This window comes from Haliotis rubra, unplaced genomic scaffold, assembly GCF_003918875.1.
Source record: "Haliotis rubra isolate DU_JTF1 unplaced genomic scaffold, ASM391887v1 Scf2, whole genome shotgun sequence".
Lineage (NCBI taxonomy): Eukaryota > Metazoa > Mollusca > Gastropoda > Lepetellida > Haliotidae > Haliotis > Haliotis rubra.
This window is the reverse complement of record NW_025766002.1, coordinates 2624252-2768430: the sequence shown is the minus strand read 5'-3', so window position 1 is coordinate 2768430 and position 144179 is coordinate 2624252. Positions and strand designations below refer to the sequence as shown.

General features: G+C 41.0%; 2 protein-coding genes across 8 annotated transcripts in view; both read left to right on the top strand.

Annotated features, from left to right (window-relative positions):
- LOC124275352 (mediator of RNA polymerase II transcription subunit 23-like) overlaps window positions 1–2598 on the top strand; it is a 70418-nt gene extending 67820 nt beyond the window's left edge. For all 3 annotated transcript variants that reach the window (XM_046710859.1, XM_046710860.1, XM_046710858.1), the window contains exon 34: window positions 1–2598. This exon is cut by the window's left edge and continues 1114 nt beyond it. The gene's annotated coding sequence lies outside the window, so the exon portion shown is untranslated.
- Window positions 2599–38234: 35636 nt separating this feature from the next.
- LOC124275351 (high affinity cAMP-specific 3',5'-cyclic phosphodiesterase 7A-like) lies at window positions 38235–142139 on the top strand. Of its 5 annotated transcripts, none has more exons than XM_046710855.1 (15): window positions 38235–38849; window positions 83948–84008; window positions 103182–103274; window positions 105496–105638; window positions 122852–122915; window positions 126051–126146; window positions 128040–128140; window positions 130630–130761; window positions 131222–131313; window positions 132351–132432; window positions 132683–132748; window positions 133381–133477; window positions 134358–134438; window positions 134919–141493; window positions 141647–142139. In XM_046710855.1, the coding sequence occupies exons 1-14, from the start codon at window positions 38712–38714 to the stop codon at window positions 135956–135958; spliced, it is 2286 nt and encodes a 761-aa protein (XP_046566811.1). In that variant the 5' UTR covers window positions 38235–38711; the 3' UTR covers window positions 135959–141493; window positions 141647–142139. The 5 variants fall into 5 exon arrangements, with proteins under 5 accessions (XP_046566811.1, XP_046566808.1, XP_046566809.1 ...); XM_046710852.1 differs by having other exon boundaries at window positions 134919–141544; XM_046710853.1 differs by having other exon boundaries at window positions 134919–141544; window positions 141596–142139.
- The last annotated feature ends 2040 nt before the right edge of the window (window positions 142140–144179 follow it).

The window sequence follows — 144179 nt, the reverse complement described above, 5'->3', positions numbered from 1 at the left end:
TTCATTAAGCCATGTGAAGCCCATTTCTGGTGTCCCCCGCCGTGATGTTGCTGGAATATTGCTAAAAGCGGCGTAAAACCAATCTCAGTCAGTCATTCATTAAGCCATGTTTATTGTATCTGGTTCTGTTAAGGAGTTTATGTCATAGCCTGTACACTGCCATTGCTGACCAAACAGCTCGTCACTGTGAATGTAATGGATGCTTTCTGTGTGGTGTCAAGTGCTTGTCTGGGATCAGATAATTAGATCACTCTAAATAATTCTTGATACCTTAAAGCAGAGACTTACTGTTTTATGTGTGCATGTGTATAATTCTGACTATTTGTGTTGTCAAAATGTTTACTTCTGTCTCGGATGGTGATGATATTTAGCACCGTCCATTTGTTGAAAAGATCTGAGATCAGGTATGGAAGACCCAGGATGTATAAGGTTTGACTTTTATATAAACTTTTATAAACTTTTATATAAAAATCTGTAAACCAAGACAGGAAGGACAGAAAGGCCTCAGGTGGGTAGACGAAAGACAGTTGCTTCGTAGTAACGGGTAAGGAGGAAGAATAATAATCGTCACTTGATTTGGAGTCAGGTACGTGAAGAAACATTCACGCAAGCAACCTTTGTATAAAGTACTTGCTCTCAGCACTGCATGTTATTGTAGCCATGCCTTGCTTTCTGTCTCAGTCTCTATTGCTCATCTACATGTTGAAGTACACATCCTGATCAAACAGGCTATACTAAATGCAATATACACCTGTATGTCAGTGTCTCCAATTACAACAATCATTACTTTAATCAATATTCAAATTTGTTTTTCTCCAATGAATGTATTTCATATAACTGTGCATCCTGTACATGTCAATTTAATGTTCAGAAAACATGTCATTTAGGATGGAAAGTTCTGCTGCAGTATCACGTTCCTTGTCAACTAATCATTAAGTATTGACATTTTGACCAAGGTTAGTTTTCACAAGACTACAAAGTGTATGGATGCTGAGAGGCGTCTCACTTGACCAACCTGGAAGGACAGTGTGACAGAATTTGATTGGTTGGTCGTTCAGTGACATGGCTAGCTATTTTCAAACGTTCGTAGCTTATGATAACATGCTACCAGCTAGGGCCCTTATTCTCGAAACGTTCGTAGCCCTAAGAATTCTTAAATTGATTGTAGCCAATGTGGAAAAATGGGCTGAGAAGTTTGTAGAGCTACAAACGTTTCGAGAATAGCTAGCCAGACTCACTGCAGATAGGTGAACAATTGCTGATAGTCTGTTATTTCTGTATTTATTTACTGGTACCTCCATCTGTCATATGTTTATGGTGGTATGTTTCAGTGAACACAAGTCGATGAATGTTGTTACCAGTATGTTTTGATCCTCACACTTGTTGCTCTTCTCATGTAAACACTTGTAGCCCAGGTTCAAGGGGAACAGCTCACCCTATGTGAGAATGTAAATATTTATGTCAGTTTTTCACCAACAGTCTTACAATGCTTGAGTGATATTCAGTTGCTGAAGCTTTGGCTTAGGCCTCAATAAGTTAATGATTAGATTCTCTTCAAGCCTGCTGTTGTACCAAACACGCCATCAATGTTGCCAAGAACCAAGAGAAAGTCACTATGTTTACTTCCTGGTGCTCCTGAAATACCGGGGCGGTGGGGTAATCTAGTGGTTAAAGCGTTGGCTCGTCACGCCGAAGACCCGGGTTCGAATCCCTACATGAGTACAATAAGTGAAGCCTATTTCTGGTGTCCCCCGACGTGATATTGCTGGAATATTGCTAAAAGCGGCGTAAAACCAAACTCAGTCAGTCAGTCCTGAAATACAACCAATGCCCACTTGCACAGAGCTCTATGGCTATCTTAAGTCTATGTTCGAGTTTGTGAGTTAAGATCATCATAGGGCTAAGATCGCTTGGTGCAAGTAGGCCCAGATATTCTAATTCATAGTAAAAAATAACAATGGGTAATAATACTTATCTAACAAAAGGCATATGTACTGCTTCAACAATGGGTTTTCATTCTGCTCAAACAATGGGTATTTATTCTGCACCAGTTTCCAAAACACTGCTGCACTACACAATTTAGAAATATACATGTATTGAGAAGACTAGGTCAAGTATGACGGTACTTTGAGAAGAAAGGTTTATGAGAAGGCAGTTGTAGATAAATGTCTTTAGGCCGGATTCTGACTCACATGAATTTTTATGTTTATCTGTAAATCTAATTTTAATACTTAATGTATTGTGGCCTTAAAACTAATTAAAAATCATGGAAGTAGCCTGTTTGGATTTGTCTCAGTAACTTCACCAGGAATGATTTTGATTGCCACTGCAGCCATGAGGGTGGTATGTGTATAAATGGATGATGTTATATGAAGAGCAAGAGGAATGTCTGTTTTTGTGGATGATAGAGCTGGGATGATATGGTAACTGTTCTCAAAACAAGTGTTCATGAAGCAAATGTGTGACAGAAATGTTTTCATATGCCTGGTGCTTGCATAGTTGTCAGATAGGAAGGTGGTCTCAGTAGGTTGTGTCGTGATTGTTAAATGAAGGTAGGTGAACCTTTTGTACAGTAATGAAAATATAATGTCAACATATGCTTGTGGTTTGTTTTCTTTCATGACTGTTGGGTATATATGCTACAGACACCTCCATGATGTTTCCGGGTCTGCCATTGTGTAAGGTGTGTGTTTGCATGCACTCAAATTCAATACTGAACACTCTCCTGAACACAAAACGTCATCACTCATTCACTCCGACTCACAGGCTTATTCCCAGACAGCGGCGGTGGGATAGCCTAGTGGTTAAAGCGTTTGCTCGTCACGTCGAAGACCTGGGTTCGATTCCCAACATGGGTACTTGGGGTGAAGCCCATTTCTGGTGTTTCCTGCTGTGATACTCACTATTCCCAGACAAATTCAATCTTGGATTCATGCAGAACTCTCACATATATTTCATCACTGACTCGCGTATTCATGTCCACTCACTGACCCTAGACCATGTTCACTCTCTCACATACTTCTCACTCACTCACTCAGATGTGCACAGCTGATTGTTATTTCCGGCTCAAATACACACGGTAATCTTATTCTTAATTGATTTATAGAGCAAAAACTTTAATTAAAATTACACAGTGCTAGGATATGTCTTTGGGTTAAATAATAGTATTTTGTATTATATTTTACTGATGACTGCATCAGAATTCATCCCGTTATATTATTGTGCATGTTTGAACTTGATCGCCGGGAAACATGTGCACAGCTGATTGCTATTTCCGGCTCAGATACACACGGTAATCTTAATCCCTGCAAATAATACAATGCCCAGCAAAAACAACTTAGAACTGAAAAGGTAAATATTCTTGTCTAGTGATGTTTAATTGCAAATTTGACGTCTTTACTGACAAAGTTGTCTTCTGTTGTTTGTTCACACGAAGTGATATGATGTTGTTTTCTTACCCCTGGAAAAAGTTTGACAAAAGCGTAACCCATAGATAAGCTGACCCCCTTCTACAGACTGCTTTTTTGGTCCTCAGAATTCGGCTTATAGGCGGTAATAAACGGCTGACTCACTGAATACTCAAACCCCCCAGATACTATGTCGTATACTCACTGACACATTCACACTCACAAACTGGCTTTTTCTCACATACTGACTCCCAGATTACCTAACACACGCACACGATGTCAAGAAAAAAATTGCATCCTTGACAAATTTGTAAAGTACTTCAACCAGAACATCACAATATCCTTGATCAATTGGGATTGACAACAAGTAAACCATGTATTTTCTCTAACAGTAGCTCAAGTACCCGACGCATCTCCTATAGCTAGCTTGTGATTCAGGTGGGGAGTAGTGGCAGCACTTGGATGGAGTCGCAGGCCATCTCCTATAGCTAGCTTGTGATTCAGGTGGGGAGTAGTGGCAGCACTTGTATGGAGTCGGGGCCATCTCCTATAGCTAGCTTGTGATTCAGGTGGGGAGTAGTGGCAGCACTTGTATGGAGTCGTAGGCCATCTCCTATAGCTAGCTTGTGATTCAGGTGGGGAGTAGTGGCAGCACTTGTATGGAGTCGTAGGCCATCTCCTATAGCTAGCTTGTGATTCAGGTGGGGAGTAGTGGCAGCACTTGTATGGAGTCGTAGGCCATCTCCTATAGCTAGCTTGTGATTCAGGTGGGGAGTAGTGGCAGCACTTGTATGGAGTCGTAGGCCATCTCCTATAGCTAGCTTGTGATTCAGGTGGGGAGTAGTGGCAGCACTTGTATGGAGTCGTAGGCCATCTCCTATAGCTAGCTTGTGATTCAGGTGGGGAGTAGTGGCAGCACTTGGATGGAGTCGTAGGCCATCTCCTATAGCTAGCTTGTGATTCAGGTGGGGAGTAGTGGCAGCACTTGTATGGAGTCAGAGGCCATCTCCTATAGCTAGCTTGTGATTCAGGTGGGGAGTAGTGGCAGCACTTGTATGGAGTCGTAGGCCATCTCCTATAGCTAGCTTGTGATTCAGGTGGGGAGTAGTGGCAGCACTTGGATGGAGTCGTAGGCCATCTCCTATAGCTAGCTTGTGATTCAGGTGGGGAGTAGTGGCAGCACTTGGATGGAGTCGTAGGCCATCTCCTATAGCTAGCTTGTGATTCAGGTGGGGAGTAGTGGCAGCACTTGGATGGAGTCGTAGGCCATCTCCTATAGCTAGCTTGTGATTCAGGTGGGGAGTAGTGGCAGCACTTGGATGGAGTCGTAGGCCATCTCCTATAGCTAGCTTGTGATTCAGGTGGGGAGTAGTGGCAGCACTTGTATGGAGTCGTAGGCCATCTCCTATAGCTAGCTTGTGATTCAGGTGGGGAGTAGTGGCAGCACTTGGATGGAGTCATAGGCCATCTCCCTATAGCTAGCTTGTGATTCAGGTGGGGAGTAGTGGCAGCACTTGTATGGAGTCGTAGGCCATCTCCCTATAGCTAGCTTGTGATTCAGGTGGGGAGTAGTGGCAGCACTTGGATGGAGTCGTAGGCCATCTCCTATAGCTAGCTTGTGATTCAGGTGGGGAGTAGTGGCAGCACTTGTATGGAGTCGTAGAGGCCATCTCCTATAGCTAGCTTGTGATTCAGGTGGGGGGAGTAGTGGCAGCACTTGGATGGAGTCGTGGGCCATCTCCTATAGCTAGCTTGTGATTCAGGTGGGGAGTAGTGGCAGCACTTGTATGGAGTCGTAGGCCATCTCCTATAGCTAGCTTGTGATTCAGGTGGGGAGTAGTGGCAGCACTTGTATAGAGTCGTAGACCATCTCCTATAGCTAGCTTGTGATTCAGGTGGGGAGTAGTGGCAGCACTTGTATGGAGTCGTAGGCCATCTCCTATAGCTAGCTTGTGATTCAGGTGGGGAGTAGTGGCAGCACTTGGATGGAGTCGTAGACCATCTCCTATAGCTAGCTTGTGATTCAGGTGGGGAGTAGTGGCAGCACTTGGATGGAGTCGTAGACCATCTCCTATAGCTAGCTTGTGATTCAGGTGGGGAGTAGTGGCAGCACTTGTATGGAGTCGTGAGCCATCTCCTATAGCTAGCTTGTGATTCAGGTGGGGAGTAGTGGCAGCACTTGTATGGAGTCGTAGGCCATCTCCTATAGCTAGCTTGTGATTCAGGTGGGGAGTAGTGGCAGCACTTGGATGGAGTCGTAGGCCATCTCCTATAGCTAGCTTGTGATTCAGGTGGGGAGTAGTGGCAGCACTTGGATGGAGTCGTAGGCCATCTCCTATAGCTAGCTTGTGATTCAGGTGGGGAGTAGTGGCAGCACTTGTATGGAGTCGTAGGCCATCTCCTATAGCTAGCTTGTGATTCAGGTGGGGAGTAGTGGCAGCACTTGTATGGAGTCGTAGGCCATCTCCTATAGCTAGCTTGTGATTCAGGTGGGGAGTAGTGGCAGCACTTGGATGGAGTCGTAGGCCATCTCCTATAGCTAGCTTGTGATTCAGGTGGGGAGTAGTGGCAGCACTTGTATGGAGTCGTAGGCCATCTCCTATAGCTAGCTTGTGATTCAGGTGGGGAGTAGTGGCAGCACTTGTATGGAGTCGTAGGCCATCTCCTATAGCTAGCTTGTGATTCAGGTGGGGAGTAGTGGCAGCACTTGTATGGAGTCGTAGGCCATCTCCTATAGCTAGCTTGTGATTCAGGTGGGGAGTAGTGGCAGCACTTGTATGGAGTCGTAGGCCATCTTCTATAGCTAGCTTGTGATTCAGGTGGGAGTAGTGGCAGCACTTGTATGGAGTCGTAGGCCATCTCCTATAGCTAGCTTGTGATTCAGGTGGGGAGTAGTGGCAGCACTTGTATGGAGTCGTAGGCCATCTCCTATAGCTAGCTTGTGATTCAGGTGGGGAGTAGTGGCAGCACTTGGATGGAGTCGTAGGCCATCTCCTATAGCTAGCTTGTGATTCAGGTGGGAGAGTAGTGGCAGCACTTGTATGGAGTCGTAGGCCATCTCCTATAGCTAGCTTGTGATTCAGGTGGGAGAGTAGTGGCAGCACTTGGATGGAGTCGTAGGCCATCTCCTATAGCTAGCTTGTGATTCAGGTGGGGAGTAGTGGCAGCACTTGTATGGAGTCGTAGGCCATCTCCTATAGCTAGCTTGTGATTCAGGTGGGGAGTAGTGGCAGCACTTGGATGGAGTCGTAGGCCATCTCCTATAGCTAGCTTGTGATTCAGGTGGAGAGTAGTGGCAGCACTTGGATGGAGTCGTAGGCCATCTCCTATAGCTAGCTTGTGATTCAGGTGGGGAGTAGTGGCAGCACTTGGATGGAGTCGTAGGCCATCTCCTATAGCTAGCTTGTGATTCAGGTGGGGAGTAGTGGCAGCACTTGGATGGAGTCGTAGGCCATCTCCTATAGCTAGCTTGTGATTCAGGTGGAGAGTAGTGGCAGCACTTGTATGGAGTCGTAGGCCATCTCCTATAGCTAGCTTGTGATTCAGGTGGGGAGTAGTGGCAGCACTTGTATGGAGTCGTAGGCCATCTCCTATAGCTAGCTTGTGATTCAGGTGGGGAGTAGTGGCAGCACTTGGATGGAGTCGTAGGCCATCTCCTATAGCTAGCTTGTGATTCAGGTGGGGAGTAGTGGCAGCACTTGTATGGAGTCGTAGGCCATCTCCTATAGCTAGCTTGTGATTCAGGTGGGAGAGTAGTGGCAGCACTTGTATGGAGTCGTAGGCCATCTCCTATAGCTAGCTTGTGATTCAGGTGGGAGAGTAGTGGCAGCACTTGGATGGAGTCGTAGGCCATCTCCTATAGCTAGCTTGTGATTCAGGTGGGGAGTAGTGGCAGCACTTGTATGGAGTCGTAGGCCATCTCCTATAGCTAGCTTGTGATTCAGGTGGGAGTAGTGGCAGCACTTGTATGGAGTCGTAGGGCCATCTCCTATAGCTAGCTTGTGATTCAGGTGGGGAGTAGTGGCAGCACTTGGATGGAGTCGTAGGCCATCTCCTATAGCTAGCTTGTGATTCAGGTGGGGAGTAGTGGCAGCACTTGGATGGAGTCGTAGGCCATCTCCTATAGCTAGCTTGTGATTCAGGTGGGGAGTAGTGGCAGCACTTGTATGGAGTCGTAGGCCATCTCCTATAGCTAGCTTGTGATTCAGGTGGGAGAGTAGTGGCAGCACTTGGATGGAGTCGTAGGCCATCTCCTATAGCTAGCTTGTGATTCAGGTGGGGAGTAGTGGCAGCACTTGGATGGAGTCGTAGGCCATCTCCTATAGCTAGCTTGTGATTCAGGTGGGGAGTAGTGGCAGCACTTGTATGGAGTCGTAGGCCATCTCCTATAGCTAGCTTGTGATTCAGGTGGGGAGTAGTGGCAGCACTTGTATGGAGTCGTAGGCCATCTCCTATAGCTAGCTTGTGATTCAGGTGGGGAGTAGTGGCAGCACTTGTATGGAGTCGTAGGCCATCTCCTATAGCTAGCTTGTGATTCAGGTGGGGAGTAGTGGCAGCACTTGTATGGAGTCGTAGGCCATCTTCTATAGCTAGCTTGTGATTCAGGTGGGAGTAGTGGCAGCACTTGTATGGAGTCGTAGGCCATCTCCTATAGCTAGCTTGTGATTCAGGTGGGGAGTAGTGGCAGCACTTGTATAGAGTCGTAGGCCATCTCCTATAGCTAGCTTGTGATTCAGGTGGGGAGTAGTGGCAGCACTTGGATGGAGTCGTAGGCCATCTCCTATAGCTAGCTTGTGATTCAGGTGGGGAGTAGTGGCAGCACTTGTATGGAGTCGTAGGCCATCTCCTATAGCTAGCTTGTGATTCAGGTGGGGAGTAGTGGCAGCACTTGGATGGAGTCGTAGGCCATCTCCTATAGCTAGCTTGTGATTCAGGTGGGGAGTAGTGGCAGCACTTGTATGGAGTCGTAGGCCATCTCCTATAGCTAGCTTGTGATTCAGGTGGGGAGTAGTGGCAGCACTTGGATGGAGTCGTAGGCCATCTCCTATAGCTAGCTTGTGATTCAGGTGGGGAGTAGTGGCAGCACTTGGGTGGAGTCGTAGGCCATCTCCTATAGCTAGCTTGTGATTCAGGTGGAGAGTAGTGGCAGCACTTGTATGGAGTCGTAGGCCATCTCCTATAGCTAGCTTGTGATTCAGGTGGGGAGTAGTGGCAGCACTTGTATGGAGTCGTAGGCCATCTCCTATAGCTAGCTTGTGATTCAGGTGGGGAGTAGTGGCAGCACTTGGATGGAGTCGTAGGCCATCTCCTATAGCTAGCTTGTGATTCAGGTGGGGAGTAGTGGCAGCACTTGTATGGAGTCGTAGGCCATCTCCTATAGCTAGCTTGTGATTCAGGTGGGGAGTAGTGGCAGCACTTGTATGGAGTCGTAGGCCATCTCCTATAGCTAGCTTGTGATTCAGGTGGGGAGTAGTGGCAGCACTTGGATGGAGTCGTAGGCCATCTCCTATAGCTAGCTTGTGATTCAGGTGGGGAGTAGTGGCAGCACTTGTATGGAGTCGTAGGCCATCTCCTATAGCTAGCTTGTGATTCAGGTGGGGAGTAGTGGCAGCACTTGGATGGAGTCGTAGGCCATCTCCTATAGCTAGCTTGTGATTCAGGTGGGGAGTAGTGGCAGCACTTGGATGGAGTCGTAGGCCATCTCCTATAGCTAGCTTGTGATTCAGGTGGGGAGTAGTGGCAGCACTTGGATGGAGTCGTAGGCCATCTCCTATAGCTAGCTTGTGATTCAGGTGGGGAGTAGTGGCAGCACTTGTATAGAGTCGTAGACCATCTCCTATAGCTAGCTTGTGATTCAGGTGGGGAGTAGTGGCAGCACTTGGATGGAGTCGTAGACCATCTCCTATAGCTAGCTTGTGATTCAGGTGGGGAGTAGTGGCAGCACTTGGATGGAGTCGTAGGCCATCTCCTATAGCTAGCTTGTGATTCAGGTGGGGAGTAGTGGCAGCACTTGGATGGAGTCGTAGGCCATCTCCTATAGCTAGCTTGTGATTCAGGTGGGGAGTAGTGGCAGCACTTGGATGGAGTCGTAGGCCATCTCCTATAGCTAGCTTGTGATTCAGGTGGGGAGTAGTGGCAGCACTTGGGTGGAGTCGTAGGCCATCTCCTATAGCTAGCTTGTGATTCAGGTGGGGAGTAGTGGCAGCACTTGTATGGAGTCGTAGGCCATCTCCTATAGCTAGCTTGTGATTCAGGTGGGGAGTAGTGGCAGCACTTGTATGGGGTCGTAGGCCATCTCCTATAGCTAGCTTGTGATTCAGGTGGGGAGTAGTGGCAGCACTTGTATGGAGTCGTAGGCCATCTCCTATAGCTAGCTTGTGATTCAGGTGGGGAGTAGTGGCAGCACTTGTATGGAGTCGTAGGCCATCTCCTATAGCTAGCTTGTGATTCAGGTGGGGGAGTAGTGGCAGCACTTGTATGGAGTCGTAGGCCATCTCCTATAGCTAGCTTGTGATTCAGGTGGGGAGTAGTGGCAGCACTTGTATGGAGTCGTAGGCCATCTCCTATAGCTAGCTTGTGATTCAGGTGGGGAGTAGTGGCAGCACTTGGATGGAGTCGTAGGCCATCTCCTATAGCTAGCTTGTGATTCAGGTGGGGAGTAGTGGCAGCACTTGTATGGAGTCGTAGGCCATCTCCTATAGCTAGCTTGTGATTCAGGTGGGGAGTAGTGGCAGCACTTGGATGGAGTCGTAGACCATCTCCTATAGCTAGCTTGTGATTCAGGTGGGGAGTAGTGGCAGCACTTGTATAGAGTCGTAGACCATCTTCTATAGCTAGCTTGTGATTCTGGTGGGGAATAGTGGCAGCACTTGGATGGAGTCGTAGACCATCTCCTATAGCTAGCTTGTGATTCAGGTGGGGAGTAGTGGCAGCACTTGGGTGGAGTCGTAGACCATCTCCTATAGCTAGCTTGTGATTCAGGTGGGGAGTAGTGGCAGCACTTGTATAGAGTCGTAGACCATCTCCTATAGCTAGCTTGTGATTCAGGTGGGGAGTAGTGGCAGCACTTGGATGGAGTCGTAGACCATCTCCTATAGCTAGCTTGTGATTCAGGTGGGGAGTAGTGGCAGCACTTGGGTGGAGTCGTAGACCATCTCCTATAGCTAGCTTGTGATTCAGGTGGGGAGTAGTGGCAGCACTTGTATGGAGTCGTAGGCCATCTCCTATAGCTAGCTTGTGATTCAGGTGGGGAGTAGTGGCAGCACTTGTATGGAGTCGTAGGCCATCTCCTATAGCTAGCTTGTGATTCAGGTGGGGAGTAGTGGCAGCACTTGTATGGAGTCGCAGGCCATCTCCTATAGCTAGCTTGTGATTCAGGTGGGGAGTAGTGGCAGCACTTGTATGGAGTCGTAGGCCATCTCCTATAGCTAGCTTGTGATTCAGGTGGGGAGTAGTGGCAGCACTTGTATGGAGTCGTAGGCCATCTCCTATAGCTAGCTTGTGATTCAGGTGGGGAGTAGTGGCAGCACTTGTATGGAGTCGTAGGCCATCTCCTATAGCTAGCTTGTGATTCAGGTGGAGAATAGTGGCAGCACTTGTATGGGGTCGTAGGCCATCTTCTATAGCTAGCTTGTGATTCAGGTGGGGAATAGTGGCAGCACTTGGATGGAGTCGTAGGCCAACCCCTATAGCTAGCTTGTGATTCAGGTGGGGAATAATGGCAGCACTTGTATGGAGTCGTAGGCCATCTCCTATAGCTAGCTTGTGATTCAGGTGGAGAATAGTGGCAGCACTTGTATGGGGTCGTAGGCCATCTTCTATAGCTAGCTTGTGATTCAGGTGGGGAGTAGTGGCAGCACTTGTATGGAGTCGTGGGCCATCTCCTATAGCTAGCTTGTGATTCAGGTGGGGAGTAGTGGCAGCACTTGTATGGGGTCGTAGGCCATCTCCTATAGCTAGCTTGTGATTCTGGTGGGGAGTAGTGGCAGCACTTGTATGGAGTCGTAGGCCATCTCCTATAGCTAGCTTGTGATTCAGGTGGGGAGTAGTGGCAGCACTTGTATGGAGTCGTAGGCCATCTCCTATAGCTAGCTTGTGATTCAGGTGGGGAATAGTGGCAGCACCTGTATGGGGTCGTGGGCCATCTCCTATAGCTAGCTTGTGATTCAGGTGGGGAATAATGGCAGCACTTGTATGGGGTCGTAGGCCATCTCCTATAGCTAGCTTGTGATTCAGGTGGGGAATAGTAGTGGCAGCACCTTGTATGGGGTCGTAGGCCATCTCCTATAGCTAGCTTGTGATTCAGGTGGGGAGTAGTGGCAGCACTTGTATGGGGTCGTAGGCCATCTCCTATAGCTAGCTTGTGATTCAGGTGGGGAGTAGTGGCAGCACTTGTATGGGGTCGTAGGCCATCTCCTATAGCTAGCTTGTGATTCAGGTGGGGAGTAGTGGCAGCACTTGGATGGAGTCGTAGACCATCTCCTATAGCTAGCTTGTGATTCAGGTGGGGAGTAGTGGCAGCACTTGGATGGAGTCGTAGGCCATCTCCTATAGCTAGCTTGTGATTTTGGTGGGGAGTAGTGGCAGCACTTGGATGGAGTCGTAGGCCATCTCCTATAGCTAGCTTGTGATTCAGGTGGGGAGTAGTGGCAGCACTTGTATAGAGTCGTAGACCATCTCCTATAGCTAGCTTGTGATTCAGGTGGGGAATAGTGGCAGCACTTGGATGGAGTCGCAGGCCATCTCCTATAGCTAGCTTGTGATTCAGGTGGGGAGTAGTGGCAGCACTTGTATGGAGTCGTAGGCCATCTCCTATAGCTAGCTTGTGATTCAGGTGGGGAGTTGTGGCAGCACTTGGATGGAGTCGTAGGTCATCTCCTATAGCTAGCTACCATCGGGAATACCAACTCACCTTTGTAGGATCCCGAGGGACCCAGGTGTTTAAGGCCCTGTAATTCCCTATACAGAGCTGCATCTCTTGGGTATGACAGAAACCTGTCATCTTGGTTTCTGATCCCACTACACCCTGAATTATTTAAAATACTATTAGAACAACTAAGAACTTTTTAATGGGAATGTACAACACAAATACCCAAACGGAATTGTCACAGAAACGTGTAGACTGACTGACTGAGTTTAGTTTTACGCCGCTTTTAGCAATATTCCAGCAATATCACGGCGGGGGACACCAGAAATGGGCTTAACACATTGTGCGCATGTGGGGATTCGAACCCGGGCCTTCGGCGTGACGAGCCAACGCTTTAACCACTAGGCTACCCCACCGCCCCAGAAACGTGTAGACAAAATTTGAGATGTATGAATTTCCAATAATACAATAAACAACCATTCACCGTGGATTTAAAACGTGTTAAAAACATATTCTGTATTGGTATGCTTACACAATATCACGTGTTGATAATGGGCATCTTTGGGTATGACCGATCTGGAATGGCATCCACTTAGAAGCTATTTGATAGTCAATGAGAAAAGGGGAGAGAACTGGAGCTAAATGATTTGGCCTAAAGTTTTACATATACTACTTCACTTACGATATGGATAAACTTATCTTTCCACGATGCTAGATCTTTAACACATATCAAGTGTATATTCAAAGTGAATGACTATTTGATTATCCTTATCAAAAGTTGAGTAGTATATAAAAATCGTTCACTGTATTTTGGAATGGCTAAGGGACTCTATGTAGATAATCGCATGTCTTACAGTGCTGACTGAAACAATATTCGATCTGAAACAAAAATCCTTCACATGACACCACCGACCCCCCAAGTATCATTGACAAAAAAGCTGCATGCTAACCCTATCGAACATAATGATCAAGTATTTATGGAAATCTCCAGACGTATAACAAATGTCATGACGCTGCAAGTGCACTGCATCACGATAACTCCCCACTTGACCTATCACCAGTAATGATCCAAGCCAGGTAATTATGAGAGTCTGCAGAAACGTCTTCGACAGGCGTTACGTCATACAAAGCCGTCCCAAATGACCTGTAAGCCATCGTTCCACTTATGGAAGTCACTTCCTGACATGTACGCGTACGTAAGTGCGGCAATAAGTGTTGAGGTTGCGAATTACAGCCAAACACAGAACCCAGTGACCACTTGTAAACTGACCCGCGTTATAGCGTATTGTGGTGGGATTGTGCTTTCTGTCACTACAAGATGCTCTCTTGATTATACAAGGAAATAGACCAGGAGTCCTCGGTACTAAATCCTGACAGAGATGATAGTGTTTCACGTTCATGCTGGTCCCTTATAGATAGTGAGTGAGTGAGGTTAGTTTTACGCCGCACTCAGCAATATTCCAACTATATGGCGGCGGTCTGTAAATAATCGAGTCTTGACCAGACAATCCAGTCATAAACAGCATGAACATCGATCTATGCCAATTGGGCTACGATTACATGTGTCAACCAAGTCAACGAGCCTGATCACCCGATCCCGTTAGTCGCCTCTTACGACAAACATGGGTTACAAACACATGATATTTAACATAGTCGGGTTGTCATGTTCAGTATATTACTGAAAATGCATCTACTGCATGGCGAACCGTGTCCACAGGGCAACCCAACCACATGATCTCGTTATAAGGTCAAGGTCACTGAAAATGGTAAGAAAATTAGGTGATGCAAGGCCCCGTAGGGATAACAGGTTATAATTGATCCCAGTGCTTTTCTTCGGAAGAAAAAACGTCATCGTATCCCTACACTACTGGATGGATTGTTGCTTGTAATGTATTGGGCACTTCTGGAAGTAAATGGTTACTCTCAATGTTTCAGCATCATTACATTTCTCAATGCAGGGTTAGAATTGGTCTTCAGCAACCCATGCTTGTCGTGAGAGGCGACTAACGGGATCAGGTGGTCAGAGTCGCTGACTTGGTTGACACATGTCATCTCTTCCCAATTGCGTAGATAGATGCTCATGCTGTTAATCACTGGATTGTCTGGTCTAGACTCTATTATTTACAGACCGCCGCCATATAGCTGGAATTTTGCTGAGTGCGGCGTAAAAGAACCAAACAAACAATCATGAAGCCGTAAGTGTAAACATGACCAAGTGAACTCAAGTGAATTCACTTGTAAAATCTTACACAGACATAATGCCTGACATATCATCGTAGGTAATATTATACACTTCAAGGTCACAATGCAGAGCTCGTGTGAGATGCCTTTCATTCCAAAATGACATCACTGTATGCAGAGTGTTAATAACGTGTCACCCAGGGTTTACTGACATGTGTACCCCTGATATTTCCGGTAAGGTTTTGACATTTACAACATGACAGGCGCGTCACGAATCACACCTTCTGCGGTGTGAACATCTCCTGGTGTGAAACCGCTGTACCACTGACCCTGAAAGGCCACATGCTTGTTTTGTTTGTGAGGAACATGGCAGCAATATTGAAAACACAAAATGGTTTACAAAAGGTAATTAAATGTGTTACACGTGTAATTAAGAATTGAGTTCATAGTTTTGAGCAATATTTATGGAGGAAACAATTGATAACAATGCTTGCAACTATTTGTATCAAGTGCACTGTTGACATATCTAGGTATAGGTCGATGCTCATAATGATGATCACTGGATTGTCTGGCCCAAACTTGATTATTTACAGACCACCGCCATATATTGCTGAGTGCTACGTTAAACAAGAAACAAACATATCCAGGTAAGCTACAATGCTGTGAGATTCTTTATATTTAATGTCATAACCCCAAAGCCTAAGTTTACGGTAATGAACTTAGCCTGACCCCAGCTGTTTGAACTATTATTGGAGAATTCACAGGGTCGTATCGAACCCACTAATTACCTGGTCAAGCAATGGCTGGTGTGTGAACGTGGTGTTTGTCTCACACACTGAGAGGAATACCATTCTGGAATCAATACTGCCGCTGTTGGAGCTGTTGTAGAAGTTCTGTAGTGCCTTTTCTCCAAGTACTGTTAACATTACTAACAATGTACTGCTCTCAGATAGTGTACACATGTACCAGTACTTTACATTTATGTCTAAAACGTATTGGTATTCAAATGGTGTAGGGAAATATTAGTGACTCTTCGAAACATATTATACACTTGTAAATTACTACAGTAGCGCTTCTCAAATACCACACTGCCAAAGTATTCTTCTACAAATATTTACGCTACTACAACGTTGTTTATCAAATACAGTACAACCAGAAATTATTGAGAATTTAAAGATTGTATTTTTTTATATTTTGTTCACTCATTACTCACGTATTAAATGTGAATATTAGCAGAACATAACTCCAGATTCAAAGACAGGTGAACAGTTAGTATTTTGTCAAGTCACCATGGGCAGCAATGCAGGCTTCAATGCGGCGGGGCATACTACTGATCAAAGAAGTTCGAAAGTCGTGGTCCATGCTGTCCCAATATTGGACCACCTCTTCTTTCATTTCAGCAATATTTGTCAGATTTTTCTTATTGACTCTTTCCTTATAAGTCCCCAAACATTTTCTATTGGATTTAGGTCAGGGCTATAGCTTGGCCAATCTAATAATGTCATATTTTGGGTCCGAAACTAGGCCTGTGAATGCTTTGAACGATGTTTTGGGTCGTTGTCCTGCTGGAAAATCCAAAATTTCCATAGAACACGTGAGCAGATGGAAGTAAATGTCCTTCGAGAATATCTGTGTACCGCTCACTGTTCATATTCCCTTCAAATACACAGAGGGGCGTTGCCCCATACACAGATATGCCACCCCACACGTTAAATTTCGGACTGTACTTTGGGCGCTGATCCAAAGGTTTTTCAGTTTGTTTGGTCCAGAATTTCAGTGTATTAGGAAACAGCCACACAGAACTTTCATCTGAGAAAATCACATTGTCCCTGTTAAAATTTCTATGCTGTAAGCACCAACCAGTTCAACCTTCGCTCCTTTTGTTCAGGATTCATGATCGTTGATGGAATTCCTCGACTTTTCTGCCAACCCATTGCATGCAGCTCAGTTCTAATTGTCTCCTTACAGACAGCCACAGTTCCTCTATCAATCATATCCAGCCTTAAGTTTCTAAAGTCCTTCGTTTGTTTTAGAAATAAGAATACCAAGCCGCCTTCTGTCACCGACAGTCAATTTTCTGGGCCTACCCGCGCCTCCCTGGTGCTCAATGCCATATCCATTTGCAATATTTTTCAAAACACGATAAACAGTGGACAATGGGATGCCTGTTCTACTTGAAATCACTTTTGCTGATCTGATGTCCTTGTTATAAAACTCTAAAATCAACTTCCTCTTCTCTAAATCATCTATACTGAGGATCACTGAAAATGTCGTCTGCTAGCAAGTAAACAAAGGTGGATAACTCTTCACAAACTAATGAAAAAGGATTAACGGAGTTGTCTCCCTTGAATGAAACCAAGCACTTGATAGCTGGTCAAGGTTGTTTATACTAGAAATCCAATTAAACATATTCCTTAAATTCTCAATAATTTCTGGTCTTACTATACTTGTATGACATAACTACGATTTTTTCCATGTAGCATACACAGTTCTACGATACTGTTTCTCAAATACTTTATAAATATATTTTGTTTTTCAAATATTATACTTAATCAATTCAGAAACTTGACTCCGGTTGAATAGAATCCCCAAATACATGTGGAAGCAATCTGTGCTTTACGACAAAAAGGTGTGCATTCTGCTAGCAGCGGGGTGACAATACAAACGATGAAAGGTGGATTGGGCCATCATTATATATTAGTGCATGGAAAATGGTGCATAGCATTCCATGATCGATGATCGTGAACTTCCCACTGAAAAAACTGTAGGAACAGAAGTCATCAACAAGTGTGACCTTCTAGGGCGACCACTACGGAAGCACACCGTCTCCCAGGGACCAGAGCCTGTCGGAACACTCAAACCGGTAGTCGTCGCTATTGGTCAACGAGTGCTTGCCAGTGTTCTTGTCAGGGGTTGATTCTTCCACTGTTGCACTCGTCTTCCCGACTGTTCCCAAATGTGTTCGATCGAGCCTAAGTCTGAAGAACGGCAGGGTCAGTCCATGATATCCGCACCGGCGTTAAGTAAGACGTTGGACGCCAAAACAGCAGTATGGGTCGTAACGTTGCCATGATGTATTGTTATTCCTTGGACATGTAGCTGAATGAAGTGCAGAAGGACTGGGGTCAAAACCTGGTCCAGACAATCTCCAGCAGTAAGATTCTCCTGTACGACAATCAGTTGTGATTGACAGTTGGTACAGAATGATCCCCAAATCATTACGCTTTCCCCTCCCCCTCTACCTCACGAACTCAACACTTTGACGCTCTCCCCTCCTGCGACACACCCATACCTGCAGTCGACAAAACGTCTCTGAAGACAACCCCCTTCCACTGCCATCTTGCGGTTAGTTGTTGTTTAACGCCACACTCAGCAATATTCCAGCTATATGGCGGCGGCCTGTACATAATCGAGTCTGGACCAGACAATCCAGTCATCAACGTCATGAGCATTGATCTACACAATTGGGCTACCATGACATGTGTCAACCAAGCCGGACCACCCGATCCCGTTAGTCGCCTCTCACGACAAGCATGGGTTACTGAAGACCAGTTCTAACCCGGATCTCCACGGGTTTCCACTGCATCTGGTTGAATCAGGCATGTCTGTTAACCCATCGTTAACGCGAGGGCGGTGGGGTAGTCTAGTGGTTAAAGCGTTGGCTCGTCACGCCGAAGACCCGGGTTCGAATCCCCACATGGGTACAATGAGTGAAGCCCATTTCTGGTGTCCCCCCCGCCGTGATGTTGCTGGAATATTGCTAAAAGCGGCGTAAAACCAAACTCAGTCAGTCAGTCAGTCAGTCGTTAACGCTCTGCCTCTGAACAACTATGTGCCACTGTAGGTTGCGGTCTTAAATCAGTTGCAGAGATGACGTAACCTTATCTGTACGTCATCTTAGTGTGAGATCATCGAACATCACGTCATCTTGGTGTGAGATCATCGAACATCACTATCATGAAAAATCAGACAAGTGCTTTGGATATTTTTTAAAGAGACACAGTCACAGTTCTTAATGACGGTGGTGTACGTATAGACATTCAATCACTGTAATGAAATGTATAAACATCTTTAAAACTCCCCTACGAGTTAGTGAGAGGTGTTTTACGTCGCTTCTAACAATAATCCGTCCAAACACCAGGTAGTACTCTGTTTCTTGTTGCGCTCGGCAATATTCCAGCTATATAGCGGCGGTCAGTAAATCGAGTCTGGACCAAACAACTGAATCATCAGCACGAGCATCGATCTACGCAATTAGGAAACGATGACATGTGTCAACCAAGTCAGCGAGCGGACCATCCGATCCCGTTAGTCGCCTCTTACGACAAGCATGGGTTACAGAAGATCAATTCTAACCCGGATCTTCAAGGACCAATACTCTGTATAACAACATAGCATCAAATACTGTTACATACCTAGGCCTACACCTACCACGATGTGTCTTTAACACAGAGTTCTTACAAAGTCAAAGCAATACTAGAAAGTTGTAGAAACCTGAAAGGTTATCGGGATACAAAGGAAACGTCACCCCTCCGTGTCCACCAGGTGGAACTCAAATACCACACGCGTGTACATGAAATGATATGGCGCTAATACAAGGAAATCCGCCGCTAACGTATCAACAATGCAATAGAACTATCAACGCGCCAGGCTAAGCCTAGGCGTTTGGTGACTATTTATCGACGGATTGGACAGCCAGCACGCACTGGGAATACATTGAAGGATTACTATTTCTCAATACACGCATATAGACCAAAGAAGGTGCTCCAGGTTTGATAAGGGATAAGGCAAGTATACCCGTTAATCCAGACGCTGTTGTCTCCAATAAGATTGCCTATGAAGAGATTCCGAATAAACGAGTCACATGTTAGTGAAAGTGTATTTTCAACTTTATACGACCAGTGAAGATCCGCGTTAGAATTGATCTTTCAGTAACCCATGCTTGTCGTAAGAGGTGAATAACGGGATCGGTTGGTCAGGCTCGCTGATTTGGTTGATTTGCCATCGTATCCCAGTTGCGTAGATGGGTGCTCATGATGTTGATCATTGGATTGTCTGGTCCAGGCTTGATTATTTACAGACAGCCGCCATATAGCTGGAATATTGCTGAGTGCGTGGTAAAGCTAAACTCACTCACTCATTCAACTTTATACAGACGTTCCTAATCGTCGTGGACCGAGCGTCTGACCGGAGTGAAGAAGAAAAGAGTGAGTGAGTGAGTATGGTTTAACGCCGCTTATAGCAATACTCCAGTAAAGCGAGCAAACCCTTATACCACTAGGCGACCCGACCGCCCAGGGAGAAAGATAGATAGATCTATCCAAACTGCGTCATATAAAACAAGGCTGAAAGATGGTACTTGTTGTGTCCCTGCCTTATCGGTAGGCAGTAGGGATATAAATAGACGTTAAAATATGGTACTTGTTGGTTCCTGCCTGGCGCTCGGCAGTAGGGATATAAAAAGACGTTAACATATGGTACTTGTTGGTCCCTGCCTGGCGCTCGGCATTAATGGGTACATCAAGGACTGGTCGGCTCGGAGTCAGTATAATGTGTCTGAGTGGGATATTCATGCTTAATTGCGGCATGGTATCTCAGTGAGCAAGCACTATAAAACCAGCTCAAGTCTGGGCTAGTACAAGCAGCCGCACATACACACGCATGCACGTCGTCATATGAGCGAAATATTCTTAAGTGCGACGTTAAACCCCATTTCACCTCACCTCAACTTAGTTCTATTTTTGTTTTGGGCCTTTTATGCATTTGTACTATCGCTTAATAAGTCGTTTATATCATAAAACGTGTTATGCCGTTGCATTTCTGCAAGCCACATTTACGTGGCTCTTCTATCGAAATGGCAGTCACGGTACCAACGGAAGACACCGTCGAAGTTTGTGTCCAGCGTTCCTTTGGCTGTTTGATGTTCAGCTATGGCGTTACCGGTCTATCACCGTTCCAGCTGCCATCACTGGCCCAGAATCTATTAGCTGATGCAACGTATCGCCTTGAGATGTCGCCGTTTGTAGCATTGTCGGCGTAGTAGCTCACTTCTACAAAGATTCATTTACATGTTCGTCTATGTCCACTTTGTTGCACATTGTTTCAGAATAACAGCGCATAAAGAAACCATTTCTCTCAGTTGCTTTTGTCGCACGTTTAATTTTCAGCTGAAAATGTTGCCGATATTTTATCCCAAATTATCTGCACTGCCCTGAACTATTATAGTTAAAGTATGAGGACGCTTGCATCCGAGTGCTTTAACGTTATAATAGTTCAGGGCGAAAGTGTGCTTTATTACACTATACATGGTGGTAGAGCGAACTGCATTTCTTTTCTAAGTTGCCAAATTGAATACTTTCTAAGGATAATTACGACTGATTTAAGGCAGAAAACAAACGACGGTGTCGGTGACCTAAATTAAGAATCCTCGCACAGGGCTAACTGGCGTGCTGTTCTATTGATGTGTCTGCCCTCCTACGTTAAGACGAACGTTACCAGAAACAAAAAAACGATAACAGTTTGATGACGGTTTACGTTCGGATTAAATATCTTCTCTGAATTATTTTAATTACATCTGTCATTAACGTAACGTAACGTACTACCAACGTAAGTTTAGATCAGTACATCCAGATGAAGCTGAGTAGTCAAGCGACATTCCACGATTGCATTGTGGGAATGTAAACATTGCGAACGTTACCGCGTCGCTGAAAACTTGTGAGTCGAATTGACACATTTTAACCGTCGTAAAACATAAACGTAATGTTTCCACCGGTGATGTTAGCTGCGTGAAGCAACTGCAAACCAAGAAACGGGATGCAACGGAGTAGTTTACTGTAGGAGGCCGTACGGGGCGATGACAACTGACATGCATCGTGACGTCGCTTACATTGTGACGTAATGTAAAATGGTTCGATTACGAGGGGGCACACTAGAATGGCGCAGTGACGGGAAAACGTCATTTAGTTGTTACGTCATCAAAAAACTACACCTTTATTTAGGAGATAAACATCATGTGTTGGCCAATTTCCGGGTGTATCGAGTATTTGAAGCACGGGAATTCATTTGGAACCGACGGCGTCAGCCGGAGGTTTCAAATGAAATATTCCCGTGCTTCAAATACCCAATAACACCCGGAAATTCGCCAACACATGATGTTTATCGACATTGTAAACAAAGTAAACCGAAAGATCCACGCACGTTTTTTGACATCGAGTACGGGTACAGCAGTGAAATGTCATCAGCCGGCCGTTTCGTCTGTCTCCCATGGTAGCATCTGGAACTGCTCATTTGTGACGTCATTCGGACTTTACGTCACAATATGATTTTAATGACGTCATCACAGCTGACGACGTAACAATACAATGGTGTGAGCGATGTTTGTATGTATTAATACGCAGCGAATTTCCGGGAATCGAATACCATTTGATCACGTTTTTCAACCAATCAGATTAAAGAACACAGTGACTTTTGGTTTACAATATCTGATAATGTATTTATTTTGCGATTGTTCTATCCGCTAGGCATCTTAGAAGTTCATTTCTTACGCCAGACATCATTGAACCAATTTATTATTACACACAATTACCCCGGCACAAATTACTTTTTACAAACTGCTGAGGGAATAGAGGTGGTAAATGATATATCTAATCAAACTCGATATTTTGCTTTTGCTTCTTAGATTATCTTAACAGCATGACGTTTAATTGCACAGGCTATGGTTAACAGCTTTCGTTCAGTAATGATAGAACAGAACCTCGAGCAACTACAGTAAAAAGCGCTGGAAATCGACGCCAGGAAATGTTATTTTTCTCCTAAGATAAGACGTCACATTGCGTTCAAGGGCGGGAAAGGGTTTGGTACATAGTTAATTAATGTGATATTGCTTGAATAGTGCTTAAATCGTTAACTATAACCCCTCACTCACTCATTGCGTTTTTGTGGGTCGGTGGGGTAGCCTAGTTTTTAAAGCGTTGGCCCGTCACACTGAAGACCCGGGTTAGAATCCCCACACGGGTACAATGTGTGAAGCCCATTTGTGGTGCGCCCCACCCCCCGTGATATTGCGGGAATATTACTAAAAGCGGCGTAAAACCAAACTCACTCACTCATATCGTTTCGTGGGGTAACGCGGTGTCGCCAGCCGCCTTACACATCAATGCGTATAACCTCTATTTGAAAATACATCATTATTTGTGTGACGTCACTCCCAATCGACCCGTATCATTGGAGAGAGAGAGACCTCGTGTTGAGCCTCCATGAAGGAAAATATAAAGTTTTATCACCTTTGTTTATTTTGCAAAAAATCAATCTGACCATAAGCCAGGGCTACCTCATCTGGTGTCATGACGCATTTTCCAGTTTTTTTTAAATTGATCTGCGCCAATTACCATCCCTAAGACGTCACGGTTACTCGTCATCACGTCAGTGTGCTCAAGGTCACACGATACTTTATACATGAATAAACAGTAATCGGTTGTTCTTCTCGGTCAAAAGATTAAAGGAAGATGGGCCCGTCTCAGACAACGAACAGCTCCAACAGAGAGTCCGCGAAATTGCAAAGGAGCTCCGACTTACAACATTGTAATCAGACGTAGTCTGGGGTGAAACGCATCGCATTCTAGTCTCTAGTAATTTCTAATCAATTATAATTATATAAACTATTTAAACTGAAATCGTGTCAAGAAACCCACGCACGGCTGATCTTAGATTTTGAGATTTAACGAAGTGGAATGATTTCAGAGGCACTGACATCAGAACATACGTAAGCAACGAGAGTGTTCTCGGTGGAATATCGATTGCGCGCGTTATAATGGTCCGGCGGGACAATGGAGATCAAAGCTGTTTCAACACGGGTTTCAAATTTCATCTTCACTCTCTTTTCACAATGTCTCCATTAATAGTCACGTGATGTGAACTTGCTGACGTCAATAGCAGATGTGGGGACAATGGAAATTATCATTTAGTAGGCAAATCTTCTTCTATTATCTCGTTTTTTTACCTTTTCCGAGTAATAAGAGCAGCGAATGAGAGACGCCATTATGCTTGTCGGCGAACTTTTTTTCTGTACTAGGGCGAAAGGGTTGCGCCTGATGGAAATGAGGCAATTATTTCCTTTCAGGGCACTGGGGTCATCCAGTGGATAAAGCGTTCGCTCCTCACACCCGAGGGCCCGGTTCGAATCCGACACCCTAATATTACAAGACTTTGCTTAACGCAGCACATTAGAGCAACGCGGTTGTAACACAGTTTATATCTGGGATTACACGTTTACAGTGGAGCACAGATTCCAGCACTTTTTTGCTGAGTCCCATCCAGGATTCGAACCCACACCATCAGAGTGAGACATCTAATCGCCAGCACACAAACCCAGCGATCTTAACCAGTCAGCCACAGCGGCTTCCACTGGCGATATGGTACGGGTTCGGATCCAGGATGGTCTCAACCCGGAAGTACTAGAAATCTGTGCTTCACTGAGAAAGTGTCATCCCAAATATAACCTATGTTACATTTGACCTCATTCTAAAAGGTATTGTGTATTCAACGTGGAATCAGCACAGTATATAATGATAATCATTACGTGTACTGGACACATGGTCAGCCCTGCAGCACCTACAATGACCATCACACAGAAAAACTGATGCTCACAGCCGCTGGAGCATATTGGAACTTGGGCGAATATGGGAAGGCTGTGAAATTAACACATTTTGATTCAATGAAATTCACAATGAACTGTGAATCTCGAAATGTCGTGTTTCTCATGGTACAGAAGTTCACATCCATGACTTTATTCATGGGTATTTGTTAAAAAGCAACGATAGGACAAGCCTTTAACCGAAGTGTAATCAAAGTGTGAAGTGGTTTTCATAGGCTTATTAAGATATGATAGTACCTTATTACCCGTAAATGGCACGTTCTTAGTGTGCGGAATGCTCGCATTATTGCAACAGAGTGAGTGAGTTTAGCAATATTCCAGCAACATCATGGTGGGGGTTTGTTGTTATATCACAGCGGGGGACACCAGATATGGGCTTCACACATTGTACCCATGTGGGGAATCGAACCTGGGTCTCCGGCGAGACGAGCGAACGCTTTAACCATCAGGCTACACCACCGCCCGTATTGCAAGAGATGCTCGTTATCAACAGTCGACTATCTGCCGTCTGGGCAAAAAATCAGCATTCTAATGACGTTATGGAACGTGAGAGTTCAGGTCTGCTACGAGTGACAACTCCAATGGAGGATACAGCCCTAATACGTTTACGTCAAGTGGCGTGTTAAAAACAGAGTGGCTTCTACATCGTCGTTTGTCCACCTGAACGGTCCGAAATTGAGTAAATTCGTCAGAGCCAGACGAATATCAGATTATATCCGTTGTTATACTCAGAGCACAAAGAAGCACGACTAGCTTGGTGTCGAGCTCAACGTTTCTGGATTTCGAGGTCATGGGAAAGGGTCTACTGGTAGGACGAAAGTCGAATTTTTTGTTCATAAACTGATGGCCTAGCTTGGCGCCACAGAAACACTACAGCGGAATACCCTGGAGCAAGTACCGTCGGCGGGGGTTCATTGACGGTATGGTGGTGCCTCTCCTATTGCTGTAAACTTGACTTGAGGCGATCAGACAATATCTGAATGGACAACGGCACATCACCGACATCTTAGACAGGGTTGTTGTACCACATTTCGATGGCCATTCCCTGAACACAAAGCCAGTCTTCGTGGACGACAATGCTGGGCGACATCCTGCACGTGCCGTTTTTTATATTTATTTCGTCAAGAGGCGATAGCAACTCAACTCTATGCAATGAGTCCCAAGACTTACATGTGTGGAAGACAACAAATATTTGTGTCAATCCCTCTCTCTTGACCCGCCTGGAGTCCAGATATCAGTCCCCCAGAGCATGTTCCGGACACCATGGGTCGCAGAGTACGCCAGAGAGATCCTCTAGTACAAAACGTGAACAAGTCCTCTATCAAGAATAGAGCGCAACTTCTGATACAGTCAGGGAGGAGGAGGGTCAGGGATGGTATGGCAATTGTGTGGATGTTACACCAGATATTGGCACTGTACTCGTATATTGACACTTATGTGATTTCTTGAGGATAGTATGCCAGAATCTTGAAAATGACCACACTTGTTAACGCCATACGACCATAGTTATCAGCACTACAAAATAAGTCAATTTTTGGTCATGTTTACTTCTCTGAACAAGGTACAGTTTTCGTTCTTTTTTGCTTTAGATTTACCATTGAACTTTTCTTAAGGGTCAATGTATCCAGATACCAAGTTAAATTGAGATTTAGCAAAGTCCCTTTGCTGTGGTTAATGGTAACATAGTACTACAATATAAATATGGGGTGTTGCTATACGTTTTTCAATGTGTTATATAAGAACAATGTAAACAAGGAGAAGATCAAACTGAGTTGAGCATACATAATAATGAAAGAGAACTGTAAAACTGATGATATTATACTGTAAACAGTTTCATTCCATGTAAAAGAGACTTACCAACTAGAACAAAATACTCCCGAAAAACTGTTATAATATGATTTTACTTTATGATAAAAAGGGAAAGAAGAACTGGGTTACTGGAGTTAGAGAGCTACTTTTCAGTAGTGGTTACGGACAAGTTTGGCAAAATCAGAATTTGTATTCAAAATCAAATTTTGTATTGTCATAAACACAAAGGCTAAAAGATATGTATATAAAGACGTGGACTGCTTCACTGGCTTTATCAAATAAGTGGTTTTACTACAAACTGTTTAAATCACAAATAATTCAGGAAGATTACCTTTATAAGATTACCGTTGAAAAGTTCCGAACAGCTCTTTCTCGTTTTAGATGTTCCTCCCGTGATCTTTTTATTGAAACGAGACGTTATAAAAACTTTAGTCGGGACCAAAGAATTTGCAATGTTTGTAACTTAAGTTCAGTTGAAGATGAATATCATTTTATGCTTGTATGTCCTGTTTACTTACAACTGAGAGAAAGATACCTGCAACCCTATTACTTTACATACCCAAATTTAACTAAATTTCATTTAATGTTATCAAATACAAATGGTAAAGTTCTGCAAGATTTAGCTATGTTCATTTATCATGCCTCCATGTACAGGGGGCGGTGGGGTAGTCTAGTGGTTAAAGCGTTGGTTCGTCACGCTGAAGACTCGGGTTCGAATCCCCACATGGGTACATTGTGTGAAGCCCATTTCTGGTGTCCCCCGCTGTGATGTTGCTGGAATATTGCTAAAAGCGGCGTAAAACTAAACTCAGTCAGTCCATGTACAGATTTAACATAATTGCAAAATGAGTCTGCAATCTAGGTGGATGAGCTTTTACAATTCTATTTATATTTTTATACTATGTCTGATTGTATATTTTGCATTTTAATGTACTATAGGCCTGTGGGGGTATTAAATACTGAAATAAACATAGTCTATAAATAAACAAAATACTTTTTGTATCTTTTTCATTTTAGATTGAGAACAGGTGTACGACATCCGGATGATACAGCGGTACAGGATCAGCTACAGTTGACACTCAGCAATGTTCTAGAGATAGATGGCGTTCTTAGGTAATCACGTCTGGACCAGACAACCGTGTGATTGATATTACGAGCATCAATCAATCCCGTCGGATATGCACGATGGCATTCGACTCATCCGGGTGACCGTCTTCAAGTCGCTTCTAAAGACGGGAATAGTTTTCTGGGGACGTCTTGACCGGCATTCATTTGGGCACATGGTAGGATCAAAATACAACTTATTGTGATTTAAATAGCTTATAGCTTACTAAGACTTTCGTCGTTCATCCTTCAAAAACACGAAAAGAAAACCACACTGGCCTAAAATAAGGACATGTGTTAAATGTATTTAAGTGTACATAAGTCGATTAACAAATTGGAAAATATATCAGTAATGTTTTAAAGCTACGTAATTAACTCCGCATTATTAAGATTTTTTCAATGTAATTGCTACTATGCATGCATAAATCGATACCCACATTCTTATGTATGCTGTATGGGCCTGAGGTCTTAAGAATTGCAAAAATTCTGTCTGTCTGTCTATGTCGATTAAGCTTGAACGTAGATGGTGGAAAATTCGACACACGGTTTAACATATGTATTGTTGTCATTGACAGCATTAATTCAGTTCACTCACTGCGCATGTGTGGACACAAGGGGGCGTTCAGGTCACTGGTGACACCACCCCTTGCAGCTGGCACCTTGGAAGGGTTTGCACAAGTCGTCGGATTTTTGCTTGGGGAATTCTTCGCCATTCCTCCCGCAACGATGGTGACATTTACCGACGCGTCGATCAAGTTCGTCCCATAGATGCTCGATCGGGTTCAGATCAGGCAATTTTGGAGTCCAGGGAAGTATAGGATTTGGTTGATGAAGCCATTAGCTGTAAGATTGCCTTGAACCACCACTAGTTCTGATCTACCCGTTATGGACATGCCACCCCACACCATGACGCTTTCTCCACCAAATCTGTCCACCTTTCGAATGCAGTTCCATTCAAAACGTTCGTGTCGACGTCGATAGATCCCATTGTTGCAGGAGAAAACGCGATTCGTCGGTGAACCAAACGTGTCTCCAGGTTCCATGTCTGTACCCTGTTGCACCATTAGACGCGTCGTAGTCAGTGTAGTCGTGTCAGGACAGGTCCAACTTTTGGTCGACATGCTCGAATTTCCACTTCTCTCAGACGATTTCTGATGTCTTTGCTGTAGCAAATCGGTGACGTAGGTGAAACACCCGGATGAAACGGTCCTGAGCAGAAGTGGTCACTCTTGGTCTTCCACTTCTGGGACGATCTTGGGTCGAATCGAAGCGGGTATATCGATGCCATAATCGAGATATGGTGCTGTGGTCGACGTTGAAGTGTCTTGCAACGTCAAACTGGGACTCCCCTACTTCCAAACGTCCAATGGCGATATTTCGGCCAGTAGCATTCAATCTTGGCAGTTTTTTATCTTCGTTTACGTCGTAAATGTCGTAATGAAACGATGAATTTGGTTTGGCCATGAATAGTCGATGTTTATACTCATGTTTCCGATATACTGCACGTGCATTACGAGGAAAAGAGGAAAAAAAATTCTGGATGCACTTTTCATGCATCGTTTTCATTTTTTATGACAAACGTTTGCAAATACATTTTGAGATACGTTTGCGCGCAGTACACAACAACCACGACATGATTAACGGGATTCAAACAAAGGTGAGGTGAGGTGAAATTGTGTTTAACGTCGTGCTTGAGAATATTTCGCTCATATGACGACGTGCATGCGTGTGTATGTGTATGTGCGGCTGCTTGTACTAGCCCACACTTAAGCTGGTTTTATAGTGCTAGCTCACTGAGATACCATGCCACAGTGAAGCATGAATACCCCACTCAGACACATTATACTGACTCCGAGCCGACCAGTCCTTGTTGTACCCATTAATGCCGAGCGCCAGGCAGGGACCAACAAGTACCAAACTTTAACGTCTTTTGGTATGACGCGGTCGGGGATCGAACCCGCGACCTTCCGCTCTCCCGGGCGGACTTCAAACAAAGGAATTGTCTTAATGACGATTGCTGTCAAAATATATCGAAATGATCTGCTGAAAACGCCTGAGCGTTTCTTTCTTATTTTTTTTTTAAGAGTGTAGAAGCTGTCACACAAACGGTAGAAAATACCATTTTCTACCCTATTAAAATGAAAATTAAACGTAACATGGATAAGACAATAGTGATAAATTTACAGTATAAAAAGATGAAATCTGAAATATAAGTATACTTTTAAATAGATTCAGTTCATGACACGTGTGGTAACATAACCCGAACAACAAGTGCAGATTATTTCAGGAACCTGCGTAATGCCAGGGAAGGTCACCTCAAGAGCTCGGCAGAACTATGATGACGTTCTGTCCTTTCTTGAGTACGCCTTGAGTCGTCAAGGGTGTTATTAAGAGTTGCTTGTAAGGGCATAAATACCCTCTCATCTCTCATCACTCCCGGACAAGGAATCACGACGTGTGGTAAATGACAAATAGCGTTTCGTAGTTGCGACTTTCTTCTTTCAAAGATGGCAACTTGGAAGAGTGAGTGAGTGAGATTAGTTTTACGCCGCACTCAGTTTTACGCCGCCGGCGGTGGTCTGTAAATAATCAAGTCTGGACCAGACAATCCAGTGATCAACAGCATGAGCATCGATCTGCGCAATGTGGGAACCGATGACTTGTGTCAATCAAGTCAGCAAGCCTGACCACCCGATCCCGTTAGTCGCCTCTTACGACAAGCATTGGTTACTGAAGATCAATATTCTAACCCGGACCTTCACGGCTACAACTTGGAAGAAGTGGGTTTAACACCGGGTGTCTGGTAGTATCAGAGCATGTGCTCGGTGAGAGTGGTCAGTTCCGGAATCTAGTCACCGTTATTATGTTAGATTGTGTATGGCCATAGGGGTTTGACCACACACTCCGTTGTCGTGTGCTTTTTATTTACTTGCCTGTGTCGAAGACAACGAATATTTATGTCAATCACTCTATCTCCCCAATCTCTCTCTCTCTCTCCCTCCCTCTTTATCTCTCTCTTTCTCCCTGTCTCTTTCTCTCTATCACTCGCCCTCCCCCTCTCTCTCTCTCTCTCAAATTGTTGTTACATACATAAATACCTACATTAAACAATTCTCAGACGTCGATAGTCGTTTCTAGTGGTGTTTCCATGACGACATAACGACATTATGGGTGTGGTACTATCGACTGACGCCGTCGGTGACTACTGTGGTTCTTTTCTGTAACAATGTACACGTTGATAGCAATCACGGTGTTGGTGATGTGTGTACAGGAAACCCCGGCACGGCGTCAAAGCACCAGTTCCCCATTGCCCTGTGACCTATAGGCCAACAAGACACCACATCGGTGACGGCAAGTCTGTCACGGGACAAATATATATGCCCGTTTACTGTCCACATAAAATATCCTGTTCCCGCTCGAACCGATATGGTGCTTGAAAAACCCACTTATAATTGGATCTCCATCAAGGCGACTTTTTTAACTCAGCATTTCATTATATTAATTATTTCAAATGAAAATTAAATGCACCATCGGATCTTGTCAATTTGATATATATAATTAGGTTAGTATGACGTTGCTCCGCTTTTATCACTATTCTATAGCAACATCACGTCAGAAATTGGCTTCATACACGCTCTGTTCCCCTGTGGAATCGAACTCGGGCGTTCGGTGTGACGAGCTAACGCTTTGACTGCAAGGCTACCCCACCATCCTGGAAGGTTACGACGACACGGAAACACATTATTTGATATGTTAGTTTAAGCGCAGTGAGGTCGAGAGAGAAATGTGCGGACTCGAGGCTGGAATGTACATAATATCTGTGGTTAATGTTTGCCGTTCGAGGTCGGCTGCTGAGTTCCAGTATGAGCCGGGTGGTTGTAGAGTGACATCGCACTCCGATCACTGATCGTGTTATCAACGACTGGTTTGTCTGGTCCAGACTCGATTAATTTGTCTTTTTGGTTGTTTTTCATCATTTATTATGTAAAGCCACGCAATTGATGTTAACGATATGACACCCATGGTATGGGGTCCACAGGGCCTCGTTTCACGTCGCTGAGACGGTCTTAAACCTATGCCGTTAAAGTATGGCAGTTACGATCACCTTAGCACTGAGACTGTCGTACGCCTATGTTAAAGTATGGGAGTTACGATCACCTTAGAACTGAGACTGTCGTAAAGCTTATGTTAAAGTATGGGAGTTACGATTACCTTAGCACTGAGATTGTCATACGCCTATGTTAAAGTACAGGAGTTACGATCACCTTAGCACTGAGACTGTCGTACGCCTATGTTAAAGTATGGGAGTTACGATCACCTTGGCACTGAGACTGTCGTAAAGCCTATCTTAAAGTATGGGAGTTACGATTACCTTAGCACTGAGATTGTCATACGCCTATGTTAAAGTACAGGAGTTACGATCACCTTAGCACTGAGACTGTCGTACGCCTATGTTAAAGTATGGGAGTTACGATCACCTTAGCACTGAGACTGTCGTAAAGCCTATGTTAAAGTATGAGAGTTACGATCACCTTAGCACTGAGACTGTCGTACGCCTATGTTTAAGTACAGGAGTTACGATCACCTTAGCACTGAGACTGTCGTAAAGCTTATGTTAAAGTATGGGAGTTACGATTACCTAAACACTGAGACTGTAATACGCCTATGTTAAAGTACAGGAGTTACGATCACCTTAGCACTGAGACTGTCGAACGCCTATGTTAAAGTATGGGAGTTACGATCACCTTAGCGCTGAGACTGTCGTAAAGCCTATCTTAAAGTATGGGAGTTACGATTACCTTAGCACTGAGATTGTCATACGCCTATGTTAAAGTACAGGAGTTACGATCACCTTAGCACTGAGACTGTCGTACGCCTATGTTAAAGTATGGGAGTTACGATCACCTTAGCGCTGAGACTGTCGTAAAGCCTATCTTAAAGTATGGGAGTTACGATTACCTAAGCACTGAGATTGTCATACGCCTATGTTAAAGATCTACAGGAGTTACGATCACCTTAGCACTGAGACTGTCGTACGCCTATGTTAAAGTATGGGAGTTACGATCACCTTAGCACTGAGACTGTCGTAAAGCCTATCTTAAAGTATGGGAGTTACGATTACCTTAGCACTGAGATTGTCATACGCCTATGTTAAAGTACAGGAGTTACGATCACCTTAGCACTGAGACTGTCGTACGCCTATGTTAAAGTATGGGAGTTACGATCACCTTAGCACTGAGACTGTCGTAAAGCCTATGTTAAAGTACAGGAGTTACGATCACCTTAGCACTGAGATTGTCGTACGCCTATGTTTAAGTACAGGAGTTACGATCACCTTAGCACTGAGACTGTCGTAAAGCCTATGTTAAAGTACAGGAGTTACGATTACCTAAACACTGAGACTGTCATACGCCTATGTTAAAGTAGGAGGAGTTACGATCACCCTATGTTAAAGCGCTGAGCTGAGACTGTCGTAAAGCCTATGTTAAAATACAGGAGTTACGATCACCTAAGCACTGAGATTGTCTTACGCCTATGTTAAAGCCTATGTAAGTACAGGAGTTACGATCACCTTAGCACTGAGACTGCCGCACGCCTATGTTGGGAGTTACGATCACCTTAGTATGGGAGTTACGATCACCATATCCAGGTAAGCTAGCACTGAGACTGTCGTATAAGCCTATCTTAAATACATGTATGGGTAGTGTATGGGAGTTACGATTACATTAGCACTGGGCTTCCACATTGTACCCATGTTGTCTTCGGCGTGACGAGCCAACGCTATGTTTCCCACCGCCCTAAACACATTACAGGATATTATGTTACGATTCACCTCAAAGTTAGCACTGCTGATGATTAGGACTGCCGTACGCCTTTATGTTCAAAATGCCGATCAGGGGAGTTACGATTACCTTTGCGCTGAGGACATGTCGAGTGGAGAGCCAAATATGTTTATGAGTATATTACGGTGGCGATGTTGATGTTGATAAATAAGTTGCAGTAAGTCAGTAATGTACTATAACTTAGGCGAACGCTTCATGTAAAAAATTGTTTTGTCTTTATTGATTCAGTATTGGCTCTGCGGGTTTCTAATCTGGAATGACCCGTGAGTGAGTGAGTGAGTTAGTTTGGTTTTACTCCGATCATACCAATATTTCAGTAAGATCATGCGGGCCACACAACAAAATGGTCACATTGTATCCATGCTGGGAATCAAACCTGAGCCTTTGTAGGGAATCCCGCAGCCTCTAAATTAGTGAGTTTGGTTTTACGCCGCTTTCCAGCAATATCACCATAAATGTGCTTCACTCATTGTACAGTTACTGACATCGTGAACATCGATCTACGCAATTGGGATACGATGACGTGCAGTAATCAAGTCAACGAGCCTGACCACCCCGCAGCCCGTTAGTTTGGTTTTACGCCGCTTTCCAGCGCCACTTACGACAACTGACATCGTGAACATCGATGGCTGGGTGAAGATCAGTAATCTCAACGAGCCTACCAAGGATGTCCCACTTATGCATGGCTTTCATAACGATGTCCATGCGTACTTTCATAACGAATATGAAACATAATATATGTATATGATATCTTATCTGACGCGTACCGGTGACCAGCAGGTCCAAATGGTTTCCGCGCACTTGCTGAAAGCGGACATGTCCTGTACTCACTATAGGGATCCATTAATCAGCGTTGTGGAGGGGCTAGCGGCGGACATCCGTCAGGTGTAGGCCAAGCTGATCAATATCAATGTTCATCCGTAAAATATTAATGTTCAAGTGACCTTACCTGTCATCATGATGGAAAACAAACATTATCACTGTCGACACGGCATGCACGTGCGTTGTAAATCGTTTGCTTTTGTTTGGAGAAACAATGGTGCGTCCCGAGAGTCATGTCACACCGGTTGTTTTAAGGACACTTGTCACGTGACTGTACTTTGCCTTTGTGACATTTAGTTCAGTTTGATTTATAGTGTTTTTTCTCTTTATTGTTCTATCTATTGTCTGGTATATTTACGTTCCTGTTCCGTTCGGCAATTAGACATGTCTACACAGTTGCATCAGTGTTTTGGTGGATTGGGTTGTTTGGTTGTTGTTTAATCAATATCCCAGCTATATGACGGTATTCTGTAATGAACCTAGTCTGGAGCAAACAATCCTATGGCTGTCACCATGAGCATCAATCTGGGCAGTTAGGATTATGTGCATTAGTACTGAGCGGTGACTGACACTGCTGTTGAAATGTCGATGTCAAAGAACGACTTGTACAGTTTTGTTTTAAAATACTTGGACTAACTGCTGTTGGGATGTTTGGACTGACACTGCTGTTGCGATGTTTGGACTGACACTGTTGTTGGGATGTTTGGTTTGACTGACACTGCTGTTGGGATGTTTGGTCTGACTGACACTGCTGTTGGGATGTTTGGTCTGACTGACACTGCTGTTGGGATGTTTGGACTGACTGACACTGCTGTTGGGATGTTTGGACTGACACTGCTGTTGGGATGTTTGGACTGACTGACACTGCTTGTTGGGATGTTTGGGATGTTTGACTGACACTGCTGTTGGGATGTTTGGACTGACTGACACTGCTGTTGGGATGTTTGGTCTGACTGACTGACACTGCTGTTGGGATGTTTGGACTGACACTGCTGTTGGGATGTTTGGACTGACTGACACTGCTGTTGGGATGTTTGGACTGACACTGCTGTTGGGATGTTTGGACTGACTGACACTGCTGTTGGGATGTTTGGTCTGACTGACACTGCTGTTGGGATGTTTGGTCTGATACTGACACTGACACTGCTGTTTGTTGGGATGTTTGACTGACTGACACTGCTGTTGGGATGTTTGGACTGACTGACACTGCTGTTGGGATGTTTGGACTGACTGACACTGCTGTTGGGATGTTTGGTCTGACTGACACTGCTGTTGGGATGTTTGACTGACTGACACTGCTGTTGGGATGTTTGGACTGACTGACACTGCTGTTGGGATGTTTGGTCTGACTGACACTGCTGTTGGGATGTTTGGACTGACTGACACTGCTGTTGGGATGTTTGGACTGACTGACTGACACTGCTGTTGGGATGTTTGGACTGACACTGCTGTTGGGATGTTTGGACTGACACTGCTGTTGGGATGTTTGGTCTGACTGACACTGCTGTTGGGATGTTTGGTCTGACTGACACTGCTGTTGGGATGTTTGGTCTGACTGACACTGCTGTTGGGTTGTTTGACTGACTGATACTGCTGTTGGGGTGTTTTGACTGACACTGCTGTTGGGATGTTTGGTCTGACTGACACTGCTGTTGGGATGTTTGGACTGACTGACACTGCTGTTGGGATGTTTGGACTGACACTGCTGTTGGGATGTTTGGTCTGACTGACACTGCTGTTGGGATGTTTGGACTGACTGACACTGCTGTTGGGATGTTTGGACTGACTGACACTGCTGTTGGGATGTTTGGACTGACACTGCTGTTGGGATGTTTGGACTGACACTGCTGTTGGGATGTTTGGACTGACACTGTTGTTGTTTGGGATGTTTGGGACTGACTGACACTGCTGCTGGGATGTTTGGTCTGACTGACACTGCTGTTGTGTTGTTTGACTGACTGACACTGCTGTTGGGATGTTTGGACTGACTGACACTGCTGTTGGGATGTTTGACTGACTGATACTGCTGTTGGGGTGTTTTGACTGACTAACACTGCTGCTGGGATGTTTTGGTCTGACTGACACTGCTGTTGTGTTGTTTGACTGACTAACACTGCTGTTGGGATGTTTGGACTGACTGACACTGCTGTTGGGATGTTTGACTGACTGATACTGCTGTTGGGGTGTTTTGACTGACTAACACTGCTGTTGGGATGTTTGGTCTGACTGACACTGCTGTTGTGTTGTTTGACTGACTGACACTGCTGTTGGGATGTTTGGACTGACTGACACTGCTGTTGGGATGTTTGGTCTGACTGACACTGCTGTTGGGATGTTTGGTCTGACTGACACTGCTGTTGTGTGGTCTGACTGACACTGCTGTTGGGGTGTTTTGACTGACTAACACTGCTGTGGGGATGTTTGGTCTGACTGACACTGCTGTTGGGATGTTTGGACTAACTCACAATGTTATTGGTATGTTTACATCACCAGAACTGCTGTCGTCTTTCTAAGGCTAGAGATGCTGATTTGTTTTTAATAACAGACAATGCTCGTGACATACTAAGCAAGAAATACTAATATTGAGTTGATTGGGTTAACAGGGACTGCTGTTGAAATTATTTAATGAACTTTACTGGTTTTGACATTTGGGGTTAACGGGAAATGCTCTGTGTTAACTGATTTTACCGTTATCATTATATTAAGAATTGTAGTGTTGCTGTGTCGGCTAACCCGTCATGACGTAAGTATACATGTATTTCTTCACTTTACCTCCAAAATTTCCGGGTTGGAAGCGGTCACCAGGAACCCATGCTTGATGTAAGAGGCGAATCACGGGATCGTGTGGTCAGGCTCGCTGATATCGTACCCCGACAGTATGATACCCAGAGATTTCCGGGTTGGAATAGGTCACCAGGAACCCATGCTTGATGTAAGAGGCGAATCACGGGATCGTGTGGTCAGGCTCGCTGATATCGTACCCAACAGTATGACACCCAGAGATTTCCGGGTTGGAAGCGGTCACCAGGAACCCATGCTTGATGTAAGAGGCGAATCACGGGATCGTGTGGTCAGGGTCGCTGATATCGTACCCAACAGTATGACACCCAGAGATTTCCGGGTTGGAACAGGTCACCAGGAACCCATGTTTGTTGTAAGAGGCGATCAAACTGATTTTAGGTTATCTTCGGTGACTCAGTCATCGTACCCTAATGACGTCAAACGCTTAAATATCACGCTAAACAATTATGCGTGCGTGCGTGCGTGCGTGCGTGCGTGCGTAATACTACGATAGAACTGCCACAATCGGACCTTTGTTAATAAAAATTATCATAAATTAGATAGTTTTGCAAAGCCTTATTTTATGTTACACAAACAAGACAGTAAACAGGTCGGTCAGTGAGGTTTTATGCCTCTTCAGCCAAAATCCGGGAACAGTAAGTATGAGTGGAATCGAACCCGAACCGTGGGCGTGACGAGAGAACACTTTTACCAATGTACTACTCCATCCTCCACTTTGAAGTAGGTTGATCGGTCAAATGAGTGTACTGGATGAAAATAGACCTCCCGGGAAGCCAACTCTCAAACAAGGAAATGCGTTTAATTGTTCACGGATATGCGCCGTATGATAACTTTCGAATAGATGACTTTGATCCATGGTTTAATCAAAAGTTGAAATTAATTTTGCCAGTTTCAAACTAATGTCAAATTTAGGTAATATGTGCATCGAAAGATGGCCTGTGCCTGTGTAAGCAAGCGCTTAATGTTTTAACATCGTCGAGCAACAGCAATGGTTTAGTGTTTCAAATATTACCACAACAAAAGCCTTTGTGTAGGAATTGTCCGTGTAAGTTCTTTCCCTTCTCACAAATCACAATTGTTACACGCGCTTCTTTCTGCGAATACACTCGTTCTATACAGATGGGAATTAAGATCCTTACTTGAATCGGAAATGAATGTAACATCGTCCTTCCTGTTCGGAGCAGGACGAAAATCATTATTCGGTTGCCTTGGTAACGTCAAACAAAATATTTTCATCGTATAATTGTCAACTGCCATGGCAACACCGATATCATTGCGAATGAATTTCCCAACTCCTAAAAATGTTGCCCCGTTGTCAGTACATACCTTCATGTATATTAGGGTAATTACAGAGGACTCAGAACAACTGGGGTATTTCGCAAACAAATAAAATTGGTCGTTCATTATCAAAGGTAAATATAGGTCAGTTAGGACGTGACAATCGTCACTACACATAACAAAGTATTCTTAGTTGAGTACTATTTGTCACTTCAGTGTTTCGATTTATCAACCAATAACATTTATTTTATTAGTTACTTTTAAATTAAAATCAATTTCGTAAAATTTGACACTTCAGTGTTTTCGATTTGTTTACACATATATTTTTATTAGTTATTATTGAATTAAAATCAGTTGTGCACTATTTGTCACTTCAATGTTTACGATTTGGTAACCAATAACATATATTTTTATTAATTTTTAAAATTCAATTCAATTCCGTTTTACAGATTATATTTTTCTAAAAATAACAAGAAACATTTGGCGTATAACAAATAAAGCACAGTAGAGAGACTGACATAACACGAGTCACCTTCTTTACTTCTTACGTGTCTAGTATTTGAAAAACGGATTTGACTAAATAAGTCAATCAATAAATCTTCTTCAGATATCAACTGAGAAACTTCAGCGGTCGGGTAAGTCTTGTATCCTTCGAAACACGCACATTCCATCTGTTAGAAAAGGTACGTCAGACTGTGAGTTGTCACGCGTTTTATCCAGCGTGGATGGACTCCTCTCGATCATGGATTATCGAATACACAGCTAATTTGCACAGCACACAGTTGTGACGTCAGACGTCCAGATCGCAGCCAGACGTGTGTTATTCGAGCCGTAGAAGTCGGCAAATTCGGGACCTCTCACCCCTACGATGAAAGTAGGTCAGGCCCGCTCGTTGTCGGCTGTTGGCGTGTGTTTGAGGAGGGTAGAAAGGGGTTTGGGGCCGGAACATGGCAGTCCACCCGGAACGAGGAAATTATCCACCCGTGCTAGCGCTGGACCAACCCATCCCCTCTCACGTCTTGGGGCGCCGGGATGCTGTGTCATTTTGTTCAAGCAATAGTTATTTTACAGTTCCAAGATTCGAGGTGAGTAGTGCCACGAGTCTTTGTATTCATTTGTGACCGACGTTTTACACACGCTCACACATGCTAGAAAGGTAACATGTGCAAGTGGTAACACACCCGTCCGCGCGGCTCTTTGTCAGCCAGTAGCGTAGCTTCATTCACCGTTACAGTGATGTAACTGCACAGAGATGGGTTCGATACTTTTGACGTAATCATTAACGCGGGACATATTACTATTCACGTCTGCCGATATATTCTGATTTGATTTGCCCTCAGGATACACCGTTCTAACCACTACAACGAGTTGCTTTAACTGTCAGTATGAATATCGGATGCGTTGTCTTCTGTAATTAAATGATTATTGAGTTCCTGTTTCCCAGGTGGTCTGTGTTTCACTCCAGTCAATACACGTCTTGACCCCATAGGAGATTTATATACACGCGAGGTATCAGTTTGACTTGGGATCAGATCCCTGCTATAATTATCACGTACACAAAAAGGACAGGATGTATAAACTACACTTACAACTCGAGCTGTCAGGGTCACTCATTAGTTATGTTTGGTAGCGAGAATGAATGAGCAAGTGACATGTCTGTTTACTCAATTATAGTGCATGAAATCATGACACACGACTTTACATGTCCAGATTGCAGACCTTAGAAACTGTTAGCATGGTACTCAGTAGTTTTTTTAACTGCTTTTGCCACAGATGTATTTCACAGTACTGGCTGCGGAACAGTTATCCCCATATTTTAGCAATATTTACAAAATTACTTTGCGGTTCATCAAATTAATGAAACAAAATTAATTATGAATATGAAACTTAATTGGCTATTCACCGATGTGTCCACCCGGATCGATGCCGCCAATCGTGTTTTTATGTAACACGGCAGAAGGGAATCATGACAGTACAAAATAGGTGTTTCCACACAATTAACTGTAACAGTAGTTATCACCATTTCAGAATTCCTCATGTCATTCGTGAAATAATATATTTTATATCATAAAGTAACCTTGAATAAATGACTGTGTGACTAGTTGAGTGTTTTTTGTACTGTAGATTGATAGGGAATGAAACGGTTAATGACATTAGTAAACTTGAACTTGCTATTATTATAGATCCTGTGACATCCCCCCGACTATGTTAAATAATGTTATACGGTTCATAACTTTATCTTTAATTTTTCTTTTATGTTACTTACCTTGAAGTTTTTTCTTTTGCTCTCCTTAATTGTTGTCAAACACTGAGGGAAAAAATACCAAGAGTGTAATTGACTGGAACTGTGCACATGTAATACAGATGTATCAGCGATAACTGTTATGCGGCGATAACTGTTTCGGCAGCCAGTACACATTTATTATAGTGGTTCATGTGCTACTCTGCAAAAATGGGTTTGATTCCTTGCATTCTTGGTGCACTCTCAATCAGATGGAGGGGCGGTGGGGTAGCCTAGTGGTTAAAGCGTTGGCTCGTCACGCCGAAGACCCGGGTTCGAATCCCTACATGGGTACAATGTGTGAAGCCCATTTCTGGTGTTCCACGCCGTGATGTTGCTGGAATATTGCTAAAAGCGGCGTAAAACCAAACTCAGTCAGTCAGTCCATCAGATTGAATTTTCATATGAAAATTTTTGTTCCCCGACTGCGAATACTAGTAATAGCTGCAGTATAGCTTAAGGCAACGTTTTCTTTCTGATGTTTTAACATTGTTGTAGTGTTGTGGTCATTGAGACATTTATTCAGATTTGTGTAAATATTTTTATACATTTGTATGAAAATATGTGTATATGTACAATTATCTACTTTAGAATGCAGCAAATATGTGCATGAATTATATATGCAACAATTAAGGGTATTTCACCAAACACAAATAACCTGTTTATCAGGCAACTAAATTGCATGTAATACAACAATTACTGCTCCTTTGATGTCATCCATGGTTCATAACCCTTCACCTGTGTAGTTGTCGTCATCCTCTTACACTCGGTTAATGAATTTATGACACATATGATTAGTGGTAATGCCACTCTACTTGCCAGTTTAAGGTTTTCAATTGGCATTTCCCTTGTGTCCCTTGTGTTTGGGGGCAGTGGGCTAACCTAGTGGTTAAACCGTTCGCTCATCATGCTGAAGACCCGGGTTCGATTCCCCACATGGGTACATTGTGTGAAGCCCATTTCTGGTGTCCCCCGCCGTGATATTGCTGGAATATTGCTAAAAGTAGTGTAAAACCAACCTCACTCAGTCTTTGAATGAATGAATATTTCCTTCTTCTTATTTTCATACCTTTACATTACTTATGGTCTGTTTGCAGTGAAAACATACCGATGAATTTCACTTTTAACTAAAAAGTATATTGAATAAAGTGAAATTAAGATTGCGAATCCTCATAATTTTACCTTGTGAACTGAACATTTAAATCTCATTTAAATCGCAGAATTTTATTTGATTAAACTTAGGTTATAAGTTGTATAACAAACATTCATTGCTTCAAATCGCTATTATTGGTTTGTATTACACATTAAATGAAACACTGATAACAAGTAAGGTTGGTCTAAGTTAACGCTCATCACGTAGCGCGCGCACATGCATTTGTTTCACTGTTCCAACTACTGCGCTATAGTTCATATCAATGGTAAATGTGGACCTGTAAATATGAACACTATCAGGGCAAGTTTAATGAATATCTTAACTTGAAATATAAACAATTGATTACAGGATTACCTGCTTCCAGTGTGAGACAGGATGATTGTGAGTCATTGGGATACAGGGATCTCAACCTATTTATTTTCATATTAATTAAGTTAGGCGGATTTTGTCTGCCTGAGAATTGTTTTGCTTAGCGGATCATTTTCACCTTATTAAGGTTCATTTGAAACTACTCTAATCCTTAATCATGCAAGTTGTGATCAATATAATGTAACCTTATGTGATTATGTTTAACAAGCTTTCATCACCTGTACAGGTATGTGCATGTACCTGGGCACACATTGTTTGATGATCAGTGTGATAAAGAACATGTTTACCTGTGGACTTGTCGTAATAACAGTAATTGTTTGGTGAGGAGGTTACCCAATGAGTGGCAGCTGTTCTCTGTGTTACTCAGGCTGGCTCTCATCCTGACATCCTGCACAACAGTAAAGGCCGTGATAAATTGATAATAAGATTTTCACCTGTTCTTGTCTGTCTCCCAAACACCTTGCCTCAATTTTTTAAACGACCCCCGCCGCAACGCGAAACGGGGGACTGTATTCAGCGGCGTACATACGTCCCGATTCTTGTTAACGCGATATCTCATGAACTGTTGTACTCAATGTCTTCAAATTTGGTGACAGCCTACTTTGGGAGATTACCCAGACACCAGTCGATTTGGGTGACCTTGACCGTATTTTCAAGGTCACCACGACACTTTGAGCACTTTTCAAACGCTTGTTATTAATGCGATATCTCATGCACTGTAGTATCCAATGTCTTCAAATTTGGTGAAATCCTACATTAGGGGATTATGCAGACACGAGTTTATTTGGGTGACCGTGACCCAATCTTCAAGGTCACCAGGACACTTTGACAACTTTTCTAACTCTTGTTAACGCGATATCTCATGGACGGTTGTACCCAGTGTCTTCAAATTTGGTGACAGCCTTCATTTGGGGATTATGCAGACACCAGTTTATTTGGGTGACCTTGACCCTATCTCCAAGGTCACCAGGACACTTTCACCACTTTTCTAACTCTTGTTAACGTGATATCTCATGGACTGTTATACCTAGTGTCTTCAAATTTGGTGACAGCCTTCATTAGGGGATTATGCAGACACCAGTTTATTTGGGTGACCTTGACCCTATCTTCAAGGTCACCACAACACTTTGCAAGCTTTAACTCTTGTTAACGCGAAATTTCATTGACTGTTGTACGCAATGTCTTCAAATTTAGTGACAGCCTACATTGGGGGATTACCCAGACACCCGTTGGTTTTGGTGACCTTGACCTTATCTTCAAGGTCACCATGACACTTTGACCGCTTTTTAAAGGCAATATCTCATGAAACATTGCACATTGGGTGATTATGCAGACACCAGTCATTTCAGGCATCTTGTATGTGACCCAAAAATAAAAAGTAGTAAATATAGATATTCTATTCTTTAGCGGCGGGGGACATTGCCATATCAGTGCAAACACTTGTTCACCTTGTCCCCACTGATGGAGGAAAACATGGCAAGTCTATTTTTATCTCACCGGCATGTAATGTGGTGGGATATAGTCGTCGCCTCATCCGTCTGTCCGTAATCATTTTGTTTCCGGAGCATAACTCAAAGACCGTTCAATATTTTTCAACAAAAATTGGTAGACATGTCAAACATAACCTAAGGTGGTGCCTTTTGCTATTTACAGATTATTGGCATTTTTATTTTTCTCGGTTTCCATGGAAACGTTTTGGACTTAGTCTTAAAAGAAGGGTGGGCTTCGTTTCCGGAGCATAACTCAAAAACCGTTCAATATTTTTCAACAAGACTTGGTAGATATATCAAACAGAACCGTAAGTGGTGCCTTTTGCTATTTGCAGATTTTTGTCATTTTTATTTTTCCCGGTTTCCATGGAAACGATTCGGAATTAGTCCCAAAAGTGAGGGGTAGGTTTCGTTTCCGGAGCACAACTCAAGAACCGTTAAATATTTTTCAACAAAACTTAGTTCTTAGTAATCTTACCGGGTCACCATTGTTCCATGACAATTTGTGACCTGATCACATGTTCTCATCATACTTGATGACCTAATCACAAGTGATGGATTCATGATGCGTAATGACCTCACGATACCTGATGGTCTCATGACATGCAGTAATCCCTGATCTCTTGGCATGTGATTATCTTGTCATGCAAGAGTAAGCTTAACATTGTTGAGTGTTAACATTGTTTATAAACCATCAAATTTGCAGCCATATTCCCAGGTAGGTGAGTGAGTGAGTGAGTGATTGAGTTGGGTTTAACCTCACTTTAAAACAATACTTCAGTTTATATCCTGGCGTGTGAGCTGGATGAGGGACGCCAACCTCACCTTGAGTAATACTTCAGTTTATATCCTGGTACGTGAGCTGGATGAGGGATGCCAACCTCACCTTGAGCAATACTTTTCAGTTTATATCCTGGTGTGTCAGCTGGATGAAGGATGCCAACCTCACCTTGAGCAATACTTCAGTTTATATCCTGGTGTGTGAGCTGGATGAGGGACGCCAACCTCACTTTAAACAATACTTCAGTTTATATCCTGGTGTGTGAGCTGGATGAGGGATGCCAACCTCACTTTAAACAATACTTCAGTTTATATCCTGGTGTGTGAGCTGGATGAGGGATGCCAACCTCACTTTAAACAATACTTCAGTTTATATCCTGGTGTGTGAGGGATGCCAACCTCACCTTTAGCAATACTTCAGTTTATATCCTGGTACGTGAGCTGGATGAGGGATGCCAACCTCACCTTGAGCAATACTTGAGTTTATATCCTGGTGTGTGAGCTGGATGAGAGATGCCAACCTCACCTTGAGCAATGCTTGAGTTTATATCCTGGTTAGTGAGCTGGATGAGGGATGCCAACCTCAGATTGAGCAATACTTGAGTTTATATCCTGGTGTGTGAGCAGGATGAGGGATGCCAACCTCACCTTGAGCAATACTTCAGTTTATATCCTGGTGACGCCAACCTCACCTTTAGCAATACTTCAGTTTATATCCTGGTGTGTGAGCTGGATGAGAGATGCCAACCTCACCTTGAGCAATACTTCAGTTTATATCCTGGTGTGTGAGCTGGATGAGGGACGCCAACCTCACCTTGAGCAATACTTCAGTTTATATCCTGGTGTGTGAGCTGGATGAGGGATACCTACTTGATGCAGGTGTTATATATGTGCCAATTCAGTGGACGCCACGTGCACATGTGATAACAAGTGTATAACCCGGATAGGGCTACCCATGATCACCCATGATCACCAAGCTGCAGGTTTCTGGCACGCACACACAAGCGATGTAGCTCTGGTCATCATATCTGTGGTGAAGGGAAGGACTATCACCGATTCTGTTTCATTAAGAGGAACTATTGAGCTATGCATAGTTAATGTCCTCCAATATTGGGAATATTGATCAACTGGAAACCTTGATACATATGTTGGGCATGTTCTTTTCTTTTCAATTCAGGATGACCATGTGATGTTTGGGTTAACAATGTTTTCGGTTTCCAAATGGTTCAGAAATTTAATTTATCATCAGGTTTTTCATGAAAAGGGTAGAATAGGTCTTCAGCAACCCATGCTTGCCACAAAAGGCGACTATGCTTGTTTTAGAGGCGACTAAAAGGATTGGGTGGTCAGTTGGTTGACACATGTCATGGGTTCCCAATTACGCAGATCGATGTTCATGCTGTTGGTCACTGGATTGTCTGGTCCAGACTCGATTATTTACAGACCACCGCTATATAGCTGGAATATTGCTGAGTGTGGCGTAAAACTAATCTCACTCACTCACTCACTCTCATGAAAAGTATATCATTTCCTGGACGTGATTAATTATGTGTAGTGGATACAAACATTGTTTGGCTCCTCATTTCATAGAAAGTGAAGTGCTGATGGTTAAATATATTCTGTATAAAACAAAAATGACCGTCTGAACTGGAGTGACTAATGGCTATACCTTAAGGCTATGAAAAAGATCAGTGAAAGGTTTTGTTTGTATATAACAGAACTTCACATTTCCATCTCTATGACATTCTATAGATAATCAAATCTGGACCAGACAATGCAGTGACTGACAGCATGAGCATCGATGTAAGCAATCGGTATGCGATGACGTGTCAACAAAGCCAGCGACCCTGACCACCTGATCACATTAGTCGCCTCTTCAGTAAGAATTGCTTATATTAACTGTGTTAAAATCGTGGTTGATACACCATGTTAACTTCACTTCATTATTCCTGGGGCGGTGGGGTAGCCTAGTGGTTAAAGTGTTGGCTCGTCACGCCGAAGACCCGGGTTCGAATCCCCACATGGGTACAATGTGTGAAGCCCATTTCTGGTGTCCCCAGCTGTGATGTTGCTGGAATATTGCTAAAAGCGCCGTAAAACCAAACTCAGTCAGTTAGTCAGTCATTATTCCTGGTACGCTTACAGCTTCTGTTCCATGAGGGTCCACCTAATGACAGCACCAGCTCGTATGATTCACACCAAGAAAGGGGGCAGTGGGGCACTCTAGAGGTTAAAGTATTCGCTCATCATGCCGAAGATCTGGGTTCGATTCCCCACATGGTACATTGTGTGAAGCCCAGTTGTGGTGTCCCCGTCCATTATTTTGCTGGAATATTGCTAAAAGCGGCATAAAACTAAGCTTGCTCTCACTTACTCACTATGGCAAATTTTTGCATTCATGTTTATTAAAGGACCCGTGAAGATCCGGGTTAGAACGGGATCGGGTGGTCAGACTCGCTGACTTGGTTGACACATGTCATTGTATCGCAGTTGGGTAGATCGATGCTCATGCTATTGATCGCTGGATTGTCTGTTTCAGACTCGATTAATTACAGAACGCCACCATATAGCGGGAATATTGCCGTGTGTGGCGTTTAGCAACCATACAAAACCAATGGTGACATGTCAAACTGACCCATACAGAAAATACGTCCAGCATTTAACCAAAGTGCTATGCCTTTTGTTATTATAATTTTTTGAAGCTATACATCATTAATCCTGCTCTAAAATAACACAAAATTAGAACGCGTTAGAATATATCATTCTTAATAGTTTCAGATAATATTTTTTTTTCGACCTTTGCATAAATGTTCTTTAACTTTCTCTTGCCTGTTATTAACTGAATCGCCAGTACAGAGAGACTAAATTGTGTATACAGCTAACTGCCATTTCCTGCCCACTGTAAAACTTATCACTGCTTCTAAAGAAATGATTAGTGTAACAGAAAATACAATTGAAATGGAAGATTATCATGTCTAGTGGTGTTTTATCACAAGGTTCATGTTTTTACATTTTCACATTGACAAAGTATGTTATCTTCTGTTAGTTCACCTGACGATTTAGGACATACGTAGTTTTTGACTGGCCACAATCCGTGAAGAGCAGTGATAATTTAGTGGACAATATGCAAAGTAATAAGAAATTACCCAACCTACATTCCATATAAGAATAGGGGCGGTGGGGTAGCCTAGTGGTTAAAGCGTTTGCTCATCATACCAAAGATCCAGGTTCGATTCCCCACATGGGTACAATGTGTGAAGCCCATTTCTGGTGTCCCCCGCTGTGATATTGCTGGAATATTGCTAAAAGCGGCGTAAAACCCAACTCACTCACTCACTCACTCACTCCCTCACTCACTCCATATAAGAATAGCATGGTATCCAATAATGTTGTTGGGATACTCATGGGCCTTGTGATCCATGTTATTGTGAGGGATTGATACATAATATGGCTGAAATAATGCTGATGTTGGTCTTCAAAGGCACTGCAATTGGGTATCCTTTTGGCTTGTTTGGCAGACCGAGAACCTACGATTGTGCGTTTGAATTTTTGTTCACCCTGATTATGTGGGAAGGTTTGTTAGCACCTTAATCCTTGGTTTTCACTTAACCAAAGTGCAATTATTTGACATCCGCACTGCGGACACTAATCTCACATTCAGCTGAAACATAATATAACTGGAATACAATTATTGCTCCATCACTCACTCACTCACTCACTCACTCATGAAGTAGTGGATTGTGATCAAATGTATATGATGACCTCCTGACCTACCTCAATGACCTATTTTTGTGAACTGGATCTCAGACATGTCAAAGAGTGTTTATCAATACTATTGTGAAGCCACAAATCTGATTTCCCCCTTGTGAGGGAATAAACCTAATCTATACCAATAACAATCTCGACACATTCTTAGCAAGTAAAGGTATGCTGTTTATTTCGGCAATTTTCGCTTCTGTAGCTGGTACCACCTGCATTGTACACTTCGACAGGCATGCATGGAATTGATTACACTAAATTGATACCTTGGCGAGAACTTCTTAATAGTATACATGGTATATAATCCCGTATCACATGATGATGATAGATGAGCATGGCAAGTACACCCGGTTGTTATCAACAGGGTGTTTACATACACTATGTTGCCAGTGCTTGGTAGGTATAAACAGTGGTAAATGTTTCACAGGGTTTTCATTTGTAGATTGATATTGGATTTAGGTCTTGAATATTTACCTTTCATCATTTATAAATTAGCCAGGAAACCGATATTTTATTTTCTTAGAATAAAATGAATTATGAGGACTTTGGATTTTTTTCTGTTATGTTGTTTTGTCTGATGCCATTCTTATAGATTTTTGTAGTTTCTTTCATCAATTATTAGCAAGGAATTATCCTTTTATCTGAAAATTACTTACTAGGACATGGGTGTTTTTTCTGTAATGTTTTATAGATTTTGTTGTTAATGGACCAACAAGTACAAGAGAAAGTAAGTGATTTTTCTTTAATGTTGTCATGGTTGATTTGAAATTGAGCAATTTCCTTAAAACGTAAGAAACAAGAAGAATTGTATCAAATAATAAAAAGTAATATTGTCAATGTAGTATGGAAAATGGAATGTAGTTAATTGTTTGCTTTGTGGAACAGATTCCAGCTTGTGTAATGTTTGATCAAACTATTGTTGAAGTCATTTATACAGCGACAATACATCCATGGCAGGGTATATCTTGTTTGGAGAACCTGGCTCCTGAAATGTTCATTTATGATGTGAGCTGCTTTCTTAACAACTTTCACAGCAATCTTTTCAACACAGCAAAATACATGAAATGGCAAATAATGACATCAGGTTGAATAGATGAAGTCAAGGAAATCTGTAGGAACTGTATAACGGAATTCATCATGCTATCACAGTAATCATCATGGTATTGGTATTGCCCTTCTTCATAAGAGAAAACCGCCCAATGCATACAAGGCCAGATAGTGACATTATGCCTGATGACTAGGATGCTGCAATAGATATAGCAAAATGTTGTAACATTGTTATAAATTATTCACACTTTGATTATGTGAAATATAAAGTGTGTCCACCTGTGTCAGTCAATATGTTTAACAAAGTGATACAGTGCAGCTTTTATAATGCTTCCCCATGCATATATGATAGTTATTACATATCATATGTGCCACATATAGTGTTATTATTTCACTGTAACTGTCTGTAAATAATGTGCGGTTTAGATTATTTTACAAAATAATTATACATCACAACATCATAAAATATACAGCATTTTAAATAATGATGTTATCTCATGCTCATAGGCTGGAGGACAAGTGAAGGATTGAGTATGTGGGTTTTATGCTCCATTTACCATACAGCAATAAAAGGGATTGTATGTTGATGGTGTGTGTGTTTAATTTCTGTAAAATAATTTCCTACTGTGACATCACATCTTAGATTATGCCCATTCAATTCTCAAAGTAAAACAGTATTGCTTCAAACATCACTGTGGGGGGACACCACAAATGGACTTCACACATTGTATCCATGTGGGGGATCGAACCCGGGTCTTCGGCATGACGAGTGAACACTTTAACCACTAGGCTACCCCACCACCCAAGATCACCTGATATATGCATATATATGTATGATAATACAGCTTTAGAGCATGGCTTACTCCCCTGCTGTCGCTCAACCACTCACTCATTAATTCAACTATACACTTATACAGGTTGTCCCTTATTTCTACTCCTAAAACATTTTTGTGTTTCCCGTTTTAATTTGTATGGTGGTGACTCACAACCTACTCCCAAAGACTTTCCTTTCCTTTTCTAAGCCTAATAGTCCCTCTGAACACATTTTCTGTTGACATAACACAGTAAAGGTGTACACATGATTTTTTCATCGTGCACATGGTGACATTTGTAGATATATTGATGACGTAGGCTGGCATATGACGAGGGCAGTAATCCGCTCATGGTCATGGGAACACATAGATATGTAGATAAAATAACACACGTACGTCACATTGGTGAAATTCATAGTAGAGACTACGCACATGGTAGATAGTGTCGTGAGAAATGAATGGTTTCAAATGTGGCAGGTCAAGGTTTATTGATAGTCTCGTAGATGTAGCTCGGTGCTATTGATAGTCATGTAGATGTAGCTCGGTGTTGCCTTACTGAATTCCTGTACACCTATCTGGGTTAATGTTGTTTAAGTCTCACACAAGCAGCGTATAATGGCAGTTCTGATCCAGGAAAAAGACAGGTAATTTGTTGACCACATGATATTTGTATATCATACCCCATCTAGTCTCTTTTGTGGTCATGCGCATCATAATCTAAGAATGTGTACAATAATTTGTTGTAGTAATTGTAATTTGTTCTTGTTACTTTAAGTATTAAGTTTGGACCAGACAAACAGGTGATTGATATTGCAAGGTGTAATCCAAGATGCAGGACATATTCACATGCTTTCCGTGGATTTACCTGATCCATAAAATTATTTCGTACGACCAGGATAAGCTGTTTGGAAACAATTATAAACTAGAATCCTGCAGTACCAATTGATGAGACTTGCTGAGATGACTGAATGCCTGTCACTGTGCAGATTGCTCATAATATCAATCACTGGTTTGTTTACTACAGATCTGATTATGTACAGGCTCCATTTTGAAGATAACTAAATATGATTTCAAGCTGTAAAATACCAGAAATAAAACAGAAGAATATGTCTGTATAAAAAAAAAATTCTTTGTTAGCCCTAATGTTTTAACAACCAACATCAGTAGTTCTCATCAATCAATATCAGTAAGTTCTTTAAACAAGGTACCAAAAATGTGAGAATAGCCCCAAAATACTTTTTCTAGAACTTTTAGATCTTGTTAAGAGAGAATTTCATAATGAAAATTTGAGGTATGCAGTTTGTACCAGAGGGAGACAACTCCTGTGTGACTACTCTCAGACAGCAAGACCAATGTTAGTGCCAGTCTCCTGAGAGGCAGTGCCTGTGATAAGTGAAGCTGGGGAAAATGACAGCCTGAGTGGAGGAAATCGGTAATCAGAGAACTGCAGTTGTACTTTGTCACAATGCAACAAGCAAGCCAGCTCTAATGCTTTACAATTATGTGCAGTTCTCAATGAATTTATACATCTCCAACCAGATCCATTCTGTAGAACATGTGTAGAAAAAGGATGCATTATTGGAACTGTGTTAAATTGTTTTATTAAAGTGCTGTAACTGATGCGCACAGGTAAAGCTGCTCAAAGTTAATAGTTAACAAGATTTCAAGGTGGTTTCAAGATTACCCTCTGGATGGCCCCTGAACATTCTCCAAAATAATTACTAACATACCAAAATGTCAAATGATTGTAAAATTCTAAAATATTTCTGGAATGAACCACTGCTTTTATCTCATCATCTCAACCCACATCACTGTACTTGTAACAAATGTTTACACCAGTGAGTGAGTGAGTCAGTGAGTGAGTATATGGTTTTATGCCCCTTTTAGCAATATTCCAGCAATATCACAACGGGTGACACCAGAAATGGGCTTCACACATAGTACTCATTTAGGGAATCGAACCCGGGTCTTCAGTGTGACAAGAGGACGCTTTAACCATTAGGCTACCCCACCGCCATATATACCAGGCACAGCTCAAAGGGATGTCAGCGTTTAAGTCAGTATTAAAGTATGTTGTCGTAGCACTAAGATCCCATTGTACTTCAAGGTCCTGGCTTACATCTAGGTGCAAATGCACTTATTACATGTGAAGCCCTTTTCTAGTGTCCCTTGCTGTGATATTGCTGTAATATTGCTAAAAGCGGCTTAAAGCTAAACACGCTCACTCTCTCCTGGCTTACATCCAGGTGCAAATGCACTTATTACTGGTACATGTACTCTAAGATTTGTACCAACATATCATGATAGTGTTTTTCAAAACAAAGATCAGTTTACTGATTATCACAGAATCTCCAATAGTTACCATTGCATGCACATTTATACCTGACTGGGTAACTTGACTAGAGATATTCCAGCTATATGGCAGTATTCCATGATTGTCCCAGTCAGGATTTGCAGGACTGTTAGTGTTGTAAGGTAGCTAAAGAGGTAAGGTGTTAAATAAGTTTATTCCAATTTTCAAGTTTTGATAATCATCATTAATTATTGAATGTGTCTCCGTTGGACCTTGAATTCAGCTTTTTCCTTGGAAATAGAAAATATTTCTTGGTAAGAATTTGTGACCAGATAACTTAAAATGATCGTCGTTGGATTGGTTTAGTCCTGATATGAGTTGTTGGTACGTGGTGTCTCTGTCCTGAGATGTCCGTTGATCCAAGTGTCTCTGAAATACTTAACATAAACATAACTACCCTTAATTGGTACAGCTAGTTATCCCAGTTTTGACAGTGGTCATTCTGCTTGATTCTGTTAGTACCAATTTTAACAGCGAAACCTCACACCTCAACGGATCAGTGACTAAGACGCTGTCAAAAAGTGGATACTACCATTGGTTTTGCTGTCATTGTGGTGGAATGTTACATGAGTGTGGCATTATTAGGGGTGCGTATTGCAGAGAATTTTCATATTGCGATATATTGCGATGCGAAAGCATATATTGCGATATGTATTGCAGTATATTGCAAGAAGTGTTTTTTAAAAAAAAACCTACTTATAGTCGAGTTAATGCTTGATTTCTAAAGCAAAAACACAACAAAATCACTATGCTTGATTTAACTTTAATAATAAAAAAAATATTAATCGTCCCGTATGAGAATTTCACTTTACCATTGCATATTTTACACACCATTTCTCTTGTCAATAGTTCCATCTACTGTGAACTTTGTCAACGCAAACTGCTGCCACACTGAAGCCTTTGCCCTAGTATTTGGCTCCACAATAAATTGTTCTTTTTGGGGGGTCGCCATTTTACAACAAACGCATGACTTTCGGTGTGAAAAACGGAAATATCCAAAGATTTCCGAGTGTTACGAAGTTTTCCCAATGCATGTCAAAATACCAGTTTTCGATCAGCGTATCGCAATCCGTATCGTTTTCATGTCTGAACCGGTAAATACCCTGGTAAATCGGTTATATTGCGCAGCCCTAGGCATTATGCAACAGTCAGTGCATTTATTGATACAGGAAAGTGTTCATGAACTAGTCAAGCCTTTCTTATTGATCAGGTAATGTGATTCAGTCCCAACGATCAAACTGATGCAGTATCTCAAGGGGAACGTGTTTCTGATAAAATAGTTTACCAATGCTCTTTGGTCTATCCTGTTACATATATATGTCGGAGATTGTTTATTCAGTATCTGGAAAGGTCAGAGCTCACAGTAAGTGATAAATCAAACAACCTAAAAAAAATAATGTGTGCCTTCACCTGGAAACAACATGAATACCAGATGATTAACTGCTAGTGCTTGCTACTTGAGATTTCAAGTCACAAGGTGATAGCTTAACTTCCAATACCAGTAGGGGCGGTGGGGTAGCCTAGTGGTTAAAGCGTTCGTTAGCCACACCGAAGACCCGGGTTCAATTCTCCACATGGGTAAAATGTGTGAAGCCCATTTCTGGTGTCCCCTGCTGTGATATTGCTGGAATATTGCTAAAAGCAGCGTAAAACTAAACTCTCCAATGCCAGTATACATCAAACTCATGTTACGTTGGTTGCTTTGTTGTTTCACGCCATACGCAGCAATATTCCAGCTATACGGCAGTGGTCTGTAAATAATTGAGTCTGGGCCAGACAATCCAGTGATCATCAGCATGAACATCGATCTACGTAACTGGTATACGATGACGTGTCAACCAAGTCAGCAAGCCTGACCACCTGATCCCTTTAATCACGTCTTACGACAAGCATGGACTACTGAACACCAATGCTAACCCGGATCTTTACGGGTCTGTTCATGGCAGGAGTGAGAGAGGGAGTGGGTTTGAAGCTGCTTTTTAGATTATTCCAGTTATACCATATCTTGTCAGCTTTGTTCAGGAATAAAGGCCGAAGTGATGCAGGTCTCTTACCACTCAGGTGAAAGCCATGATTTGGTGCTGATGAAGTTTGGTCAGAAATATTCTGAAAACCAAAAGGACACTTATACCATTGTATGCGGCTATACCAACCAATCCATGTGTTGTCATGACAACTGGAAATAATCATATGGTATTTCTTGAATTTATATCACATGATGATGTGTTTGTTCACGCAGTTCATATTTCCTTCCCACTTAAAGTTCTCAGATTGCATATTTTTTAACTATTAGTAACTACTACGACCATATATCACTCTGTGTTTATGATTTACTTGCAAGAGTCCGCCCGGAGAGCGGAAGGTCGCGGGTTCGATCCCCCACCGCGTCATACCAAAAGACTTTAAAATATGGTACTAGTTGGTCCCTACCTGGCGCTCGGCATTAATTCGTACAACAAGGACTGGTCGGCTCGGAGTCAGTAAAATGTGTCTGAGTGGGGTATTCATGCTTCACTGCGGCATGGTATCTTAGTGGGCTAGCACTATAAAACCAGCTTCAGTCTGGACTAGTACAAGCAGCCGCACATACACATACACACGCATGCACGTCGTCATATGATAAATTATGGGAAAAGTGAAAATTGTAAATTTCTAGTGGAAGTAGTAGTATAGTAGTAGTTGTTTTGTTTGTTGTTTGTTTAATGCCATGCTCAGCAATATGCCATATATAATTAGTAGTAGTAGTAGTAGTAGTAGTAGTAGGTAGAGAAGGAGTAGTAGTCGAAGTGGTAGTCGTAGTGGAGTAATGGTAGTGAAGTAGTACTAGTAGTCGAATAGTAGTAGCAGTAGTCATAGTAATGGTAGTGGAGTAATAGTCGTCATCATCGTCATAGTAGTGGGAGTAGTGGAGTAGTCGTCATAGTGGATAAAGTAGTAGTAGTCGGAGTCATAATAGAGTAATAGTAGCCATCGTTGTCATCATCATCGTCGTAGTAGTAGTGGAGTAGTCATTGTTGTGGGTATAGTAGTAGTAGTAGTAGTAGTAGTAGTAGTAGTAGTGTAGAAGATAGCATTTTGAAGTATCCCCCACACATTGGTAAATGTTTAATGTTCATTATATGTACATATGATTAAGAAATTCAGTTTGCTCTACCCCCATGTATAAGGTAACAAAGTACACCCTTGCTCTGAACTATTACAGTTAAAGTAAGAAGACATTTGAGATGTACAGTACATCCAGTCATTAACTGACAACTGAGACAATAATATTTGTACATGTGAGGATGTGCATTAATAGTAACTTACACCAGATTTAACATGAAATATGGTATGATATTGTGTGCTGTCTGTTAAACAATCTTCAAAATTTATTTTAAAGTTTTAATATCATCCATGAGAAGCCCAAACCTACTTTCATAATCAGAATTATAAAATAAAGAATATTGTACAAAAATTCTTTTAAAAAATTGAAAAGCATATCATTATAAAAGATATATTTGGTTGAGAAATGTTTTTCATCATCTAGCTTGTTAACGTGTAAATTATTGGTTAAAATGCAATACTTACGATGCTTCTCCGCGAGTGGTATTGAGGGTTTGACGTGTCTGTACAGATATACAAAGGTAAAATATCACATCTTAATTAAGCTAACGGTGATGGTCTACATAACACTTTAGCATACTTTAACAGTAAATATTACCTTATTTTTTAAAGATGTGCAAAAACATTTCTATTCAGGATGTTTTGACAAAAGAGCTTTTCGTTGTAGTCTACACAGCCCAATTATAACAGCACTTAAACTAATCCTTTCTACCTTTCATATTCAGTTCAGCATGAAATGGACCATGCACGGACCATATAGAAATATTTGTACTATCTGCCGAACCTGAAGTTAATGTAAATAGATCACATGTATTTTCATGGTTTTGTAAATTTATAATAACTATTTCAAGCCATGTTTAATGCACAACAGAGTTAGGTCATGCTTTACAGATTACATAGCTGTCAGTATAGGGAGTGAGAGAACCTTCCACCTAATTTCATAAATTGTATGAAGGTACCTGGTAGACATTGTGACACATTTAAATTTTTCCTTTTTACAATGGACTGTAAAGGAGTCCTCTTTGAGTGGCATTTTGAAGTTGTATAGATGAAGGAAAAGCAAGTTCGTTTGATAACGGTGTTAGTACCTACACCGAAACGTCGCACTCATTGCAATAAAGAAGTTGACTATCCATAGAACTTGGTTTGCCTGTTAAAGAAGTGTTGGATGCAAGAATTATTTCAGCGGAACACAGCACTGTGTACTTGGGGCGGTTCACGGTTTTACCCAGGATTCTTAACTAAGAGGCCCTTGTGGGGAAATTGAGAGAAAAATATTTTGTTCCAAATTGGGATTTTTTTACTGGTTGGATTTTCTGAAATTTAGAGGTATTTTAACCTAGCATTAAAGTTTATAATATATAACTGAGCACAAAAACCTCTTCTTTATTGGTCTTGCAGTATGTGAAATACAGGTAACCTCTACAAACCATGAAACTACTTATTATTTTTGTATGTATTAACATAAATTGGAAATGTTTTAATTCCCTGCAGACTTGGGACCAAATATTGACCTCTGAACCGGTCTAGATAAATCCCTGATTAGCCTGTCTCACAGTCCCTGAACCACATTATTTCCCCTATCCTTCCCTTCAATGCTAAAGGTCTACATGAAGCAAGTCTAAATTTCCCCAGGTTCAGAACTCACTGGGGCTCCTTTTCAGTTTAAATGGGTTTATTTGTTACTGCCCAAATCATATATATATTCGGGGATTAAGCGTTTGTCTAATCTCTGATGTGCATTTGGTATTCAAGGTAGAGGGACTTTTAAAGAGAATATTTCTTGGTCATTGCTTCCAGACAATAACAAATCTGGTATTGTGAGTTCAATGGGTAAATGGCAGTCAGCATGAATATACATCATTCCCCAATGACCATGATCTGTTAATGGGGCAGGTGTTTCTGGGGTAATGCAATTAGCCCAAGCACCATTGAATATCTAGTATTACAGTGGAAAAGTGCATTAGCATCACATCCAATTTGTTGTGTGCTGCTCAGGTAATCAGGTACTATCTCTGCAGTCGGATAGGTTGTGTGGAATAGCTTATGACAAGGTTAATATGGTACACAGGTGGCACAATGGAGGAGGTGCTGTCAGGTGCATCTCTTGGCCAGCCAGGATTGAATATTCACTGGAAGTATCGGCAAAACTCATCCAGGGTTGACGGGGTCCTGTACTCAAAGCATTCTTTTTGTTGAAAAAAGTGAACCTGTTTATGTAGTGAGTGCAGTATTGATCAAATTAATATCATCATCATCATCATCATCATCATCATCTCTGCTGCTGCTACTACGACTGTCGTTATTTTTATTCTCTGTCAAGTCCCCACTGACTAACATCTCAACAGATCTGTATTTAATCTTCAAAGCTCAACCCTGCTGCGATATTGCTGGAATATTGCTAAAAGCAGCGTAAAACCCAACTCACTCGCTCAAAGCTCAAAATTTTACATGACATGATGTATTTCTTGTGCATATTGCAGAAGACAGTAAATTTAGCATTGTATATGGATACGTAACTGCCAGATGTCTTACAGCATGCTTAACTTGTGTATAGCTTTCATAATCCCAATAGTCTATCTCACAGTCCTTGAACCACATTGTATTTTCCCTAATGCCTAGCCCTCCCCTGCAGTGCTAAAGCTCTAAATGAAGCAAGTCTAGATTTCCCCATGTTCAGGAATCTCCAAACTCACTGGGGCTCCTTTTCAATTTAAATGGGTTTATTGGTTACTATCAAAATTATATATATTCGGGGACTAACCGTTAAGTCTATAAACCCGACACTCTGTCGACTTTCTAAATGGTCAAACGTTTATTACAGTGAATATGGTATTACTGATGGTGCTATTATGATGTTTGGTGCACATATTAGGTGTTTCTGTGCGTATGTTAGGATCACATGAAGAGGAATAAACTAAATATAGTTAATTGGTATCTGAAGAAAAGTATTGGCTCAACTGTTTCTGTTCTAATTATGTTGATTTATGGGCTCATGAGTGAGTTTAGTTTTACACTACTTTATCAATATTCCAGCAATATCAAGGCGGGGGGACACCAGAAATGGGCATTGTACCCATGTGGGGAATCTTCAGCATGACGAGCAAATGCTTTAACCACTAGGCTAAGCCCCGCCCCATATGAGCTCACAAGTGCAGGTACAGTGCAGATATCTACAGTACACTGATGCACAATGATGGATAACACCCGATCTCTCTTCTCAGTGAAATCAAGTGAATGCAGCCTCTTGTCAGAGCTAAATACTTAATAATAACTGCAGGGGATCATTACCCTGTGCTCAGAAACAAGTAAGCAGGTGTAATATTTGTAGTATTTTCAGCTCCAGGGTGGGAATTTATGAGGAAGAATTTGTCATCAATTGATAAATAATAAAATCATGTCTGTTCTTTTTGTAAGCACACATCAAAGAACATGATAAAATAAATGTCCCTTTCATCTAAGTTAGACTTTTCACAATCGTTTGAAGAAAAGGGAATGAAAAATGACCCTCTTGAAAATCACTAAATGACATTAATTAAATCTATATTACATTTGGTTGCTGTGTCAAAGTGACCCATGAAGATCCGGGTTAGAATTATCTTCAGTAACCCATGCTCGTCGTAAGAGATGACTAACGGGATCGGGTGGTCAGGCTCACTGACTTGGTTGACACATGTCATTGTATCCCAGTCGTGTAGATCGATGCTCATGCTGTTGAACACTGGATTGTCTGGTCCAGACACGATTATTTACAGAGCGCCACCATATAACTGGAATATTGCTGAGTGGCATAAAAATAAACTCACTCACTCACTGTATGAAAGCACTAAACATTTGATGAAGACATAAGCAATTAAGTTTTATGAGCGATTTTTTTTTTTTCACTGAGACATATATTTCAGTGTTTCAGAGGTCCATGTTTGTTCTGTTATTTGGTTTGACTGTTATGTTGAGTAGAATGTGACACGTACGTGTACGAGGGTCAAGTCTCGTGTTGACACAGACTAGTGAGTAGCCCTGTGGTTAAGTGTTCTCTTGTTATGCCAAATGCCTCCGTTCAGTTACGTACAAGATAAAGCAACCCAAGTTTTCATATTGCTGGAATATTGCTAACAGTGACATAAATAGTAAAAGTAATTATATGGAATATACTGTATTATATTGACGTGTCTTGATATCCTAGATGTGATGGAGAAAGTCGAGTCGGTATTGATGGAGTGTGTTGACATTTGTATGATGTTCACGATGAGCTTGGTCTGATTGCATCGAATGTTGTTGACCTGACTTGAAGCTAAGTGTAAACTGCTTCTCATTCATCACAGTCTTGCAGTGGGCTCTGTTTTGTCTTGTGTCGGGGAGCTTTGTTTTTATTTGACAAGCAAATCCATTTCAAATATTGACCCATTTGGCCATGTCATGGCTTGTTATTGACTCCAGCACCGTGATGAAATCATACACTATGCCTACTTTTACCATTAATGCCTGATTCCTCTCACACACCCTGTCTGCTGCTTGCGCTGAAGTGTCATTACACGGCAACACCGTATTATCTTCCCACAGTGTTTACAGTAGTACTTACGCCTCATAGATGAAGCATTGATTGTAAACAATAGCAATTTTTTTCTGGCCTCCATGGGCTTGGTCACAGTAATATTGCTAATGGAAATACCACCAGGTTGTCCTGAATGCATTGTGCTAAAATTCATTATGGAGTCTGTATGGGCTGCATAATCATTGGAGAGGTGTGATGTCCACACAAAGCTGTTGGCACCGTCATCGGTGGGGCTGTAGTGAAACTGTTGACCTGGTCCGCAAACATTCATGGCAGGAGTGGCATAGAGAGGAGGTTTAGAGTGAGCAGACAACGGTTGACAGCAGCAGCAGCAGCAGTTGATGCTGTGCAGCGTGTAGAATCTCCCCAATGTTCCTCAATTGATAATGCTCAGTCAAGATTAACGAGGGTCAATTTGCATGCTGGATTAGCTGAATGGGATGACTTGGATTGCAGAGTACGTCTGGTGAGGCAGCACGGCAGAGGGGAAGAGGGCCTTGGTGTGAGAAGCGTGCAGTGTGTGAGGAAGCAGACTCTCACAATCCATGTGACACAAGTCTCAGAGATGACTGCGGCTTTTCTCTGTGACAAGTGAAGCAATTAGAAGCCTCTAAGCTGTCATTATAGAAGATGTCTTGAATTTCGCATCTGCTTCAGTCAGTGGTTTGCTATTGCAGTGGTATGGAGCAGGCTAGTGACGAATAGTTTCGGATTTAAAGCCTTACAACCCTGCTCATGCTCACAGAAGAATACTGACAGCTTTGTTTGAAGCAGACGGACTCTTCCTGTCTTTCTGTGTTCTTCTTACCATCTCCTTTTGTCCTCTCTGATACTTGAGTGCACATGCTTCCAATGGCGGGAATGAGTTTTTGGGAAAAGTAATTTTCCTGTAAAATACAGCCTCTTCCTGGTGTAATTGCTGTGGTGCAGTTATTGTAGCAATCAAATGGTAATTGAAGACAGTTACCGTGGCGACTTGAACATTGCCGGAGGACATTGTGGCATTATACAGTGTCATCAACTGAAAAACAGAGGGAATGGAGTATTGTGGAACTTTACAATTTAATGTCTCCTTCATGAATATTCATTGGAAATATCTGTGAACTCCTAGAGGGTTGATGGCATGCTGTACTCAAGACTGATTTTTCTGAAAAAAAGGGAATTGTTTCACGGAAAACCTGTTTGTGTAGTCACCACATTATCGACAAACTTTGATATCGGACTGACAAGAGCATCTTCAAAGACTGTCAAAAGATTTTTAATGTGGAAGCATTCCTGTGAACATCACTGCTGGCTGTTTTCTGAATATTGATAATCTTGACCTGGCCTTTTCTCAGATGGAAAGTTGATATGATTTTGTAGCAATTGGCTGAATAATTGCACTGTGCTTTCACATGTTCACCCAAAAGAAGAATCAATTGACTGTTTTTGTGATATCAACTCTGAAGATGAGACACCTTCGGGAAATACTAGGAAATAATAACTGTTCTTTTTATTGTTGAAGTTTTAGACAAACTATTGCTGTGATTGCGTCAGAGTTTGAAAAAACCCTGCAATGATCATTTTGACAGCCTGTCTTTTATCTCAAAGAAAATTCAGGCAAGCTTTGCACTGACAAGAGAATCATGGTGCCATTTACGTCATGCGTTTGCTTTTCAAGAAATTGTGCTTCAAGACGATGGCGTTTTGTCCGAGGAACGATGACCCTTGACATAGCAGAGGGTGACTCAGTAGCTGATGAGGTAATACTATCCGATTCCATGTTGCTTTACTATGCTCTGACGTTTGCTTGACTATCTCTCTATGAACAACGGACCTGGGTTTAATCAGGTTAAGTAAAGTCAATGTGAGGTCTGCTGTAGTTTGATGCATCACCGATTTGAGATTCTATGTTTTATTTTCTACAGAAAATTCCCATTCCAACAATATTAAATTGCAGTTACTTTGTATTGATTTCTTTTACCATCAGTTAGTGCTTTTATCGGACCAGCTATAAACGATGATAATATTCTTGTCTTATGATATAGCTACTTTACAATGCTATTTTGTATCTTAATGAGATTTCAGAATGTCAGTATTATCATTACAGGGTTTTGCTAGTGTGTTTCAATGTTTTTCGAACCTAATTCAAAGTAGATGATCCTGAGATTTTTTCCTAAAATAAAATATGATACCATTTCGTCCTGTCTGTTGAAACGAGTGAACAAGTATGTATAGTTTTTTACACAGCAATAACCTTTATGTATATTGATCCCTTCAAACAAATATTGAGCTTGGGAAATATTTGGCAAACATTCTGAAAAATACAGTCATAAGATTTAGACTTGGTTTGACAAATGTAAAGATTAATATTTGGAGTAAACTGTCATTGGCTATAAACACTGAAGATTTTGCTGTATTTTTATGTTGGATATCGAAGACAAAAATCATCTGTTATTCATATATGATGCATATATCATTTAAGGGAAAGAGTAAATTCCAAAGAAATGTTTGTACAATCTCAACAGGGAAACACTTGTCAGACATTTATCATCAGAGGACGAAACCATCCATGTTAAACTAGCCTTGTTTCTAACATATTCAATAGCATTAGAAAGAGTTTGACATTTCTTATTACACAGTGATAGTGATTTTCACTATTTGCATTGTCCATACTTTGCCAGTCATTGTAATACTAGTATAATGGATTCGAACTGAACATACAATGAACCATCTTGATCTTTGTAAAGATCAGACTTTGAGTTGGTCTTCAGCAATCCTTGATCTTTGTAAGAGGCGTCAAAGGATTGGATTGTCAATCTTATTGTATCATAAATGCATAATTTGATGTTCATGATTTCAATCATTGGTATGTCAGGTCCACAATCAACTATTTTGAAACTTATACTCCAGTAAAAACTTGCCTTATACCCTGCAATATATGACAGTCCTGACTGTTGCTGGTTATTATAAAATATATACACCCGTGAACATCCGGGTTAGAATTGATGTTCAGTAACCCATGCTTGTTGTAAGAGTTGACTATCAGGATCGGGTGATCAGGCTTGCTGACTTGGTTGACTCATGTCATCAATTCCCAATTGCGCAGATTGATGCTCATGCTGTTGATCACTGGATTGTCTGGTCCAGACCCTATTATTTACAGACCGCCGCCATATAGCTGGAAGCCCATTTTCTGTGCATTGCTAAGTGCGGCGTAAAACTAAACTCACTCACTCACTTTAGCTGGAATATTGAGTTTAGTGTTAAACAAACAGCAGTCAGCAATAATGTTGTCCAGCCACAGTCATGAATCAATGATGGCCTCAGAATGTGCTGAACGGGTGACTCAACCCAGATCATGCTGTGTGATCAAATAAGCCCATTTTCTGTGCATACCAAGCTTCACATATTCTGTGGAACATCGCAACCTAAGAAGGCATTCCTGACAAATAGCATTTTCTGTTTCCTCTTGTATTTCTGCACCAATGATCCTCCTAATATGCAATCTCTGAAATACAAGATGACCTTTCTGTATGTTATATGAAACACAATCTTGATTGTAAAAACAGTCTAGACATTTGGGTAGGGAAATGGCTGCGATTAGTCTATCTTGATGCAGAAGAAGATATTAAAGATTTTACCATGTTACATCAGAGAGCGGGAGTGCCTGTGAATGAGGAAAGTAAATGCAAGATGAATGGTAATATGAGGGATATTAATTCTGCACATAAGTTATTTGGTATAGAATTACCTATGTTGGCAAGGTTCATTGTGAGATTTCCACATTACAGGTGTACATGTGGGTATTATGGCCCCTTTCATGATATTCCTAATCAACGCCAGCTCAGAAAAGGTGAAATGTTTCTTTGTATATTTTTGCTGTTTAGATTAATTTTCCAAATGTTTCTTGTAGAGGTTTTACGTATGACGAGGCATGTGGAACTAAAGATGTTATATCAAAGGGAAATATTTCATTTAAATATTTAAATTACAGTCTTGATTCAAGCCAGTGTACTAGAATTGTTTGGGATGTTTTAATTCAAACAGGTAAACTGGGACTGTTTCCTTTACCTTACTTCAAGCAGGTAACCAAGGCTTGTTTCTTATTCCTAACTTCAAGCAAGTAACCTAGGACTTTCTTATTCCTTACTTCAAGCGGGTAACCAAGGCTTGTTTCTTATTCTTAACTTCAAGCAAATAACCTAGGACTTTCTTATTCCTTACTTCAAGCAGGTAACCAAGGCTTGTTTCTTATTCCTAACTTCAAGCAGGCAAGCTTGGACTTTTTCCTTATCCTTAATTCAAGCAGGTAAGCTGGACCAGTTTTCTCTACTTTACTTTAAGCAGGCTAGGTCTGTGTGCCAAGATTTTATACATGAAATCAGATTTATACTCACTATTCTTCATTTCTTAAGAAGTGTACTATGTACATATGCGTCATATTAGGATTTTGGTTTCTGGTTAGTCTGTCATACAAAACCTGAAGCAAATATAACCAAGAAAGCGCCAGTCTAGAAAATGTGGCAAGTCTAGATTTCCACAGCTCTGAAAATGAAGAAAGTCTCAGGGCTCCTTTTCATTATGTTTTATTTTTATACTATGAACTTTTTTTTCTATAGAATATGTTCATTTCAGAGACTAGTTGTTAGTCTAGTTTCTGGTGTATAAGAGCACAAGGAATATATATCAAGAGATTATTTGATTGGACATCTGTCTGGAATGCCTAACCTTGATATTCTGTAGTTCTGGAATCATTATGTTCAAGATCTTTATGTAGACAGAGTTGACACTTTAAGTTCTTTTTACTTTCAATGTGACATTTTGACAGAGATGATAGTGGACCATCTCCTGTAATGATACAGCTTCTACAATGCCCTTCAGAGACATCGGCTGCGATAGCACTGTTATTTATGTATGATGTCATGGGCATACTTCTGTGTTTTTGAATCACATTTATGAGTAATGGTCTCATATAGCTATACTCCTAGAAATGGTTTGTAGTGACAAGCTAAGTAGGTCTTATGGAGTGTCATGCTGGCGTGACCGCCTCCCTGGTGTAGTGGTTAGAGCGTCCGCCCAGAGAGCGGAAGGTCGTGGGTTTGATGCCTGACCGCGTCATACCAATAGATGTTTAAATATGGTACTTGTTGGTCCCTGCCTGGCGCTCGGCATTAATGGGTACAACAAGGACTGGTCGGCTCGGAGTCAGTATAATGTGTCTGAGTGGGGTATTCATGCTTCACTGCAGCATGGTATCTCAGTGGGCAAGCACTATAAAACCAGTTTAAGTCTGGGCTAGTACAAGCAACCGCACATACACATACACACGCATGCACGTCGTCATATGAGTGAAATATTCTCAAGCACGACGTAAAACCCAATTTCACCTCACCTCACCTCACCTCACCTCACCTCATGCTGCCGTACGATAGGGTTGATGGATAAACTGTCCGATTCCGCTGATGCTGTGTAGTTGTATCAAACGTCTCTGATAATTGATCATAATTAAGGTAGCTGATGAATGATCATTTCAAACTTTGATTAATCACTAAACTAGGCTTCCATTGTTGCTATTGTTCAGCTCTACAGGGTTTTCTATCCTTAAGGGATGGCCCAGTGGTCTGATGCACTGCAATTTGCTGTACAGAGTTGCATCCCCGAGGCATGGAACAAATATATGGTAATGGGTTTTTAAGTCAGTTCATTATGATTGCTGCTACGTTTGTCAGCACAATACCCTACTTGTGAGTTAAGACGTACAGATAAGCTGCGTATCTGCGTAAATTACTCAAATATTTATGTGAAAACTCAATTCTTATTAAGTCTATTGCATACAAGTACCCTTGACTTTTTGTAAATACTCCATAAATTTGATCTTACATGCGTACACACAAAAAATGTCGAATCATAGCTTGCGTACTGGTGCATAGATAAAATAACTGAGGTATATTCAGAGGTTCTATTTCAACACATGAACTTGGCAAGTTGCAGTCTTTCTTATCGTTTCTCATATTAAAGATCCAATATAAATAACATTTAAACCTTATTATATTTTTACAATTAATGGAAAATGGCAAAATACCCATTTGAAGTTGAGTGAGGTGGGTACAATTTATTTGGTTACTCAAGGAAAATTAGGATACCCAATTGAGATGAACACAAGCGAGTACATAACTCAATGACCCAAAAAGTTATCTGTAGCTCTGGAGTGTCACCAAAGTGGCAAATATATGAGTCCTGCATCACTTCGGGCCTTACCTCTGAAATCGAAGGAAGGATGACAATGAGATTGAGTTGGGCTTTGCGTCACATCAGCATTATTTCAGCCATATAGTGATGAGGTCAAGTTTGCATTCATAATCATTTTAAGTCCAAAGTCCAAATGAGTTAATTTTAAAACATATATATTCAGTACATTATTGTTTATAAAGCGAAAAAAATCATAGCACTAATTTCAAAATCAAGCAATTCGTTATTCACCTTACATAGTTACAATTGGTGATACAGGTCAACTTCCCTCAGGTAGTTAACAATGAGATGCTCGTTCACGCGGGAAAACAGATCTTTCAGATTTCTCGCATCATAATGTGAATCTCTTGCAGTCGAAAAGTCCACACAGTCAAGCAGAATATTTTTTATGCTGAACACTTCATCGCAAGAGACACACATGGGAGGTCCATCCCCATCCATTTTCAGCAGATAGTCATGAGTAAACCGCCTGTGGCCAATGTGACATTGTTGTAAAATTACCTCTTCGAGTCTTGACTTTTGTTCTGTACAATCTGAAATCGAGATGACACATTGGTATCACTATAATATCATTCAATGTAAAATTAAACCAAACTAGCTCAGTCACTCATTCCTCCCACGTCCTTCGGCAAATGTTTATGAACAAGCATCAGCTATAGTCTTGTGCATATCTAGAATGTCTTTGTGATGAGTTCATGTGTTACTTGAGGTCTGGAAGCCTTTGTGTGTTGCTTGATGATGTCCTTTCACGACTTGTTTGTTAGGTTCAGACTTGATTATTCTTGAAAAATCAGCATTCACTCGTTTGCTTTATTGATGATATTGTTCCATCCTCGAGTTTGGCAGCTGAGCCTCTGTGTTCCACCAAAGAGGTACATAATTAGCACCTGCTTCAGGCTCTCCCCCCACTTGAAGCTGTCAAGTGGGGACATATTAATTGAATTTTGTTTAACTCAGCAATATTCCAGCTTCGGGGTGGTGGGGCTAGCCTAGTGGTTAAAGGGTTCGCTCGTCACGCTGAAGGCTTGGGTTTGATTCCCCACATGGGTACAATGTGTGAAGCCCATTTCTGGTGTCCCACTGTCATGTTGCTGGAATATTAATAAAAGCGACATAAAACCAAACTCACTCCAGCTGTATAGCATTTATCTGTAAATAATCAAATGTGGACCAGACAATCGTGTGATTGACATCAGCATTCATCCATGCAATGGGGAAGCAACAAGCATCAACAAGGTCACTGAATCCACTTTGTTCCCTCTTACAACCAACGTTTGTTCCAAGGGTTCAGTATTTTTTCAAGCATCTCCACCATTTAGCTACGATATAACTGGAATACAGTTCATATCTGCATTAAACCCAAAGCATTCACACATAGGCCCAGCACCAATAACCTCATGTCATTCTTTCCAGAAGTAAGAAAAATATGAAATTTATATCTGAATTTGAAGATAATTCCAAATGTGTGTCATGGTATGGCTGCCTCACAGAGTCAAATTATCCGAACATGATTTGGTTCTCTAAATCCTAAACACATTTTCCAGGCATTCAATATATCCAACTTAACATATAATCTAATGGATGTCTCCACTGGTAGCATTAATTAGATTTTCTGGGGATGGGGTGATTTTCCCCCTAGATCAAGTTGCATGTCATGAAACCCATCAGCGCATTCAACACCTCGGTCCAGATCAGCCAGTGTGGACGGGAATCCTATGTGGCGAAGAGCCGGTACTCTGTTCCGTAGTTAGCGCGCTGGTGGTGAAATGATACCTGTTCCTCTCCAAGGGTTGCTGTACATTCATATTGTCTAAGAATGTTGCTGATATTTTTTGTGCACCAAATACCTGAGGCTGTTATGACCTTTGTGTCAATGGCTGTTATCTCTCGGTCTCCTGCTATATTGATGCAAAGTGTGAAGCCCATTTCTGGTGTCCCCCACCATGGTATTGCTGGAATATTGCTGAAAGTGGTGTAAAACTAAACTCCTAAACTCCCTCACTCACTCATGTATCCAATGATGTTGCTTGAATATTGCTAATAGAATGATCTGTTTTGTCTTCAGTCGATATCAGTTAATACATACTCAGTTAACACGTTGACTGCCAGTATACTCGTAGTATCAATGTCTGGCCGAATTTGCCACTACGATTTATCTTGCAGCTACATCAATGGTATTTTGAAACAAGTTTCACATGTTGGCAAAACAGGCACAAGAAGCAATTGTTTTCTGGCGGTAACAAAAAACGTCATGAGACGTTTGTTTCTTGTGCCTATTTTGCCAACATGTGAAACGTGTTTCAAAATACCATTTTGCCACTACGAGATAACTCGTGTTAAAACGAAATTATGAAAAGTAAAGGTAAAATATAAATCAAGTTTGTGTGTATTTTAACTCATATAAATGTATATCTCAGATTGTGATCCGCAGTCAGTCCAAGATTGTCAAATGTAGTAATGAGGCTGCTTTGTAAAGATGGAGGGCTCGGAATGGTATTCTGACATCACATCCTTCATGTTCCGACATTCATATCTCTGAAGGCCAGATAGGTGTTATCGCTCATTTCAAGTAAAGTGCCAAGCACTCTCTTAGCTGTTCGGTTCATGATTGGAAACAATTAGGTTTAAGAAAAGCCCAGTAGGAAAGGCAATGGTGATGTTTCAGAACATGAAATATTGAGCATTATATTGGAAGACTAGATTTTGTGTAATTCCTGAAACATGATTAGCGTTATGCCATAGATTATATTTCATTTCTTAATTTTATTTTGGATTTTGTGCTTCTCAGTAGTTATTTGTGTGATTATCAAAGACTACAAATGATTATTATTTTAAATGTGATTTTGTAAAAAACCCACTTTCTTGGACTTTTTTTATGTTAGTATAGAAGAATGGGTGTTCTTGACTTCTTTTGAGTAGTATACATGACAGACTAACTGTACTTATATGACTCTGGTGTTGTTTAACATCTTTTGTGTATTACAGGGGTGGAAATAACTTCAAAATTGCTAGTTTGCTCCTGTACTTGCCCTGATAATTTTTCCACTATACCGGGCTGTTTTCTTGTTGATTTTTTAAATAAACAACATAATTAACATTGGAATATCAACTGGACACCAGTACAGTGTGATATACAAATTTCCTTGCCCGACAGACAAAAACACTGGACTTGGGCGTTGGGCAATGGGTTATTTCCACCCCTGTGTTACATAATTAATTGATGTTATCCCGTAACTCCTTATTTGTTTGTTTGAGATGGGGCGTGATATTGCTGGAATATTGCTAAAAGCGGCATAGAACTAAACTCACTCACTCACAAAGGGTGCCTTATGATTCTAGCCTGAAATTTGTATGATCAGGGTTACAAAATTCAAAGCTTCTGTGAAACTTTCAAAACATTTTGTGGTAAACATGTGGAGGAACTTGATGTGTCTGTGACAAAAGTGATATCCAATGCTCTCCACTATTTTGATATATACCATATGTTCTCCTTTACCACGATATGGTACATATTGAGGTACAAGGCCTTCGGTTCTGTCCGTTTTTGTTCGGCATATGAGAACTCGCTTCCTGGAAAATAAACGTCCATCTAATAAACAAATGCATAGATTTTGACCAAATTATTCAATTTCTAGACATTTTAGAAACGATTTAAAAGGTTCATAAAATGACGGTAGAAAAACTGAAAATACCGAACTTTGGGATGTTATCATAGTACACCAAACTGAAGGCAAAATACCACGGTTCTACTAATATCGCGGTATACCGTTTCACCCCTGTTTATGAACACTTTATAATCACTAGTTCTCCACAATTAAAACTGTTGAACGAGAACAGACTCTACTATCACATCACACAATACAACCCAAACCACTACAGGTACACCTCAAACATGTCATCTCATTGTATATATCTGTGTTAACTGGGATGGAGAAATATGGCAAGTGATTTATGGTTTGGCAGCAAAATCACTATTTCCTGTCACTTTTCTGTGTGGTTGGGTCTTGATGACCGCCATTGTCTCAGGAGATCTGTCTGATGGGGCTAATAAGGCACAGATTGGGGACTGAGAGACAGGTCTGTCTGGGTCTGATGTCAACTTTCTGGTGGCACTTTACGTGATTGGGCTGATAGATAACCCCATGCAAAGTAATGTCTTCATTTAAGTCACAAAATAAGCCCAAACTGTCCGCTTTTCTTTCAAATTTGGTGATAGTGACATGTTTTCCGTAGCATTAGCCTGTTTACACTGGTGGTTAATATATCTAGTCGGACCTGACCTGTTTACCACTTGGTTGACAGATTTCAATGCCAAAATGTCCACTGAACTCGACCTTCAACGATCACATCAAGTCTTTAACATTTTTTCCAGTTTAACCGAAAGACTGTTACATACTTTGTTTTGCCTGTCCTATTTTACACCATTTTTTTTACAGATTATTGGAGAATGCATCTAGATTATTAAAGGCCATCCACACCAATCTCACTCCACCTAATCTCACAGCCCATTTAATGTTGTTATTCTAAGTTTATGAAAAGCCTCACAACCAGCTTATCTCATCTGTTGTTAAGACTCTGAAAACATCTAGAGTTTCTTACCAGCTTCATAGCACTAAAACTATAACAACACTCGCTGTCACCACCAGGACTTAACAATAACACTACAGCTAAGACTATCAGAACACTTGCTGTCAGAGCCAGGAATTAAGGCAGCCTGGTATTGGTTAGGAGGAAAGATCCTGTCCCAGACTCTGTATTAACTACAGAGAGATTTATCGGTCATCAAGTTTACTGACCTTATTCCTATCATTGGTGTCAGAGGTCCGTGGAGCAGCAGATGACCACAAAGCGTCATTGTAATCAAATCTAGGGTATCATGTTGATTGACCCTGGTGTGTAGTCTCAATATTACCTCCCTTTGGTGATGTGGTCATGTGCAAGATTCTTGGGACAACAAAGGATGCATGGTCACATGACATGCTTCACAATACCATCAAATTGAGGCCTGTCATATCGGCAATATTTACTTTCCTTACAGTTTATGAGCTCCGTCTGAGAATCATTCACCAGTGTGTAGACAAGATTTTCATACAATGCATCTTATCAACTCACATCAGCCGCTGTCCTGAAAGGAATCAGTTCACCAGAACAGTCTTTTGTACATCATCATGGTATTGGTGTTTATTCTATTGACCCATTTGTGGACACCTACTGACCAAGGAACAACCAGTGACAGGCGATTCATTTCATTCTGGTGGTCGAGTGGGTTGATTGCATGGCATCAGTAGTCCATAGGCAAATAGCCTGAAGACGACATCATTGGTGAAGTTTCTGTACCTGCTTGACTGCTGTCTCAGATTTGTCCTGAAGATGGAGGAATCAACTGGTCAGTAACCATGTGTGAGAATTGGTCTGGTTATTAGACTTAGAACTTGTTCACAAAGGGATCTCAGCACTCCTATACTTGAGGACATAGACTAAGGACAATTGTAACTCTAAGATTGCTTTGTGGAATGTGTCCTTAGGCAGTATTGTGGGTCACCGAGGGTTGGGCTGTTTGTCAAGGGTATATTCTGTAAAGTCTCTTTGGAGTGAACCAACATCAATTTTCTCCTCACTCACACACACACCAAGCCACCCACCTACTCACTCAGTCACTCACTCACTCCTTAGAAGCAGTGAGGTGGGGCGGTGGGGTAGCCTAATGGTTAAAGCGTTGGCTCGTCACGCCGAAGACCCAGGTTCGAATCCCCACATGGGGACAATGTGTGAAGCCAATTTCTGGTGTCCCCCGCCGTGATGTTGCTGGAATATTGCTAAAAGCGGCGTAAACCCAAACTCATTCAGTCAGTTACAAGCAGTGAGGTATTCCACAAATATAGGCAACGTGTCCTTGATGTGGAAAGTGATGAAAATCTTGATGATTATACGCCAGTCATCTATGTCTGCCTTGATAAGAATATTATCACAAAATATGCTCTTCAGGTTTTCTCAGTATGTATACTAGTCTGTCTCACAGTCCCTGGACCATATTATTTCCCTACAGCCTAGCCCTCCAAGCAGTGCTGAAGCCCTAAATGAAGCAAGTCTAGATTTCCACAGGTTCTGAATCTCTGGTCTCCCTGGGTCTCCTTTTCAATTTAATTGTGTTTATTTGTCGGTCAAAATTATATATATTCAGCGACTAAGTGTTAGCCTATGTGTATACAGTTATTGTGGCAGGCCTTCCCTCAATTCTATGTAAACAAACACTACAATGCGAGATAGACCCAGTGACCTGATGACAAGAGGCCTACATAGCAAGTCATGGATGAAGCCGGGTACACTGGGATCACAGTGGAGAGATGCCTTGGCAAGATTGAAAACAAACACCAGATCAGTCTTTTGTTAAAGTTTTCTCAAGTGGAATGCACTCATAAATATCAAATTTCTTCCTGTCCTGCTATGGCTGAAACAGGAATTGCTGGTGTATAAGTTAGTTATCTCCTCCCATGTCATTGTTGAAGAGAACCTGTTGGGACTGCAACTTACGTAACAGCTTTCTCCATGAGTGTCCTGAAACTTGCCAGGAGTTTGGGCCCATTCAGAATAAAGTGGTAGTGATAACATTATCTTTCTACATCTCATTTATCATTCTCTTTGAAAAGTTTTGAAAAAAAGAACTTTACAAGTTTTACCAGGAATGAATTTTACATAGTTACATTTACTGTTTAGTTTTCTGCCCCGGGTCTTTATCAAAGATGCAGAAAGGAAAAGAAAACTTGTTATGCTAGGAAAAACACAGCAGGCAAGTGGAACACGGAGAAGGCATTTGAAGGGGATATTTGATAAGGATGTGTTGAAGGCTTTAGATGATGCTTTGACAATGTTAAAATTTCAAACTGTTTTGTCTTTTTGTTGACAAAGTAATTTGTTTGTTCCCGGTACTTAAAATATAGAGGATGTTGTAAAATGTATAAAGTAAATTTTCTAGGAAATTCTAGTCTGACTGAATAAGGATTCTTCATGAGATGGGTTTTTGTTATAACAGGATAGTTATTTAATTTTAACTGACACTGTCTTGTTCATGTTTTTTTGTTATATTTTGTGTATTCTTTTATCATGGTGAGAAAATGTGTGATACTGCCTATAAATATCTTACTTGTTGAAATGGAGCAAAAGAGGTTGAATGAAATATTGCACCTGATTGACCGACAGGGAAACCACATTTTTCATGATACTATCATCCCAGAACCCCCTCCCTTGAGGGCAATCTTTTATCTTTATGCTGTATGGCACTAAAGTGACTTAACTTTGAACTATGTGTCTAATCATGGCCTGTGATTATACATACAGATTCACTGGAAATGGCATTGTCTGGTTGAACAGGATTTCACTTTATTATCCATATGGTGAAACATAACCAGTGTCATATATATCATATGTGCACATATCACTTTTGCCGAGCAACCATTGTTTCTGTGTTTTGTCGTCTGTGACGTCATTAAACAATTGAACGTGCTGTCAATGAAGTGGGCCGGCCGTCACACTTGCTTACCATGTTTTACTGCACAAATGTACATGAATAAATGGATAATAAAGCAATTAGTACACTCGAGCAAGTATGTCATGACTTATACGAAACTAGTGCAATTAAGTTTCACACTCATGTCGTATAAGTCGTATGATACACTTGATCATGTAATAATCTCTATATATCACATGATTAATATGAAGTATATACTTTGTGGAATTTTGTGTTTCCCTACAACATTGTACATGCTCCTTGTCCAAATTTGTATCTTAATTTAAAACCCACATAATTTGTGGCTTAAGTGATCAATAATTTTGTATTTTGTAATGGCAGCCATTTTGAACCCCTACAAATATACATGTTTATACACAATGGTTAATTTATTTCCTTGGTAACTGATAATTGGAGATGAGGTGCTGTAGGCAGCATTCTAACAAATGTATGATGAAATATTAATAGCATTGGAATGTTCGATGTTGTTACTGAAATTACTGTGACATATGGATTAATGTGTAATAAATCATCACCAATTTGTAGGTATTAGGATCGAAGACTGTTTATAAACCAGTGCTTACAGCCCAACAGAGGTTACCGAGTCTGAGATGTAGCTATTAGAATCGAAGACTGTTTATAAACCAGTGCTTATGGCCCAACAGAGGTTACCGAGTCTGATTGTAGATTAGGATCGAAAGACTGTTTATAAACCAGTGCTTATGGCCCAACAGAGGTTACCAACTGAGATGTAGGTATTAGGATCCTGTTTATAAACCAGTGCTTACAGCCCAACAGAGGTTACCGAGTCTGAGATGTAGCTATTAGAATCGAAGACTGTTTATAAACCAGTGCTTATGGCCCAACAGAGGTTACCATATGGCCCAACAGAGGTTACCGAGTCTGAGATGTAGGTATTAGGATCGAAGACTGTTTATAAACCAGTGCTTATGGCCCAACAGAGGTTACCGAGTCTGAGATGGTGAGCAAGCTGAGCACATTTCTCTTGATGTGCCAGGAACTGGGTTTGAATCCCAACCTGACCTGATTCTGAACCTTGCTCTGTCAGCAGTATACGTCTCTGATGAGCATTCTAATTAGCCACCAAGCATCCTGTGCTGGTCATAATAGAAACAACTGAATGCATCTGATGGCGAAGCTGTGTAGTTGATAGTATACTATTGTATGTCAAATACATGGATCATTCCTCACAATACTGGAGTGGTGGGGTAGCCAAGTGGTCAAAGTGTTCGCTCGTCATGCTGAAGACCCGGGTTTGATTTCCCACATGGGTACAATGTGTGAAGCCCATTTCTGGTGTCCCCCGCCGTGATATTACTTGATTATTGCTAAAAGCAGCGTAAAACTAAACTCACTCACTCACTCACTCACTCACTCACAATATCAATCACTGGATTGTCTGGTCTAGACACAAATATTTACAGGCCACCTCAATGTTGCAGGAATATTGCTGAATGGGGCATGTAACAATAATGAACAAACAAACCAACTCTACCGGGATTCATGGACTTTATCAGTGTGCTACCTTCCATGACCTTTGATCTTTCCACCCATGTTAAGTTGACACTGATAATATAAACAATACATCTTAAAAGTGCCATGACCTGAACTCAATCATGCACCAACCTGAGACTCCTTGACAAAAGCCTTCTGTTGTGTCTCATCATTGCCAGGATTGATTTCCAGCCACCTATGCTTGTCATGTTAGGTGTAAGGGTCAATTCAAATGGATTGGGGTTTTAGGGTTGGTGTCCTGGATTAACGTATGTCGTCGTGACCTTGTGACATAGAGAGTTGGTCATACTTTCAGTCACTGGTTTGCCCAGTTTAGACTTACTTGACTTACCAGGTGATGAGCATATGGTGTAGTAGTCGTGCTAAGACAAATTCTCAGAGAGTATGGCCATGATTGCATTTTACAACAAATATACTTCAGGCTAAGTGAAACTGTTTAATGATCAGAAATGCCTGTCCGTGGACAGTACACTTCACTGACTGAACATGGGCAGTGGGGTAGTCTAGTGGTTGAAGCATATATGTGTATGTGCGGCTGCTTGTACTAGTCCAGACTGAAGCTGGTTTTATAGTGCTAGCCCACTGAGATACCATGCCGCAGTGAAGCATGAATACCCCACTCAGACATATTATACTGACTCCGAGCCGACCAGTCCTTGTTGTACCCATTAATGCCGAACGTCAGGCAGGGACCAACAAGTACCATATTTTAACGTCTTATGGTATGATGCGGTCTTGCAAATATAGAAAACTAGAGTTACTATAGTTGGCCTCTAATAATATCAGATATTAAGGATATGTTCAGAAATTTCAGGGGCGGTGGGGTAGCCTAGTGGTTAAAGCGTTGGCTTGTCAAGCCAAAGACCCAGGTTCGATTTCCCACATGGGTACAATTTTGAAGCCCATTTCTGGTGTCCCCCACCGTGATATTGCTGGAATATTGCTAAAAGCAGCTTAAAACCATACTCTCACTCAGTCACTCACTCTCACTCACTCTCACTCACTCATTCACTGAATATACTCACTAGCCAACAAGGACTAGCATCCACTTGCACAAAGTGATCTTAGCGCTATGATGATCGTAAGCCTGTGTTAAAGTATGGGAGTTACGATCACCTTAACGCTAAGATAGCTTTGTGCAAGTGGACCCAGGTCTATCTGTAACAGCACAAACAGACAGAAACATGGAACATAGATAACTTGAGCTATGAAAAATTGCCTGAGGGAAACATCGCCTGACTGCTGCAATATTTTAATTGAAATAGTATGCCACAGACAGTATTAGACTGTAAATATTAAAATTTGGCTTTTCAATTCTGATGAAAATATTGACTGATTAAAGAGGTAATAGATCACCCTCTCTTTCTTGTATTGCCATACCTTATCTGTCCTTGTGTGACAAATTTACTTTTACTATGAAATAAATGTATTTATGTTGAGTAGTATAGTAGCATAGATAGACTAATAGCTAGTCTCTGAAATGAACATATTTTACAGAAAATAAAAGTTCTTAAATTAAAATTAAGAGCCCAGAGACTTTCTTCATTTTCAGAAGCTGTGGAAATCTAGACTTGCCATATTTTCTAGACTGGCGTGGGCTTTCTTGGATATATTTGCTTCAGGGTCTGTATGACCGACTATAGCACAGAGAGCAGTGCTTTATTGTGAAAAAGCATACAATTTAATTATTTTTATAAGAACTAAAGGAGACAGCATTTACGTTAGCTGTATGGAGAATCATGATCCTTCAGGAGCGCTGTGCTTTATGACGTCTAGTTGAATGTACAGGCATTCTTTGTCATGTTCATCACGTACTAAAGAAGGATAAAAACTAGTTTTGATAGACGTATAGATTACATGTAAGTGTGTGGTAAACTTTATAGCCTTGAACTCAACTCGGCTTGAAGAAAACAGCTATACATTTGGGTCTTTGATATTTGACTGTAGCCAAATTTTGATGAGAAAGATCTCTTTACATCTAGCTAGGTTGGGTATTTGTGATTTAAGAACTCATAAAGGCCAGGCAGTAAATTATATTTCATAAGGAGTACAATGGTAGACTTACAGTGTATATAATTTTACATCAGTTATAAGTGTATATTCACCACTTATGAGCTGTTATTGCTTGCACTCAGTGGAGTATGTTGACTGTCAACCAATAACCAACATTTATTGCTGAACTAGGGCCTGCTGGCACTGTGTATGTATGTGTGTTCAATGATATACAACCTGTACCTTAGGACTTTGATTCAAGTCACTGTTGCTGTAACGTGAATATTGAAATATATGTCATGTCGTAAAACTGAACTCACTTGCATAAAGTATTGTTTGTTTGTTGTTTAAACACATAACGGATCAATCTGCTTAGTTGTTTTATAAAAATACTAAAAAGATTTAGGTCAGATTTTAAATATTACAGTTAATTTTCAATCTTTCATTTATTTATTTATTTAGAATAGTTTTTAAATGTCTGTATTTGCAAATATAGAAAACTAGAGTTACTATAGTTGGCGTCTAATAATATCAAATATTAAGGATATGTTCAGAAATTTCAGCCCAGAAATTGCTATTAGAAATAATGTATGTGATAGCAATGATTATTCCATTGTTGTAATATTAAATACCATCAGTGTATTCTTGAGACAATATCTATAGTTGACAATCAGTCTCTTAGCTTTTATGGCTTTTGAATGCATTTTTCATGAAATCAAACATTGTAATATGTTTTTGTAAATTGTTAAAGGCACAAATACATGTTATTATTTGTTTGATATCTTTTTAATATGTTTTGTAGGTTGTTTAATGTCTGTATTGGCCAATATGGAATGCTAATCTTCTTGTAATAGTTTGTCTTTAAAATATGAGCAAATATGAAGGTGTAAACACATTATATTTCTCTACTCTACAAGCACAACATTAAAATCAGGGATTTATTTTAATGCTTCTTTAGAGCCTTTGTAAGGCAAATAAGAAACAAATTGGGACAATTTTAAAATTTGGTTTATTTTAATGCTCATATTTATATTTTCATACATTCTGAGAAATGGGTAAAAACAAATTCAAATTAGCAAGTTTAACTATAATTAGCTCCAAGTTCCAAGTAACTGCCCCTGAGCATGTCAAGATAAATCCATATGAACATTTTATGACGGATAAGATGTTACAAATGGATTAATCATCATCATTTTATCAGATCCTGATATCATTACAGCAGGATGTGGCTTAGTTTTCTTTCCTGGGGAACAGTGAAATAATTCCAGTTTGGGTTATTGCATGAATGAATGTTATTGAAGCTCACTGTGTGTAGAGACAAAGGCAGGTAAACATGGTTCCAACACTCTGTATACTTTGATAATGTTTATGTTTGTTTAGCGGTTATTCAAACAAACAATACAAGCTTTTTTCATATAAAACAAAAATTTGAAGAAGGATTGGCTTCGATTGAGAATTTGTTTCTGTTTGAGTTGAATGTCCATGTGATACGGGTCAATAAACCCCAACACTCGTGGTACTTAAATATGTTATTGTCAGAATATGGTGCTAAACAAAGCTGAGATAATCTGGGATTATGGATTTGAGTGAGTGAGTGAGTGAGTGAGTGAGTTCAAGGACAATTGAGTGAGCGAGTTGTGTTTTAGGCTGCTTTTAGAAATAATCCAGCAATATCATGTTGGGGGATACCAGAAATGTATTGTATCCGTGTGGGGAATTAAACCCGAAGCTATGGCATGGGGAGTGAACCCTTTATTTAATCACAAGGATATCCCTCCACCCCTTTTTTGGATATGGATTTCTGTTTGTTTTCAGAATTAATTTTTTCTGAACACATTGGAGGGAGTGGGTAAAGATTATCTGAAATATGTATTAAGTGTTCAATATGTGATTTAGGGGCGGTGGGGTAGCCTAGTGGTTAAAGCGTTCGCTCGTCAAAGGCTCGTCACGGGTTCGATTCCCCACATGGGTACAATATGTGAAGCCCATTTTCTGGTGTCCCCAGCCGTGATGTTGCTGGAATATTGCTAAAAGCGGAGCTAAACAAAACTCACTCACTCACTCACTCAATATGTGATTTTATACGGAAGCTTATACCATTACTAACAGTGTAAATAACAACAGTCTTCCTTCTCAGGTATCTGCTGAAATACCCAGCATAAAGATTTTTATACCCCATACAACTAATATAAAAGAAAAATGTCACACTTGGACCTTCTTTACAATTGAATAAAAAGAATATTCTGTGCTGTTTCCAATATTTCAAAGTCTCCATCAATGATTTTTATCTAAGGTGGTTTAAATAATGTGCAGCATCACAATATTTCCACAAAACTGATATAGTATTCAAGATTTGATTTACATTGAAACAATAACCTTTTTAGTGTTTATACAGGGGAATATTTGAAACTCTCTGACCACATTAAAGACAACTTTACATGTAATCTGGCTCACAAAACGAATTTGCAAATATTAAAGTATCATTGTCAAATAAAATCAGAATTTTTTTTATGATTGTGTACGCATGTAATGTAAATAATTATATTTATTGAAACAATATTTTCAATATTTTGTTTCAACTTTATTCCCAAGCACTGATGCTTAAATGTTGAACCCACAACTCCGGTGTTATGTCCGTGTAGGCTGGACATAATGCACTGTGTACCGTGTTATGAGACATGTCTCCAGCACACTGATATACATACGTAGGCAGTTCACTGAAGCAAGAGACTAGGATCTACACGAAGGGAAATCCTTTTCCCTAATACTCCTTTAGTGTATTAGTGTATACACACAAGCAGGGTAAGCCTGGCGAGGCTTGGTCTCTGCAAGCTTTGGTACGGCTTTAACTACCAAAACACCAGTCTTTCACTTTCCATTTTCCAGTTCTGAATGCTGTTGATCAGTCTATGTTAACTCTTTGTGTCTGCGGAGCACTCCGATCATGTGTCATTAACTCTCGACTTTTGAGACAGGGAGGCCTTACATGGCCCCGATAGGGACCTTTGTGAGGGGACTTTGATTAAATTAGGGTGAAATCTCACCGTGGTGGTAGATATCCTCCCCACTGTGTTGGAAGGGAGGGCTGAACTTGGAAGGAGGGTTCACTATGTGTGTAGACACAAGGTGTTCAAGTTGGCTGTCACTGTGATGGATCCTTATTAACCCAGAAGCAGGAAGTGACAGAATGTATGCTAGGTACAAGGCAGAGGTTGAAGCGGTATGTACTTTGGCTTTGTTTATAATGGTCTCTAAAAACTAAGAAATTTCAACTTTTCTTAAGACTAGACCAGTTGGTGGGGTAAATCTGATTTAACTCGTCTCAGAGTTTGTAGATATTCCTGCTTCAACTGATAAATATTGTTATTCCATTTTCTATTTGTTTTATTGTTTATACAGTTCAAATTTGTAGAAAAATTGAGTGTTGAGAACTGGTTGATAATCAGACCCCTCAAACTATACTCATGGAAACAAATAAGGGAACACCTGAAAGAACAAGTGTTCCTTTATTCTTTTCCAGGTTTTTTCACAAGTTTTGTATTGCATGTGGGTGAAATTCTAGAAAAGAATAAAGTAACACTTGTACTTTCATGTGTTCCTTATTTGTTTCCATGCGTATATATACTGCCATCATTTGTGTATCTACAGCACAATCTATTTGTCTTGAGATTACAGTCAAGCATGAATTTTGACATGTTTAATTTATCTTGTTGTCTGAACATACGCAAAATGTGTTTGATGCTGAAGAATTTGTTTGTTTTAGTTGTACAGACAACCTCACTCATATCTTATTGGCTTTTATTGGTTCAATTTCCTCTATATATGAGTTGATTATGTACATATTTCTGTTGGAGATTACAGTTTACTGATTTTAAGAGAATTCTTTCATATAACTGTTTAATGTCTACATTTTTTTTTTCTTATGAGGATCCACAATTGTACAATTATCTTTTAAAATTACTTGAATAACTTGGTTTTCTCGTATGAAACATTTCCTTTGTTGCTGTGATGTTGTCATTCTGCATCATTCTTTATGTGATAATTTTTATTTACAATTTTCATTTTTGTAAGCGATGTTTAACATGAGTGAATTCTGAAAATGAGCATTTTATGATAATGTTTCTCTGAGTGTTGAATGGGAAGATTAATTTTTGTAAATTTAATACTCTAGCAGGTGAGCTGACATTTGTTTAGTACACATTACTAAGTATACTGGTTGACCTGGATCTTTTGTCATGGAACTTAAAACAGAAATAACCTTTTAGGTAATGCTTAGTATGAATGTACTATTGTAACCCCATCGCAGGTCACTTGTTTCACCCTATCCCTTGACCTCACACCGGGTACCTGTGTGGCAGGTGCATTATAGGATTATACTAATAGGGTATCTATAAAAGTTGGACCTCTTAGGAGTTGATTGTAAAAGTTGGTGTAATGAAATGAGAGATTTATTTCAAGAAAATGGCTATTTTGTCAAAGTTCTGTTGATCCTCATTATCCTGTATATGTTCATTTAATAGTTAAACATAGTATACAGGGCTACAGATAAGGGGCGTACAGGCGTAATGTACGCCTCAAAATCAATTAAGTACGACATAATATAAGATTTCAAGCGTATCGTATACGCACATAAATACCTTTGTACGTCTAACATTTAATTTTCGTGCGTATCGTGCAAATGGAAATATATTTCGGATAAATACTTGTCAAGTTTCTTTTGAGAAACATGATTTGACACATGAGGAAGCCCTGACAGTAGGAATCACTTGCGTTGCCATGCAACGATATGCGTCACTATTTTTCGATTGGCTAAAAACTACACTGTTGCTATTTATATCCAGTCGGACCTGACATTTCGCGCATCACACCGTCGCTCAGTGATTTCTCACGCGACTTCAAATACAAATACATGGTTGGAAATAGTGATCGATGAATCGTCCAGACAAACCACATCACCAACTCGCTCACTCAAAAACATGTCAGTACTCCTTCAAAATTCTCAGTACACCTCCACTTGCAATATGATGTGTAAGTACACTCACACCCCCAAAAGTTATCTGGTATATCTTAAATGTTAAACCTAGTGCTGTAAGGATTAACCAAAGATTAAAGTAATCTGGACATGCTGTGTCATGAAAGGAGTTCTGCCTTGTGGTACAAAAAATGACACAAAACAGTTCATATGTATATTGAAGAACCTGTCTGATTGGCTTTTTAGACGTGATGAATAATAAGAATGGCATGATACTTTAGGGATAAAAACTTCTTTATATACATGATGCGACGTCTCGGTATAGATTCTTATAGCGTTGTCAGGGTGGTGGGTAGCCTTAGTGGTTAAAGTGTTAGCTTGTCACGCCGAAGACCCCGGGTTCAAATCCCCACATGGGCACAATGTGTGAAGCCCATTTCTGGTGTCCCTGGCCGTGATGTTGCTGGAGTATTGCTAAAAGCGGCATAAAACAAAAACTCAGTCAGTCAGTCGTATACCATTGTCAAGCAAGAGTGCCAATATACTGAAATATCATATCAAAATATAATAAAGAAGTTGTTATCCATAACAAAGAAGTTGTTATCCATAAAGTATCATACCTTCTTATATTAAAGAAGCATATGTTATGAGATATAAAAAAATGAATTGTACCACATTTCACAAGCCACTGACATATGACCCTTGTGGATTCACGCCAGGAGGGATCACATTTTTCTGTGCATGTAAGAGGTGAGGACGGTGATCTGGAAATAATCCTGTCTGGACAATCCAGTGATTGACATCATGAGCAATCCAGGCACTTCACGCACTGTGGCATGCAATCAACCAAACCACCCGATTCATTTCGTCTGTGATGGACATGTTGCTTTGGGGACTGATTCTAACATTGAATCCCCACAGTTATCTAGCGACCCCACACCACGGTAATTCCACCAGTAACATCAGCTTCCTGTGCTTATAAGAGGTGTCTAGAAACAGAATCGCCAGTCTATAGTCACAGCCGCCAATCTGAAGACGAGGTCTCAGTCTAAGGTTACTTAACAATGCTCCATATAACCCTAGAAAATGGTGCTGAGGATTGGGGCTCGGGTGATGTGATTGGGGCACTGACACTGCAGATTACAGGTGTTGTAACTGACTGAATTGTAGCCAGACTGCATTGATCAATTCTAACACTATCACCAACCAAGTAGTCAGGATCTGGTAGAAAGTAGTTTTCTTTTAGATACACGCAATATTTCAAGAACTAGTTCAGTAATGGTTATATTGACCTAGCATCATGATCTAAGTCATGTTGAGATGAATTTTGTATTTGGAATGGATTTGGATTAATGGGGTTTTGAGCAAATTATTTGTTTCTGGATCATCTTGAGGTCGTGATGACCTCATCAACTGGGTGTGAACTAACCAGTTTTGTTCGATTCTAGAAGTATGACCAATTCGCAACTCTCATTCACTGGGGCGGTGGGGTAGACTAGTGGTTAAACCTGGATTCGATTCCCCACATGGGCACAATGTGTTAAGTCCATTTCTGGTGTCCCCTGCCGTGATATTGCTGGAATATGGCTAAAAGCGGCGTAAAACTAAACTCACTCTCTCACTCACTCGCATTCACTCACCAACCATGTCATAAAGTTAGACATTGTTCACAGTGACACACAAGGATAATAAATGAAAGCGACTGTTTTGTCAGCCCCAAAGAACTATCTCCTAGCCTTGAGTTTGCTGTATCCGCATGAGTAGGTGCGATGAATACATACAGGCAACACCCCTGTTCATATTAGGTTTGGACAAAGCATCATATCCTGTGTCACCTCATCTTGGCTTTGTGTGAGAAAACTCTACAGTAGTGACCCAGTCAACCCTCCAGTGTTGTCGATGAGCTTCTTGCACTTCCAAAACATACCAGAAATTTAGGTTGCAGTGATCATTAACATATTTGTATTTTGAGTCACTTTGACTGACTACCTAGTAAGTGTAGTTCTTCTTTAATGGATTGCCTTTTCAAGTCATTGTTAATACAACTGTATTGTAGTTTTGTTAGCCGTGACCGGGTTGGGGATGAGTACGGGTATTGACATTTTCTCCATTGTCATGTTACTGTGACATCGTTCATGGGAATTTTTTTTTGATAAAAGAAGGAATTATTACCTACATAGCTGAATACATTGAATAAATACTAGACTGATTCCAGACAGGATGATAATGCATTTTGTTTTGTCTTCACAGAGACGGGGTGGAATCTCATTTGATCGATCGGACAAAAATGCAATATACGTCCGGACGCTTGGTAAGTAAAATATTTGAGTCTTTTCTATATGAATTTTATTCATTTTCTGATTGAATGTATTATAATTTTGATGATATTATTATATTATGAACTCAAAATTAATTGTTAGGATATCGTTATTATTTTAACAGATGGTGTCGAAAGATATACAGTATTAAAGAAATAGTTGAACACATCTGGGAACTCATCAAATGTGTCTCTGTTAAGATCTGACTAAGCTGTCATACAAGAACGTTTATGTTATAGGAAAAAAGCCATTTGTCTTTACTTCATTTTGCACCTGTGAAGATCCAGGTTATAATTGGTCTTCAGCAACCCATGTTTGTTGTAAGAGGCGACTAACGGGGTTGGGTGGTCAGGCGCGTTGGCATGTGTCATCGTATCCCAATTGCGTCGATTGATGCTCATGCTGTTTATCACTGGATTGTGTGATCCTGACTCGATTATCTACAGAAATAGAGCTGGAATATTGCTGACTAAAAATAAAATAGCCAGCGGCTGAAGGGATGATGTAAATCCAGGTATGGTTCATGCAGGTAGCAAAAGTCCCCATGGTCCCTAGTATGGTGATCTTCCTTCAGTTGCTGGTGTCCCTAGTACTTCAGTTGCTGGTGTCCCTAGTTTGGTGATCTTCCTTCCGTTGCTGGTGTCCCTAGTATGGTGATCTTCCTTCAGTTGCTGGTGTCCCTAGTATGGTGATCTTCCTTCAGTTGCTGGTGTCCCTAGTATGGTGATCTTCCTTCAGTTGCTGGTGTCCTTAGTATGGTGATCTTCCTTCAGTTGCTGGTGTCCCTAGTATGGTGATCTTCCTTCAGTTGCTGGTGTCCCTAGTATGGTGATCTTCCTTCAGTTGCTGGTGTCCCTAGTATGGTGATCTTCCTTCAGTTGCTGGTGTCCCTAGTATGGTGATCTTCCTTCAGTTGCTGGTGTCCCTAGTATGGTGATCTTCCTTCAGTTGCTGGTGTCCCTAGTATGGTGATCTTCCTTCAGTTGCTGGTGTCCCTAGTATGGTGATCTTCCTTCAGTTGCTGGTGTCCCTAGTATGGTGATCTTCCTTCAGTTGCTGGTGTCCCATTCAGTTGCTGGTGTCCCTAGTATAGTGATCTTCCTTCAGTTGCTGGTGTCCCTAGTATGGTGATCTTCCTTCAGTTGCTGGTGTCCCTAGTATGGTGATCTTCCTTCAGTTGCTGGTGTCCCTAGTATGGTGATCTTCCTTCAGTTGCTGGTGTCCCTAGTATGGTGATCTTCCTTCAGTTGCTGGTGTCCCTAGTATGGTGATCTTCCTTCAGTTGCTGGTGTGATCTTCCTTCAGTTGCTGGTGTCCTAGTATGGTGATCTTCCTTCAGTTGCTGGTGTCCCTAGTATGGTGATCTTCCTTCAGTTGCTGGTGTCCCTAGTATGGTGATCTTCCTTCAGTTGCTGGTGTCCCTAGTATGGTGATCTTCCTTCAGTTGCTGGTGTCCCTAGTATGGTGATCTTCCTTCAGTTGCTGGTGTCCCTAGTATGGTGAGTGATCTTCCTTCAGTTGCTGGTGTCCCTAGTATGGTGATCTTCCTTCAGTTGCTGGTGTCCCTAGTATGGTGATCTTCCTTCAGTTGCTGGTGTCCCTAGTATGGTGATCTTCCTTCAGTTGCTGGTGTCCCTAGTATGGTGATCTTCCTTCAGTTGCTGGTGTCCCTAGTATGGTGATCTTCCTTCAGTTGCTGGTATCCCTAGTATGGTGACCTACCTTCAGTTGCTGGTGTCCCTAGTATGGTGACCCCTCAGTTGCTGGTGTAGTATGGTGATCTTCCTTCAGTTGCTGGTGTCCCATACTTCAGTTGCTGGTGTCCCTAGTATAGTGATCTTCCTTCAGTTGCTGGTATCCCTAGTATAGTGATCTTCCTTCAGTTGCTGGTATCCCTGGTATTGTGATCTTCCTTCAGTTGCTGGTGTCCCTAGTATGTTGATCTTCCTTCAGTTGCTGGTGTCCCTAGTATGGTGATCTTCCTTCAGTTGCTGGTGTCCCTAGTATGGTGATCTTCCTTCAGTTGCTGGTGTGATCTTCCTTCAGTTGCTGGTGTCCCAGTTCAGTTGCTGGTGTCCCTAGTATAGTGATCTTCCTTCAGTTGCTGGTATCCCTAGTATAGTGATCTTCCTTCAGTTGCTGGTATCCCTGGTATTGTGATCTTCCTTCAGTTGCTGGTGTCCCTAGTATGGTGATCTTCCTTCAGTTGCTGGTGTCCCTAGTATGGTGATCTTCCTTCAGTTGCTGGTGTCCCTAGTATGGTGACCTACCTTCAGTTGCTGGTGTCCCATACTTCAGTTGCTGGTGTCCTAGTATGGTGATCTTCCTTCAGTTGCTGGTGTCCCTAGTATGGTGATCTTCCTTCAGTTGCTGGTGTCCCTAGTATAGTGATCTTCCTTCAGTTGCTGGTATCCCTAGTATTGTGATCTTCCTTCAGTTGCTGGTATCCCTAGTATGGTGATCTTCCTTCAGTTGCTGGTGTCCCTAGTATGGTGATCTTCCTTCAGTTGCTGGTGTCCCTAGTATGGTGATCTTCCTTCAGTTGCTGGTGTCCCTAGTATGGTGATCTTCCTTCAGTTGCTGGTGTCCCTAGTATGGTGATCTTCCTTCAGTTGCTGGTGTCCCTAGTATGGTGATCTTCCTTCAGTTGCTGGTGTCCCTAGTATGGTGATCTTCCTTCAGTTGCTGGTATCCCTAGTATGGTGATCTTCCTTCAGTTGCTGGTGTCCCTAGTATGGTGATCTTCCTTCAGTTGCTGGTGTCCCTAGTATGGTGATCTTCCTTCAGTTGCTGGTGTCCCTGTTGCTGGTGTCCCTAGTGATGTTGTGGTGTCCCTAGTATGGTGATAATCTTCCTTCAGTTGCTGCTGTCCCTAGTATGGTGATCTTCCTTCAGTTGCTGGTGTCCCTAGTATGGTGATCTTCCTTCAGTTGCTGGTGTCCCTAGTGGTGATCTTCCTTCAGTTGCTGGTGTCCCTAGTATGGTGATCTTCCTTCAGTTGCTGGTGTCCCTAGTATGGTGATCTTCCTTCCGTTGCTGGTGTCCCTAGTATGGTGATCTTCCTTCAGTTGCTGGTGTCCCTAGTATGGTGATCTTCCTTCAGTTGCTGGTGTCCCTAGTATGGTGATCTTCCTTCAGTTGCTGGTGTCCCTAGTATGGTGATCTTCCTTCAGTTGCTGGTGTCCCTAGTATGGTGATCTTCCTTCAGTTGCTGGTGTCCCTAGTATGGTGATCTTCCTTCAGCTGGGTGTCCCTAGTATGGTGATCTTCCTTCAGTTGCTGGTGTCCCTAGTATGGTGATCTTCCTTCTGGTGTCCCTAGTATGGTGATCTTCTGGTGTGTCCCTAGTATGGTGATCTTCCTTCAGTTGCTGGTGTCCCTAGTATGGTGATCTTCCTTCAGTTGCTGGTGTCCCTAGTATGGTGATCTTCCTTCAGTTGCTGGTGATCCTAGTATGGTGATCTTCCTTCAGTTGCTGGTGTCCCTAGTATGGTGATCTTCCTTCAGTTGCTGGTGTCCCTAGTATGGTGATCTTCCTTCAGTTGCTGGTGTCCCTAGTATGGTGATCTTCCTTCAGTTGCTGGTGTCCCTAGTATGGTGATCTTCCTTCAGTTGCTGGTGTCCCTAGTATGGTGATCTTCCTTCAGTTGCTGGTGTCCCTAGTATGGTGATCTTCCTTCAGTTGCTGGTGTCCCTAGTATGGTGATGTCTTCCTTCAGTTGCTGGTGTCCCTAGTATGGTGATCTTCCTTCAGTTGCTGGTGTCCCTAGTATGGTGATCTTCCTTCAGTTGCTGGTGTCCCTAGTATGGTGATCTTCCTTCAGTTGCTGGTGTCCCTAGTATGGTGATCTTCCTTCAGTTGCTGGTGTCCCTAGTATGGTGATCTTCCTTCAGTTGCTGGTGTCCCTAGTATGGTGATCTTCCTTCAGTTGCTGGTGTCCCTAGTATGGTGATCTTCCTTCAGTTGCTGGTGTCCCTAGTATGGTGATCTTCCTTCAGTTGCTGGTGTCCCTAGTATGGTGATCTTCCTTCAGTTGCTGGTGTCCCTAGTATGGTGATCTTCCTTCAGTTGCTGGTGTCCCTAGTATGGTGATCTTCCTTCAGTTGCTGGTGTCCCTAGTATGGTGATCTTCCTTCAGTTGCTGGTGTCCCTAGTATGGTGATCTTCCTTCAGTTGCTGGTGTCCCTAGTATGGTGATCTTCCTTCAGTTGCTGGTGTCCCTAGTATGGTGATCTTCCTTCAGTTGCTGGTGTCCCTAGTATGGTGATCTTCCTTCAGTTGCTGGTGTCCCTAGTATGGTGATCTTCCTTCAGTTGCTGGTGTCCCTAGTATGGTGATCTTCCTTCAGTTGCTGGTGTCCCTAGTATGGTGATCTTCCTTCAGTTGCTGGTGTCCCTAGTATGGTGATCTTCCTTCAGTTGCTGGTGTCCCTAGTATGGTGATCTTCCTTCAGTTGCTGGTGTCCCTAGTATGGTGATCTTCCTTCAGTTGCTGGTGTCCCTAGTATGGTGATCTTCCTTCAGTTGCTGGTGTCCCTAGTATGGTGATCTTCCTTCAGTTGCTGGTGTCCCTAGTATGGTGACCTTCCTTCAGTTGCTGGTGTCCCTAGTATGGTGATCTTCCTTCAGTTGCTGGTGTCCCTAGTATGGTGATCTTCCTTCAGTTGCTGGTGTCCCTAGTATGGTGATCTTCCTTCAGTTGCTGGTGTCCCTAGTATGGTGATCTTCCTTCAGTTGCTGGTGTCCCTAGTATGGTGATCTTCCTTCAGTTGCTGGTGTCCCTAGTATGGTGATCTTCCTTCAGTTGCTGGTGTCCCTAGTATGGTGATCTTCCTTCAGTTGCTGGTGTCCCTAGTATGGTGATCTTCCTTCAGTTGCTGGTGTCCCTAGTATGGTGATCTTCCTTCAGTTGCTGGTGTCCCTAGTATGGTGATCTTCCTTCAGTTGCTGGTGTCCCTAGTATGGTGATCTTCCTTCAGTTGCTGGTGTCCCTAGTATAGTGATCTTCCTTCAGTTGCTGGTGTCCCTAGTATGGTGATCTTCCTTCAGTTGCTGGTGTCCCTAGTATGGTGATCTTCCTTCAGTTGCTGGTGTCCCTAGTATGGTGATCTTCCTTCAGTTGCTGGTGTCCCTAGTATGGTGATCTTCCTTCAGTTGCTGGTGTCCCTAGTATGGTGATCTTCCTTCAGTTGCTGGTGTCCCTAGTATGGTGATCTTCCTTCAGTTGCTGGTGTCCCTAGTATGGTGATCTTCCTTCAGTTGCTGGTGTCCCTAGTATGGTGATCTTCCTTCAGTTGCTGGTGTCCCTTCAGTATGGTGAGTATAGTGATCCCTTCAGTTGCTGGTGTCCCTAGTATGGTGATCTTCCTTCAGTTGCTGGTGTCCCTAGTATGGTGATCTTCCTTCAGTTGCTGGTGTCCCTAGTATGGTGATCTTCCTTCAGTTGCTGGTGTCCCTAGTATGGTGATCTTCCTTCAGTTGCTGGTGTCCCTAGTATGGTGATCTTCCTTCAGTTGCTGGTGTCCCTAGTATGGTGATCTTCCTTCAGTTGCTGGTGTCCCTAGTTTGGTGATCTTCCTTCAGTTGCTGGTGTCCCTAGTATGGTGATCTTCCTTCAGTTGCTGGTGTCCCTAGTATGGTGATCTTCCTTCAGTTGCTGGTGTCCCTAGTATGGTGATCTTCCTTCAGTTGCTGGTGTCCCTAGTATGGTGATCTTCCTTCAGTTGCTGGTGTCCCTAGTATGGTGATCTTCCTTCAGTTGCTGGTGTCCCTAGTATGGTGATCTTCCTTCAGTTGCTGGTGTCCCTAGTATGGTGACCTTCCTTCAGTTGCTGGTGTCCCTAGTATGGTGATCTTCCTTCAGTTGCTGGTGTCTAGTATGGTGATCTTCCTTCAGTTGCTGGTGTCCCTAGTATGGTGATCTTCCTTCAGTTGCTGGTGTCCCTAGTATGGTGATCTTCCTTCAGTTGCTGGTGTCCCTAGTATGGTGATCTTCCTTCAGTTGCTGGTGTCCCTAGTATGGTGATCTTCCTTCAGTTGCTGGTGTCCCTAGTATGGTGATCTTCCTTCAGTTGCTGGTGTCCCTAGTATGGTGACCTTCCTTCAGTTGCTGGTGTCCCATACTTCAGTTCCTGGTGTCCCTAGTATGTTGATCTTCCTTCAGTTGCTGGTGTCCCTAGTATGGTGATCTTCCTTCAGTTGCTGGTGTCCCTAGTATGGTGATCTTCCTTCAGTTGCTGGTGTCCCTAGTATGGTGATCTTCCTTCAGTTGCTGGTATCCCTAGTATGGTGATCTTCCTTCAGTTGCTGGTGTCCCTAGTATGGTGATCTTCCTTCAGTTGCTGGTGTCCCTAGTATGGTGATCTTCCTTCAGTTGCTGGTGTCCCTAGTATGGTGATCTTCCTTCAGTTGCTGGTGTCCCTAGTATGGTGATCTTCCTTCAGTTGCTGGTGTCCCTAGTATGGTGATCTTCCTTCAGTTGCTGGTGTCCCTAGTATGGTGATCTTCCTTCAGTTGCTGGTGTCCCTAGTATGGTGATCTTCCTTCAGTTGCTGGTGTCCCTAGTATGGTGATCTTCCTTCAGTTGCTGGTGTCCCTAGTATGGTGACCTACCTTCAGTTGCTGGTGTCCCATAGTTCAGTTGCTGGTCCCTAGTATGGTGATCTTCCTTCAGTTGCTGGTGTCCCTAGTATGGTGACCTTCCTTCAGTTGCTGGTGTCCCTAGTATGGTGATCTTCCTTCAGTTGCTGGTGTCCCTAGTATGGTGATCTTCCTTCAGTTGCTGGTGTCCCTAGTATGGTGATCTTCCTTCAGTTGCTGGTGTCCCTAGTATGGTGATCTTCCTTCAGTTGCTGGTGTCCCTAGTATGGTGATCTTCCTTCAGTTGCTGGTGTCCCTAGTATGGTGATCTTCCTTCAGTTGCTGGTGTCCCTAGTATGGTGATCTTCCTTCAGTTGCTGGTGTCCCTAGTATGGTGATCTTCCTTCAGTTGCTGGTGTCCCTAGTATGGTGATCTTCCTTCAGTTGCTGGTGTCCCTAGTATGGTGATCTTCCTTCAGTTGCTGGTGTCCCTAGTATGGTGATCTTCCTTCAGTTGCTGGTGTCCCTAGTATGGTGATCTTCCTTCAGTTGCTGGTGTCCCTAGTATGTTGATCTTCCTTCAGTTGCTGGTGTCCCTAGTATGGTGATCTTCCTTCAGTTGCTGGTGTCCCTAGTATGGTGATCTTCCTTCAGTTGCTGGTGTCCCTAGTATGGTGATCTTCCTTCAGTTGCTGGTGTCCCTAGTATGGTGATCTTCCTTCAGTTGCTGGTGTCCCTAGTATGGTGATCTTCCTTCAGTTGCTGGTGTCCCTAGTATGGTGATCTTCCTTCAGTTGCTGGTGTCCCTAGTATGGTGATCTTCCTTCAGTTGCTGGTGTCCCTAGTATGGTGATCTTCCTTCAGTTGCTGGTGTCCCTAGTATGGTGATCTTCCTTCAGTTGCTGGTGTCCCTAGTATGGTGATCTTCCTTCAGTTGCTGGTGTCCCTAGTATGGTGATCTTCCTTCAGTTGCTGGTGTCCCTAGTATGGTGATCTTCCTTCAGTTGCTGGTGTCCCTAGTATGGTGATCTTCCTTCAGTTGCTGGTGTCCCTAGTATGGTGATCTTCCTTCAGTTGCTGGTGTCCCTAGTATGGTGATCTTCCTTCAGTTGCTGGTGTCCCTAGTATGGTGATCTTCCTTCAGTTGCTGGTGTCCCTAGTATGGTGATCTTCCTTCAGTTGCTGGTGTCCCTAGTATGGTGATCCTTCCTTCAGTTGCTGGTGTCCCTAGTATGGTGATCTTCCCTTCAGTTGCTGGTGTCCCTAGTATGGTGATCTTCCTTCAGTTGCTGGTGTCCCTAGTATGGTGATCCTTCCTTCAGTTGCTGGTGTCCCTAGTATGGTGATCTTCCTTCAGTTGCTGGTGTCCCTAGTATGGTGATCTTCCTTCAGTTGCTGGTGTCCCTAGTATGGTGATCTTCCTTCAGTTGCTGGTGTCCCTAGTATGGTGATCTTCCTTCAGTTGCTGGTGTCCCTAGTATGGTGATCTTCCTTCAGTTGCTGGTGTCCCTAGTATGGTGATCTTCCTTCAGTTGCTGGTGTCCCTAGTATGGTGATCTTCCTTCAGTTGCTGGTGTCCCTAGTATGGTGATCTTCCTTCAGTTGCTGGTGTCCCTAGTATGGTGATCTTCCTTCAGTTGCTGGTGTCCCTAGTATGGTGATCTTCCTTCAGTTGCTGGTGTCCCTAGTATGGTGATCTTCCTTCAGTTGCTGGTGTCCCTAGTATGGTGATCTTCCTTCAGTTGCTGGTGTCCCTAGTATGGTGATCTTCCTTCAGTTGCTGGTGTCCCCTAGTATGTGATCTTCCTTCAGTTGCTGGTGTCCCTAGTATGGTGATCTTCCTTCAGTTGCTGGTGTCCCTAGTATGGTGATCTTCCTTCAGTTGCAGTTGCTGGTGTCCCTAGTATGGTGACCTTCCTTCAGTTGCTGGTGTCCCTAGTATGGTGATCTTCCTTCAGTTGCTGGTGTCCCTAGTATGGTGACCTTCCTTCAGTTGCTGGTGTCCCTAGTATGGTGACCTTCCTTCAGTTGCTGGTGTCCCTAGTATGGTGACCTACCTTCAGTTGCTGGTGTCCCTAGTATGGTGATCTTCCTTCAGTTGCTGGTGTCCCTAGTATGGTGATCTTCCTTCAGTTGCTGGTGTCCCTAGTATGGTGATCTTCCTTCAGTTGCTGGTGTCCCTAGTATGGTGATCTTCCTTCAGTTGCTGGTGTCCCTAGTATGGTGATCTTCCTTCAGTTGCTGGTGTCCCTAGTATGGTGATCTTCCTTCAGTTGATGGTGTCCCTAGTATGGTGATCTTCCTTCAGTTGCTGGTGTCCCTAGTATGGTGATCTTCCTTCAGTTGCTGGTGTCCCTAGTATGGTGATCACCCTTCAGTTGCTGGTGATCTCCAGTCCCTTTTTATAGTGTAATGTCCGTAATAGAGGTTTAATTTTAAAGGTTAAAATTCCATGTTAATTTTAATTCTCTATCTGTGATAATCCAGTTATTTTACTGTCCTTTGTTGAAATGTTTTATGATGTAGCTATTTATTATCAATAAATGACTTGTTTTAGTCACGATATTGCTGGGGCGGTGGGGTAGCCTAGTGGTTAAAGCATTCACTCGTCACTCTGAAGGCCCGGGTTCGATTCCCCACATGGGCACAATGTGTGAAACCCATGCCTGGTGTCCCCGTGGTGATATTGATGGAATATTGTTACAAGTGGCGTAAAACTACACTCACTCACTTACTCACTCACTCACACAATATGGCTGAAATATTGCCAGTGTGACTATAATTTGAACTCACTCACTCTTAGTTTGCAACAATGTGGATCTTGAGTGTTCATCAATATGTATCGAACTTGTAAACTTTATCTGTTGTCGAACACTGCTAACAGTTAAAAACATCTAATCAGTATCAGGTTTGTTCTTGGCAAGGTATTCACTGAGCTTTTGTTGTCGTGGCCGATAATAGCATATTGTCCATGTCAGCCAAGCTGTGAAGATATTTTCAGCTATGCACTGTGTAAGACAATATCCTTTCAAACAGTTGCATGAATTCAAGGCCGTCACAAGATATAAAGTCCTTTGTCTTATGTTGAAAATAGACTGTTCTCGACAGAAGCTAATAGTAACAGACATCTATAGTTTGCATGTGTCGGTCTAATTACAAGTCGTGGTGTAGTGGTTAGAGCGTCCGCCCAGAGAGTGGAAGGTCGCGGGTTCGATCCTCGACCACGTCAAACCAAAAGACGTTAAAATATTGTACTTGTTGGTCCCTGCCTGGCATTTGGCATTAATGGGTACAACAAGGACTAGTCGGCTCGGAGTCAGTATAATGTGTCTGAGTGGGGTATTCATGCTTCACTGCAGCATGGTATCTCAGTGGGCTAGCACTATAAAACCAGCTTAAGTCTGGGCTAGTACAAGCAGCCGCACATACACATAGACACGCATGCACGTCGTCATATGAGCAAAATATTCTCAAGCACGACGATAAACCCAATTTTACCTCACCTCACCTAATTACAAGTCATGAAGGACAATATCAAAACCTTTTCATCTGTAGCTTTGGAATATATTACAAATAGACTGCTTCATATGGCAGTCATCATGCTTTGCATGATTACAGTCGATAGTAGACTGATATCGTATGTTGGGTTAACAGTCAAATACAAGATACCCCATATTGGTTGTTCACACTTAACTGCAGGGTATTGGATGTTCAAATTGTATCACAATATATTGGGATACAAAAGGCTGTATTGCAATACATATCTTCTTTGAGTGTCATTTTAGAAGTTTGGAAGTACAATGTTGACAAACTTTATGGGTAACAACTTTTCATGAGTGGGATGTTTTGATAGAGATTCTTGTACCTTTGTACCCTGGTTCTTGTACCCTGGGGCCGGTGCGGTAGCCTGATGGTTAAAGCGTTGGCTCGTCACGCCGAAGACCCGGTTCCCGGAATCCCCACATGGGCAAAATGTGTGAAGCCCATTTCTGGTGTCCCTCGCCGTGATGTTGCTGGAATATTGCTAAAAGTGGCGTAAAACCAAACTCAGTCAGTCAGTCAGTCTTGTACCCTGCTTGACAACTATACAAGAATCTAGATCTAATCTGTATCAAATGTGTATCGCACTCACAAAATAAGAGAAGTTATTATCCTTACAGTTTGTGAATATTGCCAAACATATCACAATATATTGTAGAATTCCAAATTTTGATATCAGAAGCAATCAGAAACATCATTGCAGGAATTGAATTTCATAAATAAAACAAAACAATACCAAGTAATTATGCTGCCATCTTTGAAACCTGGAAGTTGTTGACAGAAGTGTAGGAATGTGCATGCACATAAAGGTGGTCGCTGCGAATTCTCTTCTTATCTTTGTGGACTTGCATTTTGGAATTACATACGCCAAGCGTAAAACATTAAACACACAATAAAAATTAGTATGTCAAATCACCTGATATACCCAGCAATAAACAATTATGATGTGATACATAAACCTGTAAAAAAAGGAATCTCGTTACACTGATATACTGATATCAGCATACCATTAGTTCGCAGCCTTGTCAGAAATTATCGAAGAGACTGGTGTCAGAGCGTATTGATCCATATCTTAAACATATATATGTATACCGACAGAATGTCTATGTGTACAGATTAACTGCAGATTGTTTTAATCTGGAGGTGTTTTTTAAAAGCGCGAGTCTGGAGTCGTAAAAGTAATTTATGATTACCGTCAGGAAAGGAATGTCCTGTTATTGATGACAATGTACATATATGTAATTAGTTCTTCCAAGATTTATGGCAGGTTGGGACTTCTCCCTAGCAACCTTTGCTGGTCCAACTAATTGGATAAGCTTCAAAACTTGAATGATTGAACTTCATCCAAATTGACTGGATTGAACCTTGTGTTGTCAATCACTAGATTGTCTGATCCAGAGTTAGTTATTCATGAAGAAAATCTAGCTGGGATATTGTTCAGTACATGGTATGGTTATTTGCAATGTGTGCCAAAATGTTTTGTGTCTATTAGCCCGAATGCAGGCGGTGTGGTAGCCTAGTGGTTAAAGCGTTCGCTCTTTACGCCGAAAACCTAGGTTTGATTCCCAACATGCGTACAATGTGTGAAGCCCATTTCTGGTGTCCCCGCCGTGATGTTGCTGGAATATTGCTAAAAGCAGCATAAAACCCAACCCGACCCAACCCACTCACTCACTCACTTGCCAGAATGTCTCTGGACATTATTAGGAGCCCTTGAAATGAGACTGCTGTTTGAGTTTTTGTTGGAAATGGATCGTCATCGGCAGTGATTTTTCTACTTCCTGCAACACAAAGATTTATAGACATTATTAGAGATTATTCTTTCATGTTCTTCTTCCAAAATAACCCTGGGAAGAATCCAGTGATCCTTCCCATTTTTCTGCTGTATATTAGTTTCTTCACTCTTTGTCATTTGAAACAGAACACTTGCGCACCAATTTGTCTAAAGTATTGAAATGCCAGTCAGTTAAATTGACATTTTATTGCCAGCGGCAGTCAATTTTCACAAGGCTAACTTTTATTTAAAATGTATGTAGAGGGGGAAAACCTTACAAATAATGGAACAGAGGCTGTTATTTTTTAGGAGCAGATAGTTACGAGGATAGTCTGGTATTTAAATTACATTTTATGTGAATGCTAAGACATGTCTTGATACATTTCCTGATACATTTCTTACATCCTAACCTGAAATTTCAGAATTATTGTGGAATCATACATGTTAAAAAATATTTATTGATTAGAAGCGGTCCGTCATTAAGCGGCTCACCCTGTTGTCCACAGCCATCGGTGTACACGCCATGTAACTTGTGCGCTCAAACAAACAACTATTCTCCATTACTTTGGCAACTCTCCATTCCCCATAAATAATGGAGTGCAAAAACACTAAAACGACGTCATAAACGTAATCTAACAATTATTTATTTAAGTATAATGTAGCTCTGAGTTACTTCCATTTGTAAATATGATGGATTACTGATTGTGATTGGAGGATACAGTATCAGCTGATACTTATGGCACGTGTCGGTAATTCTGATCCGATGTTTGAATGGTTATTGTTATTATTGAGCCGTGATGGTCATCAGCCCTCAAAAGAACCTTTGAATGATGTGCATATACAGTTACTCTGTCCAATCATTTATATGTTCGCCTTTGGAATTTGCATACCTTTTGGCGAATGAGTCTTTTTCTCACTGTTTTCAACGTGACTTTGGATAGTGGTATTGGAATGAACATTTGAAGGATTTGTGATCTGGTCAAATTAGAAGGGCAAATTGGTCGATCTGTATGGATTTGATAGGCTAAGTTCCTTCGAAGATCATTCTAGTGACAGGTTTGGCTGGGATGTTTTAAAGAGATCAGTTGACAGTAACGTCAGGCTTTAAATATTGTATTAGAGGGTAGCAAAAATATTTTTACTGAGTTTATTTGACAGTAACAAAAGGCTTGACATAAAGTGATTGAGTAATATATGTTTTTGTTATCAGTCTTGTTTTTGTGTGCATTGCATTACCTACGTGTGTGTTTTTATTTGCTTCTTTTCTTGAAAAAAAATAAATAATAATAAATAATAAATAAGTAATAATAGATATTGACAGGTTACTTTGCATCATTAGAAATCTATTATCTGGTTGGCATTTCATATTCCAAGGCATTTGCATGCAGGATGCTGGTAGGGACACTGATCACAGTCTCTACCCTGACATATATATACTGCTGAAAATAAGTTAAAAATCAACTTGTTTCGGTATATTATCATAGTTTTAGGACAAGATTATATATATTATAGAAATAATCAACAGATCATGATAAGCTGTGTAAATTTGGCACAAGTCTTGTCACTGATCCCCCTGAGTGACCAGAACTGACTGGCATTGGCACCTTATGGAACCAAAGAGATTACGAGTATTGGCCTGGGGAATGTTCCCTCACTCTTCCTGTGCCAACTGTTGGAGGTTCTGTCTCTGTTTCTTAAGTAATCTCAGATGTTGATCAACAGCATCCCATAAGTGTTCAATGGGGTTTACATCTGGAGATCTTGAGGGCATTGTCACTATTTGGATGTTGTATTTTAAAAAAACAAAACAAAAACGTCAGTCTTGCTGTGAGGTCAGGCATTGTCTGCTGGTTGCATAATTTCATGTTGGTGTGTTTGACTCACTCCCATGTGGTTGCATTTTTGCGTTTTCCCTAACTTTATGGTTGTTTTACGGCCTTACTCTATTCTACCTGCACAAATCACTCCTGATGCATGCAACATGAGAAATTCTTGATTGGTTTTCAGGTTGTATGAGTATCAGCAAAACTCCATGACATATTTCCATTTTTTCTTCTGTTGCATTTCTCTTACCTCAGAGTATTTATTTTTATCATGACAAGGACATCTTTCAGTTGGACACAAACAACTGATGTGGTTTTGAAATACAAAAGTGTCTTTTGACATTTTTCCAATAAAATAAATTGAAGTTTCTTAAAACATGTGCCTCGACTTAACATATTATTTCAAAATTGTTTTAGTAGACATAAATGAATTGCATTAATTTAAAAACAAGAATAATCGAAGCATGTTTAATTGCACATTGAATGTGCTGAAATTTTAACGGATTTTGACAATCTTGTATTCTAAGCTGAGATGGACGTCGTCATATGAGCGAAATATTCTCCAGCGCGACGTTAAACCCAATTTCACCTCACCTCTAAGCTGAGATAGGGAAGGAGTTACGAGGATACAGTATTACTGACAAAGCTTCACAAGTTCTTGTGCACTTTATTAAAGTGTTGAAGCCTTCCGGCAGCACCTTATGTTGGTTGTCGCCTTGTTTGTGGCCGTTTATTTAGTTTGCCCCGTGACGTGAGAGGCACTTCTTACAAGTCAACTCCCTGTCTGTGTGTCCTGACACTGTGCTGTGGAAAAACATCTTTACTCAAGTCTTTTCTAGTGCAGCCGTGATATGTGTTTGTTTCTTTGCAATAGCAAAGTCTAAGAAAGTGAGATAAAACAATTTCTTTGGAATCTTGTTTTTTTCTTACTATGCTTATTCTACCGTGCCAGAAGCATTTGGTGACAACACGAGTTGTGTTGAAAGGAAACTGATGAAGTCAGATGCACTTTGTAATGAAGGCAATATTTGAGGAGGAACGGCGTCAAACATACATCAATCAAGTCATTGGAGGAATGTTTCATCCCAAATTGCATCAGCGTCATTCTCCATTCTTGCTGAAGAACGCCAGTGCTAGTTTTGTACCTTCCCACAGACATGCCATGGTAGATAAGCTTCACTTTGTTGTCTTAGCCTTACGACATAACATTAAGTAAAAATCAGTTAACTCCCTTGCGTCATTACTGCCCTCAATAGGATTTCCCCTAATCCCGTCAGCAAGGAATGAATGTTTAATGAAACCACATGTACAAGGAGGAGCTTATGATAATTACCGTAGTTGTTGTGTAAAACCACACTGATAGACAATAGAGTCTGTTACAGTTTGTAGAGCATGTAGTTTAGGGAATGATCGTTCATTACATTCACATCCCATTTTTAGTATTTTTTAAACAAATGTGCAAAAATTAAGATTTGGTGGTTCATTTAGACTATTTTACCCCTTTGCAGAAATATCGTTGTTACAGCTGATACAGATGTTTTGTTCTGGGAATATATGTAAGTCTTCAATATTATGGGCGAATCAAAGTTGATGGTTGCAAAGAAATACTTAGCCCATATACTAACAATGTACCACATATGGAAGGTTCATTTCTGAACTTCATTTAGTTATTTAAACCGGTTGTTTTAATGAAACTCATTTTTTAAATAAATGTATTGAACTGCATCTTTATGATTATTTTAATGAGGCTTCCTTGTCAAAGCCTATGGATCCTTTTTAGGATTCTAACCAGAGATGATATGGTGTTGATCACGTTTAGAATCAAATGTCTCAATGCCACAAAACCTTTCTGGTAAATGATATTTATATTAGAAGGATTACGGTATCCACCATCTGCTTGATAACAGGTCTGAGGGGCTTCACTATAGATGGTAATTGCCAGACCATCTTGTTTCAATTAGCGCAAGTTCGATGTGCTTGTCCATGACTCCTCCTTACAGTGGGCAGGATGGTTGAGCTAGAGGTACACTTTCTGAGGGATACTATGTGTAGCTGACGTCCCTTGAACACTCCTGCACAGTCGGTTTGTTGTCTTCTTGTCAACTGTTTATTGTTTATCAGCTATTAGCTCAGAAGGGTGTAAACGCCAAGCCAAAATCTTTTCAGCTGTCTCTTGGAAAAGAAAATTTTCTCACCTACAGAAAGTGGTATCTGAGATGACTATGCCACAATGTTGAATTATTGACCTTCATAGCAACTTTGAAATGAAGGTATGATAGTAGTGCTGTTGTCATTATTTGTTGCCGAGTGGCATTGATTTGCCACAAGCAGTGTTGGATCAACCTGTACATTTGCCTGTGGGCATGTTCTCTGGCATTAACTCAGTGATACAATGAAGAGAATCAGTTTGGTTTAAAATATGTAAGTATGTAACTTGTTCAGACTATTTTGGAATTGCTTTCCAATTGTCCGAGTGTTGTTTTGTTGTTCAGATCACCAGTCTCTCTTTTATTGTTGTTCTGATTCACAGTCTGTCCTACATGAGTCTTATCCTAACTAACCCTTGAATGTCCGGGTCAGAATTGGTCTTCCGTAACCCATGCTTTTCTTGTGAGGTAACTAACGGGATCGGGTTGTTAGGCTCACTGACTTGGTTGACACATGTCATTGTATCCCAATTGTGTAGATTGATGCTCATGCTGTTGATCACTGGATTCTCTTGTCTAGACTCAATTATTTACAGACCACCACCATATACTTGTAATATGTTGCTGAGTGCAGCGTAAACCTAGACTCATTCACTCTAATCCTAACAGCCTAATAGACTTCATGTAAGCTTTTGTTTTGTTTGTTTGGCTTTCTTTGTCAGGATTCATTCAATCTGTTTTGTCTCAATGTCTTTATCTAATCTTTCCCAAAGTTCCATGGCCAGAGATCATAAGTTAATGCATAGGTTGTGCACAAGTAAATTCAACTCAATACAATCACAGTGTTCTTCCACATTAATTTTCAAATTCAATCTTTTTTTTTGTTTTGTATGAAATGTTTTTCGTCTCACTCTTTCAAAATTCATGTAACTGCCTTTTCAGAATAACTCTCATGCTGGGTCATAAATGCCTGTTTAAATTGTTCATCCTTTCATTAAATGTACCTCTAGAGCATTCTATCTACAATTTTTCTGTCTGTTAGATGAAAATAATGTTATATATTTTATGTGCCTGACTGTGATTCAAAGAAAATTCCGAATCATAATTTATGAGGGTCGGTGGGGTATGAAATGTTTTTCGTCTCACTCTTTCAAAATTCATGTAACTGCCTTTTCAGAATAACTCTCATGCTGGGTCATAAATGCCTGTTTAAATTGTTCATCCTTTCATTAAATGTACCTCTAGAGCATTCTATCTACAATTTTTCTGTCTGTTAGATGAAAATAATGTTATATCTTTTATGTGCCTGACTGTGATTCAAAGAAAATTCCGAATCATAAGTTATGAGGGTTGGTGGGGTAGCCTTGTGGTTAAAGTGTTAGCTCGTCACGCCAAGGACCCAGGTTCGATCCCCTACATGGGTACAATGCGTGAAGCCCATTTGTGGTGTCCCCCGCCGTGATGTTGCTGGAATATTGCTAAATGCGGCAGAAAAACCATACTCACTCACTCACTCACATGATTTAAGAGTAAAGTCAAGAAAACATTACCTTGTTAGCAAGTTGCCTGTTGTTTCAATATTGAATGTATAATTTAACACCTGTGTATGAATGTGACACTGGTGCCAATTTATATGTATGAAACAATTAACACTTGTTTGTCAGTGAAAATACATGGAAATAAAATTATGCTAAACATATACCGTATGAATATCCATTTGACATGTTTACAAACACAGTTTTGTTTCTCCCGTCAAGATGAAAACACCCCTCTCCAAAGTGGAGAAGTCTTGATTAAGGTTCAGAAGTTGCAACAGTTTTAGTGCTACGATTGTTGAACAATAGTTTGGCACTGCGTGGAGCTCTGTTTAGTAATTGCTTGATCAGCAGTCGAAAAGTTGGTGAGTCAGTAACAAACCATACGATTTAAGGATAAACATCTTCTTGTTTATTGCATAGTGTGACATTCAGATGTAGATTCTTACATTGTTATCAAGCTTTTTCTATTTTCTATGATTTCGTTGCATTACTACAAATTATCATGCTTCCATGTTTTAAGTCACTGGTGCGCTGGTCCAGACACAGTTCTTAACAGACTATGTTACAGATAGATCCCGTCAGAGTTCTGAGTCAATAATTCATTTGTTCATCCGATTCCTACTGTTGACCTACAATAGATCCGAGTCCTACCATAGATCCAAGTCCTACCATAGATTCCAGTCCTACCATAGATCCGAGTCCTACCATAGATTCAAGTCCTACCATAGATCCGAGTCCTACCATAGATCCAAGTCCTACCATAGATTCCAGTCCTACCATAGATCCGAGTCCTACCATAGATTCCAGTCCTACCATAGATCCGAGTCCTACCATAGATCCGAGTCCTACCATAGACTCCAGTCCTACCATAGATCCGAGTCCTACCATAGATTCAAGTCCTACCATAGATTCCAGTCCTACCATAGATCCGAGTCCTACCATAGATTCCAGTCCTACCATAGATCCGAGTCCTACCATAGATCCGAGTCCTACCATAGATTCCAGTCCTACCATAGATCCGAGTCCTACCATAGATTCAAGTCCTACCATAGATCCGAGTCCTACCATAGATTCAAGTCCTACCATAGATCCGAGTCCTACCATAGATCCGAGTCCTACCATAGATTCCAGTCCTACCATAGATCCGAGTCCTACCATAGATCCGCGTCCTACCACAGATCTGAGTCCTTCCATAGATTCGAGTCCAACGACAGGATCGATGGTGTACGTCCACGTCATATTTCTTTACAAAATATAAGAAGTGGCCATTGGAACACAATACAAGTTCCCGAAATGAATTACTCTTCGGTCATTAAGCCTGTAAACAAGTCATGTCCTGCTTACTGCCATGATTCTCTCCAAGCGCTACAAACATGAGGTGTTAAGAGGAATTTGACGGTTGCAGTGTGTTATTGCATGATGTGTCCTTGAGGATAATTCCATCTCCTGCTTCATGAAATCAAGCAAACAGGTTGAGGTTTGCTGAAGTTTACATTGTTTGATATGCAGAGTGAGTGAGAGAGTATGGTTTTAAGCTGCTTTTAGCAATATTCCAGCAATATTACATTGGGGGACACCAGAAATGGCTTTCACACATTGTACCCATGTGGGGAATGAAACCCAAGTCATTGTAGTGACGAGCGAATGCTTTAACCACTTGGCTACCCAACCGCCCCTGGATATAGTGACAGGACTACAAAGGATAGTTTTAATATATGTATTAAAGTTTTGTTTTCAGAAGTGACAATGTGTTTTGTATTTTCAGCTGATGTTAAGATGAGGGCGAAGCCTGAGAAGACAGCTCCCCTTGGGAATGCCAAGTCATCTATTTTGGAGTCTGAACACAGGGTGCTGGAGAGTAAGTATACCGTGTGGTATATGTTACTGTATTGTTGATGACACATCCTGCATGGTGCATAGCAGGTGATATTGTCACTTTATCGTTGATGACACTGGGTACTGGACAGTAAGTCATGCGATACAGTCAGTATATCATTGATGACACTTGGCATTGGACAGTAAGTCATGCAATACAGTCAGTATATCATTGATGACACTGGCACTGGGTACAGTCAGTATATCATTGATGACACTGGGTACTGGACAGTAAGTCATGCGATACAGTCAGTATATCATTGATGACACTGGGTACTGGACAGTAAGTCATGTGATACAGTCAGTATATCATTGATGACACTGGGTACTGGACAGTAAGTCATGCGATACAGTCAGTATATCATTGATGACACTGGGCATTGGACAGTAAGTCATGTGATACAGTCAGTATATCATTGATGACACTGGGTGACAGTAAGTCATGTACAGTCATATCATTGATGACACTGGGTACTGGACAGTAAGTCATGTGTCATACAGTCAGTATATCATATCATTGATGACACTTGGTACTTGGACAGTAAGTCATGTGATGACAGTCAGTATATCATTGATGACACTGGGCATTGGACAGTAAGTCATGTGATACAGTCAGTATATCATTGATGACACTGGGCATTGGACAGTAAGTCATGTGATACAGTCAGTATATCATTGATGACACTGGGCACTGGACAGTAAGTCATGTGATACAGTCAGTATATCATTGATGACACTGGGCATTGGACAGTAAGTCATGTGATACAGTCAGTATATCATTGATGACACTGGGCATTGGACAGTAAGTCATGTGATACAGTCAGTATATCATTGATGACACTGGGCATTGGACAGTAAGTCAGTACAGTCAGTATATCATTGATGACACTGGGCATTGGACAGTAAGTCATGTGATACAGTCAGTATATCATTGATGACACTGGGCATTGACAGTAAGTCATGTGGATACAGTCAGTATATCATTGATGACACTGGGCATTGGACAGTAAGTCATGTGATACAGTCAGTATATCATTGATGACACTGGGCATGGACAGTAAGTCATGTACAGTCAGTATATCATTGATGACACTGGGCATTGGACAGTAAGTCATGTGATACAGTCAGTATATCATTGATGACACTGGGTACTGGACAGGTCACAGTAATCATTGATGACACTGGGCATTGACAGTAAGTCATGTGATACAGTCAGTATATCATTGATGACACTGGGCATTGGACAGTAAGTCATGTGATACAGTCAGTATATCATTGATGACACTGGGCATTGGACACTGTATAGTCAGTATATCATTGATACAGGAGTATATCATTGATACAGTCAGTTATCACTGATGACACTGGTTGGACAGTAAGTATATCTTGAGATACAGTCAGTATATCATTGATGACACTTGGTACTGGACAGTAAGTATATCATGTGATACAGTCAGTATATCATTGATGACACTGGGTACTGGACAGTAAGTATATCATTGATGACACTGGGTACTGGACAGTAAGTATATCATTGATGACACTGGGTTGACACTGGGTACTGGACAGTAAGTATATCATGTAACACAGTCAGTATATCATTGATGACACTGGGTGGACAGTAAGTATATCATTGATGACACTGGGTACTGGACACTAATATATTAAACGATATAGTCAGTCTATCATTGATGACACTGGGTGGACAGTAAGTATATCATGCATACAGTCAGTATATCATTGATACAGTCAGTATATCATTGATAACACTGGGTACTTGACACTAATATATTAAATGATAGAGTCGGTATATATTGATGACATTGGTTACTGGACAGTAATATATTAAACGATATAGTCGGTATATCATTGATGACAGTGTATTGTGTGGAAGTTTAGTGTGTGGAACAGATCGATCCAAATACAGGGCACAGGACAATGAATATATAATGTGAGGTAGCTGATATATAATGGAAATTGCTATTGACATAAGATACAAAAAAGTGTGTGTAGTGGGTGAATCATGTGTGAACCATTACTTGAATCATGTAAAGGTTTTCACTGTAAGGTTATTTGAAGCTTGCTCTTGGTTTCTGCCATTACAAACTGTGTTCAACTTTGATATGATGCAATGTATATTATAACATGCTGATGTGCTCTTGTTTGAAGTGATTATTTCATGAGAACCTAATGTCTTCTTCCAGGACTTACCTTACCGGAGTATAAGATGAGGTTTCGATCTCGGTTCCTAAGCCTACACAAGGTTCACCGTCGGCGCCGGCCAGTGCTGAAGGTGGTTGGACATAACAAAGTCCTCTTGGATTCTCACTATGGCAACCAAGCACAGGTTAGTCATCACATTATCCTTCAGGTCTAACATGCACGGAGCATTCTTAGTGGCATGGCTGTTACAGCTGCTTCACTTGAATAAATATACGAGTCAAAAGAAGTTTAAGAACACAATTCTTCCATTCTTCTTTTTGTGTAGTGGGGCAGTGAGGTTGTCTAGTGGTTAAAGCGTTCGCTCTCCACGCTGAAGACCTGGGTTCGATTCCCCACATGGGTACAATGTGTGAAGCCCATTTCTGGTGTCCCCTGCCGTGATACTGCTGGAATATTGCTAAAAGCGGCGTTAAACTAAACTCACTCACTCACACTTTTGTGTAGTATATCTATCAGTTTAACGGTGGCAATCTGAGAAAATCAGATGTTCCTTACTTCTTTTGAGTAGAATGGTTGTCCTACTATTGATTTGTTTTGCAATGCTTTTTTCTGAATTTAACAGTTTTATTAGACAGGTCATGTGGAAAGCTGATAATTATGACTTTTCCAATGTTTAATTCCTGCAGTAGCATTTCAGACATTTTCACAAACATGAAACAGACTTTGGTAGGGGTTTAGGTTAAGAAATGTCATGAAGCATCCCTACTGTTCTGTAATGATTGGGCTCTGACAGCAGTGTCTAACACCAGTGTTCCTATTCATGTTATAGGAATGGTAGATCAATGGCTGATTGAGAATGTGTGCTGTTACCCAATATGATCAAAAGGTACAGATGTTTTATTGCATGTTTGAAACTTGACCCTGTGGAGGAATATATTGGATCATTCTTGGTGCTGGAATATTGATATAGTTTGGAGTCAGCTTATGTTAGCTAGAGCAGAGATAGAGAGGTTTGCACTGCGTAACAAAAACTTTTTGAAGGGCAATTCACTCTGCAAAGGTGCATTCGGTAGGTTTGCCAGAGTGAATTTGAGTTAGAATCCCATTTTCTTGGTTTGTCTGAGCCTGGGGTTATTCAAAGTGTTTAACATACTAATGGTATCACTTCATCACCACCTTTTAGTGTGTTACCCATGGTTTGGTTTGAAGTTTGTGGAAGGTATTAGAAGTTGGTTTAGTTTCGGTCAGATTATGAAGAAAATTGTGGCTTGCTGTTCACAAATGTACACTCAGTGCGGCTGTCTTTCCAATGACTTGTCAAAACTTAGGAGGGGCGGTGGGGTAGCCTAGTGGTTAAAGTGTTTGCTCATCATGCACAAGGCCTGGGTGCGATTCCCCACATGGGTACAATGTGTGAAGCCCATTTCTGGTGTCCCCTGCTGTGATATTGCTGGAATATTGCTAAAAGCGGCGTAAAACTAAACTCACTCACTCACTCACTCAAAACTTCTGAAACATCTTGAGCTATGTAATACATCGTCTTTAATCAACTGTGTTGATTCTGGGTTAGAATGTGTCCCCCACCTTAGTTTCTTGTACAGTGGGGATGGTTTAAGCATTTACTTGTCACAGACCTGGGTTCAATTCCTCGAGGTATGATAAAGCAAACAATTAGTACTGTTCAAAAGATGAAGAGTGACCAATTCTTTCACAGGACAACAGTTCATCTGTGAGTGAGTGAATGTGTTTATGCTGCTTTTAGCAATATTCCAGCAGTATCATGGTGGAGGACACCAGAAATGGGCTTCACACAATGTACTCATGGGGAATTGACCCTGGATCTTCGGTGGGATGAGAGAAGGCTTCAACCATTGGCCCAGTTCATGTGTCATTCCCTAAGAAGTTGAAGAAAACCCAATTCTGCCATTTGAGTTGAGTTGGGGTTTACGTCACATCGGCATTATTCCAGCCATATAGTGACAAGATCAAGTCTGCATTCACACCCATTTTTTAATACAAAGTCCAAAAGATTTAGAAACTCAAGAAACATATATATTCATGACTTTATTATTTACAAACAGAATATGTCATAGGACCAAATTAAAAAACAAGCAATCCGTCCTTCACGTAGTTACAAGATACAGGTCAACTTCCCTCAGGTAGCTAACAATGAGATGTCCACTGACGCGGGAAAACAGGTCTTTCAGATTTATCGCTTCATAATGTGAGTCCCTTGCAGTTGTTAAGTCCACACAGTCAAGTAGTATATGCTTGATGGTGAACACTTCATCGCAAGATACACATAGGAGGTCCATCTCCATCAGTTTTGAGCAGATAGTCATGAGTATACCGACTGTGGCCAATACGACATCACCGTAAAATACCTCATCTATAGACAATCTGTCATGACATGACATAGTAACTGTAGTAATATGACGGAATCAGGTGATCTTTACTTCTTTTCAGTAGTAGATTTCTCCATGAGAATTGATGAAACAACTATCTTGATATCTGTGTCTTACAGACTGGCCCCGGTGCTCTTCTCTATCTCTAACCTCTATGCCTAACCTGTCATGTTTGTGTAGTGTCCCCTACTCTCTATTGATTTAGTTTTGTCAGGACCCAGTAACATATCGTATAATTTACCAATTTCCACTATATTTCTGGAAGAGAGATAATGGCTTAAATCATTGTCATGGGTTAGTGATTTCTGATTTGTGCATTTTACCTGTTGCTTGCAGCTTGCAATACTTATCTGCCGGGAATAGCTGCTAAAAATTGTTGATGCAGCGTTAGGCAATTTTCACTCACTCACTGCAGTGCCACCAACAATGGTTCAGGATTCATGATTTTGGTTGGAAGGTTTTGGGGCATTCAGAAAAAGTGCATTGCGGGTGGGGGTTCCTTCCATTTCGGCATGTAATGCAAACGCCATTCCTGTTCAAGGAATCATTATGTACGTCAAGTTATTATGTTAACTGTGTCCTGTGTAGTATTTGAACCTATTACAAAACATACCTACCAGCTCCTAGTATGTCTACTGGACCAGGCATGGGATAGGTTTATACTTTCAAATCATGTTTTCTGAGGTTAGCTGGCCAATGTACTGGGTCTGTCATTAGGCTTTGGGTCTGGACCAGGGTATTGTCTTGACAGCTGGTCATGTAATCTCCCTATAATGTCCACCAGCAGGGGATCAAGCAGGACGTCCAACAGGATTAGCCACAGAAACTGATTGAATTCACAGTTCCATGCTTGCTCATAAATGTCAAATAGTATTACTGTCAATGAACATTTTTGGGTGCTGATTTTGAAAATGTTCCGAATGGATTTTGTTCGATATGTTGACAAGTCATCACTAATTTCATGTGTATTCAGAAGCAAGGGGTAATGGTTTCAAGGGCATTGTTGTGAAGGTTCATTGACCTTTTGTCAGGGTAGACTTTGTTAATTATGATCTGGTTCATTTTGGGAGTTGTTTCTGAATTATTGACCGTTCATGAGGGCAATATCACTGATATTGACCGAGGGTAGCACCCAAGGTCAATAATTGTTCTACTGTACAACAAAAATTTCAAATTCAAAGATAAATTATTAATATGTCACAGGAACCCAGAGGAAATGATGCACGTGAAGACTCGCATTCCACTCTTACTGATTGTTTGTAAAATATTTGTTTCCTTAACAGTTCATTATCTTCATCATGCAGAGCAATACCACTCTAGATCGCTGCACAGCTGCACTGCCTTAATGAAGGTCATGTGACTATCTCAGCCAATGAAAATACAGATGTAATTTGTAACTATAATAATGGTTATTTCGTAGGGAATCTGATCAGGTAGCCAAGCGAAGGGGAACCTGCTCAATAGAGTTATCTCATTCAAATTGGGCCGGTTTGAATTATGTCCGTCAGTAACAGATGAGTAGACATCTGTTTATCACGACACTAAACTTTTGTAGAAACCATCAAGGCAACTAAAGCTGACTCCAGCATACGCCCTCATTTGTCACCCTCCTCATGTCTGTCTTAGAAATGACAACAGATCATTATGCAAGATGACACAGATTACATGGGGTTTTTTTTATTCATTCATGTAGTTTATCTGTCACTGTTCCTGGTACAGCATATCTAGAATATGGTAATATCAGGACAGTGTCCACTGTTTCCCTGTATGATGTATGATGTAGCACACATATTCTATTATGACAGTTTTTTATCTAGACATTAGCTAAATGGTGATTCAGCATTATGGAAGAGATATCATTAAATCTGGAAGGCATGTTGACCTCATTTTGCATGTGGGCGGTGGGGTAGTCTAGTGGTTAAAGCGTTGGCTCGTCACGCCGAAGACCCGGGTTCGAATCCCCACATGGGTACAATGTGTGAAGCCCATTTCTGGTGTCCCCAGCCGTGATATTGCTGGAATATTGCTAAAAGCGGCGTAAAACCAAACTCAGTCAGTCAGTCAGTCATTTTGCATGTCCCAATTTGAAATTGCTGAATTATTTCATGCAGGAAAGTGTACATATATGCTCTGTACAAGAACGATTTTTTAATTGTTTAGTCTGTTAAATGTCTTTTGTGAATATTCGTTTTTCTCGAATTGTATTTGCTGAAAATGTTGAATATCTTTTTCGAGCAGTTTTAACTCACCAGTTCTTGTGTTATCAATTAATAGTTTCTCATTACACACAATTGGATGCTACTTGCTATATAATATGATGAGGATTCAGAGAAACCTTGTGATTGACAGGGCAGGTATTCTGGAACATTGCTTAAAGAGTGATAACAATCCAGATCCACTTTTGCTGAATTTGCTTTGGCCAGTAGTTAGTTCAAAGTGAGAACTTTATATTTTCTGAAGTACGTTTTGTTTGTTTGGACACAGCTATATAACTTGATAATGGGATCGGCTGACTTGGTTGACACGTCATCGTATCCCAATTGTATAGATCAATGCTCATGCTGTTGATCACTGGATTGTCTGGTCCAGACTCGATTGTTCACAGTCCGCCGCCATATAGTTGGAATATTGCTAAGTGCGGCGTAAAACTAACCTCACTCACCCACTATCTATAAGGGACCAGCATGAACGTGAAACACTATCATCTCTGTCAGGATTTAGTACCGAGCACTCCTGGTCTATTTCCTTCTATAATCAAGAGAGCATCTGTAGTGACAGAAAGCACAATCCCACCACAATACGCTAGCATTAAACAACAACCAAACCAAACATTAGATAACTTAAGGAGGTATCGGGTAACCCAGTGGTTAAAGACATTGTGGATGGAACATTGCTACAAGCGTGTAAAACTCAAATCACTACCTTTGAAATTAATTATCCCATTAAAAGATGTTACACCAGGTATGAGGCTTACCTGTAGCATGTGGACAAAATATTAATTGATCTTCAGTAACCCATGCTTGTCGTAAGAGGCTACTGACGGGATTGGGGGTTCAGGCTCGCTGACTTGATTGACACATGTCATCGTATCCCAGTTGTTTAGATCGATGCTCATGCTGCTGATCACTGGATTGTCTGGTCCAGACTCGATTATTTACAGACTGCCACCATATAGCTGGAATATTGCTGAGTGTGGCGTAAAACTAAACTCACTCACTCACTCTGGTATGATTTGGGAGGGTCAGTAGAGCTGGTCAAAATCTCCAGATTTCCATGTACATTCAGTTTGGATGAGGTTACCTGGCACACTGGCTGTCATGATGCTTTAATAGAATGGTTTTGAGTTCATGCACTGAATCATTAGCTTAAACACATAGTTTTAGTCAGGATATTGATGATTTTGAGTGTAAATATATCCCAAGCAGAGCTTGATTCTATTTGATGAGTGTATGTACAAGAGAAGAGTACAGGTTTATGTGTTTCACATGACAATACAGAAGTCGGTGAAAGCTTGACAGGTCATGACATTTAGTCCTTAAGTCTATCGATACAGCAGCTGAAAGCATGTTACAGAAAGACAATTTGAAGAGGGACGAGGGACTACCTATAATCAGACATGCTTACCTCCCACTGATAAAGACAGATCACTTTGAAAGTAAGTGATGCAAAACCCTTGCGAAATACAAAACCATCGCATGATGTTTAGTCAGGCTGTCTGGCCAGTCTATTGTGCAGTTGTATAGCAGTTGTCAATCAATTCTCCAGTGTCTCCTTACAACAAGGAGACAAGAGGTGAGTGACGTAGGAATGACGCACAAGAAGACAGCCTTCCGACAGGGATCTCCACGTGTATAATAGGCAAGCTTCAAAGCTGCAGCTAAAGGGACAGTAATTATGAGATGTCTTCTTTTCTCACTTCATCCAATAATCAAGGAAGTTAATCGTATTACCTGACTGTTGGTTAGGGAACTGCAACAGTAACCTGCCCCTGCCTATTGTCTAGTACAGAACCTACGTAGATATATACAGACCTGAGACACTATGGCGCCAGAGGATCATTTTCTATAGGTATTGATGATGTCAAGATGTAAAGGCTTTCGTAAAGAATCAATACACGTTTGTTAGGTTATAGCAGAAGATATTAACATATTATAATTACTATGTACACTATGAAATGAAATATTATGTACCACCTGGCCAGGTAATAACTTGATGAGATACTTGGGAAGGATGTTAACAATTCAGAGAATATGACTGCAACAATGTTCCAACTTCATGGGTTCATGTTATTGCTGAAAGAAGAAACGTGGACAATGTTAGAAGTTGTTGAAAAACTCATAGCCAATCAATCCAGCCTTAAAGATAACTGGCTAGTTTATAAAAAGATTCCATGCAAATATGTTCATCATAAAAGCATCAATTCATGATACTACTTCATAGACATTAAGCCATGGAACTACGTTGAACAGACATAACCCAATGGTATCACTCCAGTCAGTGACAGGAGACAGTGGTGCCACTTGAGTGTGCAGAGGCATGACACCGTAGTTGTACCACTTCATTTGAAGGAAGAGGACATTGTTACCACTATATGTGGAGGAAGAGGACATTGTTACCACTATATGTGGAAGAAGAGGACATTGTAACCACTTCATATAGAGGGCTGAATGACTGAGTTTTACGCCACTTTTAGCAATATTCCAGCAAGATCACGACGGGGACACCAGAAATGGGCCTCACACATTGTTACCATCTCATATTCGCACCTTACTATTTAGATATGGTTTTGGTTGTATTTGGTTATCACAGACAGTTGGCAATGCAAATATGTTTATTAGACAGTTTCGTATGTGGGCTATTGATATGTTTAAGCAGGAATGGCATTCAACTATTAATGAAAGCTCTAGATATTATTCATATCGTCAATTTAAGTCGTTGCTTGAGCCAGAGTGTTATCTTGCTCACCTTCAATACAGAAATGTTCGCAATGCTTTTATGTTTTAGATTAGGCCTTAATGATTTATTAATTAACCATGGAAGATAGGTTTCTATGGAAAAAACTCAAAGGTTATGTCCATTCTGTTATATTATTGAAGACGAATTCCATTTTATGTTTATTTGTCCTGTATATGAAAATCTAAGAAATAAGTATCTACCGCAACTGTCTTTATCTCAAATCAACGTTAATCTGTTGTCTTCTTTACTTTCCTGCAAAGAACCTCCAAAACAACACAAAGTTGCCCTATTTATCTACCATGCATTTTTGTTAAGAAAAGAATTGATTAGTTAGAAAGTTGATTATATATGTCATTGTTAAGATGTATCTCTCTTGTATATGGGCCTATGGCCTTTCATACAATAAAGAATTGGAAAAAACACCAGTGGGGAATCGAACCCGGGCCTTCGGTGTGACGAGCTAACACTTTAACCACTGGGCTACCCCACCACCCTTCATGTGGAGGAATAAGACATTGTTACCACTTCAAGTGGAGGAATAAGACATTGTTACCACTTCTTGTGGAGGAAGAGGACATTGTTACCACTTCATGTGGAGGAATAAGACATTGTTACCACATCATGTGGAGGAATAAGACATTGTTACCACTTCTTGTGGAGGAATAAGACATTGTTACCACTTCATGTGGAGGAATAAGACATTGTTACTTCATGTGGAGGAAGAGGACATTGTTACCACTTCTTGTGGAGGAAGAGGACATTGTTACCACTTCTTGTGGGGGAATAAGACATTGTTACCACTTCTTGTGGAGGAAGAGGACATTGTTACCACTTCATGTGGAGGAAGAGGACATTGTTACCACTTCTTGTGGAGGAATAAGACATTGTTACCACTTCTTGTGGAGGAATAAGACATTGTTACCACTTCTTGTGGAGGAAGAGGACATTGTTACCACTTCATGTGGAGGAAGAGGACATTGTTACCACTTCATGTGGAGGAAGAGGACATTGTTACCACTTCTTGTGGAGGAAGAGGACATTGTTACCACATCATGTGGAGGAAGAAGACATTGTTACCACTTCATGTGGAGGAAGAGGACATTGTTACTACTTCATGTGGAGGAAGAGGACATTGTTACCACATCATGTGGAGGAAGAAGACATTGTTACCACTTCATGAGGAGGAAGAAGACATTGTTACCACTCCATGCAGAGGAAGAAGGCACTGTTACCACATCCAGTGGTCAGGTTTTGTGACTGTTGTGTTTCATCATGCTCTTGATGATGAGAAATTGTTTATCATTATATTATACATTGGTTCATCTGATCAGATTTAAATATTTACATGAAACATTATCAACGATACCCAACCCAAAATGCAGATCTGTCGAGTTGTCACTGTAAGATTGATGTGGTTGAAATAATTCAGCATCCACATTTGCATAATCATTCCTGCAAGAGTTTAGGGAAATAATAGAACAATTTGTTTTTAAGGAATACATTGATTTTTCTTTTCTATTAAACATCACGTGGCACAGTTCCTTGATTGTATTGACATGGAGTACAAAGTGTCACTGCTTAACGGTGAAGTTTCCATTTCAGTACCAGCAGAGGGGGAGCTCATCATTTCTTGATGGGCTCATGGCCATGTCATTCACAAAAACGTTCATGCATTAATGATTAATTACCATTTAGCTGAGTTTGTCAATATTCGCCATGGAATAGGTCAAGGTTGAAGAGTGAAATGTTTGCCTGTCTGCTTGGTCCCGTAATGCTTGGTTTGAGGGGCCAAGGGAAATCAGTAAAATGAGTTGCTTGCGTCATCAGTGCTGAAATTGTCGCACAGCAATTTTTCAGGTCAGAAACGAAGTGATGATATTTCAAAACGATATTACTGACGTGCTTGACATTAATAAGGGATGACACTTGTGTACTACAGTGACAACTGGCAACCAAATTTGTACTAATTAACTGGCATAGCTTTTGTGATATTTCTGTCATGTGAGATGGCACTTTTGTTATCAGCTGTCAGGAGAATGGACATTTTGGGAAAAAGTGTTGTATATAATGAAAGGATAATGCATTTCATTTGGCTGATAGTGATGATTGGTTTGACATTTGTGCAAAGTGAAATGTCGGATAAGCCGATTTGCTTTGGGCCATAATTAGTGGACGTCTTTATGTATGTGAACGGCTTCTGAAGTATGAACTATCTATCTTTTATGTAAATGTAAGTGTTGCCATTAGACTTTATTGTTACAGATGAGCCACTGATGTGAAATTGAATGTAAACGGCCAGCGGAAGAAATGTTTGGTATTGATAGATAAGAGATATATAGAAAGCGGTGTGGCTGTTGACGTCCCTGATGGGTTTGATAGACTGGATAATGTGTGATTGATGCTGTTCTACAAACAAAGTCATTGTCACTGTCTTTCTAGGGAAATGAAGCGTTTTATGGACTTCTATATGCCCAATCATATTTTCCACAAGGATGTGTTAATTGTTTGATTAATCTTTATTCTTTTCGGAATTTCTTTGTCGTCGTCTCATTTCAGCTCAATATGATTTCCCAAGCTGTTAAGTTTGGCTTCTTTACAGCACAAGTCAGAATTTTACTGTCTGTTATGTTTGGTGATTTCACAAAGTTTTCTTGTTGGAACCATATCCTCATCATTTGCATAAGGGACCGTTCATAATTTATGGCTAGGGGGTGATGATGATTTTTTTGGAGAAGCATGTACAATGTGAATGTACCCCCTAAAATTTAGTTACAAAGTAAGTGACTCGCCCTGCATGTCATGTAGAATATCAATTACCTTCCCTTCCCATAAGTTTAAAGCATATTTCAATATTTCTATGGACAAAATTGCAACCCCCAAATCATCAAAATTGCTGACCCCCTGCCTCCCCAGAACAAAATGGGTGACCCCCTAAAATCATCATCCCCCCAGCCATAAATTATGAACGGTCCCTAACTCTTTTGGTATACATGTTCCCATAGTTACTATGTGGTACTTAGTATATTTTTTATGCTTTTTTTCAAATAAATTAATGTGCTACTTCCACACAACTTATGTTGACTCTTCATATCCCAGATATTGTCTCTGTCAGCTGTACATTGTCTGCAGATGGATCCTTAGTCTTGCTATACAAAAGACCAATATGATAATACAATCTTGCTCAGTAGCATCACCAAAGTGTCAGTCTGAGACCTGCGGGGATAGTGGGGTAGCCTTGTGGTTAAAGCAGTCGCTAGTCACGCAGAAGACCTGGGTTCGATTCCCCACATGCATAGTGTGTGATGCCCATCTCCCATGTTATGATATTGCTGGAATATTGTTTAAAGTGGCATAAAACTATACTCACTCACTCACTCACTCACTCACTCACTCACTCACTCACTCACTCACTCTCTCTCTCTCTCTCTCTCTCTCTCTCTCTCTCTCTCTCTCTCTCTCTCTCTCTCTCTCTCTCTCTCTCTCACTCACTCTCTCTCTCTCTCTCTCTCTCTCTCTCTCTCTCTCTCTCTCTCTCTCTCTCTCTCTCTCTCTCTCTGCTTTTTCTTATGCATTCCACTTCTAAATGCCTTCAAAGATTTTATGATGTAAGTGGAATATATCAAAAGATGTTAAACCAAACTCACTCACTCACTCACTACAGTGTATTTTGTTTTTATATTTCAAAGCTGCACTGTTACAAAGTCATTATTATTCACCATGATGACACTGCACCACATTATAATAATATCTTTGTGACATAACAGCCAGCCAGTGGTGTAAAGAATTCAGCGCATGTCTGGTAACTCTAATTATCACTGCAACAATAGTTCCGAACAAATACCAGCTTAAGTTGTCGTCAGTACAATCTGAAGATGATGACAGTGGGATTTTACCAGACAGGGACAAATATTTGTGCTTCCTTTGTGGCTTGTAGGGGCTTGTCCCGTAATCCACAACCATTGTTTGGTAGCACCTCTTGCAGCCACTCGATACCATCTAGCAGCGTGGTCCTGTTGTTCATGATAGTTCAAGCAGGATGGTTGTTCACAGTATTGTGTTCAGCATATCACTGTTTAAGGTCAGCTGAACATTGCATTATAGGATATGTAGCACATCATGCATGCATGCATGTGTTTGTGGTTTTGGGGGCTGCTTGTACTACCTATCAAACTGTCTAACTCCAGTAAAAATATGCCATATGATAGTCCAGACTGTTTCTAGTTATATACACCCACGAAGATCCGGGTTAGAATTGGTCTTCAGCAACACATGCTTGTTGTAAGAGGCGACTAATGGGATCAGGTGGTCAGCCTCGCTGACTTGGTTGACACATATCATTAATATCACTGAGATACCATTTGACAGATTATCACAGGACCGATCGGATACTAATCCTTGTTTTGTTTCTTTAGGCTTGGAAACAACAAGTACCTTCTTTAAATGTCTTTAATAGAAAGTAACATACCAAACCTGTGTTTTATCAAATATTCCATAGTGAAAAAGACAGTTGTGTACAGAATTCCCATGCTGTTATAGACAGGTGTACAAGGAACCTGGTGTATATGGAATGCCAGTGTTGTTATATAAAACCCAGTTTTTACGGAATGTCTGAGTTATTATAGAAAGTTGTATACAGAAATTGGTTGTTGCAGAATTCCCATGTAATATATAATTCCCATGCTATTATAGACAGGTGTACATGGAACCTGGTGTATATGGAATGCCAGTGTTGTTATATACAACCCAGTTTTTATGGAAAGTTGTATACTGAACTTTGTTGTTGCAGAATTCCCATATTATTATGGACAGGTGTATACGGAATGCTAGTGTTATATAAAGTTGTATACAGAACTTTGATGTTGCATAATTCCCATATTATGGACAGGTGTATACGGAATGCTAGTGTTATATATAGTTGTATACAGAACTTGGTTGTGGCAGAATTCCCATATTATTATAGACAGGTGTATACGGAATGCTAGTGTTATATATAGTTGTATACAGAACTTGGTTGTGGCAGAATTCCCATATTATTATAGACAGGTGTATACGGAATGCTGGTATTATATAAAGTTGTATACAGAACTTGGTTGTTGCAGAATTCCCATATCATTATAGACAGGTGTATACGGAATGCAGGTATTATATAAAGTTGTATACAGAACTTTGTTGTTGCAGAATTCCCATATTATTATGGACAGGTGTATATGGTATGCTGGTATCATATAAAGTTGTATACAGAACTTTGTTGTTGCAGAATTCCAATATTATTATGGACAGGAGTATACGGAATGCTGGTATTATATAAAGTTGTATACAGAACTTGGTTGTTGCAAAATTCCTGTGTTATTATAGACAGGTGTAAAGTGAACCTGGTGTATACAGAACTTGGTTGTTGCAGAATTCCCATATTATCAAAGACAGGTGTATACGGAATGCTGGTGTATACGCAATGCTGGTATTGCTATATGAGGTTAGGAACAAGACACAGTTTATGGGGAATGTCCGTGTTATTATAGAAAGTTGAACCAGAATCTGGTTGTTATCGAATTATGCCATTGATGAAAAACAATGTCTAACATTGACAAATTTGTGTATGGACACTTGCAAATAAAGATCACAACTTTGGCAGACAACATTAGCATTGGCAGAATTGATCCAAAGTATCGGTCAATTGCCAGAGAGTACCGAAAATCAATTCATCAGCATTTATTTCGATTTCTGTGAGATTTGCATGGATATCACATGCCAGTTGGGAGCAGTGAGGTACAAATGATTCAATATTTTACACATGTACCAGATTGTTGCATTGATCAGAGATTTTCAGGACTGTTGGGATCTTCTATTCCATAGAGGACACAACTGTGAAATCCCAACAGCCGTGTGATGACGGAAGTGGCATAAAACATGTCTAGAATACCTGGTACTTTTCTTTCTCGCTAGAGAAAGATTTGCACACGAAACATGATGTGACTGATTTAAAGAGCAACCACTTGAAACTGGTGTAATGTAATGCAAGATTTGTTAAAGGTCATGTTTTGAGATAATGAAAAGGTACCGATAAATATTGTTTGTCTTTATATATCTTTTTTTTTAGGTCACTTTCAAAAACCTTGAAAGCCTCAAGTGATCATGTTGCATTGATTTGTTTACAGCATGGGCAACCAAAATATGAATGTATGACTTATAGGCATTTCAAATGATTTATGTAGAAAATAACACATTTCTCTTGCATTAGAATTGGTCCAGAGCAGCTTGTGGTTGTAAGAAGAAGACTTTATTGATCAGGTGTCAGGGTCAATGACTTCGTGTATTTCATGTCATCGTATCCTGGTTGCATGGATTGATGCTCACAATATCAGTCACTGGTACAGATCATTTAACTGAAATATTACTGAGAGCAACTTTGAACAGCAAACTGAGCTATCACATTATTTTAAAACCCATGCCAGAAAAGAAACCTCTTCCCACTGGAAGCCTTAAGGTGCACAGAAACCTAGTTTAATTTAAGTATTTTAACATTTTTTTATAGCGATAAGAATTGTTTTTCTGGTTGATGGAATGTACAGTATTTTAAGAAACATTTTTGTTTGTTTCAGTTGTTTGATTTGTAAACCAAGTTTATGAAAAGTGTCTTAATTAGAGAGAAGACACCTGCCTAAATTGTGCTTTTGAATTATTGTGAAGAGATCTACCTTTGAAATTTCGACCGACTATCTCATTAATCAGCAAGCAACATGACCAAAAACTTCAGCCTTCAAATACTAATAGTACAACAATGACTTTTCTCTTGAACTTGATTTTCCCCATTTACGGTTTGACTTCAAACTAAATGGTTCTAAATGTTTCAAACATTTTTACTTGAGTTGGTCTAATCTTTTGAACACAAACACCAAGTTAGCCATGATATTTTTTTGTTTACGAGCAGCACATCTGCCATTGCTGTACCTGACTTATGTCCTTTGTGACAAAAACATTAGACCTTTATTTTGAGAATGTTTGTCACAGTCGCCATGAAAGAAGACGTAATGGGTTCCTGTTTGTCATAATGATTTGATGCAGTTGTGTACGCAAACTTTAGTCCTTTTTGACATGGTATCCAGTGAGAAGCTCTTCTTGACATTGTTTATTTCGAGCTTTGTTGTGTAATATATGTTGTTTTCTCTGGCTTGTGTACTGTACCAGAATCGATAATTATAGCCAGTATGTGGTGATGAACATATATCACTTAATGAATTCGTGCAGAGGGTTCCTGCATGTTTCAAATGTTTGTCGTTCCGCATGATTTACATGTCACTCCTGTCTTTCATTTCAAGAGTTTCATGACAAATGTGACTTTTATGTCCATGAAATCTGGTTCACCAAATAACTGACATTACTCACTGGCATTAATGTTTTCGGTTTCCATTTATTAAAAAAATGTTTAAAGTGCTTATACTCAGGCAATGCAAAACCATTCTACACCATTTAAGTGGACTGTTATAAGCAATGTTTTTGAGAAAGTTCGGAGCAATATTCTATGTTTCAAAGACCAAATACTAAATGAAACATGTACAGTTGCTTCCCTTTGGGATGCCAGGAACCAGTGGTCATGAGCTTGAATCCCAGTTTATCCTGATTACGTTTGTAGATTTGTCAGCACAATTTCTATGTATGTTGGCTTCATCTAAGTAGTAAACGTCTAAAAACTTCATCACTTCAGACTTGCCTCACACACCAAGTGGGCAGGTTTTCAAATGATTGAAATACTTTTCAAAGAGGCATTGAACCAAACTTGCTCCTTTCTTCCCCCAAATCCACCAACCCAGAAACCCAACACATCCACCAACCTAACCACACAACCACAACCACCAACACACAACCACACAACCACCAACACAAACACACAACCACCAACACAAACACACAACCACCCACACAACCACACACACACAAACACACAACCACCAACACAAACACACACACACCAACACAAACACAAACACACAACCACCAACACAAACACACAGCCACCAACACAAACACACACACACCAACACAAACACACAAACACCAACGCAAACACACACACACCAACCCACCACTCAGACAGACAGACAGAATCACTGACTCAGTTTGCAATTGCTGCATGCAGTTTGCCTGATAATTCCATGTTCAATTTTTTAATGTCTGTTTTTTTGCCACATCTTTTCAAAATGTGACAATTTCCATTTACATCGAAATCTCAATTACTGGTCACAAGGACGAAAAAAAGCAAATTGGCTTCCTTGTTTAAAAACATGGAGAAAATATACCACTTAGCTGTGGCCTGGAGCCACCTCCTCAACAGCACACTTTGAACATGTAGTTTAGCAAACAAGGCATATTTTGCCATCTAAGCTGATGATGTGCATCTAGTAGGTGATTCGACAGGGCGCTGTGATAATAAGTGTTGCAGTGAGACGTTATCATTATACACTCTTCGGCAAAAGTTGCTCGAGTCCATTACAAGGTAATCTCTTGATTTCACTCTTCGCCTACACACCTCATAAAATGTAGCGCCTTGACAATCTTTATACCCCACTTTGGCGAAATTGCTCATTTTCGTCAGAAATGTCATGGAAATTATGAAAAGTCAGCGTGGAAAGTCGTGTGAGTCATTTCCGGGGCTTAGAGTTAACGGGAAATATAGTGAGGTGGAAAAACAGAAGTGACACATTGTTATGTTCTCAGGAATTGATTCCGATTGTTTATTGATAAGAGGGTGAAACAATGCACTGCAGGTATTGGTTGTAATTGTCACTGGGTAACACATGGGTAATGGATTTCCTCATCTGGCGGACTGCAGAGTTGGATGTCCCAGGTTAGGTGTTTAATGCTAGTTCATTGTTATCAGCTTGGTTTTAATTCACAGGATTTTATCTTGCAATGGTGTCATAAATATATTCACATTGTCTTATGGCGTGGTATAACTGAAATAATGGGCAGAACAGTGTTAAATACTAGTCAGCTATCCCATTCCTTTACATATGGTCACAAGGTTTAGAGCCATGTTGTATATAAAACTGTTTAATGTTGACATTAACTAGGTAGACTGCATTGTTCGAACCCTGAATGTTCCAAGGTTTATATTGCTCTTGCTCTTATTTCACAAAGTGTATCAAAATACTAAGTTCACTTCCCCACATGGGTACAATGTAAGCCCAGTGTCCCCATGCGTGATGTTGCTGGAATATTGCTGGAATATTGCACCAAAGCAGTCAGTCAGTCACAAAGTGATCAAAGTACTAAGTTCACTTTGTGTCGCCCTGTTTCACAAAGTCAGTGCTAATACTGTCGTATCAGTCAATGTTACAGTTTAGAAATGCTACAACGAAAGTTACGAGATCTTTGGCTTACAAGAGCTTTGTGAAATGGGGCCCACATTTCTGTGACTATGTACAATATTAGACCAGATTAGTGTAAAACTTTGTATTCATGCTTTAGAATGGGGAGATGTATCTGCTAAAGTTAGTTACATATAGGTACACTCACTCACTCGGGCGGTGGGGTAGCCTAGTGGTTAAAGCGTTGGCTCTTCACGCCGAAGACCCGGGTTCGATTCCCCACATGGGCACAATGTGTGAAGCCCCTTTCTGATGTCCCCCACCGTGATATTGCTGGAATATTGCTAAAAGCGGTGTAAAACTAAACTCAGTCAGTCACTCACTCACTCACTCACTCACTCACTCACTCACTCACTCACTCACTCACTCACTCAGGGAGACATGCAGGGACAGTGGGGTAGCCTTGTGGTTAAAGTAGTCACTCGTGACACAGAAGACCTGGGTTCGATTCCCCACATGCATACTGTGTGTGAAGCCCATTTCTGGTTCCCATGCTGTGATATTGCTAGAAGTGCCATAAAACTATACTCACTCGCTCACTTTAACGCTTTCAGTAATATATTTATGTATTTTTCCTTTGGAGTGATTTCAATTTTCATTCGATTCATTTGGCCAGTTTGGTTTTGTGTGTTATATTGTTATATCTAAACAATGAATTATATTCCTTGCAGTGTTTGCTGTCAGAGTTGGGGCATTGGGACTTCAATGTATTCAGCCTGGACACATTGTCAGCGGGTAAGTACACATTAGGATGTCACAAGACATACTGACCACCATGTTTCTGGAGAGCAGTGATAGCAATAAAGGACAGATTGTGAGCATCTGTTCAGACTGAGAAGACCGCCTCCGTGGTGTAGTGGTTAGAGCGTCCGCCCGGAGAGCGGAAGGTTGCGGGTTTGATTCCCGACCGCGTCATACAAAAATATGTTAAAATATGGTACTTGTTGGTCCCTGCCTGGCGCTCAGCATTAATGGGTACAACAAGGACTGGTCGGCTCGGAGTCAGTATAATGTGTCTGAGTGGGGTATTCATGCTTTACTGCGGCATGGTATCTCAGTGTGCTAGCACTATAAAACCAGCTTCAGTCTGGGCTAGTACAAGCAGCCGCACATACACATACACACGCATGCTCGTCGTCATATGAGCGAAATATTCTCAAGCACGACGTAAAACCCAATTTCACCTCAGACTGAGAACATAATGGAGACTTAGATATTAAGGCTTAATGTATGGCACTTACAACTATCTTAGCGCTAAGAGACCTTCGAAAACCTAGGCCCTGGTTCTTAGTGCTGTGACTAATGTTCTTTGCATAGACTTGTGATAGCTCTGGTGCTTAGGTCATTTTACTGAAATGGCAAACATAAAATAAGTGTAGATACCAGATCCCTGACACAGCAGTAGTGTAGACACCAGATCCCAGACACAACAGTAGTGTAGACACCAGACCCCTGACACAACAGTAGTGTAGACACCAGACCCCTGACACAACAGTAGTGTAGACACCAGATCCCTGACACAAGAGGTGTAGACACCTGATCACTGACACAACAGTAGTGAAGACACCAGACCCCTAACACAACAGTAGTGTAGACACCAGACCCCTGACACAACAGAGGTGTAGACACCTGATCACTGACACAACAGTAGTGTAGACACCAGATCCCTGACACAACAGTAGTGTAGACACCAGATCCCTGACACAACAGAGGTGTAGACACCAGATCCCTGACACAACAGAGGTGTAGACACCAGACCCCTGACACAACAGAGGTGTAGACACCTGATCCCTGACACAACAGTAGTGTAGACACCAGATCCCTGACACAACAGAGGTGTAGACACCTGACCACTGACACAACAGTAGTGTAGACACCTGATCCCTGACACAACAGAGGTGTAGACACCAGATCCCTGACACAACAGAGGTGTAGACACCTGATCCCTGACACAACAGTAGTGAGACATCAGATCCCTGACACAACAGTAGTGTAGACACCAGACCCCTGACACAACAGTAGTGTAGACACCAGACCCCTGATACAACAGAGGTGTAGACACCAGACCCCTGACACAACAGAGGTGTAGACACCTGATCCCTGACACAACAGTAGTGTAGACACCAGACCCCTGACACAGCAGTAGTGTAGACACCAGACCCCTGACACAGCAGTAGTGTAGACACCAGACCCCTGACACAACAGTAGTGTAGACACCAGATCCCTGACACAACAGTAGTGTAGACACCAGATCCCTGACACAACAGATCCCCTGACACAACAGTAGTGTAGACACCAGATCCCTGACACAACAGTAGTGTAGACACCAGATCCCTGACACAACAGTAGTGTAGACACCTGATCCTTGACACAACAGTAGTGTAGACACCAGACCCCTGACACAACAGTAGTGTAGACACCAGACCCCTGACACAACAGTAGTGTAGACACAAGATCCCTGACACAACAGTAGTGTAGACACCAGATCCCTGACACAACAGTAGTGTAGACACCAGACCCCTGACTCTACAGTAGAGTAGACACCAGATCCCTGACACAACAGTAGTGTAGACACCAGATCCCTGACACAACAGTAGTGTAGACACCAGATCCCTGACACAACAGTAGTGAAGACACCAGATCCCTGACACAACAGTAGTGTAGACACTAGATCCCTGACACAACAGAGGTGTAGACACCTGATCCCTGACACAACAGAAGTGTAGACACCAGATCCCTGGCACAACAGTAGTGTAGACACCAGATCCCTGGCACAACAGTAGTGTAGACACCAGATCCCTGGCACAACAGTAGTGTAGACACCAGATCCCTGACACAACAGTAGTGTAGACACCAGATCCCTGACACAACAGTAGTGTAGACACCAGATCCCTGACACAACAGTAGTGTAGACGCCAGACCCCTGACAGAACAGTAGTGATGCAAGATCCCTTACACTCCAATAATCCAAAGTGGTATCACATGCAGTAGCAGATCAATAGTAGCTGCTCACATGTGGTAGTATATCCAAGAACTGTGTAGCCAGACTGAGTCGGATGATTCTCACAGAGTGCCGTAAACTCATTATTGCTCTAGATTGTGTTAAACACGACTTGCATATAATTGTGTTGAGCACAACTTGCATGTAATAGTATTAAATACATATTGCATGTTTTTGTGTTAAACACAACTGGCTTATAATGGTGCACATACTTTTGGTTTGCATGCAAGTCTTGCATATATGACATGTCTTCAAATCATCAGTCTTTGTTACATCATAACCATAGCATTACTGTAATTATGTATAATTCTTTCCTCATGTTTATTCAGCTAGTCTTGTAGATGTGTGTCACCATCTTTTATGGGCAGAGTGTATACATCTAGAGGACACCGCCATACTTAGTAAAACAGACATGTGCCAGTTATATGACAGTCATTATGTAACTAGAAATAATAACCCCTCCAGGCTCTTTTATATAGACATTCTTCGCTGTTGTTTACGTGTCGGAAGTACACCGTTAAAATACCAACATCCTCATCAGTAAAACACTCTTGTATAAGTGTTTTTTATTGCTTCTTTATCGCAGGCCAGGGAGACTTATCAGCTTAGCGAGCATACGTTTCCACACACATAAAAAAGTGGCTGCCCATATATTTGATAATTTTTTGCCCCAAACCTTTTATTTATTCCATAGATAGAAATAGTTTTTGGAATTTATGAAGTTGAAACAAAGGTCTTTGTCAAAAACTGAGGCAATATTTCAAATTGGTTAAAAAGAGAAATATTATTAATAATGAGTTTCTTTCTCCTGAAAATGAACGTATCATGTTTTTGTAATGTCTACATGATTGTCTTTTGTTGCTTTGCAGGTCGATCTCTCTTCCATATTGCATTCCAACTTTTCCAAAATTATGATCTCATATCGGTCTTCCATCTAGATGTTCTCAAGTTAATGAGGTGTTTTAGTAAGTATTGTTTTCTTTGAATGCTGCATAAAAATATGCATTAGGAATATTGCCACCATAATGCTGAAAACCCTGTTGGATTCTGGGCCAAATATATCTACTCGTAATGTCCCTGCTGCTTATTGTAAGAGGTGACTGACGGGAAGAAGATGACTACCAGGTGTAACTTGTGTGTTCCATTGTGGGACAGTGGGTACAAGGTGTGAAGCCCATTTCTGGTGTCCCCAAACATGATATTGCTAAAAGTGGCGTAAACCTATGCTCACTCACTCACTTTGTGGGACAGTGGGTACAAGGTGTGAAGCCCATTTCTGGTGTCCCCGCCATGATAATGCTAAAAGTGGCGTAAACCTATGCTCACTCACTCACTTTGTGGGACAGTGGGTACAAGGTGTGAAGCCCATTTCTGGTGTCCCCCGCCATGATATTGCTGGAATATTGCTAAAAGTGGCGTAAACCTATGCTCACTCACTCACTTTGTGGGACAGTGGGTACAAGGTGTGAAGCCCATTTCTGGTGTCCCCGCCATGATAATGCTAAAAGTGGCGTAAACCTATGCTCACTCACTCACTTTGTGGGACAGTGGGTACAAGGTATGAAGCCCATTTCTGGTGTCCCCCATGATAATGCTAAAAGTGGCGTAAACCTATGCTCACTCACTCACTTTGTGGGACAGTGGGTACAAGGTATGAAGCCCATTTCTGGTGTCCCCGCCATGATATTGCTGGAATATTGCTAAAAGTGGCGTAAACCTATGCTCACTCACTCACTTTGTGGGACAGTGGGTACAAGGTGTGAAGCCCATTTCTGGTGTCCCCGCCATGATAATGCTAAAAGTGGCGTAAACCTATGCTCACTCACTCACTTTGTGGGACAGTGGGTACAAGGTATGAAGCCCATTTCTGGTGTCCCCGCCATGATAATGCTAAAAGTGGCGTAAACCTATGCTCACTCACTCACTTTGTGGGACAGTGGGTACAAGGTATGAAGCCCATTTCTGGTGTCCCCCGCCATGATATTGCTGGAATATTGCTAAAAGTGGCGTAAACCTATGCTCACTCACTCACTTTGTGGGACAGTGGGTACAAGGTGTGAAGCCCATTTCTGGTGTCCCCGCCATGATAATGCTAAAAGTGGCGTAAACCTATGCTCACTCACTCACTTTGTGGGACAGTGGGTACAAGGTATGAAGCCCATTTCTGGTGTCCCCAAACATGATAATGCTAAAAGTGGCGTAAACCTATGCTCACTCACTCACTTTGTGGGACAGTGGGTACAAGGTATGAAGCCCATTTCTGGTGTCCCCGCCATGATAATGCTGGAATATTGCTAAAAGTGGCGTAAACCTATGCTCACTCACTCACTTTGTGGGACAGTGGGTACAAGGTGTGAAGCCCATTTCTGGTGTCCCCGCCATGATAATGCTGGAATATTGCTAAAAGTGGCGTAAACCTATGCTCACTTACTCACTTTGTGGGACAGTGACATGCATCAGCTATTGGTGTGCCAGGTTCAGGGAAGATTGTTTCCACACCGCAATGTTGAAGCTGGAATATTGCTGACTTTGGCTTCAAACAATAAGGGGATACAACTTGTAGGGGCTTCAAAATAAGGGGAGATAAGTGAAACTGGTTTCCAATTATTGTAAAACAACAAGTTGCAATCTCAGGAACCTGAAAAACATAATTTGTATGCCTTTTATATGAATAATTTTATATCTTTAAAAAAGTGAACCTTGTATTTATATTATTTCTGTTCCAGTGCCCCCAAAATATGCACATGTCACCAAATTGATATGAATATAAAAGCAGTTATTGCAGAGAGCTGCATTGACTCAATATTAATTTTGTTCATTGTACATTGGTCCTATATGATTGATGGTGTATGTTTCAGCATTACTAGAAAGTGGTTACCATGACAACAATTCCTACCACAATGCTGTTCATGCAGCAGATGTGACACAGGCTATGCACTGCTTCCTACAAGAACCCAAAGTAAGCCCACACCCCCCTTTCAGTAATCAGTGGCCTCATATACTAGACAAAATAAGATAAGGATCATGAATGATTTGGGCATATTTTTATGAAATTGTGTATCCAGGCTTCACTAAAAATATTTCCATTCCAAATTATTCATAATACCTTATCTAATTAATATACTTACTTGTTTCTGTAACCAGTTTTGATTATGTTAATAGTTCCAGATAATATGAACCAACTTGATATGGACCTAATTGTTTTGAATTCTTCATATTCTATGCTGCAAGGTAATATATAAGCTACTTGTGGCTGCGTTTTGAGGAGGACCGCCTCCGTGGTGTAGTGGTTAGAGCGTCCACCCGGAGAGACCGGAAGGTCACGGGTTTGATAAAGACGTTAAAATATGGTACTTGTTGGTCCCAGCCTGGCGCTCAGCATTAATAGGTACATCAAGGACTGGTCGGCTCGGAGTCAGTATAATGTGTCTGAGTGGGGTATTCATGCTTAACTGCGGCATGGTATCTCAGTGGGCTAGCACTATAAAACCAGCTTCAGTCTGGGCTAGTACAAGCAGCCGCACATACACATAAACACGCATGCACGTCGTCATATGAGCGAAATATTCACAAGCACGACGTTAAACCCAATTTCACCTCACCTCACCTCACCTCTTTTTGAGGAGTTAAATAATGTTCATATAAACGGGGAAAAAAGAACATATTGTTTCATCAATTTATACCTAACTATCCATAATTTTTAGCATATTGCCCATCTTAATTAAATTGAGTGTTAACTAACTAGAGACTCATTTCAACAGCATAAGACATATTTCCATGACAAAAGAACCTGAATTTATCTGACTCCCAAGATAGATTATGATAAGATGATTCGTGTATTAAATGGTTTACAACTTTTGAATTTTAAATGAACAGATAACAAATATTAATTGACAAAATATATACCCTCCACAATTCACTTTTCAGGGGATATGCAAAGTTTGAAGCTAAGGGGGTTGATATATTCCACTGGTATTTTCATTTAGGATTTTCATGCCCAATTTTCAATATCAGTGTTATGACAAGCATCCCTTAACTATATTGCTTACTTTAAACATGGTGACACCTTGTCTTAATTTATGAACAACCTGTATCTCTAATTACAGTAGCTTTTGCTGAAAATCGTGTCTCAGTTTATTTTCTGTTTCCTGAAAAAAAATAGTTAAATCTCCAGTCTGCATCTTCAATTGCAAGCATTATGGACTAACTTGGTAACATGTTTGGAATTTGAGGAGATGTTGTCTTGGCTTTGCTATATTTGTTTCAACTGAACAAAGTTGACAAAGACAAGCCTAAGGTATCGGATTTATAGCAACACTAAAGGGATAGTTCAAAGTGCTATTTCCAGCAGCCAAGCAGCTTCTCTTCAACAAGACCTATTATCAGTTCTATCTATAGAAGCAGGAGATTTGTATAAATATAATATTGCACTGGCTTGACTCATGCAATCAAAATAAATAAGTCACAGAAATCAAAATAGCCAATTACTACAGGTTATCATGTGAAGAGTTTTCTGTGAGGTCTTTTTTCAATAATTAACTTGCCCTTGCATGTGTTTATGACAGGTGGGACTGGATGCCTGGTATCATCCTTGTGTAATAGTGATTCATAACCACATGCTTTTGATATACAGTGGAATCGTGAAAAAATGTCATGAGTGTGAAAAGTGTTTTATTGCATACATTTATTGTTTTTAATGTTTTAGGTACTGAAGTGGCCCAAATTGTTATGAACAGTTCAAATGTTATCCTTTAAAAACATCATGTCTTCATCCTTTGTGAGGTTATGCAAGAGCAAAAACTGTACAAAACAATGTCAGGGATCATGATTTGGGAGATGGGACTGTGTGTGTGTGTTTTCAAGACAATGTTCACTACAGAAATATTCCCTGAAAATATGTGATCCAAGTTGTTCAATATACATCTCACTAATTGGTTCACTGAGGGTCATGGGACCGCCTCCGTGGTGTAGTGGTTAGAGCGTCCGCCCGGAGAGCGGAAGGTCGCGGGTTCGATCCCCGACCGCGTCATACCAAAAGACGTTAAAATATGGTATTTGTTGGTCCCTGCCTGGCGCTCAGCATTAATGGGTACAATAAGGACTGGTCGGCTCGGAGTCAGTATAATGTGTCTGAGTGGGGTATTCATGCTTCACTGCGGCATGGTATCTCAGTGGGCTAGCACTATAAAACCAGCTTCAGTCTGGGCTAGTACAAGCAGCCGCACATACACATACACACGCATGCACGTCGTCATATGAGCGAAATATTCTCAAGCACGACGTTAAACCCATTTTCACCTCACCTCACCTCACCTCACTGAGGGTCATGTGAAACAGGAGCCTTGGTCCTGACATATAACACTAGAAAGAGGTAAAAGATATAAGGAAACTCAAGCATCTCAAGTTTTAATGAATGTTCTTACTTATAAGATATCCTTGACCTTTCAGCTTCGAAACTGTGTGACTTCTCTGGAGGTAATGGTAGCCTTCATTGGATCAATGTCACATGACTTGGATCACCCAGGTGTCAATAACACCTTCCTCATCGCCACAGCCAATCATCTTGCTACATTGTATAATGTAAGTTCCCCTTTTCACCGAAGAAATTCACCTTGCAACATTGCAGTATTAAAATCTTTGGAAGTACCACGGCAACTCATCTTTGTGTATTATTTACAGAATTCAGTATTGATTTTACATGGCATTCCATCTAAACTGAAGTTTCTAGTGGAAGCCATGGTGGCTGATTTGGTTAGATACCTGACTCTGATAATGTGGGTTCGAATCACAGATGGGACTCAACCCAACAATATTACCAGACTCTGTACTTTACTGAGAAAGTGTAATCCCAAATGTAACGTGTTAAACTGAAAATTTCATAACTCTTGTGTTACATATGCTTTATAAGAGTGATGGAGATACTGAAAAACTGCCATGTGCACCAATCATTTTACAGACTTGACCAACAATGAAAGTTATTTTCTTTTTTTAAATTTCTATTTGAACAGATAGCAGCAATAGTATTTTGGTTTCTTTTCAGAACTCATCAGTGTTGGAGAACCATCACTGGAGGTCTGCAGTTGGAGTCTTGCAGGAGACCAGAGTGTTTGACCATCTACCCAGGGATCAGTGGTCAGTGTATATTGCATGCTGGGATTGTAATAGCTCCATTCACTACAGTATATTGATTACACTTCCACAGTCAGTATTCATTCAGGGCATTAGTGGCCCTGTCATTTATACACTGTATTGTACTGTGCAAAGTTTCACCATTAGGGTTTGCAGAAACCTGATAGTGGTTCAAATCCAAGATTTGACCAGGTTATGTCTCTTGTGCTTGTAGGGTGCATGACGCGGTAATTATGGTACCATCTGAGATTTCCTCCCACATCAAGCCTACACACCTTGTTGTAACATTTGAAATAATGTGGCATTGACCTCAACTCACACATTAACACTAAAACGAGTGAAGATCCGGGTCTTCAGCAACCTATGCTTGTTGTAAGGCGCGACTAACGACACTGGGTGGTCAGGCTCACTGACTTGGTTGACACATGTCATGTAGATGCTCATGCTGTTGATCACTGGATTATCTGGTCCAGACTAGATTATTTACCATATGGCTGGAATATTGCTAAGCTAAACAACAAACAAACATGCAAACATACCAAACACTCATTCACCATTTTTCCGTTCCTTTATCAAAGTGTGAGGAATGGCAAAAATTGATGTGAATTCAGGAAAATATCATTGTTCTTGCTTGTTGGCATTCCAAAGAATTTTTTAGGCCTTTGAGTTGCCAATAGTTTATACTACTAGACTTCTCACATTGGTTGAATGTTAAGCATTGTTTGCGATACAAAATAAATACTTTCAAAGTTACTTGTGGTTAAGGGGACATAACTCTTGTAACATTGTCATTTTCCTTTCTACAATTCTTGTCCTTTTCAACTAATGTTTAACAATGCTTTGAATACATGACATGTTTAATGGATAATGACTTCTTTTATTCTGTATCCCAATGTTTCAGAGCTAGTTATCCATAAAATGTGTCATGTATTCATGTTTGGCCAATTTCTAAATGCCCTTCAAGAACAACCATGTTCTGGTCATCAGCAGTGTTTAACAACAGGATGTATAAACATTTAATCTGCATGGTCGTGTTTCAGGGATGATGTCGTGAAGCAGATCAAGTCACTGATTTTGGCAACGGATATCACACGCCAACAGGAATTCCTTCTTAAATTTAGAGTGAGTGGAAGAATGACAGAACTTTGTAATTTCCACATACTTGTCCAGATTGCCAGTTTATGTGGGTATTGGAGGGTGCACCCTGGCTGATTTGTTATTTGTTTGGGTATAAAGCAAATCAGTGGGTACAACATGAATTATGATTTACATGAAGGCAATATTAAATACTGTAGCTTTCCCCTGTGTCTTTGTGAAGATTTTGCATAATACGATGATATTATTTGTTATTTAAGTTGTTGGTATTTTTCAGCGGCGTCTAGATAATGAAGAATTTGACTATGTAAATAACAGCGATGACAGACATTTCATTTTACAAGTAAGTAGTAGACTGCCCATAATTTTTTTCACTAATGTTAAAACTTCTAAAATGCATCCTCGACATATTATAGCCCACATATTCTGGAACAAGAATTGATTCAGTATCCTTTTCCTTTAATGTGGGACCGTCTTGGTTAGAGCATCTGCCGGAGAGTGGAAGGTCGCGGGTTCCATTCCCCGCCGTGTCATACCAAAAGATGTTAAAATATGGTACTTGTTGGTCCCTGCCTGGCGCTCGGCATTAATGGGTACAACGAGGACTGGTCGGCTCGGGAGTCAGTATAATGTGTCTGAGTGGGATATTCATGCTTCACTGCGGCATGGTATCTCAGTGGGCTAGCACTATAAACCAGCTTAAGTCTGGGCTAGTACAAGCAGCCACACATACACACACATGCACGTCGTCATATGAGCGAAATATTCTTAAGTTAGACGTTAAACCCCATTTCACTTCACCTCCTTTAATGTGGTTTAAAAACACACTTTGCGTAAATCTGCAACTTGGATTTCCTAATTATTTTATCAGTTTTCATGTTTATACCCCCATACACAATTTTTGTTGTTGAAGTCAGTTCTTAAGTATTTGTTGATGGAAAGAAGGAGGTGTACATATTTTCGCCATGGTTCCAGATTGCCCTAAAGTGTGCAGACATCTGCAACCCTTGTCGGATGTGGTCTCTCAGCAAAGTGTGGAGTGAGAAGGTGGTAGAGGAATTCTTTAATCAAGGTTAGAATGTTCATCCAAAGTTCAGTGCAACATGAAGTTGTTGAATTACAGATCCTGGAGCCGAAGTCTGCCACATACTAAAAGGTGTCGTGCCGGGAAGGCTAAAATATATATTTTGGATGTCCCGAGAAAGCTAATTTTCCAGGGGTAGGGGAGTACTGCCAAGGCTAAAGATACGGTGAATAATTACCGTCAAGCATAATCCATGTTGGGAGTAGAGATACTGACATGCATTGAAAACGCAAAACCCATTTTAGCAATTTCTAACAAAGTTTTATGAAGCAATTTCATTTATCACACGAAAAAGTAGTGATGTGAGGTTGCCGAATAAAACCATATGCACATGTGAAAAACGTCGGAGAAACGTCGCGATTTTAGCCTTCCCAGCCATGAACCTACCAAAACATGTTGAAAGAATGTACTTGTTATCCGATGCTTGGTATTATAACGACTAGACGGCTTGAAGTGGGCAGATTTTGGGGATAGGGTAAACAGTATCTCAGTGGACTGTCAAACCGACAGACATCTGGACCAGTACAAGCAGACACAGATGCCTGGGCATACACAGCGCTATATATGATCAGTATTCTAATGATGCTAGTCTGTGGATAGTATAAGCAACATGCTGGAAAGAGCACGTAAGATGACGATGTTAAGCCCCATTTCGAGCCGAATTTTCTTAAATTGAGTAATACCTAAGTTAACCATGGAATTAAGGATTATCTGTATCTAGTGCATGATGAAAGTTTCTCAGATATAGATGTGAGTCTTCCACCATTCATGAGAGGCAAATAATCTGTAATTTTGTGTGAACAAGGTTATTCTTTATCTGTTGTGCCAGAGATAGCGTTTGTAACACTTGTGATTGTACTCTGTGCAGGTGACACAGAGAAAGCTCTACACATCCCAGTCACTCCATTATGCAACAGGAAGTCGAACACTGTGGCCAAGATACAAGCAGGTAATGAAGGACATGCATGGAGATGAGTACCTCTGTATGTGGGGGATTCTTGTTTCTATGGGGCCGTGGGGTAGCCTAGTGGTTAAAGCATTCGCTCGTCATGCCGAAGACCGATTGATTGTACTGTTAGGGTGGGTGGTGGTTAGGTAGCGTACATGAGTACAATGTGTGAAGCCAATTTCTGGTGTCCCCTGTTCTGATATTGCTGGAATATTGCTGGAACCATACTCACTCACTACATACTGTTGGGCGGTAGGGTAGCCTAATGGTGAAAGCGTTAGCTTGTCACGCCGAAAACCCAGGTTCGATTCCCCACATTGGTACAATGTGTGAAGCCCATTTCTGGTGTCCCCCCCCCGCCATGATGTTGCTGGAATATTGCTAAAAGTGGCGTAAAACCAAACTCAGTCAGTCAGTCACTACATACTGTTAGAAACAAAATATAATCCTGTGTGTAACATCTATTTCCCATGTTTACAGGCTTCATGGAGTTTGTGGTCACTCCCCTGTTCATGGAGTGGTATCGGTTCATGCCATCCGATTTGAGTCGCAGGCTGCTGGACAATATAGCCAAGAACAAGATTCGCTGGAAGAAGATTATTGATGAGGAAGCTCTTCAGGTTCACGAGTCCGACAGCTCTTCTTCTAAAAACGAACATTCAAATGACGACCCAGATGACAGTGATGAAGAGGAAGAGGAGGTTGAAGATGATGTATGTAGCGAAGAAAATGATGTTGTGGAGAACGACATCAACCTTGCTTATCACTATGACTCTGAGCAGATGAGTGAAAGTGGGCGGAGTCTGTCGCCGGTGTCGGAGGATGTTAATGTGATCATCGTTCCAGGAAGCAGGAGACACAGTATGCCTCCTGTGTTCATTCGAAGGGATCTCAATTTCTATTTGGGAATTCGGAGGGACAGCGGACCTAAAGTTCCCCTTCTCCGACGACAGAGTTTGCCAACTACAACGCTTTTCAAATCTACCTCGGCAGATATAACTGTTTCCCCTGCTGTTGTGAAGGAAGTGCGGAGTCTTTCGATGGAAGCACTCATGTCTCGGCCGAAAATCTCAAATCTCAGTCCGAGCATTGAAGCCAGTAGACTGGCAAGTGGGTTAGAATACTTGAACTTTGTGCCATTGAAAAATCAAACTTTGGTGCTTCAGAGAGGGAGTATAACTAAATTTACCTCTTCCCAACGAACGATCAATTCCTTGTCAGATATTACATTCCAGTCAAACCGCCCTCTGGATCGTGATGATTTGAGACTGTACTCTGACTCACTAAAAAATGACAGAAACCTTCCAAATGTTGGTCTTGCATCGAGCTGGCCGACAATATCGCCAAAGGCTAAGATAATCAGTAAGGGTATTCCAGGAGTGAAGCTTCAAACAAACATTTCATTTCTTGCTCAAAAGGAGAATGAACCAAGGGGAGACAACTGCGATGTGATTGCTGACAATCCACCAATCTGTCTTTCAGAGAAACAGCGTGATGCAGCTCCAGGCAGGCCTCATTAAGTCAAACATTTCCATGTCGTTTCTCATCTGTTTGTCAGTTTTGCACCATTATGGTTGTCAGTGAACTTAATAGAATTAATCATACCGTTCTTATGGGTATGCTCCAACTTTTTTACAACACATCCCTCAATGAATGTGTATATGCTGTTGCTAGGGGTGCTTTGATAATCCATACAAAGATGGATGTTTTATCTTTTATAAGTATTAGTTATTGTTTTGCATAAACAAACATCGTCTCGACATTTCAGGTGAAGCAATGCAATTGGTAGTGTCATCCGTCTCTACACGTAGCTGCTACGGTATTGCTATACATAGTACCATTTCTATATTTTCTGAACCGTTAATGCCAGTGTTGTACCAAAGTCATGACATCTTGAAGTTATGATATACTGAAATTGTATAGAATTTACACATGGTAGGATATATGCCGTATTACATACCTGCTCAGATAACTAACCCCCCATACAATATTTACACATCCCTGGAAGTATTGTTTATCATGCTGTACTAAGATGGAAAGTTTACGTGAATGTTCAGATTTTCTGTAATCACATTGTGAATTGTGTTGAACAGATGCAAACTACACATGCCAAAATGTTCTGGAAATAGCATGTAAGCAAATATTTTTTTGGGTCAACATTTAGTTCCCTAATTACAGTATTTTGTATTTAATGGTGAAAATATTCATGGTGTTTTTCAACATTTTGAATTCAATTTTGTTCAGTTTAATTAAAGGAAAGTGTGTGGGAACTGATCTACTGGTATTTAATACAGCAAGAAGCAGAATGAGGTTATTGATGACTTAAAAGCAACTACATATGTAAGGGAATGTGCATGTAAAAATTGAAGCTAAAAACAAGTAGATCACAGACTGGTCAGAGAGGTTCCAGATATATTTCTTTCAACTGGTGTGTCACGGGCACTTATTGTGGCAAGTATGGTATGTTTTTGTCCCAAGGGAGATTCTTGGCTTAGGGTTTAATCATTGTGAAACAAGAACATCGATCCACATTAAAGTAAAAAAAACATTATAGATTCTCAGGCACAGAAACATCAGGAACTGAAATCATTTTCATTTTATTTCAAAAGACATTGTTTAGTCAATTGGTTTGCTTTTTTGTGTCAGTTAATGGTCTTTAATTCTGTATATATATATCACTTCTGGTATAAGCCACATGACATCACTTGGTTGAAAATGGTGATGGTATCTACACCGAAACATTGCACTCGCTGTAATAGTTGTATATTCAAAAGAATTATCTCCCTTGGTTGTCATTCAACTTCGAAATACAGTTCGAAAAAATGTTGGTCATGATTTTATTTTTATGCCCTTAAATGTAAACCTGTATCATGATACAGGTCTGTAAATGATAATGTAAGTTTGGAAGAGGCATGACCTGTAATGAAAAATGGTATATCATGTGTTTTGGGGGTTTTCTTAGAATTTTAAATTATTTGTTAAAGTCTGGGTAAACACTCTCAATGACTTCACTTGAAGTTGTTTTCATATTATGTGATTGTTTTTATATACTGAATCCCTAATTCAGTAATTTGGGCAAGTCTCGAGTAAAGTTTACTCTGAATTAATTGACCTGAACGTGTGTATTTCATGTTCGTTTGAAAAAGTTCACGACTGTTTGCTGAATATAAAGATTTTGATGTTTTCAGTGTTGTAAGAAAAATATCCTTAAGTAAAAAAAGTGTATTGAACTATGCAAATGGTGTCTTTGTAGAGCTGTGAAGTTATCATTGCGTTACTGACCAGTATGTTATTAATCTATTACTACAGTCCAGCATGCCAACCCTCGTCAGACATCACATATATTCATTCCGCACTGGTTCAGGATGCTCTGGCCATGCGTCAGTAAAGGGGATACAGTGTCCAGTAATCCAGTATATATTTAACAAATCATGAGTAAATTGTGAAGATATTGTCCTGAGGAATGTTGGATAATTTATGGCTTGTTCATCTGGAACCGGCATTATCATCATGTTCGAGACTTAGATCCTTGTTTTGTCTCTGTCTATGCTTGTGCGTTTCAATATGTTTATGGTTAAGACTAGTCAAAGTTCTAACTATCAGTATGTTTAATGTAAAATTATGTGTATTGCTGAGAGATCATGCTCCTAACAACATTTCTGTCTGTTGAAAAGTTCCAAGGAATACTTAATTGTACAGCATACAGAAGTCTGATAGGGTCTGTTGTAGTGGTACGACTTACATAACCCTTACCACTGTGGAAGTGCTATAGTATAAGGGATCTGAAGGTTACAGGATTCTGTTGAGATGGAATTGAGGTTCTTGTCAAGGACTCGAGTGTCCAACCATGGAAGATAAGTGAGAGAAACTGTACAGTGTGTGAACCATGTGGCATATTACCATTGAAAGATGGTAATGGAGTCCTGGTAGGGCTGTCGACATGTGTACTCAACTCCAATTCTTTTCTGCCTGATGCACACTGTGATATCAGTATGTTTTTGAAATGGAGCCCAAGGCACCATGTTTATGTACTGCCAGTATGATAGAAGTCCAACAACTGCTTCTGGAAGAATAATGCTGGATGTTGTAAAATGTGATCTTTGCAAAGTTATCTCCCTTTCCCACAAAGCTGATATGAATTTGTGACTTCAGAAACTTTGCTTTTCTGCTTGTCCAAACCAGAAAGGACATGGACTCTGTCCCATCTAAGACATGATCCCAACAGCTAATGCTGGATAATGTAAGTTACCTCCCTTTCACCTTTTTAATTTAAATTTGTGACTTCAGAAAACTGCCATAAACTGCATGTCCCAACTTGACAGACCAGGGTCTCTGTCCCATCCAAGCCATGGTCCCACAGGGTGATTATAGTGCTATGTGTACAAGGCAATGTTTAAGTGCTTGTGCGGACAAGACGTGAGCAGAATCATCATATTTTAGATATGATCAATATGTTATGTTTTATTGTAATAAAGAATGAATTGATATTTTCTTCGCCAACATGCACCACCTGATTTGTTGTTTGTTTAATAGGTTATGTTAATAATGATGTAATACAAATGTATTTCAGTCTCGGCAGACCCTCAGTATCATGTTAACAGTATCTTACATGGCGAGTGTGCTTGACATACTTTTCAACAAGGTGCTTATTGTATTCATTTCACTTGGGGAACATGTGTTTCAGTGAACTGTTTCAAAGGAATTGGGTTAAATAAAGAGGTTTACAAATAAGCAGAATTGACCAATCGAAATGTAAATTATGTTTTTGTATGAAAAACAGAATTAGAAACTTTAACTAGGATGTTTAGAATTTTAAGCATAATATCACCTAATTGTCCTAAATCTATTGTATTTAATCTGCTGTTTATAATATATTCAGTGTAATTGTTTGGATGACCTCATCTGTAAGCTGTTTGACTGTAATAATATGCAGTTGATCATGCTTGGGTTTTCTTACTTACAAAAGTGAATTCTTTCAAATGTTGAACTTAACAGAACATACTTTGGTTGGGGTGGTAGGGTAGCCTAGTGGTTAAAGTGTTAGTTCGTTTTGCCGAAGTTCTGTGTTTGATTCTCTATCCAGGTACAATGTGAAGCCCATTTCTGGTGTCCCCTGCAATGAAATTGCTGGAATATTGGTAAAGCATTTAATCCCAGCTCATTCATCCATACTTTTGTCATATTTTTAAAACAACCTGGTTGACCATTCAAAAGAATAGGGCAATGTAAAAATGTACATGTTCCATAAATTTTGGAAACAGGATATAATCCAGATGAGTTACCAGCAGTGGAGCTGACATGTCTGTAACTGCTGTTAGTTATGTAGAGGTTCACACAAGAAGTAGAAGAGTTTTCACAGAAGCAGTAGAATGATAGTATATCAATCAGTAATAGGGGCTGTGAGGTAGCCTAGTGGTTAAAGCGTTCGCTTGTCATGCCGAAGACCCGGGTTCGATTCCCCAGGTGGGTACAATGTGTGAAGCCCATTTCTGGTGTCCCCCGATATTGCTGGAATATTGCTAAAAGTGGCGTAAAACCTAACTCACTAATTCAACCAGCAATACCAGTACTTCCCAATTCCCAGTTGAAACAACAGTTGATTCACTCATTACTTCTTTGGGTGATTTATCAAGTTTCTTATAAGTATTCTATCCCAGTAAATCTGTAATGTAAATGATGATTTGAACAGGTTTCTATTGAGAAAGTTCATTGAAGCACATGGCGCCTCAGGCAAAGTCTCAGGTTGATTTGTTGCATTAGCTAGATGAGGTTTCACTCCATAGTAGACCTATCTCGACATCTTCCATCAGGTCCTCTTTCCGACCTTTCCTGTCCCATGTAATCTCTCTCTTAATTCATGTCACCCTTAATTAATCTCACCCTTACTCTCAACCTGAATTCATCTCCCCTCACCTCTAATCCATCTCATCTCATCTCAACCTCACCTCACCTCACCTCACCTCACCTCACCTCAGATTCATGCCTGTTCTCAAACTACCACATTGATGTCCACTCACTTCCAATACCACTCACGTCGTCATATGAGCGCAATATTCTCAAGCACGACGTTAACCCCAATTTCACCTCACCTCCAATACCACTCACTCACTTGGAACCCACCTACTCACTCACCACTGACACAGGTCCACCCCTCAACCCACAGTTATCATGTGTATGTAAATGTTTGTAAATTGTTGAAAATCCCCTTGATTTTATCGTCATGAAATACTGTATTTATGATTTAATACTCACATCATTTCTCTCAGACAGTCCATTTTTCTGATGTTGAATACCTTTGACCACTGTGAAGTCAATTCATTCTTGTCATTTCTCTCATTTCCCTTTAGCTTAGTTTTAAGTTATGTGTTGTATCTTGGCAACTGTACACCTAGTTTTATACTCCTGAAAATGTCCATTTTTAAGTACCTGGGCATGACTAGGATTGTGTTTTTGATGCATGAACCTATGCCAGTTGTAGGAGCTATATCATGCACAGCACCCCAAGTTCAACTCACATGCAACTCTTTGTGTAGGTCGTATTCCATCTGAAGGATGGATATCAGAACGTGTTCCAACATCACATTCTATTTTCTGTCATAAAGTTTAATGTGAAGGATTACCAAACATAAATCCTGTCAAGTTAAATGCTCATCTTTGTTGTAGTGGACACGTGTCAGCTGACCAAATTGAAAACCACATTGATAACTCATTCTGGTGAATTGCACCAAGATGGGATTGTCAATGCCAGTTTTCAGCCTTGATACCAAAGGTCAAGTGAGCTATAGGATAATGAAATACCTTATCTTCTTGCATACTTGCAGTGTCGTCACAATCATCTACTATGGGTTCCCAGATTCATACATGGTTTGTGCAGGGTCTGTTGATGACTGGTTTGAATCTCAGATGAATCAACAGTCTCTGCAAGGGTCTGCTGATCAGGGATTGGAAGGCTGATGAATCCATGGTCTGAGCAAGGGTCTGCTGATCATGGATTTAAATCCCAGGTGCATCCATGGTCTGTAGTTGGTTCTGCTGATCATGGATTCAAATCCCAGGTGCAACCATGGTCTGTAGTTGGTTCTGCTGACCATGGATTCAAATCCCAGGTGCATCCACAGTCCGTAGTTGGTTCTGCTGACCATGGATTTAATTCCCAGGTGCATCCACGGTCCGTAGTTGGTTCTGCTGACCATGGATTCAAATCCCAGGTGCAACCATGGTCTGTGAAAGTTTTGATGATTCTGGGTTTGAATCCCAGATGAATCCATGGTCTGTACCAGGTTTCACTGCTCATGGATTCCAATTCCCAGATTCATTCCAATTGGTTTTGACTGAAGTGATGTTTGTAAACTGACTGCATCAGTGTGTTTCCTTCCTTGGTAAGCTGAGAAGCCATCTTAAGAGAATTTCAGCACCAATGCCTGTGAAACCCACACAGAAAAATGTATGTTGTGTCTAGTTAAGACTTCCATGTCATTTAGTGTCAGTCATGTGGGTGATGTTATGTTGTGTATGGTATGTTCAAAATACCAAGCTATCTTTCATTGTAGTTCATCTCTTCTTTTCATGAGCAGAACTTGATGATGAGGGTGATACTTTTTGCAAGAAAATAATTGTCACATATATGCACTGTCAATCCATTATACATAGACCATTACATGAATCACTCATTTTATTCAAGTTGAAAATTACTCCAGAAAATTTAACTTTTTCACAACTTTTCATATATTTATATTGAACTTATAATATTTGCCATTGCAGGTACATATCATGTTGTGTTTAATGTATTTTTTCACATTTTTAAATTCACAGTTGAATATTTGTATTTCTTTATGATGACGTATGTATGAGTTGACTTGTTTGAGAGATTGTTGGCTGTTCTTGTTTGTACGTGCTTGTGTTCAGTATGTGTTCTGCGGGTGCTATTTGAACGTCTCAGTAGCAGTTAGGATCATAAACAAAGGGAATTATCATCAGTATTATATTTTGTAACAATAGCTTTAGACAACTTGTACAGTTAATTAACTCGAAGGAACTCTGAGACATTTTATGTGATCAAGACCCAAACCACAAGAAAATGTCTATTGCACAATACTCATTAATGTATATCAAAAGAAATTTGATATTTTGGTCACAGAATCACATAGGTTACTCTATATTGCAACATCCTCGCAGAATCATTTGCTGGAAGTGTGACAAACATGTGATTAATGCATCAGAACTGTAGAATGTGAAATGAATTAGCATTCCTGATTATCCTGAGTATTAAATCTCCAGTAGGTTATGATGATGTCCTGGCTCCTTCATTCACATAGGGGGGGCGGTGGGGTAGCCTAGTGGTTAAAGCGTTGGCTCGTCACGGCGAAGACCCGGGTTCGAATCCCCACATGGGCACAAAGTGTGAAGCCCATTTCTGGTGTCCCCTGTCGTTATGTTGCTGGAATATTGCTTAAAGCAGCGTAAAGCCAAACTCAGTCAGTCATTCACATAGATTTGTTTCGAGTCTGGTTCAAATGCCGGACCACTTAAAGGGAATGTCCCAACTAGTATGACTTCCTCATGCTGTCTCAAATACGACCCTAACGTCTTGCAGAGGGAATTTCACTCCAACGACTTAATACTCATGAATACATCGTTTGAGCTTTATACCAATCTTAGCACGTTATATTTGGGATTACACTTTCTCAGTAAAGTAGATTCTTGTACTTTTGTTGAGCCCCATACAGGATTCGAACCCACACTCTCAGTCAGGCACCTGGCTGAGCAGGTTAGATGGCTGACTTGTGTGCTGGCGATTAGGGGCCTGAGAGTGTGTTTTCGAATCCTGGATGGGACTCAACCCAACAAAAGTACTGGAATCTGTACTTTGCTGAGGAAGAAGTACCAGCATTGAGGTTATATAATCGAGGCTGTTGCAGAGAGATGTTACTCCAGGACCTGATTGCCTGGCCGAGACGTGTCCTTCAGTGTATGTGTTGTGTCTGTGTTGCCCCTCCAGCGAGAGAGCATGCATCCCCATGTTGTGTTCCAGTATTTGTTGTTATATATTCGTGATGAGCTCATTTGAGTTTTGTTTGAGAATCGGTGTGTCTGTTTACAAATGTTTAACAGCAATATGATTTGTAAAATCACCCATTCAGATTTGTTAGGATTATTACTTCTGGGTGTATGTACAACATGATGAACATTTATTGTGTGTATTTGAAATGAATTTTGCACATACTGCATGAGTTTAATTACTTTCTTAAAGTTATTACTTGCAAGCCCATGGTTTGTTTGTACCAGGCTTGATCTTTTTGGCAGTTGCCCTTTGGATTTTTCAGATATTATATATTAACTTATTAACTTCATGCTTAATTGTAAACTTTAAAGTTGTTCCAGATCAGAATACTTATTCCACTTCCATGTCAGCCTTATCATATGATCAGACAATTGAATTTCTATGAAGTGTATATAGTTTTAACACAAAATTGATCTAGCTTGTCAGTGTTAAGCTGCTCCAAAATTGTCCAAATCTGGGTCCCCGATCCACAAAGTGTTCATAACGTTACAACCTGTCGTAACTCTATTGTTTATCATAACGTTACGACCTGTCGTAACTCAATTGTTTATCATAACGTTACGACCTGTCGTAACTCTATTGTTTGTCATAACGTTACGACCTGTCGTAACTCTATTGTTTATCATAGGGTTACGAATGTCGTAGTGCTACGAATGTTTAGTGGATCTGGACCCTGATAT

What these genes read in the sequence shown, in the direction of transcription:
- LOC124275351 (XM_046710855.1), top strand. Translation starts at nt 38,712, where the DNA reads ATGGCAGTCCACCCGGAACGAGGAAATTATCCACCCGTGCTAGCGCTG. An exon ending in ACTATGGCAACCAAGCACAG is followed by an intron (nt 105,639 to 122,851) that starts GTTAGTCATCAC and finishes TATTCCTTGCAG; the next exon opens with TGTTTGCTGTCAGAGTTGGG. An exon ending in AGAGGAATTCTTTAATCAAG is followed by an intron (nt 133,478 to 134,357) that starts GTTAGAATGTTC and finishes TACTCTGTGCAG; the next exon opens with GTGACACAGAGAAAGCTCTA.